The sequence below is a fragment of the Nannobrachium achirus genome, assembly GCF_963921795.1.
Source record: "Nannobrachium achirus genome assembly, chromosome: 12".
Taxonomy (NCBI): Eukaryota; Metazoa; Chordata; class Actinopteri; order Myctophiformes; family Myctophidae; genus Nannobrachium; species Nannobrachium achirus.
Genome location: NC_137832.1, coordinates 42,366,531 through 42,510,709, shown reverse-complemented (window position 1 = coordinate 42,510,709; position 144,179 = coordinate 42,366,531). Strand labels below are relative to the sequence as shown.

At 44.3% G+C, this 144,179-nt stretch overlaps 1 protein-coding gene across 1 annotated transcript; it reads right to left on the bottom strand.

The window, feature by feature from the left end:
- Positions 1-26,947: 26,947 nt before the first annotated feature.
- On the bottom strand, positions 26,948-102,908 carry sema6a (sema domain, transmembrane domain (TM), and cytoplasmic domain, (semaphorin) 6A; the record flags this gene model as incomplete). Its single annotated transcript, XM_080739003.1, has 18 exons — positions 102,795-102,908; positions 101,278-101,395; positions 91,272-91,332; positions 89,485-89,547; positions 88,238-88,339; positions 78,777-78,867; positions 76,746-76,865; positions 76,059-76,147; positions 73,337-73,554; positions 66,843-66,974; positions 64,285-64,440; positions 61,033-61,206; positions 58,271-58,411; positions 58,050-58,127; positions 52,646-52,704; positions 51,643-51,663; positions 44,537-44,707; positions 26,948-28,116 (listed from the first exon to the last, which is right to left on the bottom strand). The coding sequence occupies exons 1-18, from the start codon at positions 102,892-102,894 to the stop codon at positions 26,948-26,950; spliced, it is 3,063 nt and encodes a 1,020-aa protein (XP_080595129.1). The 5' UTR covers positions 102,895-102,908.
- Positions 102,909-144,179: the final 41,271 nt, after the last annotated feature.

Sequence of the window (144,179 nt, the reverse complement as noted above, 5' to 3'; positions counted from 1 at the left end):
TGTACTTACTTAGGCTACTTATACAGTACTTACTTAAGTGAAAAAATACTGTATGTTGCAGTCCAGTGGTTGGGAACGCAAACAGCATGACAAACTCCATTCTCCAATCCAAAGTAGATGTGGGAAGAAACTCCTTCAGCGAATTATCAGCCATGTGAGGGTTTTCATGGATTTGTGTTGGTGTCCTTGGGCCTGTCTCAGTGTTCTATCTGTATAGAAGAGAGTCAGGTGAGAGATTCAACACGCTGCTCTTTTGACCTTCTCCTCCACTTTCCCCCTAGTTGCAGGGAGACAGAGATGCTGAGGAGAGTCAGAGTGAACCGACAAGATGTCTTAAGGAAGAGAAGTGCATTTTCTAATAATAATGTGCTAGTGTCTGTGCTTGCATCAACATTTGATTTTGCTATCTTTATCAACAATGAAACATACATACATTAGCACACCATAGTCCATGGGTATTCAACTGGCGGCCCGCGGGCCAAATGCGGCCCGCGGGGACCTTCCTTGTGGCCCCTGGAGTAATTTTGAAAAAAAAAAAAAAAAAAAAAAAAGATTTTTGAAAAAAAACGTTTTTTTTTTCGTGGAGACTAATGAACGTTATAGGTATGGTTTGCGCGATATGAAACATGAGCTTCATCTTACCATAATCACAGTAATCCCTAATCATATTCCATCATATTCAAGTGAAGAGACTCCAGTCAGAGCACTGCAGCTGAGTGGAGTGTGTGTGTGTGTGTGTGTCTGCGACCCACCTGATCCTCGTTGAGCATCGTTAAAGCAGTGTGTGCACTGTCAATAAGGTCGACATCTACTCAGATAGCATCAAAGCCAGGTTGGCCATCACTAGTGTGATGTAGTTAGCACTAAGTTTTAAACAAGAAAGCATGTGTACAGTTGTCAACTTGAACATAAATTAAGCACATTAACATGAAAGTATTCTACTTGAAAAGTATTCTGCTTTGCAATGTAGTTAGATGAAAATGTGCTTGTTTGTGAAAATGTAGTAGTGAAAATGTGGTCGTGGTTTCAAGTGTTCATTAGATTAATAGCTGTGGGGGGGGGGGGGGGGGGGGGGTGGATACGTTAGTGTGGCCCCCGGCCCCTTGGGTTTCTGTCAATGTGGCCCCCTGGACAATTTTGTTGAATACCCCTGCGGGCATAGTCAAAAGGATCAAAATGTATGTGCTGGATGTCTGAGTTATGTGATGAGGAGAGTGAGTGTGTAAAGTGTTTGAGTGTGTGAGTGTATGCACAAGGGCGCACAGGGTTCAAAGAAGATAATAGTACATGATTTTATCACATACCATCCCTTTATTTGCCCTATCTGAATGGAATGTTAAAAGGACTGAGTGGGTGATAAGCTGGCTATAGGGCTGAACTGAACTGTCTGAGAGTGGCCTCGCTGCGCAAGGACTAAACACAGTTGCTGTGCATGGTGAGGAGACATGTTTTATTTCGGACACAAAGGAACCAAGACTCAGAGTGCAAAACAACGACCAGATGTACTCAGATATACTTTTACTCTACTATACTTTTATAATAGCAGCATATCATTTTAAATTATACTTGTATTTTACAATGTGAATCTGCAAAGTAGCTAAAGAGTAAAAAGTACATTATCTCCTTCTGAAATGTAGAAAAGCAGAGGATGGTAAAGTTAGGTCACTAGGGGTCACCAGGTGCAGATTGCAGGTGCCTAGCATGGTTTCCTCCACTGCATGGGTGAATGTAATGCACATCTGTGTAACTCGCTTTGGATAAAAGCGCTGGCCAGTTTGACCAGCTAAAACCAGCAACCATCATAGCTGTTTTATTGCTGGGGGGTTTTCAGCAGGGTACTGTAATTGTGCCTACCGGAACTCCGAAACCACTTGTGAGTGCAGAACATTATATGATAGCCTGCAACGAAAATTATTCTGTTGTTGTTGCTACACCATCCATGTAGAAGCCGTTAGAAGCTTTTAGAATTCAGGTCACCAACAGAGGTAATGTGAAGCCAATTGGCATCTTGGTTCATGATGGAGGCTTGTTTTGTTCTTTTGCTTGCCGCTAGTTAGTTCCCCCACACAAACACAGTTTTAGATTATGCCTCTGCTGCCGGCATACCCACCACATACATTTTTCAAATGGGCCTTTTCTAGCGCCACCTAGTGGCTGATGTTCGCAAAACACATTTCTGTGCACTACTCTTACAGATTGTGTCCAAAAATCCTACAAATCGGTAGGCAGTATCTCGACAGTCATGTGATCGACACGGATCTGTTCGATTTTGCATATTCCATCCTGATTGGCTAAGATTGGCTTCCAAAGTTTGTAGGATTGAGCCGTTTTGAAAAAAATGCCTCAAATAACAAACGCAAAGTGCAATTATCATGAAATCGCGCACACACGTTCCCACTAGGCCGAGGAAGAAATACCACTATTTTTTTTTTAAATCAGCCTCATGGTGGCGCTATAACAGGCCGATTTGTGGCTTTACCTATAACTCCACCGATCAGTTTCAAACTTTGTAAGCGCACTCCCTAGAGGCTAAGGATCAGCCTTTTATAGTGCCACCTTTGGGCCGACTTATGTAAAACACATTTTTGGATATTACTCCTTGAGATTTTATCCAAAAATCACACAAATCGGTACACAGTATCTCTATAGTCATGTGATCAAGTCTGATCCGTCTGATATTTCATATTCCATCCTGATTGGCTAATATTGGCGTCCAAAGTTTGCAGGATTGCTCCGTTTTTGAACAAAATGCCTAAAATCATCAACGCAGCTTGCGATTACCGTGACATTTGTCACACATATTCCCACTAGGTCAAGGAACAAATGCTACCTTTTTCACATTGGCCTGTTATAGCGCCACCAGCAGGTAGACTTTAGCAAAACACATTTTTGGAACACAATGCTTCAAATCATGCATGCAGCGTCCGATTGCCATGAAAGATCTAAGGTGAAGAACATATGCCACGGCCACCCTTTTTACATTGGCCTATTATACAGTAGCACCACCAGGACGCCTGGCCTGGTGGAGACCTGTGCTCGGAAGAGCACTGCTTCTAGTTTTCTCTGTGTATTTGAGCGTGTTTGTCTCAAAAAGTGTACCTCTCCCATTCTTCCTCTTTCTGTCACCTTTTTAACATCTATTCTGTGCTTGGTGTCTTTGTTGGTGTTGTCCTCCCCCTTCTGTTTCTCCATCTTTAATGGTTGCTCTCAAACTTTCTGTGAGTATGTGCGTGTGCGTGCGCGTGCGTGTGCGTGAGTGCGCAAGCGCGACAGCTAAATTAAGTGTAGGCTCCATCTTAAGTCTCTGAGCTGCCCTCCATCACCCATGGGCTTTGTTTTGATCCCCCTGCCAAGCATTCTGCAGGCACCTCATAAGGGCTCTGAGCGAGTACTGTATGTGGTGTGCGTGTGCACACAGTACATACTGTAAATGCGCATGTGCTTACACATATACTGTAGGCAATGTCACGCATGTACACAAGCATGTGAGCCCTCCACAGTCAAGAGTGCAAATTAAAAGTGTAAATCTTGCACCATCTTGCCCTTATTTCCCCTTGCGAATGTTTCCCTCTGCTCACCGTATGCAGCCCAGGGTCTGTAATGGCAGAATAAGCAATGTCTCTTTTCTCTTCGGCTTTGCCATCAAGACTCCCTGAGGTACTGTACACTCCTGCCTGTTTCTGGTAAGGAGCCCCAGGACTTTGTCAAAGCACGAGAGAGACAGGCTGCACCCACACGCTCCTCCTGCTCGCAGATAACCATGAGCGGGAGTTAAGTTCCCTCGGTTCTGAGGGCTTTGAGTTGAATGATGCATGCTGTAGTGTAGTGTAGTGGTTACACCGGAGAATAGGCAGTTCTAATCATCACTGCTCACCGTGCAGTACATGCAGGGGTGTCGCACCAAAGTCTGGGCCCTGGGTACAAGGATTCACTGCGGGCCCCCCCATGAATGTTCTTCATAGGGGGATGAGGGGGATCTGCGAGCTTGTAGATCTATTTTTGAAAAATCTTGACATTTTGTGCAAGTCTTTGAAAATTTAATTTCAAATACTTTTAAGGTTTTTATGTCAGTGGTGTTCAAACCTTTTCATGTGAAGGACCCCCAAAATGATATGTATTTGGCCACGGACCCCCGTCTCAAAATATTTAGTCCAGGGATCCCCCAGAAGCAAAATTTGAGTTACAAATGTTCACTTAAAAAATACATTATTCAAAGATTTGCACACATTTTCACGACTTTTCAAAAATAGCAGATCTACAAGCTCACAGCGAGGCACCGTGCCACGCTGTGAGCTTGTATATCTGCTATTTTTCAATAGCTAAAGTATAAAATAATTCCAGGGCCCTCCACCTTGGGCCCTAGTAACTCAGTCCCACTTTTCCCCCCCTTGTGACGCCCCTGAGTACATGCCACCCATATCTCGCTCCTGTCCTGTATCCCCGCCGGGTAACAGCATCATTGGAGCCTGTCAGAGCGTCTCAGTGTTCTACGACTCTCTGGTTGATATCCAAGGGAAGAAGATGTTCAGGTGATAACACAGGGAATACTATGCTCTTGAATGTTTTTCATGGGGAGAGATGCACATGAACGCTTGGAAGAACAATCAGGCACACATACAGTACACACATTTTCAAAATACACTATACTATATGTAGAGTAAACTACAGATGAACGATAGTTGCGCCTAACTTCAGCGTTTTAGCAGAATGTTTTTACCATAATTCATATTAAAAGATTAAATAAATAATTATATTAGGAATATATTATAACTCAATCGATATTTTAGCATTGCAGTTTTTATTCCTTGCTCTCCCTCTCTCTGGTTCACTTGGGCCGTTTGAACAATGGCAGAAGCATGCTGACCTCTTCTACTGTTTACAGTTCTCCATCTCAAGCAGAAGCACCAGCTAAACGCCTTGAGGGCCATGCTGTGCAAACCTCTTTAATGAACTCAGATGCTCACCACAAAATTACAGTGTCTCCAGTGTGGTATAATATATTCGACAAGGTTAAAATGTATGTTCTTGTATGTGCTTTGGCCAAATGCAAGACTACAGAATAGAGATCCAAATCATCTGAACATGAAAGCAGACAATGCACCTATCCACATTCAAAACAGCACTTAAAAAAGCATAGCTCGTCTAATTACACAAAGTATTCAATCAATCAATCAAACAGTGGTGTGTGGGTCCTTTTATGCCATGGAATTATTCAATAAAGTCACATTTTGTTCTCTAAGTGACACTTTCTGATGGTTCTGCTCTTAGTACTTATACCATAATAGTGGCTAAGGTTAAGGCAGACATTAATTCATTAGCTGTTAGAAGCAAAAACATATTCAGCAAAGCACAGATAGCAGCACAGCTATTCAGTTCACAAGCCTCTTCAGTATGCAATGCATTGTTGGAGATAAATTGAATAGTTGACAATGGAGCAATAATAACCTCAGTGTTTCCACTGGGAGTCTAGGATTAGCAGTATCCAGGGAGGGAGTTATGTCTGTAATTTTTGTGTGTGTGTGTGTGTGTGTGTGTGTGTGTGTGTGTGTGTGTGTGTGTGTGTGTGTGTGTGTGTGTGTGTGTGTGTGTGTGTGTGTGTGCGTGCGTGCGTGCGTGCGTGCGTGCGTGCGTGCGTGCGTGCGTGCGTGCGTGCGTGTGTGTGTACAAAGGAGAGAGAGAGAGCTGTCATGCTTTTATTCCACATTTATAAAGTAAATATGTTCACTGTATAAGAGAACTCACTTATAGGAGAAAAGTAGAATAAACAGAGCCACTGCCACCTCTCAAGATAAAAGACAACACATAATACACTACACTTCTCTCTCTTGCCCTCTTCCTTTCTCAAACCATGAACGCACGCACGCGAGCGTGCGAACGCACACAAACACGTGCACACACAAACAAACACACACACACACACACACACACACACACACACACACACACACACACACACACACACACACACACACACACACACACACACACACACACACACACACACTCTCTCTCTCTCTCTCTCTCTCTCTCTCTCTCTCTCTCTCTCTCTCTCTGTTGATCACAGGCCTACCATTCTCTAGCACATGCACTTCTGTTATGACGCATTAACCTCAAACCAACCAAAGTGCAGAACAGCCATAAAGGGACCTATTCAACCCATTAATGACTCATTGTGAGCTACTATTAATTCAGTGGAGACACATTATTTTGGACCGTTGTGTGTGTGTGTGTGTGTGTGTGTGTGTGTGTGTGTGTGTGTGTGTGTGTGTGTGTGTGTGTGTGTGTGTGTGTGTGTGTGTGCGCGCAATGCGCGTGTCTGCTTGCCTGTCCTATTTTTATACATTTGTGTATCTCTGCAGGTAAATAACAATGTGCTGTCTTTTACATTTACATCTTTCAAGTCTGTCTGCTTTAACAGCTCAGTTGTGTGTGTGTGTGTGTGTGTGTGTGTGTGTGTGTGTGCGTGCGTGCGTGCGTGCGTGCGTGCGTGCGTGCGTGCGTGCGTGCGTGCGTGCGTGCGTGCGTGCGCCTCTGGGTGTCTCTCTCCTTGTGCACTTGTATCCATTATTCAATGCTTTGTAATGCTGGCTGAGGCATCGACTCCGGAGCAAGGCAGTACTTCTGTCATAAGAACCAGGATGTACGATATGTCACGAGTTAGATGCCGGCGGTATCAGCACACAGGGATAGTGTAGTGAAGGGACGAGAGGTCATGGATTAGCGTACTGCTAAGCTTGTTGTGACCACAGATTGTAGAGCACTTCAAATGAGCACCACGGCCAAGGGCAGGGCTCCATGTGGATAAGAGGGAGGGTGTGGGTAGGTTGTTGGACAGCTGCCTGGGTGCCCAACTAGCTGGTTATAGCTGGCTGGCTGCTTGTTTGCTGGCTGGTTTGGTTGGCTCGCTAACTGGAAGGTTGGCAGGCTGCCTGCCACAGCGGTTGCTGGCAGAGAAAAGTGGGTATCAAGTTCTTGGACGGACAGGTCATAACATCAACTCATAAGCCAGAAGGATTTCGATTGATATTCCCGGAGGGCCTAACTGTAAAAGCATGTGGTATTTCCGAGATTTCTCTTTAAATATCTTTTGTATTTCTTCCAGATTTATGCTGCATACTACTCTCTGCCCAGTCTCAGTGATGCTAAACCATCCAAATTGATGGACCACATGCTCCGTTGGGGAACAAATCCTGTTTCAACATCAAAGAACTGTTCCTACAACAAAAGACAACATTCACCATCCCCCCAAACCCCTGGAGAGTGATTGTGGGCCACAAGGAAGTATTAAACAACAGCTACTGTTATGGCTGCATCCTTGCTGCCAGAGGAAGTCGATGGGCGGCAGCCTGAACTGGTATTTAGCATGGTTGAAATTGACACCGTGCTGGCTGAGATGTTCCAAATGACACTGAAGGTTGGACAGACGCTCTGCTCTGGATGTGCTGTTTACCAGGTGTCATCCTGGTCAACTAAAAAGATTGTGAGGTCTTTCAGGTTGCCATTGCCAACCGTCCATTAAAATAAGGAATCGTCGCTTATTTGAAAACTAAAACTAAAAGTTTATCATTTTTGGGATTCAATCAATAACACACCACGTTCAATAACACACCACGTTCAAACAGCTCATATACATATCAGTCAGCGACAAAATGGGGGTTGGCAAGATGACAAATTGATGATATTGACATGACATGACTGACCATGATACTAACATGATACTGACATGTTTCTGACCATGATACTGACATCCATACAATTCTTATAATTGTAACAGGCATTTCTCCCTGGGAAGTAGGCTGATTGCTTATGATAATGACTGTCCATTTTAATGTAACATCTGATATTTGGAAATAAATCAATAAATAAATCTAAACACAACATGTACGCACGCACGCACACACACGTGTGTGTGTGCGCGCGCACACACACACACACACACACACACACACACACACACACACACACACACACACACACACACACACATACACACACACACACACACACACACACACACACACAAATAATAATAACTAGAAGTTTGCGGCCCTTTGGGCCGCAAAAGTCTAGAGTTCAGGCCGCTGCGCGGCCCTCACCGCCATGTTGCGGCAGTGTGGTGTGTGTAATGGCCAAATATGTTTTTTTTGAGAAAAAATATTTTTTTGAGAAAAAATATTTTTTAGAGAAAAAATAGTTTTTTGAGAAAAAAACATTTTTTGAGATTTTTTTTTTTGAGAAATAAAATGTTTTGAGGAAAAAAATTTTTTGAGAAAAACATTTTTTGAGAAAAAAAAATTTTGGAAAAAAAAAATTTTGGAGAAAAAAAAATTGAGAGAAAAAAAAAATAAAAAAAATTTTTTTGGGGAAAAACATTTTCCCAATTTCCCAATTCCCAACATTACTGTACCTTACTGTACTGTACTGTACATTACTGTACACTACTCTACATTACTGTACTACACTGTACATGTTCTGTGTTCTAGATAGATGTGTGTGTGTGTGTGTGTGTGTGTGTGTGTGTGTGTGTGTGTGTGTGCGTGTGCGTGTGCGTGTGTGTGTGTGTGCCCCTACTGTGTGGTGGCCCAGTGTGGCCCTGCACTGCCTATACTGTTTGGTGGCCCAGCCTGGCCCTCCTACTGTGTGGTGGCCCAGTGTGGCCCTGCACTGCCTATACTGTTTGGTGGCCCAGCCTGGCCCTGCGCCGCCTACAGGCCAAAATTTGGTAAAAAATATTAAAAGTAGAGACACATTTGAAGGTGGAAAAGTTGATGGTCAGCAAGGGATATGCATTATTGATTTTTGTATTATGTTTTTTAGACAATTGAACAACTGCTGAACGTGGAGTTGCAGATGCACATACATACATACATACACACTACCCCATTCTGATTATGTTGTGAGGATAATAATAACTAGAAAAGAAAATTCCTACGAAATTTTAAGTGTGCCTGCAGCTGCAAGTGTATGCATTAGCATTTTTAATATTAGCATTTGTAGCATTAGCATTTTAGCATTAAAATTTTTTAACATTAGCATTATCATTTTAGCATTAACATTAGCATTTTTAACATTATCTTTAGCGGAAGTAGCGGTTAGCATTAGCGGTTAGCCGTTAGGGCTGTGGGACCACCCACCGAGTTTGAGACCAGTAACATGTTGGGAACTGGAGTTATGGCTGTTTAAAGCTCAGCCTATAGGAATAGAGGGGGCGGGGCTTACAAGGGGTAAGTAATAAGTCCCTATTAGGCCACCTATGTTTTCCACAAAGGAGGAAAGCGGTGGAAAGCATAGGTGGAAAGCCTCTGCTCTGTCATTTCCTTAACTCATTGAGTGCCAATCCCGCTTTATTAGCGTATCGCAGAGTGCCGATCCCGAACTAGTTCGGCTTTAAAAAAAAAAAAAAAGAAAAATTTGAAAAAATTTTTTTTGATTTTTTTTTTTTGGACCCCATCAAATCTAGTGAACATGATTTCAATCGCGATTTTGCATGTTCCACCCCCATACAACCCCATCTAACATACAGGGCAGCCATGTTTGTTTACATAACATGTAAAACATAATGGCGATTATCTCAAGAATGCCTGAACGGATTTCCAATCGGATTTTTTTGTTTGAAAGCTGTGAACAAACTGCACAAATCCACTCCAATGCAATCCAGGATTGCATTGGATTTTTTAGAGCTCATTCTTCTCTGTTTTTTTCCCATGCATGAGGTGTGCAAGGTTTAATCATGGCTAAGTTGACGAAAATAAGGCTTCTAAAATGCTTGGTAGCCAATAGCTAACTTCAAACTAACTTCATCCTCTTCCTGTACATGCACAAAGGAAAGTGTTCAGGCAAGTCATGGCTGCAGGGCTTCTGCATATACCAGCATATCTCTATGGGATTTTCTATGGCCACTGGGCGCCCTCTAGTGGTGACTAGGGTGGCACTCAGAGGAGAAAAAATGTGTGGATTTTTTCAACTTGGTCAAGGTTTTTTTTTTTTTTTTTTTTTACTAATCTTTATTCAAAAGTCATGACATATAAGACAATACAAAACAGACAGTGAAAGACAGAAAATGCTTTCACTGGTCTTTAACCACCAACCTTTGGTTCTCTAGGCCTAGTTCCTTTCTCTGTGCTATAGAGTCATAGTAAGTTTACAGGGCATACCTGTTTTAAGAAGAAGACTCCTGTTATTTGACCATGTCTCCTGTTCCAGAATGTACCCCAAAACAGGAGATTTTCACCCATTTTCATATTTGTAAGTAGCTTAGTAGTAGTTTTTTTCTTTTTCTTTTACCATTTCTCATTTCACACATTAGGCTAATGTGTCAAAGACCACAGATATGCAGCCACGGCCAGTATACTGTAGTTCCTTGGCTAGTTGATATGGGGGGGGGGGGGGTATTTGATTGTTATTTTTGTTGAAAGGTGTGAGATATAGCTCTCTCTCTCTCAAATCAAGGTCGAAACACCTGAAAAAAGTGAGTCCCATCAAGGCGAAACACCCGGAGGGGAAAAAAAACCTCATGCAAATGAGGTCCAAGTCAGCCTAGAATCTCTCGATTACAGACAGATTGGCCCTCTAGAGGTCTGACTTGGACCTCATTAGCATGAGTTTTTTTTTCTTCCTCCGGGTGTTTCGCTTTGATGGGACTCACTTTTCTCTGGGTGTTTCGCCTTGATGGGACTCACTTTTCTCTGGGTGTTTCGTCTTGATGGGACTCACTTTTCTCTGGGTGTTTCGTCTTGATGGGACTCACCTTTTTCCAGGTGTTTCGCCTTGATTTTGGGACTCACTTTTGTCCAGGTGTTTCGCCTTGATTCTGACATGACATCATTTTTGATCGGTGCATGCATCGCTCCTAGTAGCATGCTATGTTTGTGTTTGTAGCATACACCTACCAGACGTCTCTTAGTAATGTTGAAGTGTTCTTTAATATGTTAGCTTTGAGTTGGTAAAGTTAAACACTCCAACATTGAACCACAGGACAACCAGGATTTGAACATTTATGTAGACCAGTGGTTCCCAAACGATTTTCTTTTCCTTTTCTCAGGGCACACTTATAAATATATATACATTTTTCAGTCCATAGTCTGCACAGCACAAAGCTGCTAGGAGCATCACAGTAGATGTGAAACCACAAGCCAGTAGGCTACGTTTAAATATCTATTAGTTGTCCCGGACATCAGGCCAACTCTTATTATTATGCCCTGACACCAATGATTTGCAACATTATGCAACCATTATGGCAGTTGCAAAGAGTTGCTTTGGTGCAGTTGACCTTAGAACACTTTTGTTGCAAGGAGTTGCATGGTGAATCATTAGTGTAAAATTCTATAAAATACAGGAAATATATATATGTTAAGATTAGGTTCTTGGGGGAGGACCCTCAGACCCCGTTTAGGGAATCTCCCCCATACCCCCTTAAAAGAATAGAAATAGAAATCTTATTGGTTCGGACATTCCAATGTTGCCAACACTGCATATGGGTTTTCCCATAGGTCACTGTTCTTTTACTTGGACCTTTTCAAGGTTCAAATACAAAAGAATTACTCGAGAGCACTCAAAAGTTAGTGAGAGATGGAGTAGGTCAGGGTACTAAAGTATCGTTAGATTTTCAATAGGAATTCAATTTTAAAAAATCATTTTTCTCTCAATTTTCTAATTTTCTAGCTCCCCATAAAATCAAATATTGGTTCATTTTTCCAATTTTCTAGCTTGCAAAAAAATCAGGAAAATGCTTCAATTTTTTAAATGTGTGATTAATATTTGTCATTATTTGATTTGGAACCGACAAAGGAAAAACATCTTTAAAAAAGTTATTTTTCATTTTTTTACCACATTACGAATATCAAAAAATGGACCAATTTTCCAATTTTCTAGCTTGCAAAAAAATCAGGAAAATGCTTCAATTTTTTAAATGTGTGATTCGTCTTTGTCATTATTTGATTTGGAACCGACAAAGGAAAAACATCTTGAAAAAGGTATTTCTTAATTTCTTACCCCATTACAACAATCAAAAAATGGGCCCATTTTTCCAATTTTCTAGCCCACAAAAAAATCAGGAAAATGCTTAAAATTTGCTCAATTTTTTGAATGTGTGATTCATATTTTGGCATTATTTGATTTGGAACCGACAAACAAAAAATAGGCCCATTATTCAATTTTCAAGTCCAGGAAAGAAATCGTCATCATGAATGTCACGTGACCACGTGTCAAGTCACATGGTACACAACTTCAAAATAAAAGCTGTAGGCTAGTCTAACATCCAACAAGTAATAGGATCAACATGCAGGCAGGCAGGGGGTCCATGAGGGGTTTACAAGGGGGTCCATGGCTGGTTCCCAAAGTGTGGTTTGGGGACCCCCAGGGTTTCTATGGCTGGTTCACAACAGCCTGGTACACGTACAGCCATGGCTGGTTCCCAAAGTGTGGTTCGGGGACCTCTGGAGGTCCATGACGGATTTCCAAGGGGGTCCATGGCTGGTTCTCAAAGTGTGGTTCGGGGACCTCTGGGGGTCCCTGAGGGGTTTCCAAGGGGGTCCATGGCTGGTTAGCAATAAGTGTGTTTAATTGCGACCGTATAGGTCGCAGTTACTTTTACACTCTCTACTATCCAAACCTCCACCAGCCGTCAGCCTGTCCTTCCCTCCGTCACGTCACTCGTCACACGTCACACTTTCCCCCTACTCATATCTCCGCCACCGTTGCCCCGATCCATGCCAAAATTTCCATACAAACTCCTTGCCTGCCAAACTACAACCTCGAAGGACCCCCGGAGCTCCAGGGACCCCCAGGTGTAAAAAATGACCAAATGTGCAAAAAAGACCACCCCAACGGGGCTGCTCACGGGGAATTCCCGGGGACCACCGACTCCTGGTGCTCCAGAACGGATGCAAAAGTGGTGGCGCCCCCAGTGGAGGACCCCCTCCACTGCAGCTCACATAAAATGCCTTAACTCGGGCTAGGAGCGACCGGGAGAGCCGGGGCCGGTACCTATTCGTCCGCCTCGGCGGCGCGGAGACCCCACCTCTCATTTCTCATATGGCCCTCTTCTAGCGCCACCATGAGGCAGATTCTGCAAAACACATTTTTGGACACTGCTCCTAAAATTTTTGCCCTAAAATCACACAAATCGGTACACAGTATGTCTACACTCATGTCATCAACTTGGATCTGTCCCATATAGCGCCACCTTCAGGCCGATTTTTTAAAACACATTTTTGGACACTGCTCCTACAATCTTTGCCCTAAAATCACGCAAATCGCTACACAGTATGTCTACACTCATCTCATCAACATGGATCTGTCCCATATAGCGCCACCTTCAGGCCGATTTTTTAAAACACATTTTTGGACACTGCTCCTACAGATTTTGCCCTAAAATCACGCAAATCGCTACACAGAGACACTGCTCCTACATATTTTGCCCTAAAATCACGCAAATCGGTACACAGTATGTCTACACTCATCTCATCAACATGGATCTGTCCCATTTAGCGCCACCTTCAGGCCGATTTTTTTAAACACATTTTTGGACACTGCTCCTACAGATTTTGCCCTAAAATCACACAAATCGCACAGTCATGTAATCAAAACGCATCTGTCCCATCCAGCGCCACCATCAGGACGATTTTGGTAAAACAAACTTTTGGCCTTTTTGTGGAGATAAGCGACCAACGGTCGCTTATCTCCCGATTAGGGAGTCTTACTGGTAGTGTAATAGGTGAAATAGTGTAATAGTGCATTCTTATCAAAACCTCCACCAGCTGTCAGTCTGTCAGTCAGTCTGTCAGTCAGACTTTCAGTCACACTTTTGCACTTCTCATAGTGGTTTTGGCTGCCAAACCACTACCCCATTTCTCCCTCTTCTAGCGCCACCATGAGGCCGCTTCTTGCAAAACACATAATTTTTTGGACACTGCTCCTACAAATTCTGCCCTAAAATCACGTAAAGCGGTACACATTATGTCTACACTCATGTCATCAGCATGGATCTGTCCGAGATAGCGCCACCATCAGGGCATCCTAAAATCACGCTTTGCAGAGTCCAAAAATGTGTTTGAAAAATCGCCCTGATGGTGGCGCTATCTTGGACAGTGTAGACATACTGTGTAGTGTGTACCGCTTTGCGTGATTTTAGGGCAAAATTTGTAGGAGCAGTGTCCAAAAATTTGTTTTGCAAGAAGCGGCCTCATGGTGGCGCTAGAAGAGGGAGAAATGGGGGTAGTGGTTTGGCAGCCAAAATCACTATGAGAAGGGAAAAAGTGTGACTGAAAGTCTGACTGACAGACTGACTGACAGACTGACAGCTGGTGGAGGTTTTGATAGTAACTGCAACCTGACGGTCGCAATTACACTATTACACTATTATATTATTACACTTATTACAATATTACACTATTACCCTTATTGCGCTATTACACTACCAGTAAGACTCCCTAATAGGGTGATTTTAGGGCAGTGTCCAAAAATGTGTTTTCAAAAATCGGCCTGAAGGTGGCGCTATATGGGACAGATCCATGTTGATGACATGAGTGTAGACATACTGTGTACCGATTTGTGTGATTTTAGGACAAAAAATTTAGGAGCTGTGTCCAAAAATTTGTTTTGCAAGAATCGGCCTCATGGTGGCGCTAGAAGAGGGTCATGTGTGTGGTTTGGCAGGCAAGGAGTATGTGTGCAAAATTTGGCATGGATCTGGGCAACGGTTGCGGAGATATGAGCAGGGCAAAAGTGTGACGTGTGACAGACAGACAGACAGACTGACTGACTGACGGACGGACGGACGGACGGACGGACGGACGGACGGACGGACGGACGGACGGACTCACAGCTGGTCGAGGTTTTGATAGTAACTGCGACCTAACGGTCGCAATAACATTTATGCTATTTCAATATTACAAGTAATGCACTATTACACTATTTCACCTATTACACTACCAGTAAGACTCCCTAATCGGGAGATAAGCGACCGTAGGTCACATGTATACACAAAGAGGGCTGTAACTGCCATTGGTTCCTAGTTGTGTGGGCAATGTGTAGACATACTGTGTACCGATGTGCGTGATTTTAGGGCAAAATCTGTAGGAGCAGTGTCCAAAAATGTGTTTTGCAAGAATCGGCCTCATGGTGGCGCTAGAAGAGGGCCATGTGAGAAATGAGGGGTGGGGTCTCCGCGTTGCCTTGGCGGACGAATAGGTACCGGCCCCGGCTCTCCCGGACGCTCCTAGCCCGAGTTACGGCATTTTATGTGAGCTGCAGTGGAGGGGGTCCTCCACTGGGGGCGCCACCACTTTGGCATCCGTTCTGGAGCAGCAGGAGTCGGTGGTCCCCGGGAATTCCCCGTGAGCAGCCCCGTTGGGGTGGTCATTTGGTCATTTTTGCATATTTGGTCATTTTTTACATCTGGGGGTCCCCCAGGGACCCGGAGATATGAGCAGGGCAATAGTGTGACGTGTGAGGTGTGACAGACAGAGGGACAGACAGACAGACAGACAGACGGACAGTTTGTGCAGGCTGTAATAGTAAGTAGCGACCTACGGTCGCAATTACACTTATTGCTAACCAGCCATGGACCCCTTTGGAAACCCCTCAGGGACCCCCAGAGGTCCCCGAACCACATTTATTGCTAACCAGCCATGGACCCCCTTGGAAATCCGTCATGGACCTCAAGAGGTCCCCGAACCACACTTTGGGAACCAGCCATGGCTGTACGTGTACCAGGCTGTTGTGAACCAGCCATAGAAACCCTGGGGGTCGGCAAACCACACTTTGGGAACCAGCCATGGACCCCCTTGTAAACCCCTCATGGACCCCCTGCCTGCCTGCATGTTGATCCTATTACTTGGATGTTAGACTAGCCTACAGCTTTTATTTTGAAGTTGTGTACCATGTGACTTGACACGTGGTCACGTGACATTCATGATGACGATTTCTTTCCTGGACTTGAAAATTGAATAATGGGCCTATTTTTTGTTTGTCGGTTCCAAATCAAATAATGTCAAAATATGAATCACACATTCAAAAAATTGAGCAAATTTTAAGCATTTTCCTGATTTTTTTGTGGGCTAGAAAATTGGAAAAATGGGCCCATTTTTTGATTGTTGTAATGGGGTAAGAAATTAAGAAATACCTTTTTCAAGATGTTTTTCCTTTGTCGGTTCCAAATCAAATAATGACAAAGACGAATCACACATTTAAAAAATTTAAGCATTTTCCTGATTTTTTTGCAAGCTAGAAAATTGGAAAAATTGGTCCATTTTTTGATATTCGTAATGTGGTAAAAAAATGAAAAATACCTTTTTTAAAGATGTTTTTCCTTTGTCGGTTCCAAATCAAATAATGACAAATATGAATCACACATTTAAAAAATTGAAGCATTTTCCTGATTTTTTTGCAAGCTAGAAAATTGGAAAAATGAACCAATATTTGATTTTATGGGGAGCTAGAAAATTTGAAAATTGAGAGAAAAATGATTTTTTTAAATTGAATTCCTATTGAAAATCTAACGATACTTTAGTACCCTGACCAGAGTAGTGGTCTAAAGATCAGACTATGTTCCATGTACAAATCTCAGTCCTCCTACATTGCTGTTTTACTTTGAGATTTTCATTGGTAAAGTACAAAATAATTAATCAAATGCACCTGATGTTTTTTGGTTGGAGATGGTGTAGTGGTTTAAAGTTCAGACTTTAGATGCAGAGGTTCTGTGTTCAAATCCCAATCACCCTACTAATTGCTGCTCTATTACTTGGATCTTTTCAAGGTTAAAATACAACATAACTACTCAAAAGCACCAGAACACATCTAAAGTGAGAGGTGGCCTAATGGTCTAATGCTCAGGCTCTCAGTTAAAAGGTTACATGTTCAAATCCCACTCAACCTCCAGTCCATCTCTGGAGTACATTGACCTTTTTTAAGGCTAAAATTGTCTCAATTTCTCAAAATCTTCAAATGCTCTCAAGGCATGTAAATAGGATTTTTTTCTGTAAAATTTCTGTTGGACAGAGTTCTTTCAGATATAACACCCCACATTTAGCTCTCAGGAAACAGGGGGAGGGACACCCCTCCACGATGGTCCTCCGTGTACCGTGGGCATGGGACTTGAACCTGTCTGAAACCTGCCTGAAGCAGGGACAACCGATCAAGCGACCATACCATTGAGCCACGGCACCTTTGGGCCCTCAACAGGTATCTCCTGGTGCTTTTGAGTTGTTCTCTTCTATTTTAGCCTTGAAAAGCTCAAAGCACTACAGGTATGAATTTGAACATTTGACCTCTGGATTCAGAGACTGATGTTTAAACCACTACACCATCTCCCACAGCAGACTTCACCCGGTGCTTTTGAATACTTCTTTTGTATTTTAACCTTGAAAAGCAACAACAATGATCTGTACGAGAACTCTGATTTTTAGACCACTAGATGCATTTTCTAGTGCTTTTGACTAACTCTTTCATATTTTAACCTTGAAAGAAATGTAAAAGTAAAACAGCAACATAGGAGGAGTGAGATTTGAACCCAGAAGCTCTGCACCAAGAGTCAAATGTCTAGACCACTACACCATCTCTCAACATAGATGGCTCTTGGTGTTTTTGAGTAATTCTTTTGTATTTCAACCTTTTCAAGGTTCAAATACAAAATAATTACTCAAGAGCACTCAAAAGTTAGTGAGAGATGGAGTAGTGGTCTAAAGATCAGACTCGTTGCTGATGTTCCATGTACAAATCTCAATCCTCCTACATTGCTGTTTTACTTTGACATGTTCATGGGTAAAGTACAAGATATTTACTCAAAAGCACCTGACATTTTGTAGGTTGGAGATGGTGTAGTGGTCTAAAGATTAGACTTTAGATGTAGAGGTTCTGTGTTCAAAACCCGGTCACCCAACTAATTACTGCTCTAATTGTTGGATCTTTTCAAGGTTAAAATACAACATAAGTACTCAAAAGCACCAGAATTCACAGTTAGAGATGGCCTAATGGTCTAATGCTCAGACTCTCAGTTATGAGGTTACGTGTTCAAATCCCACTCAACCTACAGTCTGTCTCATTGACCTTTTTAAGGCTAAAATTGTCTCAATATCTTCCAGTGGTATCAAGGCATGTGGGTAAAATTGTTTTCTGTAAAATATTTGTTGGACAGAGTTCTTTCAGATATAAGCCCCCACCTTTAGCTCTCAGGAAACAGGGGGAGGGACACCCCTCCACAATGGTCCTCCGTGTACCGTGGGCATGGGACTTGAACCTGTCTGAAACCTGCCTGAAGCAGGGACAACCGATCAAGCGACCATACCATTGAGCCACGGCACCTTTGGGCCCTCAACAGGTATCTCCTGGTGCTTTTGAGTTGTTCTCTTCTATTTTAGCCTTGAAAAGGTCAAAGCACTACAGGAATGGATTTGAACATGTAACCTCTGGATTTGGAGACTGATGTTTAAACCACTACACCATCTCCCACAGCAGACATCACCTGGTGCTTTTGAATACTTCTTTTGTATTTTAACCTTGAAAAGCAACAATAATGAACTGTACGAGAACTCGGATTTTTAGACCACTAGATGCATTTTCTAGTGCTTTTGACTAACTCTTTCATATTTTAACCTTGAAAGAAATGTAAAAGTAAAACAGCAACATAGGAAGAGTGAGATTTGAACCCAGAAGCTCTGCACCGAGAGTCAAATGTCTAGACCACTACACCATCTCTCAACGTAGATAGCTCCTGGTGCTTTTGAGTAATTCTTTTGTACTTGAACCTTTTCAAGGTTCAAATACAAAAGACTTACTCAAGAAGAGCACTCAAAAGTTAGTGAGAGATGGAGTAGTGGTCTAAAGATCAGACTCTCGTTGCTGATGTTCCATGTACAAATCTCAATCCTCCTACATTGCTGTTTTACTTTGACATGTTCATGGGTAAAGTACAATATAATTACTCAAAAGCACCTGACATTTTGTAGGTTGGAGTGTAGTGGTCTAAAGATTAGACTTTAGATGCAGAGGTTCTGTGTTCAAATCCCAATCACCCTACTAATTACTTCTAATAGTTGGATCTTTTCAAGGTTAAAATACAACATAAGTACTCAAAAGCACCAGAAGACATTTACAGTGAGAGGTGGCCTAATGGTCTAATGCTCAGACTCTCAGTTATGAGGTTACATGTTCAAATCCCATTCAACCTACAGTCCATCTCTGGAGTACATTGACCTTTTTAAGGATAAAATTGTCTACATTTTCTCTAAATCTTCCAGTGCTCTCATGGCATATAGGTAAGAATTTTTTCTGTAAAATTTCTGTTGGACAGAGTTCTTTCAGATATAACCCCCCACCTTTAGCTCTCAGGAAACAGGGGGAGGGACACCCCTCCACGATGGTCCTCCATGTACCATGGGCATGGGACTTGAACCTGTCTGAAACCTGCCTGAAGCAGGGACAACCGATCAAGCGACCATACCATTGAGCCACGGCACCTTTGGGCCCTCAACAGGTATCTCCTGGTGCTTTTGAGTTGTTCTCTTCTATTTTAGCCTTGAAAAGGTCAAAGCACTACAGGAATGGATTTGAACATGTGACCTCTAGATTCGGAGACTGATGTTTAAACCACTACACCATCTCCCACAGCAGACTTCACCCGGTGCTTTTGAATACTTCTTTTGTATTTTAACCTTGAAAAGCAACAATAATGATTTGTACGAGAACTCGGATTTGAAAATGAGACCACTGAACTGAGGGTCTGATCTTTAGACCACTAGATGCATTTTCCAGTGCTTTTAACTCTTTTATATTTTAACCTTGAAAGAAATGTTAAAGTAAAACAGCAACAAAGGAGGAGTGAGATTTGAACACAGAAGCTCTGCAATGAGAGTCTAATCTTTTTTTTTTTTTTTTTTTTTTTATCACTACACCATCTCTCAACATAGATAGCTCCTGGTGCGTTTGAATAATTATTTTGTATTTTAGCCTTGAAAAAGGTCCACGTAATACAGCAATGTAGGAGACTGAGATTTGAACCTGGAACCTCAGCACTGAGAGGCTGATCTTTAGACCACTAGAGTAGACCATCTCTCATCAGAGTTATTAACTTTATTCCTAGTAGGACTCGGATTAGAACATGGATTGTTTGAACTGAGAGTCCAATCACCAGTCCGCTAAACCATATGCCAACACAGATATTTTGAGAAGTTCTTTTGTATTTTAATGTTGAAAATGCATTACAGCAATGTTGGAGGACTGAGATTTGAACATGGGACCACTGCACTGAGAGTCTGATCTTTATACAACTACACCATCTCTCACCATACCTGCCAACTCTCCTGTTTTAGGAACAAGTCTCCTGTTATTTGACCATGTCTCCTGTTCCAGAATGTACCCCAAAACAGGAGATTTTCACCCTTTTTCATATTTGTAAGTAGCCTTAGTAGGCGAAACACCAAGGCAAAACACCAAAAAAACACCAAAAAACTCATGCAAATGAGGTCCTAGTCAGCCTAGAATCTCTTGATTACATACAGATTGGCCTTCTAGAGGTCTGACTTGGACCTCATTTGCATGAGTTTTTTTTCCCTCCGTGTATTTCGCCTTGATGGGACTCACTTTCCTCCGGGTGTTTCGCCTTGATGGGACTCACTTTTCTCCGGGTGTTTCGCCTTGATGGGACTCACTTTTCTCCGGGTGTTTCGCCTTGATGGGACTCACTTTTTTCCAGGTGTTCCGCCTTGATTTTGGGACTCACTTTTTGGGGATTTTGGGACTCACTTTTCTCCGGGTGTTTCATCTTGATGGGACTCACCTTTTTCCAGGTGTTTCGCCTTGATTTTGTTACTCACTTTTTGGGGGATTTTGGGACTCACTTTTCTCCCGGTGTTTCGCCTTGCCATTGTTGCTAGGCAAACGTATGCCAGAGTAACGTGGAGTGTGTGGAGTTTTTTTTTTTTTTTTTTTGGAGTATAGGGAGCACTGGCCCAAAAATGATTGACCGGTTGATATACAGTATACTTTCAACCTAGTATTTAGTTACTGTCTACTAAGCAGTAGAGATTCACTTCAGACATGCTAAAAAATAATTCCGGGTACTAAATAAGAACGTAAATAAGTATTTTAAATAAGTACATTGGTATGCGGTTTCGGACTGGGCCTGTTGCTCCTGCGTCACATGCTACCGTCTTTATCTACATGATTATCAGATTCCCCCATCATGATTCACCTGGATTCACCGCTCCACGCCCACCTTTGTGCTGGTGAACGCTCAACTGGCTGACAGTGAGATAAGGCTGTGTGTGTACGAGTCACCGCTTAGATACCATTGTGCTCTTGTCTTGTTGGAAAGCGATTGAGCTGTGAACATCTGAATCTCAAATCTCTGGGCCAAGACCACAATGCATGGCTGCCTCACCGCTGACTGAACAATGCAGCATTGTGAAGGCAGCGACAGGGCTCATTAGCTGCACCACATCCTCGTAATCTGATCTCTGCACAAAGTGTGACTTGGTGTGGAGAGACGTGTAACTTTATGACTCACCTCTGCCTCAGGGAGGTGGGTGTCAGACTACCTGGCAGAGCAGCATGGTTCTTGATTTAAGAGTCAGGATTATTCAGAGGCCGGGCTATTATTTGATACAGGAGATGTTAATTCGGGAAACGCGACCTGTCGCTGACATCTTCTGTTGGCCAACAGTGATAATGTGACTCGCCTGCATTACCAGAGATACTCTTTCATTGTACAATAGGTCAGTGAATCTCAACCTTTTTGATTTCAAGGACCACAATTTGATATGCATTAGCCCACAGGCCCCTATTTGATGTCTTTTTGATCTATCTCTGACAATCTAAGAACATTTTCATTGTTTGATATAATTTGGTCCATTTTGGTAAGTTATATCGTACTGTATTCCTTTACTATCTATGAAGGCTACTGTAGGCAATAGGCAATATTAACACTTCCCCATCCTGGCCAGAATGGCTTGTTGTGGACTAGCCAGAAATTTATATCATTGTATTATGATCCGAGACATAATATTATGATTACAAACATCAACAACAACGCGTGCCTTCTAGGATGGCTGAATTCTTTTTTTCTCCTCCGTCAATCCCCCCGGTTAAAACTCACCAGAAGTAGCTCGATCTGCATTGGCATATAGTGGGGATTTTGGACGAGTCGTCTTCTCCCCGTGCGTTTCACGTGCGCGATCCGTGTGCATCAATGTGGGCGCATGTGATCATCTCCATAATAAGAATCCACGGAAGAATTTTCATTAGCCTAGCCACTAGGACAACGGCTATGCTAGCGCTAACGTCCACACTGTAAGTCAATGGCTAGAAGGCTATATCTGCCCCGGAAGCGATCAAAAGCACTTCCGGCTCATGCGCAGAGAAGAATCATGCTATTGGTTAGACCGGTGGTGAGACAGAGAAAGGCTAGCGATCGGTTTTCTTTTCATCATTATCACTTATTTCATTTTTAATGACCTAGTACGGAAAAAGACGGGTCGGCTAATTTTAGTACAGATGATGTACGGTATATTACAGTTTTAATATTATGTGGCTCCCCGTGGCTTGCAAAGTGTTAAGCCAATATCACAGATATTTTGACATGAGTTAAAAAAATCCTTTGACATGGTACGATGTTGTGCATAATGGTGTGTAATTGTTGTATTCAAATCGCTTGTCATCAAGAACAATGATAAATTGTTCTTTTAAGACTCATTCTGAGTGCGTACTGAACCAAACTACAGTACTACAAGCAGCTGGCTCCAGGCAGATTCTTATCAGGCTGTTTACTCACGGCTGAATTACAGAGAACAATTCACACTGCTCATCTTATATCAACAGGAAAATGGAGCAGAGCTCCCTCTGATACGCATAACCTGAAATAAACTGTGCTTATCTCAGTACATAGCTATCGAGGAAGTCAGCTAGACAGCTATTTTCTTCTCTGAAATCAAGAGTACTTCTGTTCCGTTCAGGTGTGCTTTTGGAATCAGAAGTAGTATCGTATACTTCACAAGATTTCGATCTCACTGGGGGTCACTTACTGTACATTTTGTTTTTCTGACAACGGGTATTTAAGGTCAAGGATGGAGCATTTCTCTCAAATGGATTCTCTGTTGACGTGCCCTTTCAGGTCCTTGGCCAAACCTAGACTGCGTTTCCCAACAGAATCTAGCGAGGACAACCAAACGAATCACAGCACTCGGATAGAGAAGGCACATAATCCCAATCTTCATGACAAGAATTTTATTTGTATTTTTTTCTCCTTTTATTACATTTTGCATTAAATTAAAGAGATTTTTTATTTCTTTACAACATACATTAAGCCGTGAATCGGATGTTAGGAAAGTGGAGAGTAGGGCAAAAAACCTGGTGACACCACAATATTTTACAAGCTTACAAAGTTCAAAAGGGTCAAGAGGTTGAGAAGAGCGAGAGAGAGAGAATGTCTGACTTGGTTTGCATCTAGTAGCAGTGTATTATAGCGAGGGTGAAAGACAAAAAAGGCACACACCAAAGAATCTCACTGTCCACAGCAGCTTTCACAGTCCAGCCAAATTCAGACTTTAAAAACAGTCCAGCCCTGCACTAACTTCAAAATGTTTGATGCTCCTTTACAAAAAGAAAAGAGAGAAAGAAAATGTACTCAATAATTACTACATGTCCATGAAAAATATGAGCTTTCAGCATTCTGACCTTTGCCGACAGCGTCAGAGAATTTCATTCCGTATGGACATGGCAGTTTCGAAAGCATGAGCAACAGCAGCTAAGGGCAAAACGTTTCTACACAAATCTTCAGACCAGCATTATTCTAGACCTGGGAAAACAGCCGGTTTAAGTGCTCTTTGACATATCGTTTAATATAATGTGTAAATGGGGACTTATTGTTTCCAGGGACAGGGCCTACTCTGCTGTGGTGGGAACTCAAAGTATGACCTTGCCCCGAATGAATTCACCTGCAGCCACTGATCTTGCATCACTTGCACAGATCATAGTGTTATCCACTTAAACCCTCTATTCTTAGTCAAACGGACCTGAGTTGCAAATGTACTTTTTTCCGTCTACAACAAATCTAGACAAAAATAGCTGATCTACAAGCTCACAAGGCGTCTCGACGCAACGCATTGCACTTGTAGATCTGCTATTTTTGGCAAATGTTCCTCCCAGAATAGTCATGCTGGGGTTCAAGTGGTTAAGTTATGATGGATAAAATGCACAAAACAGCCAGCAAACCTGGTTCTGAGAGTGAACCTCCCTTGACTCCCTCTTTGACTAAACCTAAACTGTTGCACATGACCCGGTCACCTGCAACCGAACCCCGCAAGCGTCTATGTAGTAAATGTACAGGTATGTTAGTTTAGAACAGGCCACATGATTACACTCGTTCTTATGTTAGCTGTGGATTGAGACGTGCTTGGCTTTCCTCCAATGACAGATAGAAAAATGCTTGACGTAAAAAAAACAAAATAGAAACTCATCGTATCTACACAATACTGAAGGGAGTGCTCCGTTGATTTAGGTGTGCAGGGGGTGATGGATAAGAAACCTCCAGTTCAGATTGTAAATTACAATTCTCACCCTCTTGTAAGACCTTGATAATGACAGTTAGTGGAATAAAAGGAAACAAAATAAAGGATCACTAAACCTCTTCAAACTGTTTCATGTAAAAAAGAAAAACAAGGGATGGGTACATACTGTACATACATTTGCCAATATTGTTGTTTTTAATACATCTTCTCTCTTCACAGGAACCAGCCTGTTTCTGCAAACTGCCAACAAAGTGAGTGTTATGGTGTCCGTTAGAAACTCTGGAGTGGTGTTTGTGTACTGGTTGTGTTTGTCATACTGAACCATGGTTTTATTATTGAAGTGCACCAGCAAGACCCGCTTTTGGCCCTCCTCAGTTAACAAAATGTTAATTGTTCAATTAAACAATCAATTAACCATCACTGCAATCAAACAAAACAGCAAAAGAGAAGTGAAAGTAAAAACAAATAACCAGGACATTTAAAATGGCATGAAATAGAAAAAAATTAAAAACACTCACAACATCATCATTGACACTGCCAACACAACATAAAGGGCATTAAGAGCATTAATGGCACAATCAGAAATTAACCACAAACGTGTGTGTGTGTGTGTGTGTGTGTGTGTGTGTGTGTGTGTATCTGTGTCTGCGCGCGCCCGTGTGTGCGTCTGTGCGTGCGTGTGTGTGAGTGTGTGTGTGTGTGTGTGTGAGAGAGAGAGAGAGAGAGAGAGAGAGAGAGGAAAGGAAACCCTCTCTCTTCTCCTCTTCTGTACTGTATATTTAGGGACCAGATTTACAACAAGAACACCTACATTCTTTAATTGCCTTTTTTTTAATCAAACCAGGGAAATATGATTCAAGAAAAAATAAAATAAAATTAAAAAAATACTACGAGGAGACAAAGATAACAGCTAAAAAAAAGAAAACATTGTCACTACTTTTAGGGTGTAAGGCACAAATTTACATGTGGAAGAGAAACAGGCAATTTGAACAGGTTTCCTCTTTTCTCTTCTTGCCTGCTCATCATCGGCGTGATGCGGAACGAAGAGGCTTGATGCGTCTCAGGGCGGAGGCACTGCTCCGCCACTGGGCAAGTGCCAACCAACGTCCACACACATGGTTATTTTTCGTCCGTGCGCATGTGCATACGTAGGTTTCCATACGGTTGTTGTCACTGCTCATGCGGCTGCTTCACTGTCTTTCTTCGCAACGCGCAACGCCGTGAGCCTCGATGGCACCGGCAAGCCAGGCGACCAATCGGACACCCACGCGCACAGAACCACAGTGCTGATTGGAGGGATGCTCACTGAAGGAGTGAAAGGGTGAGTTTCAGGAAGTCACTTTTTTTTCTGATTGATCTAAAACAACAGAGATTCTGGTCCGCAAAAGAGAAAAGTCCTCGTCTGGCACAGTTTAAATAAATATCTCCTCCTTTTTACACGGAGGTTACATATATCTTAAGCTGCAGAACCCCTGGGTCCCACTGACCAAACAGTAAGACCACGTGGACCTTTAATCATCATCAACGTTCTACTGGCTCCAGTTTAATGACTTTAAATAAAAAAAGAGATTTCACACTTGATTAATTAATATTAAAAGATTTCTTCTCCCAGATCTTTCTCTCGTTCTCTCTCGCTGAGCCTAAAATGTCAGTCTTTTTTTGTTTTATTGTCTTCAAAAGCACTTAATAAAAATAAATACAACAAGCTATTAGTGTTTAACAGTCATGTGTTATTCAGTAACCAGTACAGTAGAGATTCTTCTGGCCCACGCTTGCAGCCAAACCAAAGGCAGGACTTGATTGCATGTGTCCAGGATCACTGTAACACTGAGAGGCCTTTCACAGTTTCCTACGTAAACTTGGGCTGCTGTCCGACTCGCTATAGGTCCACGTGCCCGCTGGTGTTATGTCCCCCAGTCCTTGACAGCTGTACTGTACAACCATTTCTCCACGCTGTCATCTTGTGTGCTTTCGTCAGATTGATGATGAGAAACAAAACAGTCAGTACAAGTTGTGGCGGTCGAACAGACAGCAGAGTCAACACAGCCGCCACCTTTCGGATGCTACAGGTCGGCTCGTTTCACCGTTGGATTAAATACCTTGGGAACAAGCATCATCATCTTCTGTGTTCCCGCGTATGTATGTGTGTTAACAGAGGGAGCCGGGAGCCAGCCAGAGCCTGGACTTAATGGCGGGGAACACACGACGACAACCATTTGTATCATATTTACATATTTATATAAAAAGGAAAAGAAAAAACTTTCTTAGAAAAAAAGGTGTGTTGGAATTTCCACTGTACTGTACACTGACCGCAAAAAGACATAAAAGAGATGCTCATTGTGTTCCCTGTTTTTTTTTTCTTCTATTCTTTCTTCCGAAAACAAAAAGAAAACCTTTCACTACCGTCCATTCACGTCAGAAGTGACTGGCTGACTCTGACTCTCTAACTATGTGCAGGAATCACTGCACTTAACTTTCGTCGAGAGCGACACTATGGAGGGTTTGGGCGGGACGTCGGGCTTGAGGTGTTTGACCCCCGTTCGGGGCAGCGAGCCGTAGGCACCCATTCCGACCTGCCGCGACAGGGACATGCCCTGCACGGTCATGTGTATGGAGTCCACCCTCTGAGGGGCAGGGGGCGGGGTCTCCACGCGGTTAAAGCTGTGATGTCGCGCCAGGTGGGAGGAGTTGGACGAGTTGGTGTTGTGCCTTTTGAGTGCGGAAGAGCCGGACGCCGAGGAACCCGAGCCCTTCCGCAGCCCGTACACTGAGGAGTGGACCTCCAGGCGCTTGCCCATCTGCGGGACGGCCGGCGGGATGGTGAGCGAGGCCTCCCGCTGGGGCACGCGGGGCGGCAGCATCCCGTCCGGGTCCACCATGGTGATGCCATGACACGGGCTCTTCATTGTCTTGTACTCCAGAGTGGCACCCTGGTCCATGCCCTCCATGGTGCCGTGACCCAGGCTCAGGTCGGCGCGGTGGGGCTGCTCCACGTACTCATGCTGGTAGCTCTGTGGGTGCTGCTGGAGGTGGGGCGGCAGCTGGTGCTGGTGCTGCGGCAGAGGCAGAACCACCACGCTGGGAATGTGGCCTGGAGAGGCCCTCATGGGCAGGTCTGTAGGGATGACGACCGACCCCATGTGCGCCATGTCCTTTGTGCAGGCATTGATGAGGTTCTGGTTCCTCTCCCACTCGCGGCTCCCCCGGCTGGGCTTGCGGCGAGGCTGCATGGGCGTGGACTCTGGTGTTGGTAGCGCTGCCAGGTCCAGGTGGTGCTGGTCAGCCTTGATCAACATCTTGGCGTTGGGTGTCAGCCTGCCGTTGTGCATCAGGGGGGTGAGGATGGCTTCGGGGCGTCCGTCTTTGGCCTGCGTCTCAAACAGGCCCGTTAGCTTAGTGACGCTGTTCATAGAGCCGCGGCGGGAGTGCAGATGGAGGGCGTCCTTCTCCTTGCGGCCCACCAGGTCCACATCACGCCGCCTGTGGTCGCAGATGCAGTAGACGATGATGCCAGAGAAGATGGCGCCCATTGCAAACGCCAGGATGACAGCGATAGCCAAAAGGGTGATGGGGACGAGCTGGTCACGGCCCTTCTGGAAGCTCTCACGGATGACGCCTGCAGAGAGAGATGGAGAGGATCAGAATGATAGATGAGCAGAGGACAGAAGTTAATGATGTTATTAGTGTGCTTTTCAAAAAAGGACCTGTGACTTGTTTGTAAGGAAGAGGAGCTGTTGGGGCAATAAGCATATTAGAGGAGGGAAAACAAGCCAAGGATAAAAGGAAAATGTAAAACATAAAATAAAGAAAGAAAAGGAAAAGTCATGTGTTAAATTACAACAAAATTATATTTTCTGAGTAAACAAACAATTCCATGAAAATAAATATGTACTGTAAAAGAAGAGAAGTCTAAACAATGACCAATTAAAATTAGACACAAAGGTTGCGTTTAAAGTAAAGAATATTCGGCACGTCCCCAAAATCCAATCCAAACATAGCAGGGTTATTGTGATTCACATTGCAAAAATGAGATAAAACCTCTGCTGAAATGAAAAAGATATGAGCAGAGATAAAGGAGCCTCAAATGTCTGGACCCTTTCTTCTCATCGATGCAAATAGGACGCTTTTCATAAAGCATGGATCCAATCTCATGAATCACAGAGAATATATTAAAAACCTTCTTAGTAGGCGCTAAATACAATGGGCTGTGTCATCAGTGTAATATGAAAGTGTCACTTTCAAGGACCGGCAAAGGCAATCTGTGATCTGGCCAAATAAAGGATTATTCAATCAAAATCATACATGCAGTAGCTATGATGTATTCCAGCAATGGGGATTAATACTATAAGGACAGTGACACCAGTTCTGAGGTTGCATGTAATAAAAAGGACCATAACACAGAATCAGGGGTTTGCAATAATCTATCTAACACACATCTATGCACCCAACACACACACACCCATGCACACACACACACACACACACACACACACACACACACACACACACACACACACACACACACACACACACACACACACACACACACACACACACACACACACACACACACACACACACACACACACACACACACTTGTATTACTACTGTATATTATTACAATACTTTTTGATACTTTGGGGGGGGGGGGGGGGGTCATTATTAAGTTAAAGCCAGAAATATGAGATTTACAAGCTCATACATTGTGAGATTGTAAATTCTATTTTTGGTGTGCGACATTGGCACACCAAAAATATACACAATACTATAATAATGGTCCTTACAATATCCATTTCTCCTATTCTATTATACTTTTGGGGACATCTGGCCCTTGCAAGTAGAGTAACACAAGTACACGCACGCACGCACGCACGCACGCACGCGCGCACGCACACGCACACGCACACGCACACGCACACACACACACACACACACACACACACACACACACACACACACACAAAACAGATGATAACATCCCGTCTGGTGACAACTGTAGCTCTGTGTTCCTTGTATTACACACGCCATTCCACAGCGTACACGAGATTCATAATGCATTCAGACATGACCTGTGGCCAGCACAGATCAGTTACCACAGACAGGGGATTAGCCAGGTGGATTCTATCATGTAGGACGGCCCCAGCTTTGCACTTCAGCAATTTGTTGTGCTACAATAACTCACCTCTGGAAAAGCTGAAACTTGGTTGGTTTTTGAACAATGTTTAGTTCTGTTTTTCAATTTGTTATAAATGTTTTTGGTTTTGGCTCAGAAAATGGTTTCTACCATAATTTCGATGCTTGCACTAGGCTACTAAAACTGGAATGTTAGTTATCCAAAAATTATACCGCCAATTACTCATCTAGCTTTTCTATTGTGGCTTTGTCACATGCACATACCGGTATCTCTGGATCTCTTCTGCAAGACATAACACAGAAACAGACAGAGCACATACTAATCTGTCCTAATGGAACAAAACTCCAGGCTCTGCCACAGCAAAACCCTCAGTGTTACTTTAACTCTGAGGGTGTAACACAACACACAAACATCCATAATCCTGCACAGCAGTCATCCAAAATATAGACCTTATCTCAATCCAGTATATCATTTGCAATTTATTCTACAGCACAAGAAAAGAGTACAAGGTGTTGTCCATTTGAGACTTGAGTGTACAAATACTGGTTAGATTTGTACACTCCCAGAGTTAAATTAAACCTGAGGACTTTACTGTGTAATGTGTACACCAGAGGTGGAAAAAGTACTCAAATGTTTTACTTAAGTAAAAGTGTCAATACTGCAATATAGAAATACTTTTGTTACAAGTAAAAGTATTGGCATGAAAATATACTTAAAGTACTAAAAGTAAAAGTACAAAATGTTTGAAAATAGCAGATCTACAAGATGTGACGTGTTATGAGCTTGTAGATCAGCTATTTCCAAATAGCCTAGGTATAAAATAGGACTAAAGTGGATTAATGTATGTTTTATAATATAATAATTTTTATCTGCAAAGTAACTAAAGTTTTCAAATGATTGTAGTGGAGCAAAAGTACAATATATGGATCTGAGATGTAGTGGAGTAAAAAAAACTACTGAAAACTGGAAATACTCAAGTGAAAATTGTACAGTAATCTACTTAGTTAGTTACCTTACACCACTGGTGTACACATTTTCTGCAAAAACAAAAAAATTACAGCGCTCGTCTCTATGGACGCTGTCACAGTAAGCATCTTGCGCTCTACAGTATATATGTCATTCAGTGTTGAGCGAACCTCTCTCTTTTTCAGGCCAAAGTAGTTTCTTATCGGTAGATTTGTCCAGGAACGCAGAGAGTCCGAGAAGCGATGACTTTTATCTCCAGTGCATTATTAATGTTTGACATGTGTTAGGCAGCGGTCTGGGAAGACAAACTGACCTGTCCGTGTGTGAAAGCATCTGCTTCCCATCTCAACACAACACCGTCTAAGAACCAGAGAGATACTTTTACTCGCTGCTATCTTTCATCTCGCCAGCTTTCTTCTTCTTGTTCTAAAGTGCTATATCTTTTCCGTGGCTTTCTTCTTGCCTTTCTTCTACTGGTCTCCTCTACAGAACAATGAATCACTTCTCTGGCTTAAGGGGCGTCACAAGGGGGGGAAAGTGGGACTGAGTTACTAGGTGGAGGTGGAGGTGGAGGGGCCTTATACTTTAGCTATTGAAAAATAGCAGATATACAGCTCACAGCTCCTTGTAGAGTTAGCTATTTTTGAAAAGTGGTGAAAATGTGTGCAAATCTTTGAATACCGGTATATGTATTTTTTAAGCGAACATTTGTACTAAAATTTTACTTCTGGGGGTTCCTGGAACTAAATATTTTGAGATGGGGGTCCATGGCCAAATACATATAATTTTGGGGGTCCTTCACATGAAAAAGTTTGAGCACCACTGACATAGAAACATAGGTTTTTGAAAAAACCTTAGAAGATTTGAAATATTCAAAGGCTTGCACAAAATGTTGACGATTCAAAAAAAATAGCAGATCTACAAGCTCGCAGCGCGGCACTCGGTGCCACGCTGTGAGCTTGTATATCTGCTATTTTTCAATAGTTAAAGCACAAAATAATGGTTCCCAGTCTAAATGGGTTAAACCCCCTCCCTCCTAAGAACATTCAGTGAATCCTTGTACCCAGGGCCCAGAATATGGTGCGACACCCCTGTCTGGCTTGCTTCTCTTCTAACAGGGTGATTTCTTCCATATAATCCGGCTCCCATACAGGAGCAGTTCTCCTCAAAAAAAGAAGACTGTAATTTTAACCTCGTGGTCATTATGAGTTATCATCCTCTGACAGAAATGGCAAGTTGTGATGTGTGCTCGTTGAGAAGAAGTGCCGGGTTGGAACATTTCATTCCCGAGATGGGGGAGAGAACCGCGAGGAGAACAGAACTCAGCTTGAGGTTTTAGGAGTCCTGAAAAGTCTCTGAAAAGTGTTTACATAAGAAAGAAAGTGTGAGCATAAACACAACGTTTGGCAAAGTCTTTGTTCCATAATCATTGTTAAACCCAAGTACAGTCTTTCATCTGTTTAAGGTGCTGGTATCCCGAACAAGAACATACAAGGAAAAGAAAACAAGAACTGGACATTGAATTTAGTGCTGGAGTACTGGCTAACTTTTCTTGGATTTCACGATGAATAACATGGCCTGCAGGCACCAGCACAGAGAGGATTGACATTCTCTTTTGATCCAGGCATGGGGGAGAGGTTAAGACCTCCATTTAACCTGCACTGGATGGGTTCTGCCTCTGTCTCCGTTATCTCTTTCCATCTTTTTCTCCTCTCGTCTGTTATAGGCACACAAGCACATGCACATGCGTACTCACTCACGAGCAAACACACACACCAGAACTTCTTGCTTTGAAAGGTTCCTGGGGGTAAATACGTACACCTAACCAAAGGCCTCAAAAATACATTTAAAGCACTGCTCCTTAAAGTGGGGTCCAGGGACACCCAGGGCCCTTGGGGGGGTTCTAGGGTGTCCCCAGCAACGTTTTAAACACTTGTGCTAGGGTGACAATATGTTCTATTTTTACCCAGACAATGTTGGAGCGACAACGTTGGAGCCTATCCCGGAGGTAGAGGTACTTCTCAGTGCTTCATGCGCTTCTGAACAACTTTCATTGAAATTAACAGCCTCGTTCCCTAGCCCCTTTCCCAGCCTTACTCATCTGCGAAGAGAAAGGCCTGGTCACCACCAAAGGCAGAGAGACTTCAGTTGTACGTATTTACACCGGAAATCATCTTTTTTCGAACAATCACAACAATTGTCTTCACAGAAAATGTACAAAGATTTTCAAAGCGTCAACGTAATTTCTTGAGGTGGTACTTCTGCCAAATTCCAGTACTTCTGTTTAGACACTCAACCGGCTAGGTCTAGAGTAGACCAAGACGGAAAAAGCAAGACTCCGGTTTACATTCCGTATCTGCATGAGATACTGTAGGTGGACACCTTTTTAGGAGACTGGAAGCAGGTTGGAGTCTATTGTTTCCTAAGAGTGAACGTGAACACAGCTTCTGAACCATTCTTTAGCCCCATGGTCACTGAACTAAATATTGGACCCGATCGTCACAAGCCACACAATTAGGCTATTCCCAAAATGTTCATACTAAAATGGCTATTTCAGAGAGACAAATAAGGAGAAAATCTACTTTATTATCAGCCTTTCTCTGTCCCTGCAACATACTCTCGCAGGATCTAGCAACATGCAGTAAAAATACGTGCGGGATTGTCCGCTTTCTAGATACTGTATATTTTACTGTAACTCTAAGGTACGTATCACAGTCACAGACCATTAAAGCATATATACATATTTACAATGCACTTCAATGGTCAGTTTAGAAACACAATCCGAGAGGCGGTTTTCAACCCCGAACCAATAAGGAACGTGTATTATTCATAATACTCTGCCCTGCGCTCCCTCGCTCAGATCAAAGCAGAGCTCGCTGCACTGAGCCGAACGAATGCACTGAAAACGCAAACGCCGTTTCACTGATGAAAGAGCACAATTTATTTTTCCATCTTGGTGACCAATGAGAAGTAGAATTCTATGTGTGCGCTCTCTCTGAGGTACAGATCTGTAGGGTCCATTTGGTTTCATTTGTACACAGACCTGTAAAGGGTGGAACCCTGAGGGTCCCTGGATCCCACTTTTGAGAACCACTTTGGGGATTCAGAATAGGGTCACCCTAACTTGTGCACTATTTTATTCTTTAGCTATTTTCAAATAATGCTGACAAATCTTCCCTTATGGGAGTCCCTGGCACAAGGGGCCCCCACAGACTAATGTATATCAATTTGGGGAACTTTGACATGAAAAGGTTTGAGAACCACTTAAAAAGTTCCATCTTTCATGTATGGACTCTGTTGTTCCTGCTCTGAACATCAAAGACAATGGTGTTTTGAAGGACACTGAGACTTCCAGACGACAGCAGGCTTTTAAATCAAGGTGGCTTTGCTGCTTCACATATATTTAAAAGGCTCATTTGTTACCATACAAACCCATTGGGAAACTCTTTGCTTCAAAACCCGACCCGACCTTGAACAGTGTATCAAAGTGTGTAAATGTATTGATTTTCTGCTTTGGGTTTACCTTGTAACTTTCTGACTATACAGCGACTTATAATCAACCAGCTTCAACTCGTTTGGAAGCTCCCAGGATGCTTTGCGAGAAAACACAGAGACTCAACACTTCACACGGCAGCGGAATTGATCACAATTTCATACTGCCTCAGGCCTTAATATACAGACATTAAATACATATTGCTTGCTGTAAAAACAGTCAGGGTCAGCAATACTTACTGTACTTCTAAATGAGAAGTATAGAAATCTGGTTTGACTGGAACATAATGCATACCGGTAGTCTCTCTTTACTTTTCTCTCTCACACACGCGCACGCGCACGCACACACACGCACACACACACACACACACACACACACACACACACACACACACACACACACACACACACACACACACACACACACACACACACACACACACACACACACACACACACACACACACACACACACACACACACACACACACACACACACACACACACACACACACAATCTTCATTTTCTTTTAATCTTTTCTGAAATGCACCAACTGAATTAAGCCTACACAGCTCCTCTTTGTCTGGTGTTGGGACAACTTCAAAGACACTTTAACATCACAGAGAGGTTGCGGAGGGGGCCTTAACCTCCAACTCGGGGCCATTAAACAAAAATACATTGTCTGGAAGTGATACAAGTGGTCTTATCAGACCAAACTGCTCACACTGACTTGTTGGTCAGCGTTGTTTTATCCCTGCTTCTTGTCAGACTGAATTAAGTGCATGCATTTCCTTTTGCGAGTTTTAGAGGCTATCCAATGATATATGCCATATGATGAGTTTGACGAGTTTTAATTCATTAGATTAACTCTAAAACAATCCAACTTTGATCACCGCTCCGCGGTTCTGATTTCACCTTATAAAAAGCACTTCCAGGCTGGGAACCGGAAACTGATCGACCACATCCGGGCTTCATTTATTTACAGAGAAAACATGGACGCTCGCAGCTCCGAGACGGCTCAATGGATTTCGCTCTGTTTTGGGTTTTTTTGTAACGGAGAATTGATTGATTGATTGAAGACTTTATTAGGAGTTTGCATAGGAAAGGTACAGTTTCATGACGGTACAGTTCACTGGTACAAGGTCTACTAAAAGGAGATCCTAGAAAAGACTAAGCTTATTTCCACAGGAAACCATTTAAGTATCTCATATAATCTCATAGAATGCCGTGCACACGTGTGATACACGGTCAGTGGACCGGCGTGCACGATCTACACGCACGCGCGAAAAAACGCTGACTATTCTGCTCGTGGGAGCCCTCAGAAGACACGCATGCCGCATGGGTGTCCTGGAATTGGAAAATCTTCATCTAGACGTGACCATCCGTTTGAAAGATACAGCCTCTCGCATCCACCTTGCTTTCCGACACTCATCCCATAGACTAACGCTATGAGACTTTTTCCTTTTTTCCAAAAAAAAGTGAAACCTGTTTTTGTTTTCCGATAACGTCATTGACGTGTCAGTTGACTTTCCCGGTGCTCCGGAGATAATTGGTGAACCATAAGCTAGGGAACAGTGCCATCCAGAGTCAAGGAACTCGTCACATTCGTCACATGGCGGGATTGGCGGCCAGGACCATTGACCATAACTCGTCAAACTTGTCCGACGGCATTATCTCCTCTCTGTGTTTTATTTATTTTAAATCAAACCCTGTATGAAAGCAAACATGGCTCAGGTAAAATTAACTCTGGATTACATTTCCTCATAATTACATTTACTCAGTAAGGACCCCTTTGAAAGTTGCCAAATAGTGTCCAGGACCCAATTCTTCTCATCTTCTTCAGTAAGTGGCCGTTCAGAGGGAATTCATGTTGACATTTTTAAATCATGCGTAGGATATTATCACATTTACAAAGTAAATAATGAAAGCAATTCATGCTGCATTTTAAAGCTTGTGTAGGATACTATCGCAGTTAAACAATGAAGGCAATTCATGCTGCATTTTAAATCTTGTGTGGGATATTACAGCATTTAAATCATGAATGCAACACATGTTGCATTTTAAATCGTGTGTAGGATATTATCGTGGTTTAAATCATGAAAGGAATGGATGTTGTGTTTTAAATTGTGCGCAGGGTATTATCATGTTTAGACGTGTGTCTACTCTGCTCAGTGTTTGCATTCAGGGAGGCACTTAACTTGCAATGTTAAAACTGTTATTCAATATTCATTTAGACGACAGCGGCTCGTAATGAACTGTGTGCTGATGAGCGAGTTAAAAGGTAATTAAGCACCCAATTATGTCTTAATGGATTGTAGGTATTACTGCAATGTACCTCTCCACCAACGTACCAACATACCGTGCAGCGGTTTGTCACGATCATAGTAATCAACCCAGCGCTAATCGTTTTGGTAACATTTTCCATCATCTGCATGATTCAGCTGAGACTAACTTTGTATTAATGGGTGATATGCATATTAAGAGACTCGACTCTGCATAAATAAGCCAACCCAACTATACCCAATTACTTTCTCAATCTGCATGAATAGTTCGCTGACAATGGCTGCACATTAGGGATTTACTCAAATCTCTCAGAGATTTTCTGAAAAGTTGGGACAATTACTTTTGTGGGGAGGCACTTGAATTTGAATTGGTGTCTGACTATTATCCATAGAATGGATTGATGAATTATTCAGTCCTGGTGAATCACCATTAAAAAAAAAGAAAAAAGAAATACATTAGCCCCCCTTTTATCATGTTATGACCAATAGAGCCAGTGTCAAGCCTCTGACTTCTACTATGGTTGATTGTCATCAAGCGTTGGGCATTAGTGGTAAGTGGCCTGTATGCAGTAGGAGCCCATAATAATTCATAATTAGAGCTCAATTGACTTCAGCCGAGTACCTGAACTTGAACAATGTGCGAGCTTGAATCCAAGTGGCTGACTCACTCACGTAGAGATGTTGACAACGTTCCATTGCAAGAGAGAGAGAGAGAGAGAGAGAGAAGCCTAAGCCTACCACCGTACATGGTTTGCATTGCTAAAAGAGCTTGAGTCAAATGCCACAAAAGAAAAACAGTAAAATGTAACATGTAGTAAAATGTACGATGTGAAAGCCATCCCACAGTGCAAGGCTGCTTTCATAAGCTCCAGCGCAGGCATGAGGTCTCATTAAAATGGGTCCCCAATCAGCGAAACGGAGGAGGAAACAGAGCGTGTGTGTGTGAGGAACACAAAGTCAGTCTGGGAGGACAACATGCTGATCAGGGAAGTAAAGTGTGGCTTGATGTCAAGTCAAGGAAGTGCAGAACAAGGAATATCACAGCATCCAATCCTGTTTTTTCGTATTACTTTACAACAAACTGCAAATTATACATCACTACATCCTACATCACAGGAGTGCAATAATTATTCAACAAGGGTCTGTCTTGTAAAAGTCATGTATTAATTATAGAATGTTTACTGGTACCTGTGTATTGTGCTGTCCAGGATTCAGAAAACATTCTTTGTAAGAACCCTTGCTGCAGAAGCTTTTTTTTTTTTTTTTTTTTTTTCGGCCTTCAATGGCTACCAATGTGAAACCACCAAGAGTGAATCTGAGTAAAGTGTTCAAAATATCAGGATTTTTGGCACAAACAAGTAATTGGCATCACCTGTGTGAGAGAGGGCTGACTGTACCCCCTATAAAGCCAGATACACCTTGGCAAAGTGGTGTCAGAAAGATGCCTGCAGCTGAAAATAACCCTCTCCCGGCAGCTGTCAGGCAGTCTATATCATTGTGAAATCCCGACACACAGGGGGCTCATATTTCTTGATAAGCTATATATTATTTGGCCAAGAAATGTCTCTAAGTCATAAAAGACACAACTGAAACGTTTCCAGGTCATCCATAAAGGCTTGACACGCTCGTCAAATTGAGCAAATCAAATTCACGGAGAAACATGGATTGCACGTGTTCAGGAACCAATTCTCTGCACCATCCTTGATGAGGAAATAGCTGTGAATACTTATCCTTGTGAAATATGAGTATGACAGAATAAAACAAATACTTCATCTCATAGGCCAAAGGTACAGTGCAGTAGAGATTTTCCCTTCATTTGGTTTATCTTCATAGGATGTTCCGACACCAGTCCAACACCGATTCCTTCCAAATGCATTTCCAGTACAGTAGCTAATGACGACAGCATGCTTTTAAAGACACAACCAAGACTGGTAACTAATCCCGAGTATTAGTTTAAACTAACACAGGATTTTACTGCGTAGATGAGCTCGGTTAGTCGAGGGCACATACAACAGAGAGCATAGATTGTGCAGAGTTAGAGTTGCGGTCTGGCGCGCAAACGGACAACAGAGAGACATGGCAAACATGAGGAGAGAGAAAACACTGTCGTTACACCCCTCCGCTCTGTTTAACTTTCACTCTTATCTCCCTCTCTCCTTCCTGTTCTCTTCCTCTCCCATCCCTCTCTGCCGCTCAGTACTGTATCTGTCTCAGTTTCTCTGTCTTCTATCTCTTCACATCTTCACATCAACCCTGTCTGTAGCTCTTCTCTATCCTCGACGGTTTGGAATTAGTGCCAATTCCTCCCCGATCGCTGTCAATCCATTTCTCTCTCTCGCAGTATCTTCCCCCTTTCTGTGTTTTTCTCTAGCTTTCTTATCCTCACGTCTCTCCCTCTCTCTCCCCCCCCCCCCCCCTCCCTCCCTTTCCTTAGATTGCCTCTATAATTAACCCATAAATTGAAACGACACAGCAATGGCTACAGGTCTAGGTGGGGGAGGGATATATGGAGATAGATAGGTCGAGGAGGGATAGGGGGTATTTAATAAGAAAGGGGGCTTTGAGAAAGAGGTGAACGAGAGAGAGAGAGAGAGAGAGAGAGAGAGAGAGAGAGAGAGAGAGAAGAAAAACAGGGCAGGACTCAGGGGGCCCGATTTTGAGCGTGGTATTCTATGCGCTAGTGTAGTATTTAAGTCCGGTCGCATATGATTGTGGCGATAACTCCCTCATATGCGCTGTTTTGCAATTAAGAAGTTGGAGCTAAGTCATATGAACGTGCTGTGCGGCGCCCGCACGAATATTTAAGACAGGGGGGGTGGAACATATTTAAATGAACCTGTGCTAAGCGCCCAGAGCTATTATGATCATCAAGTTTAAAAAGAAATAACGCATAGAATAAGACGTGCTTCGATCACCTTCTATGCGCTAAATGACATGTTTATTCCCCCTGGGAGAGGATGCGCCGCTCTTAATTAAGAACCAATAGCTATATTCGTTCTATTCTGTCAATTCTGGTCTAATTTTACAAATGTAAATGTCTAAATATGTCTTGGCATGTGTACATATATTAATGTTTATCCATTATAAAAAGAAATGAGGGGGGATATATTTTATTTCATTTAATTGGTTCCACAAGAAGATTCTTCTCTTTTTTTTCTCGCCTCCTCCTCACACAAGGTCCGATTAAAAAAGAAGAAAAAAAATGTATATATAAACTAGATAGATAGATAGATAGGCCTACCTTTATTATCCCAAGGGGGAAATTATGAAAGCCGTTTAAAATGTTATAGGCTACTACTGGAATCTTGCTACAAAATAATTTATTACATCTTGCCAGAAAGACGCAGATTTAGATCAAACTAATTAGCGGAGCATGCAGCCAGCTGGTCTGCTCTGGACTACTAAAATTTACATTAAACATGGTTCTCAGCAAACTTATGATAATAAGCCTACTGTGTTAATGCATGGATTCATCATTCATTCTTCATATGGATCGGATCACACTCACAGTGGAGGCAGCTGGCATTAACTTGAGGTACCGACTAACGAATGGTTCACATCCAGGTATTGCCCTGAGCGCAGGTCAGCACGACCACTCCACTGCGCAACAGGCTCTGCTAATCAATCAACCATGCCATCATGCCATATTAATTAATATGCCACTTAGTTTAATTTGTTTAACCGTAACCCAAATTTTACAAATTAAAATTTCTTAATAATCTTTGAGACATGTTCAAACGAAATCTGCAACAACATTATTATATTATAGCCTTATTCTTCTCTCTCTCTCTCTCTCTCTCTCTCTCTCTCTCTCTCTCTCTCTCTCTCTCTCTCTCTATCTCTCTATCGCCCGATGCTTCTCTCTCTCTCGCCTTTTTTTCTCTATTAACAAACAATGTCGGTTCTAATAAAACAGACCATATTGAGTGTGAGATATTTGCAAGTGTCATCCTCCCTGTTCAAGAACAGGTTTTAGGGAATGACGCACGAGCTTCTGATTGGTGAGTTTACCTACCAGCCGAAAATCGTGGTCACGCAATCCGCCTTACAGCTAAAACACACCCATGCATAATTCTTCTGTGCGCTTGGCGCACAATTTGATCAGCGCAAATCACATAATCAGCTGCTGATCGTTATTCATGCGTCAAACGCGATAGTCGGCAGTCGGCAACTCCTTAGCACGGGCGTTAATTACCGTCTTCGTAATCGGGCCCAGGGACTCATTCCCAGATGGGAGAAGAGCTATGACCCTGGCTGGAGAGGAGACAGGGAGCGAGGGTTGGAGAACCAAATAGAGGAGGCGAAGACATGTGGGGAAGGAGGTGAAGAAGGGAGGTCGGAAGGGGAGGGATGCTCTATAAATACACGTAGGAATTGGTTTGCGCTAGCTAAAGGTATAGCCTTGGAACATGCCATCCTAGTCGGATGAGAGAGGTCCTGTGGAAGGGAGTCTAATCACAATGGCAGCAGATGGGGGCAGAGGACAGAGGAGAGGTTGACATGGGACTCGGGAGGAGCAGGGATTATTTGGGGCAGGGGAGAAGTGGCAAATATCACACAGACAGATCGTCGTTGTCGGGTGGAAACCTCGTATCTCCAAGTTTCAAATTTGTATGTTCTTTCGCAAAGTAAACGCCTGCTTCTTCGTACAAGGCAGTCGCACAAAAGTAGTGAAACCAGCAGATCTACAAGCACACAACGCCTCACGGTGCGAGGCGTTGTGTGCTTTTAGATCGGCTGTTTTCACTAGTATAAATCATTTTTAAAATGAAAAATGCAAAACGAACGGTTTTGGACATACAAGGTTTTCACCCGACAACGACGTGATGAGAGCCAGACAGATTGGAGGGCAGACAGACACAAACACAGAGATCAAATGTACTGGGAAAAAAAGAGAAAATAGTTCGGCACACACACACAAGCAGCCACCTGGCGACTGCTGCAGCCCTGCTGGTACACTGGGTAACCATGCCACTGGGTGCTAAGTATCACCAGTGTGTGAATGCCCATCTCTTTTCAGCTTTTTTGTAATAGCTCTGGAGTTGCTGGGCCAATACATACTGGCAGTGCTGTACAGTAATATTCATTAGCCGATAAGCTCCCACAATGACTCGACTGCAAATGGAAAAAGTTGGAGGGTAATTCTAGTTTCTTGTGAATGACGGAGAAGCTTGCCAAACAACTTTCTGTGAGTCATTACTGTGTGACTTTGAATTTCATTGAGCGTAACAAATTTTACTGAACTTGTCAAATTAACAGTCTAGCTAAATGTTTATCCCCCATACAGTCTATAAACTGTGCAGCATAAATTAATCATTATAGGTCTAAAATTCTGATTATATTTTTCCATTATGTGAAATAGTTAGTGTCCGAATCAGTCACATTCAATGTAATGTTAAACTGGGTCTCCAGTTTCACTTGTGCAGATTGCTGAGTTTTCACAGTACATTTGGCACCTGAAGCCAGTAATAGGGAAATGAGCAGGGTTCGATTTGCTGGGGGAATGAGAAGGACATCCAAGTTTCTGCTTTTGATATCCCGTCTCTGATCATTCATTTTCATCACCGGGGGGGATATGTTTCTCCCTAATTCTTGTCAAATGTAATTAAATACATGCATTTACCTTTAGGAAATGGTTGATAAATGTTTGAGAATATCACAATGAATCAATTTGATTAAATATGGGTATGTCAACCAAATTTGTGTACATTTTCAAAATTTCTGAAAATGTGTCCAAAAAGTAATTTAATTTAATTAATAATTAAAAAATAGCACATCTGTACGCTCACAATAGGTCACATCGCAACACATTTTGAGCTTGTAGATCGGCTATATTTGACAAAGTATATAGGGCTTAAGTGGTTAGGAAAAAGTTTTCTTTTTGTTACAAATCGAACCCTGGGAAATGAGTGCTGTTGACTGCAGCGCTCAATTTGCCATGCAGAAATAAATGCATTAAGCTGTGGGGAGAAAAAAGGTGCTTAATACCATCAAAGCAATAATAGCAGGAAAAATAAAGATAAATATATAAAATAGCAAAGAAAAACATGCAAAAAGAACATCATGAAACACTGACAAGAAACCAACGAAAGAAAAATAGACAAATCTCATCAGAGCTGACATTTAGAAAATGCAAAGGAAATGAAACAGTAGAGCTGAAAATATATTTACTGAAAGAAGCTGTAAAAGGTGTCATATAAAAACAATAACAATAATACAGAAAAAAAGACAGCGAGAAGCATTGTTCTGAAATGTGAGCCCTCGTTGCTGGTTACCTGAGCAAGACACATTTGACTGACAGCCACATTCCCCAAGAAAGGAAATTAAGATCTCCATCACCTTCATCATATATTTAATTTGTAAACCTCCTAGATGCCCGTTTTGGTTCACCAGGCGATAGAAGCACCGACCTGGGACTTGAATCCTGGTCGCATTAGAAACCAAATTTCTATTGTTCAGGCAAGAAGCCATCCCCAGTGTGGTTGTCCTACCCAACACCAGGGTTTAAAGTAGGGAGACAAACAACTACAGATTTTTAATTCATTCAAATACGTTCCAGATTGCAGCTTTAAGTCTGAGAGTGGAGTGAGGAAGAAAAAAACGGGTCCAATTGGTTGCATTTTCACACTCTTACGAATGGCTAAATTATCACTGAGGATTTGACTCGGTCAGAACTTGATTCAGATCAGTGGAACACTTAGTCATGTGACACCTGCTCAGGGTGGTAACGAGGGTAACGACAGCATGTCGTGATGCTAGCCGTGGGCATGCTGTCTGAAGTGTCTGCCACCATTGTGCTCTGATCTACCAAGCGGGTGCCGAGTTGCTGCTTCCGGCTGACGTGTGCGGCAGTAGCGGTAACTGCCACGCCCCAAAGACGGTCACACAGAGGTCAGTGTGGTGGAGCCTTTTCACAGCCAGCATTTTGATGGGGTATAAATGCAGCTGAACGCAATAACGTTAATCATGGGCGTGTTTCATTTTGGTGTTTCTGGGCGCCAGCATGAAGCTAGCTGTCACTGTAAACAACACACCCACAATGAATGTTATTACCTTCAGCTGTGTTTATCCGTCAAACTGTCTGCTGTGAAAAGGGTCCATTAGAAAGTGTGAGTGGGAGAAAGTATGTGTACGAGGGATATGCTTGTACAATCAATAATGTAATATTTTTTCTCCGCATGCATAAGCCTGTTAAATAAATGTGTTTTTTAATAAAGAGATGAGGCTGATTTGTGGTTTTGAGTGCTTTAAGGAAGGAAGGAACTAAGGCAGTGTGAAATATAAAGCTACTGCGCCAGTAGTCATCATCATTATTGATAATCAATAACTAGACCTACTCATCATTGTGGCTATGCTAATATCATGAACCATGTAATGCAGGAGGGTCATGTCACATGTTGGGACCAGTAATGTATCTGTTGTATTAAGACTCTAATGAAACAGTAGCCCTGCAGTATGTGATTGCCTTTATTTCTCATTTACATGAAGCTTATCTCTTCCTGTTCTTTGCGATGTCTCCTTCCTCTATCTCTCTACCCCCCCCCCCCCCCTCTCTCAATCGTTCATCCAGAGAGCTGTCCTTGAGGCAGTGTAATGTTAGGTAGGTTGTTAACACAGGAGAAAAGGGCGTTCAATGTCATATCACTATGTCACGGCGCATGACGGAGGGCCATGGCCATCTTCTTGCGGAAATAAATACATTGCAATCTCCTTCTTCGGAGCGTAATGGTCTGGATATTACATCTCCTGTGGGATATTACAGTCCATGGCTAATAAATCTACTCTACAGTTTTTGTGTGTGTGCATACACATCTTTAATACCTCCGCATCTCTCCATATGTGCGAGCGCATTTGCGTATGAATGTTCCTGCACACACACGTGTGTGTGTGTGTGTGTGTGTGTGATTGCGCGTGTATGCCTTTCTCCGCATGTCTGTGTGTTTGTGCGCTGAGCAAATACGTTATATGTGCAGTGCGAGGCAATTTGTCCCCCGGTGACAGATTCATCCGCTATTTCTGTGTCTAGTCAGCCGGAAGCAGCCAGGCAGCGGTAAATCTCAATTACTATGAACCCCTCCCCGTGAGCCACCCATCCCCTCCCTTGCCACAGGTGACAGTGGACCAAATGGACCGTTTATTGTTTGGCGTTCCAAGGCTTACCATTGGTTTCGGGCTGCGTCTGAGATGGCACGGCCATGTAGGGCTCCTCCCCTTTGTCTGAGCTCATGGGGGGGTCCACCATGCGCCCCCGGCCCAGGGGGCCCTCTGCCTCCTCCGGCAGGGCGGAGGTGGGGAGTGGGAGGGTGTGGTGGCGGTGGTGGTGGTGGTGGCCTGCCGGACACAATACAGTTTAAACTAAAGCTCAGTACACGCACACACATACGCACGCACGCACGCACGCACACACACACACACACACACAGAACATGCTGGCAGGGATGGACGCTTTCAGAAACCGCCCATGTGGCATTTCTCTGGGTGCAGAGTTACAAACCTACTCTCATAATGTAGGTACGCAAGTGAACCCACGCAAGCACGCATACAGTACGCGCACAAACGCACACATCCACATGCAATTGAGCACAGACAGCTGTTGGGCTGTGTGAGGCAGAAAAGTGTTTCTCCCAGGTGACCCCGTGGGCAACTCATTAGCAAGTATACGAGAGAGAGAGAGAGAGAGAGAGTGTGTGTGTGTGTGTGTGTGTGTGTGTGTGTGTGTGTGTGTGTGTGTGTGTGTGTGTGTGTGTGTGTGTGTGTGTGTGTGTGTGTGTGTGTGTGTGTGTGAGTAAACATATGTCAAAGCCATGGCCCTGCCCCAGTATCTTCCCTTGTGTTTCGCTCTCCTTCTGTGTCGCCTGTTGGTGAGAGTGTGTGTGTGTGTGTGTGTGTGTGTGTGTGTGTGTGTGTGTGTGTGTGTTCCTGTCCTGCTGCTCACTCACCTGGAACCTACACACCTGCCATCCATCAGCTCATCGCCTCTCCTACTTATAAACCCTGGCTCTTCACCCCAGTGATTACTGTAGTTCTTGGTGGTTTGTTCCGAAACTGTTCTAACGCTCTTTCCTTGTTCTCAGGATCACCCCTTCGCCTGCCTGCTCGCTTGCCTGCCAGTCTGCCTGCCATCCAATCCTGCCCACGCCTTTCACCATCGCTCCTCAACTCCCAGCCATCCTCTACAAATAAACCTTCTTAAGTCCTACAGTATACTGCAGACGAAGAATAATGGCTCGTTTTTGAAAGAAATGTCGGAAATTGACATTTCTTGCCCATAATATATACCGTATATATAGATTAGATATGCGCAAACTAGAGAAGCCAGGTTGAAAGTGGTTAACCTCACCTTATCTCCTGTGTATGTGTTTTGCATTTGAGTTTGCTCTGAACCTCTTAGACGAGCGCCTCTCTCGTGACCTTCGTGTGGAACAAAAGAAGGTCTCTTTCTCTCTCTGGGTACATCTCAAGTCTCCTATTTCCTTGATCCTTGCTTGAACCAGTTGACGGTTGTCCCTAAAAGACCTTATTTCTAGGGAGGCATCTTTGAGGACCTATGAGCGAGGACACGCAAGAGCATCCTTCCCGGAAGACTTTTAGTTGAACGCAATGACATTAATTACATGTCTCCAGCTCTGCGTCGTGTCTAACAACACCCCTTACTGTAGCTATTCTAAAATCACTGAAAACCACAACCTCTTGGGGCTTATTGCTTTAACATATTATGTGAGTGAAATAATGTGCAGTGTATCCCACAGAATGAATGTGCATCGATGGTGAGGGGTGACGCAGTTTAGTTGTGTGTGTGTGTGTGTGTGTGCGTGCGTGCGTGCGTGTGTGTGTGTGTTTATTTGTATGACTGTGTGAGAGAAGGAGAATGCTGGTAAATGAAAGTGTCTGTTATACAGTGAGTATGATGGAGTGTGCGTGCGTGCGTGCGTCTTTGTGTAAGTGTCGCAACTGTTGGTAATATGCCGACATGAAACTGCAGTGGGGCAAATTAAACTGTGGCCACAGTTTAATATATTAATGAGAAACTCTGGTGTGTTGTGGCTTGTAGGTTGCCCTTTACTGATACTGTAGGTCTGAAATATGTTTCATTTAACAGTGACAGAGTACTTGGCACAGCAAGGCAAGGCTAAAGACTGTTCTTTCATTTCCATCAATGAGCAGGTCATCAGCCTTTCAGTGTGGCAAACTATGACAAACGACTCAATAACAATGTAAATAAAAGTAAATGTGTCTCAGCAGAGTCATGGAGATGGGGGCTGGGGGCTACCGTTTGAATGTCAGTTTGAACATAACGGTAACAATAGATGCAGGCTCCAGATCCAGCTGTACCACCATAATCAAAAACGGATGTCGCTTCACACGACTCTTCAGAGAGGGAAGAAATAACATATTTCCTCACCTCCTCTCTCCTCACATGGTTTCCTTGCGTCTCTCCGTACATCCTCAGATATAGACCAAGACACAAGGAAAGGTAGCCTTGTGAACCAGCCTCTCCCAGGAAAATCTAAATTCGTTTGATTCCAGGGAGAAGCTGGTTCGCGAGGCTAAGTGAAAGGTGGCCGTGAGAGAAACATGGATGCAATTAAGAGACTTAAGTTGTCCACAGTGGTCAGGGCGCCTGTTCAGAGAGGAGTGGAACTGGGGAGGATAGCGTGTACCTCCACATGCGTTACGCCCCCCCGGTGATGCTCCTCGATGTCAGGTGAAAAGAAGATGGTGGCATGACGGATCGGGTATCGGAGGAGACCCGTTGTTGTCTTCACCCTCCCAACGACTACTGTGGGGATTAGCAGGGATGGGTCTAGCGTAGAGCTTGGGAATGGGGGAATTAGCTTAACACTAAATTGGGAATATGAAAGGGAGAAAATGTTTTCTTTTATTATCCTTTATTGGCAGGGTTTTTCTTATTTTTATACTGAACTTATACGTATCTTGATGGCCTCTCAGATCTTGTACTATTTTTTACCAATGATTATTGTGATGGGAATTGGACTTGAGGTGTCATCACTGTTTATGCATGTACCTGCCTCAATGTGATACTGTGCTTAATAAAAAAGATTTGTGATACTGTGCTTAATAAAAAAGATTTGAAAAGAAAGAAGAGACTTAAGTTGGGATGCATGGCACACTCCATCTCTCTCCTGTTCTCACTGCAATCTATATTCAGGATCCCCAGGAAGACTAGAGGCCTGTTCATGGGTCTCTACTGGGGATCCTTTAATAAACAAACATAAACATATCATTTAACATATAACTTTAACACCTCGGAACCACTTTTTGCTGGCTGGCTGGCTGTCTTCATTTAAGCACAGCACATTTTGGAAGACTTAGCAGATCAATCACGTGAGAGGTGGCTGTTAAGGCTTGATTAATTTCCTCCGATCGAACTCATCCCTGTAATTACACTTCCTAATGGGAGTCAGGATGACTGGCCAACAGTTCAACAGGTTATCACAACCCAGCTAGTGAGGTCAGAGCCACGATGAGGGTGGCACGACAGGAGATATCTGCATGATTGGTATATATATGTGGAGATTATTATGTATTTATTGCAACCTTAGAGAAAGTTTCACTTGTACATCTTCAAACGTAAAAGTGTTAGCACTGTCTCATTGCTGCTAGCCCTAGCGCCCCCCCACCCCACCCCACCCCATCTTTCATCTCCTCTTCTACCGTCTCAATCGATCACTGTCAGTCTTATGTCTGCAAGAACCGGCCTGCTGGTCTCTGGTCTCTACATCTGCAAGTATTAATAACCAAACTCCCTTCTCCAGGCTACAGTACGCATGTATCGCAGGCTTGAAGGCCCCTCCATACGTTTAACGAGGGGAGGCATATTTCTAAGCCACGGCATTATGCATCCCACGCACTCATGGCAAATTTACCGTAGATGATTTTTATATAAGCTGCACTTGGCCAAGCTGTGAGTTATAGGAGTTGTTATGGTACAGAAGGCAACGTTTAAGCCCCTCCGTTAAAGATGAAGATGGGCTACGCTCTGATCAACAGCCCTGCTGGTAATCAGCCCACCCTCTCCTCCCAGACTACAGTAAACCATTTAACACGCTCCCTTCAATGCAGGGGCGGTATGCACGCAAGTGTACGTACAGTATGTGTTTGTGAGTAAAAAAATATTGCATCCATGTGCGTGTTGAATGAGGGTGACATTGGAGGGGGCTAACAATACTGCTGTTGGTGAACTACTGTAGGCACAACAGCACCAACTAACCAGTGGTGGAAAAAGTACTCACATTCTTTACTTAAGTAAAAGTATCAGGGTACTCTGTTACAAGTAAAAGTCCAGAATTCAAAATGTACTTGAGTAAAAGTATGAAAGTGTTGGCATTAAAATGTACTTAAAGTAACAAAAGTAAAAAGTACAACATGTTTGAAAATAGCCGATCTACAAGCTCACAACGTGTCGCATCGCGACGCGTTGTGAGCTTGTATTTTCAAATAGCGCGTATTTTCAAATAGCCAATGTATAAAATAGGGGCTAAAGTGGTTTTGTTTTATAATATTATAATTTATATCTGCAAAGAAACTAGTAACTAAAGTTTTCAAATAATTGTAGTGTAGTAAAAGTACACTATTTGGATCCAAAATGTAGTGGAGTAGAAGTAAAAATATTGGAAATTGTCTGTTATCTGGAAATTGGAAATACTCAAGTAAAGTACAAATACCTCAAAAGTGTATTTAAATACAGTACTTGAGTAAATGTACTTAGTTACTTTACACCACTGCGACTAACAGTCCCCCCCCCCACACACACACACACTCTCCCCACCCCAGCATCTTCCTGTGGCGTGGCAATCATTAAAATGATTTATTTAACTATTGGCCCAAGGCTGAGAGATTAGTGTGACAGGCCTATTTTATAATTCAACCCCCCGCCCAACACCAGGGGAAGTGCAATTCAAGGCAGATGACACACATAGAGAGAGTGGGTGGGGGGGTGGCGGGTGGTACGGTCTGGGAGCCTCAGCTCTTCTGCAGATTCGGTGAAAAGAAAAACTAAACTGCCGACGGATGCACATCCCTCTCTTTCTCCAGATTAAAAGAGAGGAGAGGATGTCACGTCTGGAGCAGGGGAGGGAGGGGGGGGGGCATTTACAGTATTTATCTTAAAGTCCATATCTACTGCTGGCAGACAGACTGAGTCTGAGACTTTATGCTGAAGTGCAAACTAGGTGTTGTCTGTGAGTGTATGTGTAGGCCTATATACGTATATATCGTCGTTGTCGGGTGAAAGCCTTATATGTCCAAAACCGTTGGTTTTGCATTTATAATTTAAAAAATGATGCCTCGCACCGCGTGAGTTTGTTTTGGTCTATCGATGTGTGCATGCATGTTTTCAAGTGTTTGACGAATTGACGCGTGTTCGTAAACATGTGTTTGTGTGTGCTCATCCGCGCAGTTGTGCAAATTCCTTGCGTAATGCTTAATGTCTATTTGGTCCTACAACAAGCTCACAAGTTGCTAACTTGTACATCTGTTATTGTTCACCTGTTGTGTACATCTTCTATTGTTCACCGGTTGTGTAGATCTTCTATTGTTCACCGGTGCACACGAAAAGATTGTGAGCGCCTTAAGCGTGCCTGGCACTAAAAATAATTCTTCGATTCTGGTTCTGCTTCAAAATCCACGCGGGCGCATTCAGCACTGTTGGAGAGCGCATCAACACAGATGCTTTCTCAGTGACCCTGCATCTACAAAAGGAGCCTCACAGTGGGGGGTGGTCATCGGGGGGTTACTGAGGGAGTTAGGCGATCTGGAATGACTTCAAAATAGATATTCTCGCCTCATTCCATATGGATCTGACTGTTTTGATCTAGCAGCTGCAAGGTACGTGTGCGTGGATCTGTGCGTCAGTGCGTGCGTGCATGTGTGCGTCAGTGCGTGTGTGCATCTGTGCGTCAGTGCGTGCGTGGCGCGCATGCTCGTCGGTGTCACAGATAAGTGTGACAGAGCTGCAGGCGGATCACATCTGTTTACCATTCCCTAAAAAGCCCTCGAAGAGAAAATGGCATCAATCAGCCGCCACCTAGAATGCACTGTAAACACACTAAAGGAGGTATGATTGGGTAATTGTGTTGTATGATTGTGAGAGAATATATATATATCTACCGCTATATATGACTTAAAATCAGTCAGAGATCAAAGGTGTCAGGATGTAAGTATGTCTGTGCATGCACGTGCGTGCGTGCATGCGTGCGCGCGCGTGCGTGTGTGTGTGTGTGCATGCAGGAGTGAAGGCATGCATCCAAGTATGTTTACATTTGCCTTTTTTTGTATAAGCAGTTGTGGAGTGTATGTATACTATGTGCCAACCATACAATGCTTGGTTGTGGTTTGCAAACACACATCTGAGCCTTTTTCACTCTAAACAGACGAGCTTCTGTTTAAACTCTCTCTCTCTCTCTCTCTCTCTCTCTCTCTCTCTCTCTCTGTCTGTCTGTCAACAAGTTGTACTATTAATGTGCATGTTGATGCATCCCCTCACCACCAAGCCCTTAACCACTAACAACCAGATCCATCCAATTAGGTAAGCAAAGGTCAGGGCTAATCGATGCTATTGGACAACAGGGTGGGGAGCCTTCAATCTCAGGGAGGGGAGGGACAAGAATGCGGGTCAAACAGAACCCAGAAAACAGAAGCCATGCCAAAAAATTCTAATTAAAAAATTCTGAATTCTAGGTTTGAAACCAATAGTTCTCAAAGTAGGGTCTAGGGTCTCCCAACAAATTATTTAATGTAGCATCAAAATCAGTTTTACCACTTCAACTCTATTTCATGCTTCAGCTATTCAAAAGTTTTGATAATATTGAACATTTTGAACACAAATCTTCTCTTCTATATATTATATATCTATATACATATTTAAATTATATTGAGAGTCCTTCACATAAAAAAGTTTGAGAACCACTGTTCTAATCTAAACAATTGCAAGCAGCAGGGTTGGGGCCAACTGGACTTTGGGTTTTGCAAGTGTTTAAACTGACCACACTGCAACCTTTCATGACCTTCATAACTGGGTTGACCGTCTATAAAGAAAGTGACGGAATCAAATTAATTCCACTGAAAATACCCCGGAGTCATTAATAACCTCTCGTTGCACATGTGGGCGGGGTTTTCATTTCCCTGAGAGGGAGTGAGTGATTGATTGACTAAAGTGGGCGGGGCTGAAGATAAAAGAGTGAGGGGAGATGAAATGCAGCTCTCCTCGTCCTTTTATCTGATTACCTCTAACATGGAATACTTACCATTGAGAGCCACAAAGGAATCTAGAAAATGGGGAAAAAAAGATGAAGGGAAAATGTGTTAGTGCAGAAGTAGAGAAGACCTGTGCTTTAACATGATAAAAAACAAACAGAAACTCCAAACAAACAAAAGAAACATGACCTTTAAAGTAATTTGAAATCGACTAGCTGTTCAGTGTTGTCCCAACATCTAATCAGTGGTGATCTATAAATGGCTCCTTCGGCTAATGCAGGTCAAATGTTACTACCTCCCTTGGCAAAACATGCTGGTCAAATCGAAGGAATATTCACAGCCATTATTTTCTCAGAGTCCAACCAAATTGAAATGAAATGAAATGAGTTGGGGGGTGTTTTAATGTTAACGTGTGCCTGAAAACGGCCTTGCATCCCTATCGGCTGGATGTCACGTTGAACAAATATCACAGTGCACACAACATGACACGTATGAAAACAAGTTTGGACGAAGACGCATTTTTGATTTCCCACTGTCGACAGAAAGAAATCAATTGTCTGCAATGCTGTATGGTCTAGAATAAAAGAGATCCTTTTAAGTGGCCGGGCGGGCTTGAGAGTGGCTGGCTGGGGTTGTGTGTTCTCTGCCTTGTGTCGTGCTTTGAATTGAACTCTATGACAGCTTTGGGTAAACCGTTTCCCTGTGTCGATGAAGGCGTGTGTTGTGTGTGTGCTTTCGCATGTCTCAATCCTTGCCCTATAGGACACAAGGCTATTGAGTATCATCATCAGCAGCAACACCAGAAGACCAGAGAAAACAGGGGGTGAGGGGGGGGGCAGAGAGGGACAGATGGACGAACGGACCTGAGAGAACGGATTGTGAGGGAGGGACGGAGAGAGAGAGAGAGAGAAAGGTGACAGAGAGGAGAGGGATGGAGGGAAGAGGCAGACAGTTACGAGGAAAGAAGGAAGGGACTGAAGGAAGGAAGGAAGGAAGGGGAGGGAAAGCGCATAGAAGAATGAGAGAAAGATGGAGGGAAGGGGGCCTGCTTACTTTGGCAGTCTCCCAGGCCATCTGTGTTGCCATGCTCCACGTCCTGCTCAAAGGCCGATCTGCAGGGAACAGAGACATCATGGTCAGCAGCTGAAAACAGGCCACGCCATGCAGGCCACGGCCACACCAGAAAGGACCAGCTACAACAACAAGCTAACTGTTGATAAGATGCTGCATGGACCCCAACAGCAAACACATACCCATATAGCCCCGAAGCTAAACTTTGTGGTTTTTGTTATCTTGCAATAAGCCAAGAAGAAAAACAATATTGGCAAGAAATCAAGTAAAAAAAACTGGCACTGTGCAGGCCAAAGAAAATCGCTTGCGATAGAGGACTCTGGACTGCCGAATGAAACCATAATCAAACCATAGCAAACACAGGGCTATCGGCCAGATAATAGTGGCTTTCAGCACAAGCGATAAATATTTAGTTAGAATGCATGAGAACTTTTGCAATAATTGGCAACAGATAGTGATAACTGTTAGCTAAGCAAAATTATGACAATTATGCAATGCATCCCTCCCTATAAACCAGCAAAAACCTCAACATCCCCCTCTCTCTCTCCCTCCCTCCCTCCCTCCACATAGAAAAAGAAACCTCACTTGAGAGTTTGCCAATTGAACAGAGCGATACAAAGCTATAATCGAAATCACATGGCCCACAGCCAGGCCAGGCAAGGGGAACCATGCTGGGTGAGTGGGTGCCATCATATGACGGGGGTGGGGGTGGGGGGAGTGAGAGAGAGAGAAAGAAAGGGGGGGGGGGGGGGGAGCAGGGGTGTCGCACCAAATTCGGGGCCCTGGGCACTTTAACTATTGAAAAATTGCAGATATATAAGCTCACAGCGTGGCACCGAGTGCCGCGCTGCGAGCTTGTAGATCTGCAAAAAAAATTAAACGTGAAAATCGTGAAAAAGAGAAATCCAGAGGGGAAATGCCGAATTCAAAATTATGTACATGTATGATTATTTGTTGAAAATGAAAAATGAAAATAAAGTGTTTAAAAAAAAAATACATATATTCAGAGATTTGCACACATTTTCACGACTTTTCAAAAATAGGAGATCTACAAGCTCGCAGCTCGGCACTCAGTGCCGCACTGTGAGCTTGTATATCAGCTATTTTTCAATAGCTAAAGTATAAAATAATTAAGGCCCCTCCACCTTGGGCCCTAGTAACTCAGTCCACTTTCCCCCCATTGTGACGCCCCTGGGTGAGATAGAGGGAGAGCAACAGGCATACGGAAAAAGACAGAGAGACAGAGTCAAAGATTTTCAGAAAGAGTGAGATAGAGAGAGAGAGGTTAAGACAGGCAAGCTGCATGTTTTTTTTTTTGTTCTTTTCTCGAGACCACCAAGCAGGCGCTATAAGGAGATCAGGGAAACAGAGCGGACCAACTGTCAACCAGGATCACAGTCACGCCTGACAGCCTCCCACACTCCTCCACCACCACACCCCCCCCTTCCTTCTTTACTCCGCCCGCTTCTCCTTCCTACCCACCCACATCTCATCTTCCCTTCCTCACCCTCCACTGGCCACAGTCACAGCATGAAGGAAAGGGGAATCGTTTTTCCAAAAACACACACCACCACCCACCCTGATCCCCCCGATCGGTGTTGACGGCACAAACCTCATATTAGAACGGGAATAAATAACAAAACACCTTCGGCGGTAGAAAACCCTGTGCACAGTCAAAATGGAAGTGCAGGAACAGAAAGCTGGCATTTCATGTTGTGATATCTTGCCAAGAACAAATGTTATCTCGCAGAGCTGCCTGAATTGTGAATTATAGATTACCAAATGAATTCAACAACACTGATGCAAGCACAATTTAAAGTACAGCCCCAACCATCTCACTAATAACTAACAATTTCCCATTATACTGTAGACAGTATAATAATATAATACTACTGCCATGAAAAACTACTACACGAACAACAAAAGGCCCACATCATTGTCTCTCCATATGTGGTTGTATGTTTAATCTGCTTATCTGATTCCTTTATCACAGTCTGTCATAATCACTAAGCAGACACAGACATGTCTATAAGTACAAAGGTATTATGCATTGGGGACCACCCATACCCTCTTGCCTTACCCCAAAACGTGCACTGGCGACGCTGAGGTAGCCTAGCTCAGTACCATCATCCACCCATGTTAAAACAAGGTAGGGTTAGATACTGCAGTTAGTTAGCTAGCTGAATTAGTACCTAGGCTGGTTATACCAGGCTAATGCTGAGGATATGGGTTCAAGTCTCGCAATGAGCTGTCACGGACACATTAAGATTTGCACGGTAGCAGCAGGCAGTGACGTCCTGCACGGCTCTGTTGGTAAGAATGTAAATCTACCAGCTTGAACTCAAGGTTAGGAGTTTGGGAGTTCAAATTCCACTTGTTCCACAGATGAATTAACAATGGATAGTATCCCCAAAGAGTTCCGCACGCACTCATATACAGTAAGATTAGGTTATGGGTTCAAATCCCGAGTAGTGCATACCAAAGAAGACATAGGGTCACAGGACTCAGTGTGTCAGGGGGCATGTCAGTTGAAGTTAAACATTGAGATCCCAGTGAGACTGAATAATGTATATTTAACTTACATCGACCCGATACGTTTATGTAATTTGAAGTTGAGCCAGTCAAGAAGTACATGATGTGTATTGTGTTGCATCAGACCCAATTTAGTTGTTCAGTGTGGTGAGCAAAATGCAGGTCAAAAACAATAGCATTTAAGGATTCATAACAAACAGAACCGCTGATCACAGATTAGCCTCACACACATACAATAAGTAGGAATAATGCTTCCTGAATGTCATCTATTCAGTGTGATGCGTGACCTTGATTCACATAAGATTACCAGTCTCTAAGCTTTTACTTTCGAATGATCATAAAAGAAGTAGAGTATCTACAGTATCTAGATGTTAACACTTGCCTCATACTGTCCTACCATTAAAATGCTGAGCTGCTGCTGCAAAGTTGATACTCCACTAATCTAGAAAAGGTGCAGGGTAGGGTCCTTTTACACTTGCCTGCACTGTATACAAATTAGTCTTAATATGCAAATCCGTACGGTAGTGCAGTGAGTCTTTTGTCAGAGAAGCACAATTATGAGCTAAGCGTGCATAATAGTGATGAAGACGATGGCGATGAGGATGATACACAAGCCATGTGCCATTGTACGCATGGTCAAAGGCTGAGTGGGGACCATATTGCAGGTGACCAGGGTCTAGGCTGTTTATAGGCATTATGGGCCACATTTCTCTACATGGGAAATCTGGCACACTGCACTCTCCACCAGATGGAGGAGGGGAGAGGGAAGGAGCTAGGATGCAAGAAGGAAACATTGTGAGATAGGGATCAGTAGAAAGAAACGGGGGAATACAAGGGATGGATAAAAGACAGACAGATACTGTAGAACAGTGGTTCTCAACCTGTGGGGGGTCCCCAAATGATTTTAGAGGCAGAAATTGTGAAAATAGCCGATCTATATCTACAGCACATCTGCTCACAGCGCCTCGCGTTGCGAGGCGTTGTGTGCATCTGCTATAGTTTCACAATAGAACCGTGTTCTACAAAATGTAATGACTCAACTCCTAGTGCTCATCAGGGTGAGTTAAAATATGATTATTTTGGGGGTCGCGGCCTGAAAAGGTTGAGAACCACTGCTGTAGAAGGACAGGCAGGCGGGCAGTTGAATGGATGGGAATACAGACAGACAGACAGACAGACAGACAGACAGACAGACAGACAGACAGACAGACAAACAGATAAAGTAGACACTCTCTTTCCACAGAACAACAGATCATACCAGGACTAATCCTTCTCTTAGAAATATTATTATTATTATTGTACAGTAAGAGGTGAGGCCACATGGCCTCTTAATGCTCCCCTGTCAGCCACAGCTCCAAAGTGGAAACTCAATCAGAACAGTCCAGCAACCGGGCTTTACCAAATAATAATAGGAGTGTGTTTGTGTGTAGGAGAGTGCGCATGTGTGTGTGGCTGTGTGTGCGTGTATGTAAAAAATAAAATAAAAAATAATCTATGTCATATTCTTGCAAAGGCATGCCAGACCGATCATTTAGCTGCTAGAGGAATCAAACTCACTCAACCTCAAATAACCAACAGAACGCAGGCCCCTTTGTTATGACTTCATCCATAAAATGTTTTTTTTTCCCTTCTTCCTCTCTCTTTTTTTTTACCACAAAAACTCCATGCGCTGTTTGTTGAGAAAGCATAATCTGGTTCTGTGTCATAACTCAAGTCACAAATTATAGTTACCACTAGCATCAGGCTTTCCCTTACCCCAGTACCCAAGCAGCCCCAGGCCTTGGGGCCAATGACACTTTCCTTCCATTCATCCTTCCAATTGGCCTTTCAGAGGGAGGAAAATGCACCCGGCACCGCAGAATGGGAATGACCACAAGCGGCAAATACACAGAGAGAGAGAGGACTAGGTCGCTAGGCACGACACCAGAGCATTATGAAATAAGAGACAGGCTCAGAAAATGTGTCCTGCCTTTCACACTTCATAAAGCTAGTTCAAAAACATCATACTCCTCCCTGCTGTACCGTGGATGTTAATAGAAGGGCAACTTCTATCAGCATCCACTGTTTGTTGTATACTGTAGGCTCTATGCACAACAGCAGCCATATCGACGGGTTTCTGGTCCACGTTACACTGATAAAACTACAGTAGATGCGTGCGCAGGGTCCGTACCAAAATTAGCCAATGAAACCAGCGCTCCCCAAAACAACAGGTTTGGGGATTGGACGGAATTGATTACATGATACAGTCAGCTGTGCATTTAGTCTCAATGTTTGTAAACAAGAAACCCGTCTATTGGAAAGAAAGTTGGTCTCTTACTCTCTTCCATACTTTCTTCACACAGGTCTTACAAATCATACTAATTAAGGCTCTGTTCCATTCTGGTCAAACAGAGTCAGGGTGCTGATATTGTGTATGTTGGCTCAAAGTGTGTCCAAGTACCCTCATGGTTCCTTGAGGGGGTTCAAAATGGCCCCTTATGGATGTATAACTCTGAGAGTATACAAATGCAACCAAATGGACCCTTACAGGTCCATCTGGTTCCATTTGTACACTCTCAGAGTTATGGGGGTGCTTAACATTATTATGTTTCTTTCCAACATACTGTAGCTGCTGCTCATAAAGCCTATTCAATACTGTATAGTGCTGTATAGCTAGCTGCAGCTCCAGCTCAGGGACGTGTTGTTTGGAAACACTTCAGCGTGAAAGTAGGTCTACATGAAGCAAGGGCAGGGGAGCTTCAGCGAAGAATGTCAATTTAGAAGCTTCAAATAATACTGATGCTTATACTGTATGACTGATTAGATTTGACAAGCTTAAACGACAGAGCACATTCTTTATACGGTATGTACTTACTTTTGGTTGAGGACCACATCTCTGCATGCTCCTTCAGACACCCAACCACAATATGGGTCCCTGGAGGCTATACAGGACCTTGAGGACACACGCACACACGCACGCACACGCGCACACACACACACACACACACACACACAATGTATTACTTGTGAGAAATGATTAATCCTCCTAACCAAAGTAACCATATGAAGAATTTCACGCATGAAAATCCAACTTACTTCTTGCATCTCCCATGCCGTTCACAGCGCGACAGCGGCACCTTCACCACGCAGGAGGTGAAGGCCACCCACAAGGAGTGACTTCTACTGTCTATCTGTATGCTGATGATGCGCTTGTCTTCCACGCCATCTATGCTGCACCTGAGGAGACAAACACAGAGGTTTACAGTACAGAAATGCGGGGTTTCTTTCTTTCTTTCTATGCTATGTGCTATATTTTGTTGTCTATGTGTCTGTACATCTGTTTCTGTCTGTGTCCGTCTGTTTGCCCATTTGTCTGTCTGTCTGTCTGTCTGTCTGTCTGTCTGTCTGTCTGTCTGTCTGTCTGTCTGTCTGTCTGTGTATCTATCTATCAACTATGACAACATTTTAAGGCATAAGACAAATAGTGCAGAGGAAACACACTGTAGGATATCACCAATTTGAGAGAGCTCACATAAACATAAACAGAGGGAAGAGATGGCAGAGAGGGAAAATATGAGGCCAGGCATGAGGCAGGAGGATAATACTAGAGGAGAATATGAGGTCAGAGAGAGAGAGAGAGAGAGAGAGAGAGAGAGAGAGAGAGAGAGAGAGAGAGAGAGAGAGAGCGATAGAGCGAGAGATAAAGAGGATGTATAGATGCAACAGCTACAGTATAAACAGACAGATGGGCACTGTGAGCAGTCAGCACCAGCGCAGCACTTAGTAACAGTAAACCCCAACTAACACCATTGCCTTCAATCCACCACCATTCAACCTCCCATCCACCCCCCATTCCACAATCCCCTCTGTCCAGGCTGCCCCACCCATGCAAGCCGTCTTTGTCTGGCCGGCCCTGCAGGCACACACTGTAATCCCTTAGGGTGTGTCGAGCATCTCTGCCTTCTCCCATCCGTTCACACAGCTCTTCATCCCTCCATCCAGCTCTGGGGTGGATTTAGTCTGCCCGTTTGCCGTGTGCTGCACCCCGCATTAACACTCTCAATTAGGGCTTAGAGTCCATCTACACTGGGGAATGCATGCATGCATGCATGGCAGGCAGCCCTTCACTGAGCCAGTCAGCCAGCCAGTGAGCAAGCCAGTCATCCAGCCAACAAGCCAACAAGGTATGCTATCTAGCCATCAGTCAGTCAGTAAGTCAGGCAGGCAGGCAGGCAGGCAGGCAGGCAAAGTCACTTACTACTAAAGCCAGATGGCCAGCAGCCAACGAATGCTCGGCCGCTGCCATAACGAGGGAGATGAGGCGGGAGGGTGGATGGAGGGGAGAGCAGGGGAGAGATAAAGGGAGAGATAGAGGGAGGAGGCAGGCAAGAGGGAGAGGTAGAGGGGGGGAAGAGGACAGGAGGCATCATCCTCTCCACCCCGCCTGTCACATGACCAGAGATGCTGGACAACAACCGCTGCTAACCTTGAAGGGCCTCCTCTCATTCAGTGCCTCTCAGCCTCACTTCTGCTTTGCTCTCTACGACTAAAAAGAATACAAGGTACATAAGGTATTCTCTGCCCTGCTTCTTTCCACCCCTTTCTCACTTGTGTCCTCTTTGCCCCATTCATTCCCCTTCATCCATTACTCCTCATCTAAATATTTGCTCTGGCAGGGCCGCCCGCTGGCCGATTTCCCCTCATTTAGTACTATTCTAAATACACACCATCTCTCCACTGCTCTCCCCTCCATGTCCACCACATACACGCACACGCGCACACACTCGCGCACACGCGAGCGCATGGACACGCACGCACGCTACGCACGCTACGCACGCTACCTCACACAGCCGTATAATGTATTAGAGACAGATCCCAGCCTAACACAGGCTTGTGTGTATGTTTCCTTTAATCAGCCGAGGGTCTGGAGGAGCTGGGCTTTGCTGCGGTCAGGAGCCACAGCGCTCCACTATCCAGGGCCCTGGGATGTGTGCCTTTAATTTAGTAGCTGCGGTTGGACAGAGTGTAACCTGATAAAACTCTTTTAAATGATAGAGTAGCCATCTGGCTGGCTGGCTGACCGGCCCGGCTCTGTGGCTCAGGGGTTGGGGGGGAACTGGTACAGAGGAGGCTGGTGGGTTGGTGGGTTGGCCCAGTCGGGGGACATGGTTGGAAACATGCAAGATCACACACATGCGCTCACAGAAACGCACGCACACACACACAATGTATCAGACCAGTAGCTATGAAGTATCTATGGGTTGCTGCCTCTTTTACTGCTGTTTCTCTTTCCATCTCTCCCTCGCAATGTCTCTCTGTTTTCCTCAGATACAGATGCATACTGCTAGCCCTCACCCTTAAACACACTCATACGCTCACACACACACATACACACACGCGCGCGCATACACACGCACGCGCACACACACACACACACACACACACACATGCACGCGCACGTGCACACACACACACAAACGTGCGCATGCACACAAACATTACGGACAGAGATACTCACATAGAGTTATAATAAGAATAGAGAGGACACCAGATATCCCCGCCCGTCCACTTGCATTGAGTTGCTCACCCAGCGCATGAGGCGTTTTCACCCCTCCTTCCGCGTAGTAAAACCGTGACGTAGTGGGGCCACTGTGACGCATTTATCGTCATAGTTTGTGTTCATGGACGCGCTGGGGCTCAAATTCATGAACGAGCTCTTCCGGTATGAACGCGCGTCAATACAAAGAAGCCTATGCGCGTTCATGTGGTTAGTAGACCCAACTGCAGTGCCTCAAAACAGCCACCATGTCCATTTGGTTTCAGGGCGCCCCCAGGGTTCTGGGGGCTTGGATACTCACTTGTCAGGGTTGTAGACGTTGAGTTCCTCCAAGAACAGGCTGTCATTGAGGAGGCCAGTGTTCATCTTGGCCAAGAACTTGAGGATGATGCCTTTCTCTGAGCCCAGGAAGACCACAGTGTGGTTCTTATGAGGCCCAGCAGCGTTGTCGACCGCGATGCGTGTCAGACGATACCTGGAAGAGGACACAAGTACAGTACCAATAGATCAGCCAGCCAATCAATCACTTTGTTGGCGTATCTCCAAGGAGTGTCGTATGGAGCCCATTGATACTGTATAGATATAGACCATCAATAGACCAGCATGGAAACATGCCGAGCATCGCTAGCCAGTGCCATATAGTGTTCAAAAAAAAAATAAGGGATCAAACTAACTAAATGTATATCCCGAGTACAATCAAATATCGAATCACGCAGTCAATTCGATTACTATATCATCTACAGTATCAGATGATGTCTGATTGAGGATCATAAACAGGTATTGATTTCTTGAACCTCACAAAGACACGTCACATCACAACAGATTATGAGCTTTGACAATTTCTGAATAATGTATATTAGCGTCACAATACTATAATCAGCCCTAAAATATCCTGTCAGACTGTTCATGAGAATGTAACAGGTACAAATTGCAAATAATTGAGCAAACTGGCCAGGTACAACTTACAAGTGTCTGCTAATTGTTGTACTGAAGCTTTGGATGCAACTAGGCATACCAAGCACAACAGGCGGGCCAAAACACCCAACCTAATCCTACGGGCTGTTTACTTTTAGTGGCTCTCCAAGGTCTTTAAACTCAAAGGAAACCTCCTCTGATGTGACTATCTGTCTCCCAATTAGTTCTGGGCTGAAAGGACCTCTTAATGTTATGAAACATATCTTCAAATCTGCATGTATTATGCAAATCCCTTTCAATGTGTTTTTTTTATCAATTCAAGGAGATGGCAATTAAAGATTAAACTTGAGAGCTTATTGGGGGGAAAAAATACATTTCTCTTGTATCCTCAGGATACAAAAGGACCTTGCGAGAGTTTGCCATGTGACCTGAAGGAGAACATTACAAAAAAAAAACTATTTGCTACTAGAAACTATTTTGGTTGTAATGAATGTAATGAAGCGTGCTGAACAGTACGGTTTACAATATCAGCTCTTTAATAACCCTGGCGTCCGTATTTTGGACGTATGGCGAACATTTTAAGGGTTTAAGTGGTTACGGCCATGTTCTCTTATTCCCTTCTCTCCCTTTGTTTTCGTCTTAGATGGCATTGAAATTCTCAGCGGTTTTGTCCAATGAAAACAGCCGCTATGTAAAGCATGGCTGTAGCTCCAAGGACTTTGGCAATGGGATTTGGTCTCATTGAAATAATACAATCTCAAGGACTAAGACATTCACTGTCTTTTCCCCATTCAGAGTAATAGGAATCTCAAGAGGAGGGTTCTTCAAAGTGCCCCCTCACTCTCTGCCACTGATTGTGTGCACGGCAAGCTGAAAAACCCTGCCACAGTAGAAGTCATAAGGACACAATAGATAGGCCTTTTCCAATTTGTGACAAAAACCGATGCTCGATACTGAGATGTCCCCTCTGGCATGGCAGGGACAAAGCCCTATTACAGATGCTGTTTCCAGTTGACTTCCCAGAGTCAAGACTAATATTCCATACAGAAATTAAGTCATGGATACTGTACTATAAAATCCCCCCCACCCCAACCCCCACCCCCACCCTATTCTCTCTGTCTGTCTCTCTCTCTCTCTCTCTCTCTCTGTCTTCATAATGTCAATGGTCTTTATAACTTACATAAAGCTGTTAACTACTGCCCCGGCTGCGCTCTGTGCAGTGTCATTTCAAATAAAATGAAACAGCCTGACCCCTGATTATATAAAGATAAAAATTCTGTTATTCACAGTATGCTCTATAATGTAAGGCATTAAGCCTTAAGGTAATGAAAGGTGAGAGATGTACTGTAGGAACGTTGTGTGCATTCTAACAAAGATAACACAGACCGGGTCAAAATAGCACGGATTCCATTCAAATGATTTGTAAACCAAATGAAAATAGCTTCATGCTGCCTGTTTTGAAAGTGAATTTACCCTTGTTACAGTTAGTCAAGTGCTTGGTAAGTTTACAATTCCATCTCATCTCAAGCATCTCTAAATTTAAAGCTCAACTAATTGGGATTCAAAACCATCTCAAATGAAAAGCTGTGTGTGTGTGTGTGTGTGTGTGTGTGTGTGTGTGTGTGTGTGTGTGTGTGTGTGTGTGTGTGTGTGCGTGCGCGTGCGCGTGCGTGTGCGTGTGTGTGTGTGTTTGTGTGCGTGCGTGCGTGCGTGCGTGCGTGCGTGCGTGCGTGTGCGTTTTGCTTCTGTGGGCTAGTTTCAGGTTGCCAATGAGATGGTACTCTGCTGTCCTATACCCCCAGAGACTGTCTGAATCGTCGGTGTGTAGCGTAGCCAAATGCCAGACAGACCTTCATGATCAAACGGCCACAGCCACAGAGCACTTGCTTTGGGGAATGGGCTCAACTCCAGAAACTCTGGATGTAAGCCAGCCAAAAAGAAGAAAAACTCTCTTTTACCCAATTCTTTCTGGTAGAGAATTTGAATAAAAGGGCAATGTGTGTGAAAAAAGAAAAGTTCATAGAACTTTTATGGAAAACTACAGTTAACTTTATAAATACTTTAGAATCCATGGTTGCAGGTGACAGCTGAGCAGACTAGAATATGTGACATTCCAGAATATTTCAGTATGAAGCCTCCACCCTTTCCAAAATCATCACAAATTAAAATAGCATGCTCGTTGTGTCTTCATCACACCACTATCTCAGTGCCAGACAGGACGAGGATTATAAAATTGATCAGTATATCTTGTGGTTACAGAGTACGATCCTCAGTGATTATAATTTGTAACTCAGAGAGAGTGTACAACATTTGCACACTCTCAGAGTTATATGAACACTGATTGCACAAGTAGGGCCTTAAAGGAGTAGTTCACCCCCAAAATGACCCTTTTTCTATATATTAGTCACACCATGGAGACTTGAGTCCAATAATATTATTATTATCGCATTCCTAAGACAAAAAATGTATTATAGTAAATGTACCCCCATTTATTCTGGATGGGGACCCAAATGCATGGGCCTGAATGGGGACCCAAATACAAGGCCCTGAATGGGGACCCAAATGCATTTGTGTGAGAATCAATGGGGGTAAATTTACTTGACCCTTGACAATGAAGCACTGGGTGTGTAGCACTCACCGGACCATGGTCTTGAGGAACCAGGGTCTGTTGGCGATGGAAGGCACGGCCTCGTCCATCAGAGGGTGCTGCTTGATGAAGTTCAGCGTGTCATCAGGGAACTCGTTGGACAGCTTGTACCTCTCCAAAGACGGAGTGCCAGCACAGCATCCAGGCCTGAAGGAGAGAGGAGAGGAGAGGAGAGGAGAGGAGAGGAGAGGAGAGGAGAGGAGAGGAGAGGAGAGGAGAGGAGAGGAGAGGAGAGGAGAGGAGAGGAGGTGGATGAGGGTAAAACAAGGAGCAGGAAAATTATTCGGATCAGAAGAGAGGACTTGTAGCATTGATTGATTGTTTTACACAGGAGCTTAATTTCACTTCAAATCAATGAGGGGGTGAAGCTGCAACACTAGCCCTTCTCACCAAGATGCTTTGATGAGAGCACAGGAAGAAAATGCCCTGTTTTCATTGGAATCAAACACGACACACTTCCCTACCATTTCTGTTTATAGGGAACCAACGGGAGCTGCTTGTTAAAGTGAAGCAGCCCTTTGATAGTGTTACTCTTTGCAGTCACATTTCACCCCTAAGAGCTTGTAAAACACTTTACTGTACCCACTTCTGCCACCCTGATGTGCCACATAACCCACACCAGATCCGTGGAACATTAACCGGCCGGCCAACAACATTCTTTTGACAATCCACAATGTTGTGACTTTATCAATCTTTATCAAGACAGCGTTGGTTCCCATATTTGACTGCCATTGACTTATATTATACATTTTAATTAAAATATACAGTATAAAGGAAAATAAAAACTTCACAACATGTAAAACCTATTGGCAATTTGCACAAGAAATGTTGTGCTGATCGGTCCAATAGTTTGAGAGACGCACGCAGGCACACACATAAACTCTGGCATCCCTATTTTGGGTGGTTCATTAGTAGACCAATATGTTCCACTGCATCAACTCATTGTGAGCTTGTAGATTGGCCATTTTCAATTAGCTGAAATATAAAATAGGACATAAATGATTATGGTAATCAGAAAATAATGTTTAAATGGAATTATGTTATTGTTATTTGGTCTATTGTCTTAATCTTCTGGTGCATATTGGAATACTAGAGTCAGTGTTTAAAAAACAAATACATTTATTTTTCATTAATACTAAAAGCAAGCATCTCTGCAGTAAGGCATGAGCTCACAAAACATCCTGTGCCATTGAAAAAGTTGACAAATAGAAGCCTCTTTTAGATGTTATTTGTTCTATTTGCCTTGATCCACTTCACCGAAAGATACTCCATTCAACCCTTCCATATATCTCTTTTCAGTATTAAAATGCATGAATCACACATTTTCAAAAGCCTGCATTACAAAAAAGAATTCTATTGTACATTTTCAGTGCATTAACACTGGTGACAGCCATGTCCTAGGATGCGAGAAGAGCAGACCAGAGGCAAGCCTTTCTCCAATTCAGTAAGCAGAATGTGTAAATGATTCAGTATGATGAGTCTAGCACCAGAGGAGCAGTCTACTGGGGCCAAGCAAGGCCTAGTCTCTCAAGCCAGACAACCTTCGAATGCTGTAACTGTGCCTCATATCTTTCTGTTTGTGAAAATATATTTATAAAATTCTTGAATTTCCATTTTTGCTTCGATTAATTGATTCACAGTAGGACTTGTTTGCAGTACATGACATGCAAAGACAAAATGGAAGTGGGGGACATCCGCACTGTATTCAAATAATCCTCAACGCTTCCGATGTACAGTCTGTTCACCCCTAAAAACTACTTTTTTTCCATTAGTTACTCACGTCATGGAGACTTGAGTTCAATAATATTTTTAGTTTTTAGTCGCATTCCTAAGACAATCATTTGATTACAATAAATGTACCCTCACTGATTCCGGATGTCAATGGCAGTAAATTTACTATAATCATATTTTTGTCTTACGAATACAACAAATACCCTGTTTTGTCTTGCATGTCTATGCTCTCTCTCTGCCCTCTGTTTCCTGTCTCTCTTTACACTGACCTTACATTATGTTGCAAGTAAACTTGTAATTTCACGCTAATCAGAAGAATTTTGTGTTACAAAAACGCGCACGCACGCACGCACACACGCACACACACGCACACACACACTACTAAACCATGTATTCTCACTGCCTTATCAGCCATATGGGAATGCATGCACGCGCTGGGTACTAACAATGATCCTGGCCCAGTTATTTGTAGCGAGGGAAAGGAGTGCGGCTCTTAGCAAGCTAATTAGGGAGCAGTAGATGAGAGATTGATCAGCCTGGTGCATTTGTAGAATTAACCGTCCATCTGCAAAATGATCTCATGCTTCATTTACTGATATCGAGCCCCTTCTTTTATCCTGTTGTGTGTGTGGGGTGGGGGAGGAGGTGAGGTAATGCATTAGGGTGTGTGTGTGTGTGTGACTGTGTGAGTGTGTGTGTGTGTGTGTGTGTGCGTGCGTGCGTGCGTGCGTGTGGGCGTGTGTTGGCGTGCGTCCGTGCGTGCGTGCGTGACCATGACAGTGTGTGTGCATGCCATGTGCGCAATTAGCTGCTGTTACCTTGGCTTGGGAACCCTCTCCTCGGGAACAGGTGTCCAAGTGGAATCTGGGGATTTCTGCTCTTTGAAGCGGCCTGTAAAAGCGTTGGCCACGTCTGCCATGTCATATGCACACACTGCTGAGCCCGGAATGCTGGAACACACAAACAATCATTTATTTATTTTTTGTCATTATTGCGACCGTAGGTCGCAGTTTACTATCAGAACCGCCACATCTTGACCGCATCTGTCCATCCGGACTGGTAACTGGCGTGTCTTTTTTGTTGATTGACTCTCACGTTCTGACATCACGCTCTGACATCATGGGAACCAAATCCCATTTATTTCCATTTACGGAGATCCCTGTGATGCCAGGGGAACCAAATCCCTTTTATGCCCATATATGGAGATCCCTGATGTCATCAATATTAAGCACATATGGAGATCGCTGTGATGCCGCAGGTGAACCAAATCCCTTTGGCCAGATGGCCAAGACAAGGGCGAGGCCACTTTTCACCCTTAGGCGTCTTACTGGTAATATTTTGTTATGTAGATTTGTTTTCTTGAACACAAATGTTGAGAATGTTATTTAGACAGATGCTAGGTTTGAAGTTCACCTGGTACCCTAACCCTAGTCAGGGTTTCCTGCAGGGAAAAGTCTTGACCAGGGGGGGATTTCATGGCGCACGCGCAAAGCGCGTGCGCCGAAATTTTTTGATAATTAATTAATGAATTCGAGTAATTAATTCATTTAATTTTTAATATTAATTCTTATTTTTGCCCTATAAAAACACATGAATGTGCCTATGATGACGGAAAACACAACTACATGCTATCATCCACATTTATTCAACATTGAATAACTACGTTTTTCACAGGACAGTGTAACTTGTTTTTTTCCCCCAGGTTAATCAACCAGCACTCGTGCCATATAAATAGAAGTCTACAGCACAGTAAAAAAACAACAACATTGGTGTAAAGTAACTAAGTAGATTTACTTAAGTAGCCTACTGTATTTATACTGTACAAAGGAGATTTTCAGGTATTTGTACTTTACTTGTGAGTAAATGAGAAGAGGAGGGTCTCTCTCTCTCGACGCAATCTACGACTCGCTGTGCAGCTGTGTCACTGTCAAGTTGACCTAGGCTCGCCTCTCAGAGAACTTCAAAAGAAGTTAACGACCATCAATTAAGCAGCTGCAAGCGCTGCTCTGCTCTCCTGCCAGTGAGGCACAACTTGCAGTGCTTAATTTGTGCCGGATCAAGCCGGATCTTGTTCCGGTACCTCACTTTTTCTGACCGGCACCTATTTCATTGGATCCGCCACCTATTTGATTTTGAATCAAGGATCCGGGACCTTCCCTGTCAATAAAAATCTATAAATAAACTGTTTTTTTAATCTATGTTCTCTCTGTTTTATGTTGTTCTGGTGTGACCCTTGTTTGATAATTTTTTTAATATTTGTATGCGTTTTAATCTGAAAAACAAAAGAGGGGTTTGACAGACATCAATCACGTGATGACACAGGTTCACGCAACAAGTTGTTTTGTTTCCGCCTCGGTCGCACGCTGCACTGCACACTGCACAGGGAGTTTACCATGGAGTTTACCGGGCAACAAAACAATACGCAAGCAAGCGGCTGCTAAAAGGTCAAAGCGACAAACTAAACTTTAACGTTCTTCAAACCAGTCGGTCAGCCAGACCCCAAACAGGCCAAAGTTATTTCGGCAGATAGCGACAGGCCGACAGCACAGCAGCAGCGGGGCTCTGTGCTGTAAACAGCGGCACAGATGAGGAGGGGGCAGCCACTGGCATGATGACACCCGATGACCAGCACGGGGAACGAGAGGAGGAGGATGAGGAGGATAAATCAGAGAGTGAGGACGAAGGAGGTGGTGAGGAGGACAGGACAGCAGCGACAGGTGAAAGGGGGCTCCTTACTGCAGGGGGGATTTGGACAGAGGCTCAGTTCAATGCCATAAAAGGCTTTTAAGCACACGTTGTTAACTTGCATTTATCTTGTGCATTGTTATTGATTTAGAGCCATGAGTAAATGCTGTGAATGAGTGTAAAAATGTCCCATCGCTGCGTGGGTATGATTAGCGTGAGTCGTGACATTGCTTGCTCTGTTGCTCAGGGACAGCGCTGTTGTGTGTGTGTGTGTGTGTGTGTGTGTGTGTGTGTGTGTGTGTGTGTGTGTGTGTGTGCGCGCGCTGATGGACAGTGAATGGACAGAGAGAAGTGAGAGAACGTGTCACCCAGTTTAGGCTTGCTTTTTTAAAATAAAACTTCCAGTCCTAATTATAGGCTATGTCCCCTCCATTGAAGGGAAACTACATTAAATGAAGACTGAGGACAGGAGAGCCAGTGAGAGTACTGTGAGACAGGAGGGGAGACCTTTGTGACGATGAAGAACTCATAGAACTGATTGCAACATCTCTGGAAAAAGATGTCATGTGTCTGAATTTGCAAGCATATAAAGAGGATTCAGTTAGTCATGGACAAAACACACGTGAACAAGAAAAGGAAATGCATCCTTGTTACACAGGACAATTAATCAGATTGAATCTGAATCTGCTTTTGTTGGACTGGACATTAGTGATATTATTGTTGTACACTGATATTTTGGTTAGCAACAGTGAGTTTGGCATTTGGCTGTGTGTGCAGTGTTCTTACAAATACATTTTCACTTTACTATTTTGATACACCACACCTCTGTTGAAACAGATAAGATAATTATTCTATTGCACTGTGCAGTAGTGCTGTTTATATATGGTCATCTATGTTTTCGTCCTTCCAAATAGAGACTTTTTTGGCTTCTGTGATGCTTTATTGTTGACAGTGATATATACTGTATATATATATATAGTTAATGTGTTAATGAAAATGTACACCGGGTGTGCGTGCGTGCGTGCGTGCATGCATGCGTGTGCGCGCGTGTGCACGTGCGTGCATGTGCGCGTGTGCACGCGAAACCTAGGATCCCCCACCTTTTCATTGACAAATTAAGCACTGGGCACAAGTAACGAGTACCCTTATGTTTTCTTCACATGGCTGCCATGTTTGAAAGATAGGGTTGGTATGGGGGTTTAACATGCAATTTCGCGATTGCGATCATGCCTAGTACATTGTTGGAGGTCCAAAAAGTTTTTTTGAAAAAAAAAAATATATTTTTGAAAAAAAAAATTTAATAGCCTTGGGGGGGCGGGGGGGTTTTCTGGCCGGGCGGGGCGCCTGGCCTGTAAAGTGCTGCAGGAAACCCTGCTAGTTTCTATGGACAGGTACAGGCAGTAGGGCTACGTGGATTAATGTATCTTTTATATAATCATTTATATCTGCAAAGTAACTAGTAACTACATTTTTCAAATAATTGCCTTGGAGTAAAAGTACAATATTTGGTTCCGAGATGTACTGGAGTAGAAGTAAAAGAACTGAAAATTGGAAATACTCAAGTAAAGTATAAGTACTGTACCTCAAAATTGTAAAAAGTAAATCTACTTAGTTACTTTAAACCACTGGGTTCAGTAACAATTTATCCTGTTATTTGTTGACTACGGTTCATGCTTATTCTGATCTCACACTTGTAAGTCACTCTGGATGAGGCTGTGAGCTACTGTACTGTAAATGCAGAAACTGTAAATTGAAGTCTCATTGAACATTTGCGTATTAAGCCCATTATACCACACCACAAACGTGCATTTGAGCATTTACTGTATATTACGTCTCTTCTATCACTTAGAATTGTGCACTGCTGACGTGACAAACGGCTGACTGTTCTCATCATTTTGTAGTGCCTTCAGTAGTTGACGTGTGGATGGAGTGGAGTATACTAGTAAGACACCTGAGGGTGGAATGCGACCTCAGGGTGACATGAGACCTCGCCCTAAAGGGCGAGGTCACGCCAATTCTTGACTATCTGGCCAACCACAGCGTTTCTCTGACGATTCTAGTTGTTATCATTCTGGGGGGAGTTTGTTCATGTTTTTGTGAGGGTATCAACCCTAGGAGACACGGGGAGAACATGCAAACTCCACACAGAAAGGCCCTATCGCCAACCCCACCTAGGGTGTGAGCGATAGGGCCTAAACATGGAGATGTGGAGAACACTATATATGGAGATAGTCCAGTCCATCATGTCATATGGGACTACCGTCATAGACAGTAGCCATTGTTAGGCCGGAGTCAATGGCTGTCTGTCTGACTGTCTGTACATGAAGTGATGTCACATGACATACTTTTTATGCCCATATTTGAGTCATTCTGTACCACATCTCCATGTTTAGGCCAAACAGGTTCGCTCCATTTCTCCATGTATAGGTCCAAATGACCAACGTCGAGCTTGACAAGGAGGATACCGCACATTGTACCTCATCCACCATTTCTTCTCTCTCCTTTTGGTATCTTTATACTCCTCCTCCTTTTTTTCTTTTTTATTCTTCTCTTTTTTTCACAGCCGCCCCCATATTTACTTTAGAAAATATATATTAAATTCTAAGAACGTTTCGAGTACCAGTTTGATACAAGAGCGAATAAGCGCTACACTTCTGGAATCCTGTGCGTCGACTTAAAGTCGGATCCAGGCCTAATAACTTTATCTAGCCGCCCCCGTTGCCATCTCCTTTTCTTTTCTGAGACACATTGTACCCCATCCACCCTTTCTTCTCTCTCCTTTTGGTATCTTTATCCTCCTCCTCCTTTTTTTGTCTTTCTTAGTCTTGTGTATCCTTCTCTTTTGGCTACTGTCTATGACGGTAGTCCCATATGACATGATGGACTGGACTATCTCCATATATAGTGTTATCCACATTTCGTGTAGCCGCCCCGTACAGGAAGTGATGTCACAACTCGCTGACATCACACTGACATCACAGGGGTACGGAAGGACACTCAAGCGACACGGTTCTTCAGAGTATATGCGACCTTCGGTCGCAATTAGATAACAAACATATTCAGCAACAACTGTACAGGTCACTTTTGAGGGACAGAGAGAGAGGACACATTCCTTTCCATCACACAAGAACGGGTTTCCCCGAATGCCTTGAGGAAGCATAAGTTCAGCACAAGTCCACTGTTGGGCCAAAAATATGGGAGACAGATGATGGTATTGTTGCTATTCATATAGAGGAGGGGGGGAAGGGGGCACACACAGCTTGTTGTGATAGCAGCTGAGCCACTGGCTAGTGGCTACTGGATGTGTCTGTTTGGAATCAATGCATAGTGCAGCACTGACTCACTTTTCTATTTCTCACACATCTGCCCACAAGAACTTAAACTAAGAACTGTTCAGTCGCTACCATTCACTCTTAAAAAATGGGAATCTCTCATCTGTCTCCCCGGACTCTATCTCTTACAGACCAGTGGGGAGTTTTCGGAACGCCTTTCTGGCTATTGCATCATGGGCTAGACACATCATGCAGTCATGGGCAGACAGAGCGCACAAGGGCAGTATTATAGAGGACAAGGTCAGGGAACAGTTGCACTGTTCACCTCTTGGTCTGGCCACTAAAAGATAGTTACAAGCCTCTATACTGGATATAGGCACAGAGGCTTACAGAGTCATACACTATTTATACCAGGCAGCCACCAGGCCAACGACACAGTACCAACCTGAGTGTTAATTTAACTCTGAGAGTGAATAAATGGGTCATTTCTTACGCTCTCACTTACAGGTCCATTACACACTGTGATTTAAATTAACACTCTGGACTCAGCCGTCAGCTTGGAAAGGCAGCCAACCAGCCAGTCATCCAGCCAGACATGACAATTAAATGAAGGACTGGAAACCCCTTTACAGTCAGTGAGTGTTTCCTCCAATTTCACCTGCAGGCTGCGAAATGGAAAGTTAATGCCCAGGCTCAAAACCTCTGCTTATAGACAATTTTGGCTGGCTTCATTTGATTTTAATGTCCATTAACCATGCTCAATTGCATTGTCACAAGCAATTGTCTTATCTGCTAAAACGCAACCATAAAATGGAAAATTACAATATGTGTCAGCTGGGCCCATGGTAATTTTCAATTTAGATGGAGAAAAAAAACACCTCCCAGTCTATGAATATGAAAGCAGCTCAGAATACGAAGAATTAAGGGGAAGAAATAAGACTATGCACCTGTGTGACGAAAAGGCCAAGAAAACTGTTTTGACAGCAGAAATGAGTGTCGCCCCAACGGCCACAGATATAAAGTGTCCCTAAGGGACTCTGAGGGCACAGCCGCTATGAAAAAGGTCAATCTGTTGTAATGAAGTAATTACAGTTACATGTGTTTCAAACTGCGATGATGGTTGACATTCACAAAATCTGAACGCAATCTGTTGATTCTACCTATTTGAAATTGGTTTACTCACTTAAACAATTACAGTGTTCATTACACATGGGTAAAATGACCTTGAGAAATCACTTATACGATTACAATTTGTTAATTAATGAATCCATCTCCCATGCCTCAACTCTAATCACTGAGATCTTTGTGAGTCATTGGACACTACTTTCATTCAGCCACTCATCGGCGGACTGCACCTGTTATAGGGCGTGGAGAAGGTCGCCATGACGACGTCGCGTCCGTTGATATGAATGACGTTGGTCACGGCCTGCAGGATGTTGAAGTAGAAGTGCGAGTCCCCGGGGATGGAGCAGTTCAGTCGGGTTTTGAGGAAGGACGTCCATTGTTTCTCCAGGACGCGCTGCGAGCCCCCGCGGTCATTCTTGCAAACCCTGGCCACCCGCGGAAACATCACCTGAGGAGAGGAGAGCCACTTCAAGCCTTAAGTCTTAAGCCTAATTTACATTTTGTTGTACGGCCGTGTCGTTCGTACATACAAGTATAAACTAGCCATTAAATAGGTACAAAATGCGAGGATTTTGGCCTTAAGCTAGATGCAGAATAGACCCAAATTTAGAGTGAACATTTTTAACTCAAATCTTTGTTTCTGGGGGTCACTGGAACAAAGGCCAAAAACCAGGGAGCATTCCACTCCTCGCGTACAAAATATATGGAGCTCTCACCTACCACAGTAGTGTCAAACCACCTCATCTATGTCTCTATTGCTTGCATGTACCTGCATTTCCCCTACAATGCAATTATTTAAATCCCCTCATGGTTAATGCGAGCCAAAAAATGATTAATATCCAAAGAACCCGATTATTAATTATACATAAGACAATATTGTATTTTGTGGCCCTCATATAAAGACTAATACACATGTTTCTACGTATTATGAAGCGGCAGCCAATGTGGCCTTACGTGGATTGTAAACTTTAGGGCTCAATTACCACAAAAGAAAGCACAATGGCGTATTTTATGGCTACTGTATTTTATGGCTGCCCACCGGAAATCCAACCGATGAAATCTGTGGCAGGTAGCTTGTAAGGGCTAGCACAAGGTCCCATCAAATAGTAAATTAAAGATATAGCATAGGAAACTGGTGTGTTTAATACAGCGTTAAAGACTCTGCACCTGGCAAGAGAAAATTCAAAATGTATGACTTCAATAGAGGCCGGTGCTGTAATTGCTACTCTGCAATACGATGGTGTAGTCAGTATTGTAATTAGTCGTTGTCACACTGTACTTACAGCAATAAATCTAACCCCAACCTAAAATTACCACGTAGAGTAAACACTGAATGTGAGTGAACATGCACTTAGATCAGATCCCATCGCACACTTGCACACACCCACCCACTTACACACCCGCACGCACGCACGCACGCACGCACGCACGCACGCACGCACGCACGCACATCACTGCACAGACACATGCCCACACACAGTGCACCTACATACAGTACCCACCCATTTAAAGCACACGCCAATGATACACAGACACACATGTACATGTACACACTCACATACACATATACACAAAGAACATGCACTATGCAGGACACGGGTGACTACCTGTCAGCTGGATGCATAATTATGTCAGCTTTACATTTCATAATTCATACTTAGGCCTACTGAACACACCCGAGCACTGTCTTCTCTATGTCTTACAGTCTACCTTTAAAACAGCTAGATGTGGCCACGGTGTGTACACACACACACACACACACACACACACACACACACACACACACACACACACACACACACACACACACACACACACACACACACACACACACACACACACACACACACACACACACACACACACACACACGGATATAACTCATATAACTGGAACAAATATCTACTTGAGGCTTGATAATTTGATTGATCTAAATTCAAAATCATGCTTCCATTTAATCCCCCCGTCCTCTTGTATGCTGGAGATAATGGACTGGTAAAATAAGTAGGCCAAATGTGTATAAACGAAGTAAACTATGGAATGGGCTTTTTGTAGTAGCTTTATTGATTGTTTTACAGAACGCTGATGACTGTTTACATTGCCAAGGAAAGCTTGGTTAATCAATTAAAATGGAGAGATATCGTTTGTCAAACCGTAAATTACTCTCTGAAGCATATGGCTCAAGCCGCAGGCATAATTATACTGACATTCCTTTCAAAGTGCTTGGTGGATTTCAGAATTCCCTGATCTGCATTCATGTTTGGTATGACTCCATCTTGTCAGTTTGGACTGAAATTCCATTATTTCTGCGCTTCTTGTCACACCCGAGTTCTACCTACGCCATCCCCCATCCCCGTTCTGCCTTTCATTCTATCATGAAACTACATAGTGAAAGATTCCATTTCCATAATGCTATTTTCTTCCTAGCTGGTATCCAATTAAACTTTCTCCAGGCAGAGGCCTAAAACTGAAATGAGAAGATTAATAGAATATGTTGCTATCCCTCTGCTGTACAATCAGGGCGATTTCTCATTCCTCTTTTCAACGCTCGACTAGTCCTCCCCCTGTCTCATTTTCACAAAGAAAGTTAAATGGAAGCCCTTTGCTGGGAAAACACTCAAGACACAGAGGACAAACAGTAGCGAGGACGGACGGATGCGACGTGCAATCCGCCAGAGTATATTTAGACTTCCAAATAGATTTCCAGACATCCACATGCTTATGCACATACTTCTGTTTGAAACTATTTTCGGTCCCACGTCCTGTCCGGTGTTTATCAATTGGTGAAAAACATTTGGCCACTTTGCTACCCCTGAAAGCCCTCGTGCAAGTTATTTGATACGCCCATTTCCTATTTGCTTCCTCAGGCACTTCCTGCCTCTCCTGGTAACTAGGAAGTCGTTGCTGATTAGAGTTCAAACAATAGAGGAAGAAACGGGGGCGCTGCCTCACCTTTCCCATTGTGTTGTATTCCATCGCAATTTCCCGAAAGAAGAAGTAGATGAAGTCCCCATAATCAACAGCCTGGACAAAGTAGGGCTCTGAGAAGGCGAGAAAAAAGACAGAATAGACAAAGTGACATTTTGCAATGACAAAGCAGAACTGACACCGTATTTCAGACCAAATAGCTGTGAATATCTGTCACATTATGTAGAAAGGCCCCAACAGTGAGTCTTGAGTGCCTCAATCCATCATCCCATCGTATCAGCGAGGCGATTTGCATGTAAGGAATTGAGCGTGTGTGTGCGTGTGTGCGTGTGTGTGTGGGGATCGCTCTATTGAGATCTGACAGGTTGGACTTGTGGTTGTGGCTCCCACGGGCATAGCAATTTCCTGGCTGCATCAACAGTGCTGAGATAGGTTGGCAAAATGACTGCATCAAATAGAGCGTGTAGCATTGGCATAACTGCTCCTGCATTTTATTCATATAAACAGAGGCACCGACACACACACGTATTCATGAACTGTTTACATAGCACGCTACCTGTATGTGTGTATACACATATAGACACACACACACAAATCACGAGGTCACAATCACGCGCATGCACATCCAATCCAAGGTTTGTTTACGAACACGTCACTCAGCCTTGTGTTCGCTAAGTGTGACGACTCTGTTTGTTAGCCCCGTGCGCTCACCTTTCAGCCACTTAGAGTCGTGCTTGACAGTACGCAGCGTCGGGCTGTCTCCTAGGCTACGATAGATGACCGCATCGATTGCAAGGAAGTCTGTTACCGTGGCCGAGTACAGCTTGCCATCTGTAGAGAGGTAAAAAAAAGGGAGAGAGAGATGGAGGGAGGGATACGGTGTAGAGATGGAGAGGTAGTGGGTGGGGGCGCAGCAGGGAAGGTAAGGGAGAAAGAGGAAGATGGAGAGAGGAGTAGCGGAGAGAGTGTTGAGTTAAGTCGAGCACGTTGGCCAGGAGAGGAAACACACAAAGGCACTCCAAGGTTCCATTTCCCGGTGACTGGGTAGATAAACATGTTTTAGAACTCTCAGACCTGGTTGAGATGGGTGACACATGCAAACAGGCTGGGCTCTCTGACACAAAACAAACAGTCTGCACATATGCCTATAGCACACATACACATGCACAATTATGATCGCTCGCTTGTGCACACTGTTCTACACGCCAGCGCAAACCTACAACAGAGCGGTGCACTCATATGTGTATATGCACGCAAGCAGTGCCATGGTTCCACAGTCACACCACACTCACACACAAACCTACAACAGAGCGGTGCACTCATATGTGTATATGCACGCAAACAGTGCCATAGTTCCACAGTCACACACACACACACACACACACACACACACACACACACACACACACACACACACACACACACACACACACACACACACACACACACACACACACACACACACACACACACACACACACACACACACACACACACACGAAGTGAACACTATACACCACTAGTATGACCTCAGCCTGCCTTGGCTATGACCACAGTGGAAACTCAAACTACATAATTGAAAGGATAGCAGCGAGAGGAACCCTCTTGATTACTCAGTGCTTCCAACTTCATCCAAGCAGCTCTGCTACAAATTAACTGGTCAACCCTGTAGGAATTTCACTCTCCTCCTTGGCTATAAACACACAGAGGGAGAGCGCAAATGTCCATAAACTGGTTCACGGTTCAAGTATGAACTTTAGGGCTGAATGTATTTAGCAGGCGTTTGGACCGATCGCATCTGAAGAAATGCCCCCACCGGAAAGCTGACTCATTCTGGTTTCTCTGTGATTTATTTTGAAACTTGCACTCTTCAAGAGAAAGGGGGAGAGAGAGACGGAGAGCAAGAGGGAGAGAGAGAGATACCACAGTATAAGCTAGTCTTGGTGCATTTCCAGCAGAGCTCTAACAAGCAGTGGATTCCTAATGTAGAGCAAATGTGCTCCCCCAGTTCCGTCAATCGCTGAAGAGTGTGTAAAAGAGATTGTCTTTTTTTTAATAACATATCACAGAGCTGCCATCAGAATATTATTATTCTTAAGGACCATATTAAATGCAACCGCAACTAATCCCCATGTTCAAATACACTCAACTTTCCCATCGAGTTCAAAACACGTCCCAGCGTTTAAGAACAGCCTGAGCCTGACAGGAGGAAATATGGATTAACGTTTCTTTCTACCTCATGGTGGCTCAGTGATCCAGCAGAATCACAGACACACAATCTATTGTCTTGTAAATGGTAAATGGTGCATTTATATAGCGCTTTTATCCAAGGCGCTTTACATAGATTGTGCATTACATTCACCCATTCACGCACACATTCATACACCGGTGGCGGAGGAAACCATGCAAGGCACCAACCTACTCACCGGGAGCAATTAGGGGTTCAGAGTCTTGCTCAAGGACTCTTCGACATTAACTCAGGGGGAGCCCGGATTCGAACTGGGAACCCTTCAGGAACCCTTCGGGAACCCTTCGTGCTCCTAATAACGGTTTCTCTACCCCCGAGCTATGTGTGTTGTGGCGTAACTCTTCTAAAGCAAGCTGCTTTTTACTTAGATTTCACTACGAATGGCTCAAAGAACCTCCACATGTTCTTAGACATTTTGCTGAACTAAACAAATCAAAATTAAATGAAATTTGTGAGGCACGGTACACAGAATAAATACTGAAGTGTTTTCTTACCAGCAAAGAGTGCAACATTGGCGTGCTTGGCGTCATATGGGCAGCGTGCCATCCCACTGATCTCCTCTCCCAGGGCTTCCAGAGTGTCCAGCTAGGGTCACAAGTGAGGCAAAATGTAAATAAATTGTAGTGTTACAGTATGTTATAAAGAAATACATTGGAAGCATGTTACTAAGAACTGAAGCGAGGAGTACGGAGGCTGGTTGGTAAGTGTCATGAGTCCTGTCACTCTGCAGAGCTAACCCAGTTCAACTTTGGTGGGGAAGATGAAGTCAAATGACAACAGACCGTGGCATACTGTAGTACAGGGGTCAGCAACCTTTTTGAAGTGAAGTGCCATGTTTTTATTTTCTAGATAGTCAGTGTGCCTTGTCAACATTCATTTTAATGACATCCCATATTTTGAGTGGGGAGGGAACCTTGTAATAATGATCATTAGACTCGGAGCAAAAACCCACCCATCTCCCCGACTCCCTCCCCAGTCAAAGTTCAGAATTTTAATGAATGTAGAATTATGTGCAGGATGTAATTAGCTGCAAATTGGGGGACTTAATGTAATTGACCATGTTTAAAACAATATTTGATTTTAAAATATAAATCCTCTCTCTCACATTTCTGCCAGTGTGCCAGTGATCACCCTCCCCTGTGCCAATGTTGGCACCCGTGCCTAAGGTTGCATACCCCTGCTGTAGTATATAACAATGACAGTACAAATTATTAGCTGATAATAACATAGGAGGTGAGGTTGAGTGCCTTTTCCTTCGAGGCACTATGTTGGAGCAGATGAAAAAGGCATCAGAATCAGAGACAAATACACAACGATGGCACCCAACCCAAATGTTTCTATCATTCCAACCGATCCTGATCTAACCAGGCATCCTGTGGGTGCCTCTCTCTGGCACCCCAAGAGAGAGCAGCACAAGCTGCCCAGCCTATGGGAAAGCGAGAGAGGCAAAATAGACTTTTTCCATAGAAACATGTTTCACACTAATGGCGTGTAATTGCAGGCGTCCAGCTCTCTTCCTTTTTCCCCTTCAGCTATTACTGGTGTTAAAGAGTAGGGCGGGTCTGCGTAGCCTCAAGACAGATCTTTGCCATAGTGCTTTCCCACTGTTGTGCTTTCTGAAATTAGCTTTCTCTTTCACTGTGAAGAGGATATAAATGGACTGAGGACGCCGGGTGATTTGTCAGCAGGGACAGGACAGCACAATCCACCCAGGAGGGGAAGGTGAGAAATTGTCACCGGCAGTAATTTATTTTCTTTCTAAAGAGCCCATAATAATCCTTAATGCAGTTTATATCTTGAAGCAGCAATTTTGTGTAATAAGATTTCCCACACAGATCTTCCAAGAAAAGAAGGATGCCAGGCAGCAGTACTGGGCTTTTAAAGCTGCATTCCGGAACTTTTGTTAATGATCAAATGTTATTTTAGACTAGAGTATGTTAATGATATTTTAGAGAATGTTATTACAATAAAACAAGCACATGTGCAGTGGTTGGATAGCTAATAATCACAATATCTCCCCCAGGCCAAAGGAGGAGTTCAAAATCAACATCTTCTACACTCTAATTGTGTAGACTTCTTGTAAATTAATTAATGCAGATGTTTAAGAATAATTTAACTCTTGAGAGCATAAAATGAAATGAGAGTTAAAGATCTATAATGGTCCATTTGGTTACCAACTCTCCATCATTTAATTGGGGACGACCTGGAACCCCCACAAGGACCACTGGTGGTCCCCGTACCACTGGTTGAAGACCACTGGCCTGCCTACGTCCAAAGCTGCTATGGAGATGGGATTCTGACAACGTTTCCTGCACACATTACTACAGCACTGGTAGGCATGGCAGAGAATCAGATGGGGGTGAAAGGTCACACTCATCCCACCATGGGTTGCCATGTCATCCTCAGCAGGCTGCAGGCCAGAGGACGCGCACTCACACTGGCTAAAAACCAGGGACACAGACACGCACACACACACACACAGAAGCTGGCCTACACTCGACACTGGCCAGAGACCGAGGTCAAGATAAACTACGCAACACACTGTATTCCTATGGAGTTCACAGTACAGTAATTTTTCTTCTCTCTCTCTCTCTCTCTCTCTCTCTCCCTCTCTCTCTCACAACAAAGACGAGTGCAGCTTGCCAAGAAGGCGAAGTGCTTACGCCGCCCTTTTCTGGTCTCTAAACAGGTCATTTTGTTTTCTATTCCTGTCTCGGCGGAAACAGCTATCATCTGCCCACTAAAAAGGTCACACACACACACACACACACACACACACACACACACACACACACACACACACTCTCTCTCTCTCTCTCCATCTCTCTCTCTCTCTCTCTCTCTGGCAAAAGACAGCCTGGCAGAGGAATTGTTGGGGCTGATTTGGCAGTGAAAATTACATTTGACCTTTTTTAACAGACAGAAACTAGCATGTTTGCTAACGCCCCCCTCGCCCCCCACCGCCCTACCCACCCACTCAGGTCTTCGGGAAATGACAGGAGAATAATTCTATGGTCGCGGACTGACACGTTCTTTTCATTCGTTTAGAATGGGGGAACTGTAATTATAGTTTCTGTTGAATTAATGATGAAGTGCGAGTGTGGCTAGGGGTCAGGTGTTAGTTATGTGCTAATAGGGAAGCAGGTCTACTGACTGGCCACTCAGCCACCCACACACACACAGGCGCACGCACGCACGCACGCACGCACGCACGCACACACTCTCTCTCTTTCTCTCTTTTCTCTCTTTTCTCTCTCACTCTGTCTTTCTCTCTTTTTCCCACCTCTTCCACTGACACAGATACCGTACATGTGCACAATAAACACACTCACACAGACACACGGCTCACCTACTGTATACGGTATTGCACTGCACATACAGTACAATACCATCCACCCCCCCCTCCCCCTTCCCCTAGACACGGTCCTCCATGCACACTCTGTCCAGTGGGTTTGGCTGTTTGGTCTGTCAGTGATCTATCCCTGCTGTTTGAAAGGGAGGAAGAGGCTCTCAGGTTGGACACAGATATACGAGGCCAATCTGCTATCAAACTCTGGTATTTAGGGAGAGACGACAGCCCCAGTGTGTGTGTGTGTGTGTGTGTGTGTGTGTGTGTGTGTGTGTGTGTGTGTGTGTGTGTGTGTGTGTGTGTGTGTTTGTGTGTCAGCTGCACGTAGCCTTGTCCCATCAATTTCCCATTAATGTGGGGAAACAGTAATTGATCAATTTAATCATTAGCATTAAAAAAGCTGGAAGTTTAAACGGCTATCTGGACTTTTTTTCGTATTACCTGGGTAACTCTATTGTGCTATCAACTCCACTGGCTGAGATGTACACAGCAGCGCTAGCGCAATAGGCGAGTTTCAGCGGCGAAGGAGCATAATAAAGGATCCAGCATAATGGGAAGGCGGTGGTTGTGTTTTCACAACTCCACGGCGCTGCCTTGACAACAGAACAGACGGCCCTGTAGGGACCCTGCTAAGCAGACAAATGTACAGTAACCTTGGCTTGGGGTAGAGTGTATCTAGATAAATTAATTACCACAACAGCTCTCGGTGTTTTTACATCGGCTATATGCTAATTAATTAGACAAACATAAAATAAAGCCGTCCCAAAACATGCCCATCAGGAATGTTCTAATTGGCTCAGCATCCGTTTTAGCACACAGGGTGAGGGCCACGGTCATGTTCTCTTTGTAGTTTTGAACACAACTCTTTTATGAGCCATATTTAACACAGCTATGGGTTTTGCTTTTAAATCTTAGGGAGAACAAAGATTTAACTGGTACAAACATCTCTTTTCAACATTCTCCTTGAAATATCATATATCATTTTTTTTTATATTTTCTGCCTTTATTGATTGTACAGTACAGTAGGTAGACAGGAAACAGGGAGAGAGACGGGGAGTGACATGCAGCAAAGGTCGTCGGGATTGGGACTCGAACTTGTGACTTGAACTTGTGACACGCTGTCAGGCATTAGAGCCTATGTGGTATGCACCTGGACCGCTAGGCCAGCGTGTGCTCCCATAAATTCATCTTTGTTGAGGTTGTTTTTTTTTTTTTACACTAGAGGTTCGGGGCATCTACCTCGCACCTCCGATCCCACCAATATATCTGAGTCATAGTGTCGGGGGCACTAATCTCAAACTACAAAATGATGTGGATCTGGAGATCCAGACAGAAACGGCATGGCTCCAATGTGGATCTCAGACTTAATGTGGCCAGCCTGTCATATCAGTCATCTATGATGTATGGCTCTATATTTAGTCAAGGTCTCAGTGCGAGCACAGTCCCATTGACTTTATATCAAATAAAGTAAAATCCTTAAAGATAATATGAAGCATGTGAAAATGTGGCCCACTGACAGTGTACATACAAAGTTTAGCGCTGATCGGACCAACGGTTTGCAAGATACACACACACACATACACACACACTCATAGATGGCTAGAGCCACACCATAAAAAGCCATTCAATAAAAGCCATCCCAAAAGCCTCTTAGTGATAAGATTCTATTCTATAATTAAACTATATCAAAATCACTATATTTATGCATGTTCCAAGCTGCGTCTTATGGGTCTGGTACCAGAAGGGATAACAACCAGACAAAATAAGATAAAAAGCATTATTTAAGACATTCGATCTTGTTCAGTCTTTGAGGCAGAGCAGGCTCAGCTGGAACAGTAGGGGAGGGATAACAGCATTCATGCTGTATTTCATTCCACGTTATCCTTTTTTTCCTAGAACACCGCGTCCAATATATCTTCAGTTTGGGCTGATGTGTGGCTGTATTGAGTTTCCAGCAGGTTTCTTTGAATTAAAACCATATTTCAGCAAAGGATCACCATCCATATCCATAAAGGGCAAGCGTACAAGTGCTCCCTTGGACCATGAGGACTGGTGTAAAACCAAATGGGGACACAGCAGGGAGAGTAATAATCATGGCCCATTTCTCTGCAACCTGTTTCTGTGCCCTGAGAGGCTGAGACCTTGGTTTCACTGCCCCACCTTACAATGGAGCCAGAAAACGAGTGTCTATGCAACTTCTGAGGGAAACGTGTATTTTTAACCTATATACGGAGGAAACTCTTCAGAGTCCTTTAACCACTTAAAGCCTGCATACTCCTTCTCCTTTTCCCCCTCTACATCAAATCTCTTTGTTGAAAATAGCCCATCTGTGGTGGTGAAAACAAGCATGGAGATGACATGTATCTGGTCGAGGTGCTGCTGGCAGCCAGCAAAAAAGCAATAACAAGATTGTGGTATAAAGATGACCCTCCAGGGAGCACCCGCTGGCCTGGTGGTCAAGGTGCATACCACATACTAGGCTATGATGCCTACTGGCGTCGCCGGTTCAATTCCCGATCCGGACGACCTTTGCCACATGTCATTCCCCATCTCTCTCCCCATTTCCCGTCAGTCTACTGTCCTATCAAATAAAGGCATAAAAAGCCCAAAAACTAATCTTAAAAAAAAAAAGAAGATGACCCTCCAACTTGTGAGCAGTGGCTGTGCATTGTGGAGGAAATATATGTGATGGAGAGATTTACATACAAACTCAGGATTACAAGAAGAATGGTTCCTTGAGAAATGGACTGAATATGTAACCCAACAGAATGACACACGTAAAAATGTTGACCCTGTGAAGTTATGTGACAAACTGCAAATAACAAATTACGTTTAAAAAAAAAGAAAAGAGCACATCTACAAGCTCACAAAACATCTCTACACGATGCATTGTGAGATTGCAGATTGGCTATTTTTGCCTCATGTCTGCCTATTATGACATACCCAGAAGAGGGACACTTAACTAGGGTTCATGTGGTTAAATCAATCGGTCTATTAAACCTGGATAACAAGCAAGAAGACGCACAACAATGCAAGAAGAAATTCTGCCATGGGCAATTTGTCAAATTCCCTAATTGATGTCGAGGCAATTAAAAGCACCGTAGGAGCAAATTGGAGTGTACATGAGCCTTAACAAGGTATTCTATTTCCTACATGTCAATTCTTATGATGATCTTACAATGCAATAGTGTGGTACGCATTTTTGCCTCTTGCACTGTTTCTATGTTTCCTGAGCAGGGATGTGTTGCTGTGTTGTACATTAAAAATGCCCTCGTTGATGTATTCCTACTGCCAGGGAAAACAAAACCCAGAGCTGTTCTCTGTAAAGTTGACCGACTCCACCACTATCCAGCTCACAGGTCTGAGTTATGTCACCTGGGAACCCTATTATTCTCAGAACCCCCCCCCCCCCCCCCCCCAACACCACCACTCCCCGCTGATCCCCCTGCTCCGCCCGGCAACAGGTGATGTAACCGACTCTGGTCATATATCAGCTCAGCTGGATAGGGGTGTTTTTTTATTACAACGCAGCGAGGGAGAGTCACACAGGGAGAGAGAGAGAGAGAGAGAGAGAGAGGAATGGAGGCAAGAGATGGAGGAGGGCGAAAAGATGGAGCAATGAGGGACCGAGAGAATGAGAACTTTGGCAGGAAAGGAGGAAGGGAGGGAGGAAGGTTAGGCAGCGACAAAGGGATGGACGGAGGGGAGGGGGAGAGGAGGGAGGGGGCGGAGAGAGGCCTGCGCTCAGCTTGCCAAGGTATCTGCCCCCCCTGTGTGTGTGTGTGTGTGTGTGTGTGTGTGTGTGTGTGTGTGTGTGTGTGTGTGTGTGTGTGTGTGTGTGTGTGTGTGTGTGTGTGTGTGTGCGCGTGCGTGCATAGACGTGTGGGCGCCACTGACACAGGGTCAGGCCTATGGGACTGACAGACTGCTGGGAAGGGAGGGAGGAGGAGGGCAGAGTAGGATGGAGGGGGCAGAGGATTAGGGGCAGAAGAACCAATAGAAAAAGATACAGTGCAAAGACAAGAGGAATAAAGACAGGTATGGAGGCGAGGGAAGAAGAAATCAGAGAGATTAAAGAGAAGCAGTTTGTTTAGCCCCCCCCCCTCCTTTGTCTCGCCTCCTCTCCTCCCCCCCCCCCCCTCCCTCCCCCCCTTCTCCTCTCCTCTCCCTCACAGCGTTGTTGATTAATGTGGGATGAGGTTGGCCCCGAAACAGAAGCTCTTTTCAGCGCTGTCACACTGGGGAGATGGAGGGGCAGACTGTGGCCAAGGTGGAGGCAGGCACCATACACACACACACACACACACACACACACACACACACACACACACACAGACACACACACACACACACACACACACACACACACACACACGCACACGCACGCACACACGCGCACACCTTTTGCACCATGAGCCCAGCGGGCCATCAAAGGCCTGGTATCTGCCTTAGAGAGTCTGCCAGCCTGCCAGTGGCACAGCTACAGTAGTGTGTGTGTGTGTGTGTGTGTGTGTGTGTGTGTGTGTGTGTGTGTGTGTGTGTGTGTGTGTGTGTGTGTGTGTGTGTGTGTGTGTGTGTGTGTGTTAATGTGAGAATAAGGAGGTTCATAAATCCATAATGTGTGTATGCAACTTTATTAATATGCATGGGTTTGTTTGTACAGCCTTCCTGCTGTACAGTATGTACTGTAGGCATACATGATTGTGTACTGTTCTGTACTATCTGTGCGCGTTTGTTTGTGTGTGTGTGTGTGTGTGTGTGTGTGTGTGTGTGTGTGTGTGTGTGTGTGTGTGTGTGTGTGTGTGTGTGTGTGTGTGTGTGTACGCAGGCGAGCAAAAATTATATGTGTGTCTGCATTTCACCTTTCCGTGCCACAGTTTGCCCCAGCAGCACCTCTCATTATCATCCTCCAGAAAAGTGTAAACCCATGTCAGAGGGGCCAAGCTCGCAGTGAACCACGGATGGCATGGAGGTTAACAACAATATAAAAAAACATCCAGGACCAACTCCCCTGTATAGCTGGACGAAGACACAGGGAGGCTAACAGGGCCTGATAAATGCCGGGGCACACATTCCTCTCTCTCTCTGCGGGCGAGAGGAGGAGGAGAAGAAGAGGGTTCCGTGAGCTGGAACACATTTCTTCTCTTGTGTGTGCTTAGTCTGCTGTACCAGCGAGTCAGCCAAGCGGACATGTCTTGTATCTCTGGCAAACAGTACCTAGTGATCCAAAAACAGGAGACCCCCCGCCTACCCCCTCACACCAACCCCCTCCCACCCTTAAAGGTTCACCTAGATCAGTGGTTCTCAAACTTTGAAATTTGAAGCTCTCCCCTTATATTTGACAGTGTTCAAATGGAACCAAATGGATCCGTTAGGGGTCCATTTGGTTCAATTTGTACACTGTCAAAGAAACACACTTGTAAGGGTCAATTTAGACCCCCATAAAGGTCTATAGGTCCCTGAAATGCACTTTGAGAACCACTGACCTACATAACCTCTCTGCTTGTTCCTGTGTCCAACCATGACACATCATGCTAACAACCATCAAAGATGACAGCAACCTGGACGAATCAATCCATGTGGGTCTCTCTACTGAAAGAGCTGTGTTTCTTGGCATCTGGGAAGTTGATTGGCTGGTTCGAGATCGCCTGCCTGCCAGTCCCTCTGCCTGCCTGTCTGACTGCCGGGATCGGAGAGTCAATTTCTGTATCTTTCAATCTTGTCTGTCTATTTTGAATCTGCCTGTCTGTCTGCCTGCTCACCTTTGTGACAGTGCTCCTCACTGCCTATCCCTCTCTGTCTGGTGATTTAAGTCATGAAGTTCTCTTTGTGTATTTGTCAGTAACGGCTGCCTTTACATCTGTCTGTCTGTCTGTCTGTCTGTCTGTCTGCGTGTCTGTCATGTTTGCTGCCCGCTCCCCAAGGTCATGGAGACGGGCCCCGCTTCAGACGGCAGGGTGTTTGCTTTCCCTGAAGGAATCCTCCACACATGCCACAGAGGGGCAAAGGGGGAGGCCAGTTCCACTTAGTCTGAAGCGGAACGCAGAGTCGGATTTCAACATTGCCTCCTGTGTGCTGGCTTGCGTTTCTGTGCGTGCGTGCGTCTGTGCGCGCGCGCGTGCGTGTGTGTCTGTTTCCCCTGTGCAAATCAAGCGTGGCAGGGTACACCTGCAGATAGAGCCATCAGAGGAGGGCCTCCAGAGCCGTGAAAGTCATTCATCTATGTCCATCCTCACCTCTCTACTCCCACACTGGCAGGGTTGCATGTCAAATATACTGCCTCATATACGCTGCTATGTTGTATAGTGTGTGTGTGTGTGTGTGTGTGTGTGTGTGTGTGTGTGTGTGTGTGTGTGTGTGTGTGTGTGTGTGTGTGTGTGAGAGAGAGAGAGAGAGAGAGAGAGAGAGAGAGAGAGAGAGACAGAGTTTGCAGGTGGTTGTACGTACAGTATGTGATGTGTACTGTATGTATAAGACATTCTTGTCATGTGTAGTCAGAGCATGGGCAGAGAGCAGAACAAAGGTATACTGTATGTGTCAGTGTAAATGAGTGTGTGTGTGGGTGCGTGCATGAGTTTGTGCGTGCCGTGCGTGTGCCCACTGTACCTTGTAGGTTCGGCATGAAGGGTTGTAAGCGTTCGTTCCGCACACAAGCACAGTGTCGTCATTCTGCTGTAGGAGGACTTTGATGAAGTTGTGACATTCATCCTTTGCGGGGCGAGAGGAGGGGGGTTGGAAAGCAGAGAGAGAAGAAATGGAGGGGGGAAAGAACGGAAACAAAAGAATAGAGGTTCATTATGACATGCTATACGTGAGCGTCTATACCTGAATAGAAACCCAAGTGGAAAAAATGACAAGTACTTTTGCATATCGTCGTTGTCGGGTGGATACCTTGTATGTCCAAAATCGTTTGTTTTGTATTTATCATTTTTTTAAATGATTTAAACTAGTGAAAACAGCCGATCTACAAGTGTGCTTGTAGATCAGCTGTTTTCACAACTTTTGTGCGATGGCCTTGTGTGATGAAGCAGTGCTTTACTTTGCGAATTTCTTTTACAAATGTGATACGAGGTTTCTGCCCGACAGTGACGATATTGTACTACGTACTGAGAAAAGTATGCTGTCAAATCCTCTGTGTTAAATTAACTCTGAGAGTGTACAAATGAAAGCGTTCCATTTCTACACTCTCAGTGTAATCAATGCATAAATCAACATTGAGGAGTTTTGCTGTGTATGGAGTAAGAGACACTATATATAGAATAGTAATGAAATCGTAATTCAGTGCACTTCTGCACACCACTGGGTTACTGGGATTCTGAGAGCATAAATCCAACGGAAAATAGAATTAAACCACTATTCCATATGAGGATTGCAACAGATGTTCTCCATAAAACATGTTATATGAACAGCAGGTAGTGTGTTATTGCACCTGCACAATGGACGGAGCGGGTGTGCGTATCTGTGGCAGAGTGATTGCGCACATGCATACGAACATGCGCAGTAGGCTGGTATGTTTGTGCATGCTGCAGTGTGTGAGTGCGTGCGAGTGTGTGTGTGTGTGTGTGTGTGTGTGTGTGTGTGTGTGTGTGTGTGTGTGTGTGTGTGTGTGTGTGCGTGCGTGCGTGCGTGCGTGCGTGCGTGCGTGCGTGCGTGCGTGCGTGCGTGCGTCCGTGTGTGTGTATGGATGTGATTTATGATGCATAATGAGACATACACCCAAATCCCTTCTGGAAAGGAGGTCAGGGTGTCATCAGCGTACTACAATACCACTTGCAGTGGCATTGCATCACTAGCGTGCATGTGCGCGCATGTGTGTGCGTGCGTGCGTGCGTGCGTGCGTGCGTGCTGTCTACCTTATGCTTCCCCTTCATTCGGCAGGTGTCCACGTCTGCCTGTCTGGATTTCCACGTAAGTTTCTGCACAGAGAAAAAGGGGCCCGAAGGCAGAGACAGAGAGACAGAGAGAGAGAGAGTGAAATAGTGAGAGTGACAGAGAAAGAGAGAGAGAGAGACAGAAAGAGAGAGAGAGGGAGAGAGAGAGGGGGCGGAGGGAGACAGCGGCTCAATAAACAATCCATACATCAAATCAATAATCATCATCTTGGTTTCCCTGGAATGGATTCCCTGCGTAGGACACCTGCTCCCAGGTGAATGTGACACTGAGCACTAATGATGATCACAGATCAGTTTCACACTTCAACTTCACGTTCCCGGAGCTGGGGGGAGGAAACACCACGCTGACCCCAGATCAGAACACAGTACGAGAGGACGGATCCTAATCTCAGATCTGAGACCAGATCTCTGAATTGGGTTGAAAAGACGCACGCGCGCGCACACACACACACACACTCAAGACATACACATAACACACGGACATACACACTACTTTGGCCTCTGGGTCAGCTGTAATCTTTACCTGTCAGTCAAGCAGGAAAACAAACAACGCACATGCACACACCTGCGCATACTAATGCCAGCGCACGCACGTACATGCACACGCACACGCGCGCGCACACACACACACACACACACACACACACACACACACACACACACACACACACACACACACACACACACACACACACACACACACACACACACACACACACACACACACACACACACACACACACACACACACACACATATTGTACATAAATCTCTGTCCATCTCTCTGTGGATTACCTTGGCCAGTAGATCAGTGCAAAGCTGTATCTGTCAGTCACACAGTAAACACACACACACACACACACACGCTCCCCGCCATGGGCAGTATGGCCTGGTCGGGTCAGTGTTAAGCTGTGCAGTCCATGCCAGTGTGCAGTAGGGGCCTGTTGGACAGCGTGCATGGAGACTGGCCGCTGATTAAAGACCTTCAGTCATCAATCAGCGTCTGCGCGTCTCCCGGCAGCCTTTTATCTGCAGGCGGCCCCCTCATTAAAGACCCCACTGGCTGGGCTTTCACATTGAAGTGGCCGGTCGGAGAGCCGCCTGGTTGCTGCACACAGGAAGAAGGGCCTTGTTTGCATGAGTTCTACCTATATGGGGGTCAAGCGGTGCCGAGCGTCTGAATGGAGAGTGGCTGATTATCAACAACACTATGTAAATGTGAAGTGCTTTCTGGAATAAAGAATACAACGTTCAGCAGAATATGCTTCCCTCTCATCCTGCATCCACCCTCTGTGTCTGTCTGTCTGTCTGTCTGTCTGTCTGTCTGTCTGTCTGTCTGTCTCTCTCTCCCTGTCTGTCTGTCTGTCTGTCTGTCTGTCTACCCCTTCAGTCGTTTTCCATCTCCGTTCTACTTTTCAGCTTTCCTTTCCTACGTTTGTTCCTTCCTCCCCTCTCTTTCCTCTTCCTATCCTTGTATCCTCTCTCTCATCATCATGATCAATCCTTTTGTCTGTCCCAGAGATGAGGGCAGGTGACGCAGGTGGTTCACCATAGACAACTGATTGGACAATGTTCTTTGTCAGGTTAGTGTGGTGAACGCAACTGGCTCATGTCCGATGAGCAAGCACAAGCGCACGCCTCCCCCCCCACACACACACACAGAGTCAGAGTTGTATTGTCAATTGGGGTGTTAGTGTATGTACGCTGAGAGTACAACGTGTACTCACAGAGACAGGCGCCTCACTCACCTTACTGAAAAAGATCTCCTCGCTGTTTGCAGTGTCCGTATCCACTGTGTATATATGATCCCTGAGGACAGAGAGAGAGAGAGAGAGAGAGAGAGAGAGATGGGGGGGAGAAGAGAGATAAGGGGATAATAAGTCAGACGGTTGGTCAGACAGTCAGTCAAAATCTCAACAATAAAGCCCTTTTTTTTCCTTCCTTCCGCCACCCGACCCCCCTACAGGCAGAAAACAACGTTGGAAAAATGGGTCTCTGTATAAACTTTGTCCAAACTAGGGGGAAAATAACAATAAACAAAAGGAGGCCAGAGCTATTTGCTATGTCAGACAGAAACAGTCAACAAAGGTTTAGAGTGCCGCGGCGTAGTCCTCAGGACAAAAGAGCCTTTGTCCCAGAGAAAGGTCTTCTGGTGGTGGCGGTGGGGGGGATTAGGGAGCGGAATGGGGGGGCAGTTTTTAGACGGAAGGTGCCAAGTCACTCAGAGCTGTTCAGGTCAATTAAGCCCAGTGTTCGAGTCACAGGAAATCTATACTAACACTCATTAAAGCTCAGACAAGAAGACTTATGTGTGTGCGGCGTGGAAATACACAGGGCTTCTGCTGTATTACACAGCCGCGCTTATATATAGGCCCCGCCGGGGGCATATGGAAGACATAAAAACCCCACACAAGGGTTAACTACCTTTCCGACAGCCAGACTGGCTGGCTGACTTGGGCATGTAGCTACACCTACCTACCATGGAGAATTAAGGTGCAGACAAGGAGGGGTGGGCTCTGTGGGCTGGGTACAAAGTGCAGAACGAGTACAGAAAGGAGTGGACAGTGGAGCGTTAAAGAAACGAGGGGGTCGCCTTGTTTAAGGCGGGGCGGGGCGGAGACAAAGGTGACCGTGCCAAACGATGTAACTGCTTTAATTTGCCGGCGATTAGCCGGCGAATGTGTTTTTAATCAAAGTGTGTAACAGTGGCATCGTCAGACTCATGGCTTAATTATGTTCCAGCTCCCCAACCTGCTCCCAGCCAGCGAGCCTGCCTCGCACGCTCATTAACTAAATCTAATAAAGTCTTCGGAGGAACAGGCATCCAGAAATGAATCCACTTACATCTGCTTTCCTGGGGGGCCCCCCTGCCATCTCATCCAGGATGAAACCCAGTCTACTTTATGTTATTGGCCGTGATGCCCAAATTGAATAATTAATCTTTGAGAGCGGTTGGAATTAAGAAAAGAGCGCCACCTTCTCTGCAGTAGGTGCAACATTAGTGGTGAGATCGTGCACCGCGTATCTCAGTGGTGTCAAACCCTCGTCTAAGCGGTGTTAGCTCATCCCCTTTCTTTGTGTTGCGCTTTCTTTCTTTGCCGTTGAGTTCCTCGCCTTCCCTATCCTCTGCTCATCCACTCCAGGAAGGTGCTCTTGAGGTGCTACAGCTGAAATTGGTCTTGATTGCACTTTTAGTGATCCGAAAACTCTTCCACCTTTCAACGTCTCGTATCCCTGAATGCATGGGTAGCAGCAGAGTCGTGGAATACCCAGTATGTTCTGTGATAACAGTGTGCCCGGTTAGGAAATGGCGAGTGACAAATGCAGGCAATCAGATTACGTATAAAAAAGACAGTTTGTCATCATTTGCCAGATTAGTTGGAAACATTTGAAAGGAAAGGCAAATCTCAAGGTGAAACTAAATCTAAATACATTGGGAGATCATGAATACATAGGCTAATATTCTTGATTTAATTGTTGATAATGGTGGTGGATGTAACCATAGAAAACTAATAACCATAGTTTTCATTTACTGCCTCTAAATTGTATTACATTGTATTGAATTGCTCATAACAACAAAGTAGAAAGAATGCCATTATGCTTATCAGATTACTACAGTATGTTTCAGTTATTCAGGTAGGCTTTGTTAAAGGTTACAATGTTATTCCACTATCGATATTCTGCTATGTATCGTCAACAATAACTTTCTCAGCCACCCTGTGCGTCTTGCTTCTCTACAGCTGCAGTCATCCCACTGTTGACTAGGGATGGGACGATATGAAAATGTCATATCACGATTATTGAGACAAAAGAAATCACGTTTTACAATATTATCGTGATAATCAAAATCCATTATCCTGGGGCGGAACATTTTCCAAAGAATTGAACATTTTCCCAAAAAAATGAACATTTTCCAAAAAAAAATGCAGATCTACAAGCTCACAACGCGTCGCAAAAGACATTTGAGAGAGTGAAAAAAAGACTGTATCAAATACGTATATTAAAGTACCTTTTACCAATTATAGAGGCTTTAAATGGTACCGGATATGCAGCTCTGCAAATAAAAAAGTGAATTGATCCCAGTGCATGACGGAGGACGATATCACGATACATTGGATCTCCACAATACGATTATCGTGAGTGTTTTTTATCACGATAAAGACGATAATATCGCTTATCGTCCCATCCCTACTGTTGACTATGTGGCTCACTGGCTCTGGAAGGGAAGGCCAATGCGGTCCACAGCCCCAAGGCTGTGGTTTCCAGAACTCTGCACAGGGTTCCAGCAGAGATAAGAGAAAGCCAAGCAGTGATGTGTCCCTCAAACATCCTGAGAGAAGAGTTGGGGGGGAGCACAATAGAGTAGCTGTCAACACCAGCTCTCCAAACACATATGTGTATGTGCAAGGCCTGCCCACATGTACACACACACACACACACACACACACACACACTGAACCTTTCCCTATATACCCTGCACCTGGGCTCTACATTCACTTCCTCTTGTCCTCCAAACATAACTCCTCAGCATCCAGAGGCACTCTTCTGCTCACATATGCACGCGTGGCACGCACACGCACACGCGCACACACACACACACACACACACACACACACACACACACACACACACACACACACACACGATGATGATTAACTTAATGTGCAACACTGTTTTCTCACTCAACAGTAAACAAACCAAGATAAAGTGTATTGTAAGTATATAGCGGGTACTGCACATTTCTAAAGGAACAATATAAGGACTACCTATGAAATGACAAATTAAACATTGGCCAAATTGTCAAATATTAGCGGCAGAAATTGTAATGCCTCAACTCTTAGTGCTTGTCAGGGTTGGGGGTCCCCAGTTAAAATATGATTATTTTGGGGGTTGCGGGCCTCGCGGCCTGAAAAGGTTGAGTGCAATAAAGCATCAAAGCCATAAAATAACATAATATGACAGTCTTGGTTGTAATCAATCAACAGTGACATTGTGGGGAAACGACACACTTGAATGCTATGTTACAGTATGCAGAACAGCAAAGTGTCAATGTGAATCACTTGGAAGTGGGCACTGAGCTTCCCCGAAATTCACAGGCAAAAAATGTGTGAGTAGGACGGAAGGTATGCAAATATCCTGTCACGGACACGGATATGGGGGCACTGTAAAGGATGACTAGAGAGAGAGAGAGAGAGAGAACAACGGACGGAGGCCGAGAGAGAGTCAGTCACACTGACAAGAGTGACAGAGAGAGAGAAAGCGCAGCAGAATGACGAGAGAGGGTCTCCATCGGACATGCAGCCATGCGGGCCCAACAGAACACAGGGTCTTTGTATAGAAGAATGTGGTTTTCATAACAGCCCATTTCTTCTTTGGGGGGTGACCGCAGGCCAGCCTGGTCCATCTGGTGGGCCTTTTGTCAGACCGATCTTGCACTCCGGAAAAAAAAAAGACGAGGGGAACGTGATTAGTATGCACCCTGCACCTAGCAAACCCCACCCCTTTCCGCCAAATAAATGACTACACATCCCTCCACTCTAACACCCCCCCCCCCCCCTCCATCCCTTTCTCCCATCACTGTCGCCCCTGTATTCCAGCCTCTTCATAAGTAGATCATGGGTGGTAGAGAGGGGGGGTTTAGAAGGGGAACAGCAGAGCCAACGGACACCATTACGTTGTGACGGGAGACCTTGATATTCTCAATGGACTGAAGCCATCAAGAGACCCCCCCAAGCCGGTGACGTGGTGGCATGAAATACAACAAGTCAGGGTTCACTCCCCTCAAGCTGCAGCAGGTTGTGCTTTTCAAAGAGGGGGGGGGAGCACATTCTCATCATTTAGATAAGTGTGTGTGTGTGTGTGTGTGTGTGTGTGTGTGTGTGTGTGTGTGTGTGTGTGTGTGTGTGTGTGTGTGTGTGTGTGTGTGTGTGTGTGTGTGTGTGTGTGTGTGTGTGTGTGTGCGTGCGTGCGTGCGTGCGTGCGTGCGTGCGTGCGTGCGTGCGTGCGTGCGTGCGTGCGTGTGTGTGTGTGCGCGCGTGCGTGCGTTCCTGTGTTTATGTGCACATGTGCACCTACAGTAGTAGTCAGGGGTGTCCTACAGTATAGTAGTCAGGGGTGTGACATCACACCCCTCTAATTCATGTTGTTCCAACTTCCAACTACATGCAGACTGCCTTGCACTTGAAATTAAACTGAAAATCTCAGACTTTCGATATTATGAATGATTTGAGGAGTTTTGAGGGGGATTTCATTTTATTAATTTGTTGTTGTTTCTTGTGCGTGTGTGCACTGCACACCACATGAGCGTGCACGGCTCCATTCAGTGTGTGAATGCGGTGCCGAGGAGGAGAACAGTGTAATCCCAGTCATTAAGTGGGTTTTAACAGGATTTGGTGCTGCCACAATAATTGAGACTCTAGTGGCCTCCACTGTGAGGCCCGCAGAGACCCGGCTAGTGACAACACACTGGCCACAGCGGCACGACTGTTCCAGAGGATTCAACTGAGGGAAAAGAAATGTGTATCGTCACTTTTGGGCAGAAACCTCGTATCTCCAAGTTTCAAATTTGTACGTTTTTTCGCAAAGTAAAGCACTGCTTCATCATACAAGGCCATCGCACAAAAGTAGTGAAAACAGCTGATCTACAGGCACACAACGCCGTGTGCTTGTAAATCGGCTGTTTTCACTAGCTTGAATCATTTTAGAAATGGTAAATACAAAACAAACGGTTTTGTACATACAAGGTTTCCACCCGACAGTGACGGTATAATATAACGCCAGTGTCGGGCAGAAATCTTGTATCTCCCAGTTTCAAATGTGTACGTTTTTTCGTAAATTAAAGCCCTACTTCATCATACAAAAGTGGCACAAAACTAGTAGCAGATCTACAAGCACACGAGGCGTTGTAGATCACACAGCGTTGTAGATCACACAGCCTAGCCTTCTCAACCTGCCCCCCCCCCCCCCTCTCTCTCTCTCCCCCTCTCTCTCTCCCTCGCTGGCTGTGGTTCCCATGCTAGACTGCCTCATACAAGGGTGTAAACAGAGGGTGGTTGGAGTTACCATGGTGAGGGCTGGTCGACGGCAGGGAATGGCGACTATGCCCTGCATGTGGAGAGACCTGGGGTATGCACACTACACAGTGAAATGTGGAGTGATTGGACCCTCACAGGTGCATGTTTGTACTCTCAGTGGTAAATGAACGCCCCGGCTTTTACGTGCATACCTTGTGCGTGCGTGCACGCGCCGCACGCACACACACACACACACACACACACACACACACACACACACACACACACACACACACACACACACACACACACACACACACACACACACACACACACACACACACACACACACACACACACACACACACACACACACACACACACACACACACACACACACACACTTTCTCTGCATTGTGCAATCCCAAGACCGACAGAGGCCTCCTTGATTTAACCCAGTAGGAAACCTCTCGGAGCAAAGCTTAGGCAGGATAAATCCCCTTCAAGCCACTTCCATGGCTGGTGGCTAAAATCAAACCCAGCAGTTGATCTTGTGATGGGCTTGCGAAAAACAGAAAGAAAAACCACATACGCACAGGTACACATGGACAAATGGGAACAACAGGAGCCCACACACACACACAAGCACGACAAACTTGCCGTGTGCTGGTGACACAGGCATAATGTAGCACATGTAGCGTGCACATGGAGACAGAGCCGTACACACGCGCACACATACAGAGAGATACAGAGAATAGGTCAGAATGATAAATCTCACATTACACAATGATGAATCTGCAGCAAATGCCGTGCAGAGCGCACCTTGGCCATGAAATATGGACTGGCTGAATACCAATTGCCCAGCATCCATCTCTTAGTACATCATATACACTTTATTGCTTGAACCGAACGTGACTCTGCTGCTAAACACATAAAGCACAGGACAGCAGGTGGACATAAAATGTTAAGCTTCTATGTGAATATGATTTTCTTTTCAACATTTGTTACTCTTTACTTATACTCAAACCATGTTCTAGGGTATCACAAATAATGAATGGTGTTTTGTTTTAATTTTTTTATTAAATTTGAAGCAAGTTTGGGTTTCATTCTCAATACCATGACTGAACATTTATCTTTAGAAACAATCTATCTGGACTACTTACAACGTTAGTATGATTCACATGCCCAAGAACTGTGTGTTGGACAGTGTTATGTATGTGTGTGATAATTCAAAGGCCTTGTTAATCACAAATATGCAAGGTCTCTTCCCTATACCAACTATAGATGTTATGGAAATATTATGAGAGGAAATCAACACGTTAGCCAGTGCTCTGTCCACCTTGTTAAAATTGAATGAGTTGCTGCACAGTCTGCATGTGAAAAAGCAACATTCTAATATCCCAGCAGGATTATCCTGTGGATAATATGCTCAGATTGGAAGCCTGCTGAGGAATAAGATGCAGAATATTAACGGATCCAAGACAGACATGAGCTGAATACATAATCAACATTCAATATATCATCCTTCAGTGGAAAGACTAATAATATTTCACACTGATTAGATGAGGCACAACTCCTCCTCATATGTTAATTGTGTAATTTTTCCCCCCCAGTTTTCCATATATTGACATATTACAGCCCACCAAAAGTGAACATCTTGATTTTGACCAAATCAATGCATTTCATTCAACATTGTCAAAAAAAGACTGAATTCTCAATCACTGCATCTGTTGCCGGGTTCCAGCGCTGCCAAAGATTAGACTATTTCCCCTCTCTGGATTAAGCCACTTTTGTCTATTTACAATTTCATCTGTGGCCATGTTTGTATGCGTCCCGCTGCTAAAAGCTTGTGTGATTCTATTGCCAGCAACGAAAACACGAGCCAAAGGGATTTAATACATGGAGCAGCCATTCAAAAAACAACGCGGAACAGTGTTGGGTTTTGGACGGCATTCACAGCAGCCATCTGCAATCTGCCGCACACCAAGAACTGAGGCTCGATGGCTTTCACGATGGCACGATGGCAAGGCCCTGGGACGCAGGACGGATAAACAGACACGCCATCTGACCGGACGTGATGCTCATGAAGGCAACTATTGAGGTGTTATACAACTGTCTTGCTTTGACGTTGCCATTGCAGTGCGCTGACTTAAACATCCACTCACTTTCACATTGATTTCTGCTGGTGATGATTGTACGGGCCATTTGCCTTAAGCGGTCCATCATTCAGCTTTAAAGTTTTTTTAAGTATCGATGTCTAGTTGTCGCTGACGGATCTCATTGCACAGCACCTCACCGGTGTGTCTGTGTTGCGTTATCGATTTCAGCGTTCTTGTCTTGGTCGGAATATTCGTCTGGCTGCGTCCACTTCAGTCTAATCCTGGACAACCATTCCAGTTATTTCCAGGGTCACATACCCACGCCATGTGTCAGAATTCCCATCTGCTTTAAGAAAAGTATGCCAAACGTGCAGAGTGATCTCACAAATGCGCACGCTTGAATAAGTGCACAAGCACATGCACAAACGACAAGCATGAGACGGAATTACGAGCAACCAAACACACACATACATACACACACACAGAAATGCACCCATGCATTTCAACAGCTGGGTAACACATACCCTCACACACACATACGCCCCTCCAATAAACCCTCTGTGTCTCATTTCTCATTTCCCTTGTATTGCCCTCAGATCCCCCCCCCCCAATCACCGACCCTGGAGCAGGTTGGCAACAGGCAGACCAAAGACTCTGGCCCCCGCCACCACACACACACACACACACACACACACACACACACACACACACACACACACACACACACACACACACACACACACACACACACACACACACACACACACACACACACACACACACACACACACACACACACACACACACACACACACACACAGACACGCTCAGACACACCTCTCCTTAATGACCACAGATGTGTTAAAAAGCCCTGCCACTTAAAGCAGCAGCCTCCCCCTGGCCACTTAATTTGACATGCTTGGCGGAAAACAAAGAAAGACCCCCTATTGTGGCTTTCAACGGTACCCAATCAAGCCTGCTACTCAATTAGCCATGGGCGCCACAGAGAACAAGTAGATAAGGATCCATTTTATTAGGGACCTTTTTCAGTGCCACGTCAACGGCAAACATGGCTCGTGAGATTTCGTCTTATATCTGTCTGTTTTGTCTTTGGTTCACTTTGTCCAGAGGCGTTTCTAAAATTGCATCGGTGGCAAAAAGAGAAGCAGGGGGAAAAAAATCAATATTCTTTTCTCTTCTCTCCTCACCACACGTTAGGGAATGCTATCTATGAGAGCTCAGGCATATAGGAGAGAAGGAAACAAAACTATATGGTGGTAGACAGAAATAATATGTTATATATATGTTAATATAAGCTATATTAACACCAGACACACTGCAAGCATAAATTCTCAGTAAGTATTAGGAGAGACATGCTCCTAATTTATAAGGCATTCAAAATATGTTGATTTATTTTTAAAATAAAAGGCACATTACCTTAATCTTAGATTGAAATTACATTAAATCACTCTCTCCCTCTCTCTTGTTTGAGGTATAAGGAGTTTGTTTAGATATAGTCGATAGTCGAAAAGACTGAAGCAGAAAATACCTCATTAAAAAGAGGAAAGTATAAAAAACAGACAACAGGTGTCTAGTGGCTCAGCCATTCCATGTGATCCACAAACATCACACATGTGAGCCATGTGATCACAAAGAACTGAGTTTGAATCTGACTCCTGTCTAGTCTCTCCTCCCTCTCTGCCCTTGGTTTCCTGTCTCTCTACACTAAAAATAAATATGAAAAAAGCAAGAAAAAAAGAAGAAAAAAAAGCGATCAGGTTTAATAAAGGAACATCTTGTTCATTGTCTTTGCATTTCACTCTGTACGAGTCCCAAATGAGTTTCAGAAACTCCACAAGGACTGACTTCTAAAGTATATTTTCTTCAGCATATCTCAAGGGTTACGTGCGTTATTGAAGTAAACATGGCATCCCATGTTACCAATTCATTTTGCACCCTCAAGACTGACATCAATATCCAAACAAATTCATTCATAACCGAAAGAGGATGTTCATGCGCAACATCTGTGGATGAGGGGGGTGGGGGAATTCAATCACATTGGCAGTCGCATACGTACTACGTCTAAATAAACCTAATCTACAGTGCATCGGTTCTTGTAGTGTTTCATAAAAGAAAGCCCAATGCGGTGGTATAGAACTGTATCTGCTTGGATATTGCATTGAGAAGATTGCCGACAGTGCACTGGCAGCAATGGTAACTGTAAAACAAGATTGTTGTTGTTTTTATTACCTAACAGCAGGATAAAAATTGCCTGAGTGACCCATCTGAAAGTTGGATGAGTAATATAACAGAGAAAATATAAAAGGAACATCAGAGGAATAAGAGATTATACAGAGAGACTTTGAGGTGTGAACTCAGGCTGTATGGGTATTTTAAACCTCGGTTTAAAGCAAAAGCTTCTGTTGAGGTCTCTCATGTCAACATTGATTTCCTTACGAAATAATTCATCTACTTGCCGTAACTACTACTTAACAATTCAGGGCTCATTGTCAAAGACTGTTATGCCTTTTTTCAAGTTCCTGTGCTAGCCATTGCTGGATATTGGGAGTGACTAGAAATCTAACACCAGGTTTATAGCAGTATCGCATTAATGTGGTGGGGGAAGCAGTGGGGAAACATACCTGGCTGCGATGTATAAGGTCCTGTTCATGATCTGGATGAGTTGGATATCCAGTTTATGTCGTTGCGTGTTGTTTCTTCCAGGTTTATGGCCCACAAATGCCGGATACTGCTTCGTATCTGTAGGATAATAATAATAGTAATAAATGGCATAAATATTCAAACGCAAGAAACCCTGATAGAGAAAATCATACTTGGAGACTTTATAGTAGGAGTGGTTACAGAAGAGTGACACATGAATCGACTTTATTTAATTTAATAACAGGCAAAAAGGAATTGACACTGGCGAGTCTTTTGTCAACTGAACCCTGGGGTTTTTGGGTCCATCATGTCATTCCACGTGCCTCAGCTGGATGAGAGAGGTCCCCCCTAAGATTGCAGGTTCAAATCCCACTGTGACCGTAAATTGCATGCTGACAAATGCTCTGTGCTGCACCGTGCAATCGCTGTGTTGTGAGTGGCTTTGGATGAAAGCGGCTGCTTTGAATAAACAGTCTGATAGAAAAAAAAGCAGGTCTCTGCCGATGTTGGCTGGCTACTGTTTGAACTCTCCTCGCTGGGAGCTACAGCGTTTCGGTTTGGCCTCAGGAGAGAGAGAGAGAGGTAGAGAGAGACAGATAGATATAGGGGGCAAGAGCGAGAGAGAAACAGAGCGAAGGAATAATGTGAGTATACCTTTTTAGCCTGCCACCATATTTACACTATCACACACAGCATTAGAAGCCCAACAGAAAAATAGCGGATTATCCTTTGATGTAGGGTGGGCTCCGTTTCAAATGCTGCTTTAAGTCCTTCATTTTAGTGTGTGTGTCGAGGGCCTTTCCCCAGGCACCAAATTACACTCTGTGCCATCAAAATGCATTCAGTAGAAGGGCTGGCTGGCTGGTGGTGGTGGTGGTGGTGCGTGGGTGGGTGGGTAGGGGGGGTGGTGTTAGGCAAGAGAAAAAGAGAAAGGGAGAGGGGATTTGCGATGGTATAAAAGGTGGAAGACAAAGAGAGGAGTGAAAAGAGTGCAGAGAGAGAGAGAGAGAGAGAGAGGACTGGTAATGAGAGGGGACAGTGCAGCGGAGGAAGACAGGAAGGAATGAGAGAAGGACGGGATGAAGGAAGGAAAGAATGAAGAAAAAGGAAAAGAAAATACATAAATATATAAATAAATATATTGTCACCGTCGGACAGAAACCTCGTATCTCCAAGTTTCAAATTTGTATGTTTTTTCGTAAAGTAAAGCCCTGCTTCATCATACAAGGCGTCGCACAAAAGTAGAGAAAACAGCAGATCTACAAGCACACATGTGCTTGTAGATCGGCTATTTTCACTATCTTAAATGGTTTTTAAAATGATGAATACAAAACGAACGGTTTTGGACATACAAGGTTTCCACAACAACGACGATATATAAATAAAGAGGAATTGGAAATGTGAAAAACACAAACCAACAACACCAGTAACAACACACTATAAAACACAGACAGAGAGCATCAGGTGAGCATGTGAGGCCTGGAGCCGTGATACTTACAGTTGCCATGTGAGATGCTGATAGGCTCGGAGTCTTCGGGGAAGCCTGCCCCGGCTATGTGTAGTAGCGTGAAGCAGAGTAATAAGGCCTCCGACCTCATGGTCGCACCCACACTGCTACTGCTGCTGCTGCTGCTGCTGCCGCCGCTGCCGCTGCTGGTCCTTTGGTGTAGATGTACCTCAGCCTGCAGGGAGAACAAGGGAAAGGGAGAATAGAGAATCTGTTGAGCCAAACACATCTAAATCCACCTGTTTTCCCAACTTTGCAGTTCACACACAAATATTGCAGATGTGGAGGAGGCGGCAGGGGAACGACGCGGAGGGGTGGGGGTCTATTGGGGGAGAAAGGAAGAAAAGGGAAGTTAGCCAAACGAATCTCAAGTCCACCCGAATTAGCTGTTTGTGCATTTTGCACGGCCCATTGCATGTGATCTGTCAGAGATATATTTGTTTATGTATTTTCGATGACTCAAGTGAGCTGTGTCGCAAGCAGGAGGAGAGAATTAATTGGATTAGGTTGGTAATATGCACCATAGATCGATGTCAGGCAGAGAGAAGCAGGTCTACCCCACCCCTCTCTCTCTCTCTCTCTCTCTCTCTCTCTCTCTCTCTCTCTCTGACAGGGTCTTAGTAAAGTGGGAGAGCTCTTGTTGAAATTAGCCCGCTGTAGATTCTCAGCAGTACCTGGAGCTGAAGAGGGATTGCATGGCAGCAGGCAAGTACTTAATTTCCCACTTGTCAGTCACAAGTGTAGCAATCATACAGTCTTGCTTTTTGTTTGTTAGCATCGGCCATGTTTCTACTCCATTCTTCCCCCAGAAGGAGGAAAAAAGAGAAAACTGAATTGTTCAACTAATGCAGGAGGACGGGTACATGGCTGTGCGCGTGCATGTGTTCATGCGTGCTCACTCGCTTGGATTTCACCTGTTCTGTGCTTTTGATTCATCAACATTCCACTCCTCTGCCGTCTATAATTATGCTGCCAGTATAAAAGTCAGCCATGCTGATGTCAGCGTGGATTTACGACAGCAACACGCCACACTGTGCTGATCTGATGTCTTCATTCCACATGCCATGGCAACGACTTTTGTGTGTATGTGAGTGTGTGTGTGTGTGTGTGTGTGTGTGTGTGTGTGTGTGTGTGTGTGTGTGTGTGTGTGTGTGTGTGTGTGTGTGTGTGTGTTTATTTTTACTGCACTTTGTGGAAACAAATTACCCCTATAAATCACCCAAGACAATTATTGCCCCCATAATCTAATCAGGACTAAAGCATTTAATTTACATAGAGCAACTTTATTCGTTTTCTCTTTCTGCCCTGCCAGCCGTGGGGGTGAAGACGCTATGTAGGTAGACAGGGGGTAGAGGATGCTTTCGGGAACGAGAAATTAAATGAAAAGGTTGATTTCATTGGCTCCCGTCTGATAAAAAAAGAGAAGAAAAGTTGTTTATCCCACGCTGCATTTTCATAAGCTGCTCACTTTATTGTGTGTCTAATGGGGAGCTGGGAGAGGAGGCTGAAAGGAGGATGAAGAACGAACAGAATGAGAGAAGAGACAGAGAATAAGTAGCCGAGCAAGCGAGAGAGAGAGAGAGAGAGAGAGAGAGAGAGAGAGAGAGAGAGAGAGAGAGAGAGAAAGAGGGGTGGGAGGGTGTCACTCTTTCTCTTATCTCTCCTTTTCTCTCTCACTCACTCTCTCTTTCCCTTTTTCCCTCTCTCTTGCTGCATGCTCCTGTGAATCTCATTCAGCGGTGGAATGAAAACACTATTCATTGGGAGAATCACTTTAACACTGAGGAGAATACAAATAAAGCCTGGATACGACCTTGATCCCCCCCACCCCACCCCCTGGTTCCCTCATAACCCCCCCGCTCCCCCTCTCCCTGCGCCCCTCTGCTCTTTGCCCTGTTCACCCTCAACACTATTTCATAAAAACACAACAATGTGGCTTTTTTTTGTTCTCTTCTTTTTCCATCCCGAACGCGTGTCAACAGAGCCACGTGACGCGACACACAGGAGGACATATAGGCTCTCTCTGTCTCTCATCTCCCATTGTCACAATCCGTTATGGCAGTGGTTCTCAAACTGTGGGTCGGGACCCCCACGGCCGTCCCTAAATTATTTGTCACTGTCGGACAGAAACCTCCTATCTCCAAGTTTCAAATTTGTATGTTTTTTCGTAAAGTAAAGCCCTGCTTCATCATACAAGGCGTCGCACAAAAGTAGAGAAAACAGCATATCTACAAGCACACATGTGCTTGTAGATCGGCTATTTTCACTATCTTAAATGGTTTTTAAAATGATGAATACAAAACAAACGGTTTTGGACATACAAGGTTTCCACAACAATGAACCCTAACCCTAACCCCAGATGATTAACTTAATGTGCAACATTGTTTTCTCACTCAACAGTAAACAAACCAGCAAAAAGTTTAAGTGTATAGTGGGTATATGCACATTTCTAAAGTTACAATTTAAGGACTTTTTAATAACTCTAAAATGACAAAACAACATTGGCCAAACTGTCAAAAATTAGAGGCAGAAACTATACAAAATGTAATACCTCAACTCTTAGTGCTCGTTATGGCGGGGGGGTCCCCAGTTAAAATATGGTTATTTTGGGGTCACAGCCTGAAAAGGTTGAGAACCACTGCGTTATTGCAGAGGTCTTCAGCAGGGGGAACCCAAGCATCCCTATTCTGAGGAGAACTTTAGCCAAACATAGCTGATCTACAAGCTCACAGATCATCTAATTTCGGCAAAGAGGTTTGGTGTAGAGAGATAAACTGAGTGAAAGGTCAAGTTTACCAAGTATTGGTGGTTTAAGTGGTTAAATGTCTGAAAATTAAACATTAAACATGAATCCAATACAACGCTGACGATAGTGCCGTCAAACACGTCTATGAAGTTATTTTTTGAAATCTGCGACACAATATTAAACAAGGTGTTGTGTGTGTGTCTGCCACTATCCACTATCTGCCACTGTGTTTTTTTCTTGTTTTTGTTTGATTACTTTCCTTTTCTTTTTTTCTTTTGCTCATTACAGTAAAGTGTACCTCAGTTGGTGGGCGGACTGAAATAAATAGATTTATTTCCTTCACACCGGAAGTCCTCTTAACAAATTGACTGATTGATGAGCAGGAAGTGGCGTGAGACAGGGAGGCATGCCCTGTGGTCAGGGGCGTCACAAGGGGGGGAAAGTGCATGGGACTGAGTTACCAGGGCCCAAGGTGGAGGGGCCTCGAATTATTTTATTCTGCGAGCTTGTAGATCTGCTATTTTTTTAAGTCGTGAAAATGTGTGCAAATCTTTGAATGTATGTATTTTTTAAGCGAACATTTGTAACATTTGTGCTTCTGGGGGGGTCCCTGGAACAAAATATTTTGAGATGGGGGTCCGTGGCCAAATACATATCATTTTGGGGGTCCTTCACATGAAAAAGTTTGAGCACCACTGACATAGAAACAGGTTTTTCAAAATATAATATATATATTAAAAGATCTTTCAAGATTTTTCAAAAATAGCAGATCTCAGCGCGGCACTCGGTGCCGTGCTGTGAGCTTTTATATCTGCTATTTTTCAATAGTTAAAGCACAAAATAGTTAAAGTTCATTGGGGCCCGCAGTGAATCCTTGTACCCAGGGCCCAGAATTTGGTGCGACACCCCTAGCTGCCTGTGGTGGTGGAGGTGGTGGAGGTGGTGGTGGGGATGCTGAGTGACAAATGGAGGTTGCACAGAGGTAGCAAACAGGAAAGGAGAAAAAAAGAAAAACAGGCCAGCGACTAACTCAATATTACAGGATGATGAATGGGAACGGTTCTGTAATTATATTTCGGGGACACGACTTGATCATTTTAATGTTTCAGATGTTAAACTGAGACTGTGGACTTCGATAGCAGTGTTCTCCATCTCAATGTCATGGTGCTGTTGTTTCTGGTTGTGAAATAAATCTGGGAAAAAAATACTAATTTGACTCCAGGAACCCATTTTCATGATGCGACACAGTAGAGGATAGAGTGGTGTCTGGGGGGAAAACGTGACTTGTATCTTCCTTTTAAATGAATGGGATGCCATTTTATAAAAAGCATCCGCTAATCCAAAAGCATTAGCCAATTTTACATTGCCTCCCATAATACACTAAATAAATTGGGCACAAAATGAGTAAACTAAGCCATCAAATGGGCTTTTCATTACCAGCTGCATCGGATGAGTAGCTGGTGAGAAACAGTTTGTCATTGCAGAATTACACTCTTTGGTGCAGGAGAAAATTGCTTCCGTGTTTGCATGTTTCCGTGTTTGTGTGTGTGTGTGTGTGTGTGTGTGTGTGTGTGTGTGTGTGTGTGTGTGTGTGTGTGTGTGTGTGTGTGTGTGTGTGCGTGTGCGTGTGCGTGTACGTGCGTGCGTGCGTGGTTTGTGCATATGTAGCACTGTAGATTTCTTGGCAAAAACACATACACATAATAGCTCTATGATTAAACGTTCAAAGTTTAAAAGTGAACCGTCTACTGAACAAGCATGGACTTAAAATAAGCTCACCTTGACAAACAACCAAAGAGAAGACATAAAGGCTGAAGCAGCAATGGCTCTGTATCTCTCTGGCTATGGCTGTTAATAGGTAATAACGTTTTGAGAACAATAACCATTATTGCCTTTACACCTCCTGCATTCCAAGTGTGTGTGTGTGTGTGTGTGTGTGTGTGTGTGTGTGTGTGTGTGTGCGTGCGTGCATGTACGTGTGCGTGCATTTAACAGAGAACAGAGTTAATCAAACCGGATGCTGGCGGGAGGCCACCAGCAGGTAATAAAAACACAAGGACCCCCCAGGATGATGCTTCACTACCACTTGCCACACACACACACACACACACACACACACACACACACACACACACACACACACACACACACACACACACACACACACACACACACACACACACACACACACACACACACACACACACACACACACACACACACACACACAATAACTTGGTTTGCACAAACATGGGGCCAGAAAAAATACATTGACAATCAGCAACACTCGCATATATCGAAATGATTTATTCATGTCCAAATACGGAGCAAATTAGCCAAAATACTTGGGGAGCGGGCGAGCGCGCGCTCACACACACACAGACACACAGACATGCGCACACACACACACACACACACACACACACACACACACACACACACACACACACACACACACACACACACACACACACACACACACACACACACACACACACACACACACACACACACACACACACACACACACACACACACACACACACACACACACACTACTTTCCCCATGCAGGTTCAGGAGTCCCCCTGCGACCCGGGACCCAAACAGCATTAGCTTTAACAATAAACACATTAAAAGGCCTAATGATGTTATCGCTGCCACTGCATCAACAACGCGTTGGCTACGGGGGCACGGGGCGGAGACGTATACAACAACGCCACGCACAACAACACACATTCATTACGGCGACAAGGTCAGCCACAGGGGGTTCACACGGATCCGAGGGAAGTACACGGCTAACGTTTCATGCTAGGGCGAGGATTTAGTTATCTACACAGTATGCTGACAATACAGAAATACAAATCGTTGTTGTCACGGGTGGACTGGAAACCTTGTATGTCCAAAACCTTCCTTTTTTTTGTTATTATTCTTAAAACGATTTAAAACAGTGAAAATAGGCGATCTGCAAGCACACAACGCCTCGCATCGCGAGGCGTTGTGTGCTTGTAGATCTGCTATTTTCACAAGATCTGCTTTTCACAAGATCTGCTATTTTCACAAGACACTTTTGTATTTATTTATTTAGCGAATGCAAAGTCCTTAAGCCAAGCAGTTGCCTCCTGGTCTGCTGTATGGAGGATGACTAATCCTCCTTCCAGTCTCTGGAGAGGGCAGGCTTCTATGATGTGCTCCATAGTTTGCTCCTCTCCACAAGCACACAGTGGGCTTGGGCTGCTGCCCCATCTGTGAAGGCTGGCCAAGCAGGGGCCATGTCCAGTCCTGAAACGATTGAGTGTAGACCACTGTCTCCTTGGGAGGTTGGTGCCAGGAACCTGTTGGTTGGGGTTTGACACCAGATGTTTGTTTGGGACCTCCTTGGACTCCCATTCCTTTTCCCAAGCTGATTGGATGGTGAAGTCAGCTGGTGGGGGGTTCTTCCAAATTGGTCGCCTAGATGGAAGTCGAGCAGTGGGTGGGTTGTATATGTCTGCGTGGATTGGTAGATGGGGAGAGTCTTTGGCCTTTTGAAGCATCCTTTGAGTAAGTGCTGCTCGCCGGATATGTGGAGGGGCTATGTTTGATAGGACAGGGAGCCAGGGGAGTGGTGTGGAGCGAATTGTCCCGGTTATGGTCCCGCTGATGTGCGCAGGGTGGAGGCTGCCGCCCCCCATTTTGCACCAGCGAGCTTGCAGAGCAGATTGTTTCTAGACTTCACCTTAGCTGCCGTCCCCTTTAGGTGTTCCTTGAAGGATAGGGTCCTGTCAAGGGTCACTCCAAGGTAGGTTGGATTAGGGGCATGCTTCAGTTTCAGTCCACTCAGATGGATGTTTAATTCTCTGGCAGCTTTTGCATTGTGGAGGTGGAACACACTGGAAACAGTTTTTGCTGGGCTTGGTTTTAGGCGACAGGTTTTGCAGAACTGGTCCAGTTTAGCAAGGTCTTCCGTAAGCACCCGTTCCAGTGGCTCGAAGTCTGGTGCTTGGAATGCCAGACAGATGTCATCTGCATAGATGAATTTGCGGGATTTGGTGGTGGGTAGGTCGTTTGTGTAGAGGTTGAACAGGGTTGGAGCTAGAACTGAGCCTTGTGGGAGTCCATTTTTCTGTGTTCTCCATGCGCTCGTGTTCTGACCGAGGTGAACTCTGAACCTCCGATTGGTCAGCAGAGTTTTTATTATTGCTGTTGCCCAGGCAGGGATCGCCATTGTGAGTTTCAGTAGAAGGCCTTTGTGCCAGACCGTATCATATGCGGCTGTGAGGTCGAGGAACACAGCCCCTGTCTTCAGTCTGCTCTCGAAACCATTTTCTATGAAGGTGGTTAGGGCCAGTACTTGTTCTCCAGTGCTGCGGTCCTTGCGGAAACCTGCCTGATCCACACAAAGAATCTCCTCTACTCCTGGAGAAATACGTTGCAGTATTAGGCGTTCCATGATTTTGAAAGGAACACTGAGTAGGGAGATTGGGCGGTAGCTTGCTGGTAGTTTGTGGTCTTTGCCAGGTTTTGGTATGGCAATAACTTTTGCTGTCCGCCATTTCTTTGGGATCAGATTTGTCTGTATGATCCTGGTGTAGAATTTTGTCAGCCAGGTTAGGGCTCGGGGGCCAAGATGTTTCATGAACTCTGGAGAGATGTTGTCATATCCTGCTGCCTTTCCACATTTCAGGCCCTGCAGGACTTTCTCCAGTTCAGCAACCTCAAAAGGCTCAGGGTTTCCTTCCTCTATGAGCGTTTTTTGTTGTTTATTTAGCTCAGTTGTAACTGCTCTTCTGGTGTGTTTGTCTTGGGTTGCTTTTGCAATAGTCAGTAGGTGGGATGCAACTTGGTTGGGAGTTACAGATGCTCGGCTTTGGCAAGGGGGCTTCTGTGCAGCTCCTAGACGGCGGATGAGGCTCCAACATTTCCTGCTAGAATGGGTGAAACTCAGGTCAGCTACTGTCTCCTCCCATTTCTTTCGCCGGGCTGTACTTAGCGATTCAATGAGATGGTCTACTATCTCTGGGTCCCCTGATGTTTTGTAGGATTGTAGGAGAGCAGCACTTTCTCCGTCCAGACATGGGACGTAGAGGGGTCGGTAGCCTCGTGGAATTGCATTGTGGGCAGCTTTGTAGATGGCGCTGCAGAAGCGGTTGTATGCTTCATCTACAGTGATGGTGTGGAGTGGGATGGTGACAACACTCCGGTCCAAGATTTCACTGTATTTCTTCCAGTTGGCTTTGCGGAAGTTCCAACGCATCTTCCTTGGGCTGTTTATGACTGGGAGTTGTAGGCCAATGTGTACAAGCAGGGGCCGGTGTTGACTGTGTGGAAAATCGTCAAGGATGAGGATCTGTGCAGGATAGGGCGTTCCATTCAAAGAGCTGACCCAGCACAGGTCAGGAGAGTAGTCCTTCTTCCACCTGGCAGAGTGGAAGGTTCCTCTTTGTTTGGGGTCATGTATCAGAACAAGGTCATTTCTAGATGCCCAGTCTGAAAGTGCCTCCCCATCACTATCCACTACTGGGTATCCCCAGTCAGGGTGATGGCTGTTAAAGTCCCCCACATAGATGGCTGGGTGGGGTAGGGTGGGTAAGACCTGCAGATCCCAGTCGGCACTAGGGGGCTTGTACACATTGACAATATGGAAGCCACCAATGGTTATGGTATCTGAGAACTGTGTTGTTGTCAGGTGGTTTGCTTCGACTATGTCAGTGCGCACATAGGTGGCACGTCCATGTTTGGCATGTGGACTGTAGCACAGGAGGTCAAAGCCATTGATGGTGTAGCGGCCAGCTTCCTCTGTGCCAATGTGAGTCTCTTGGAGGCAGATAACAGCTTTTGTATGATGTAGGGCTTTAATTTAAATCGAGAGAAAAAAAAAACACAAATTTGAAACTTGGAGATACAAGGTTTCTACCGACAGTGACTAAATGCATTGCACACATGCACACACACACACACACACACACATACTCACGCACGCAAGCACTTACGCACAGTCTGTCGCACACCCCACAGAAACACACAGACGTGCGCACGCACTCACTCATACACACACACACACACACTCAGCAGGTTAATGTTGAGAGTTCCTAGGGTGCGGTGAGTGTCATTAGACACCTACGGGCATTGGTCTCCTGAAGCCCCTGGATCAGCCCTGCTCTATCCATCACTGTGCAATGAAGTGGGAGACCGCTATTTAATTACCTGTTGGGAGTCGGAAACCACTAATGTGGTAGCGTGTGTGCGCGCACACGCGTGCATGTGTGTGTGTGTAGGGGAGGTAAGAAAGACACAGAGAGAAAGACTAGAAAGAAAGATGCGTTGTATAGAGCAGTGGTTCTCAAAGTGGATTCCAGGGACTCTGTGGGTTCCATTAGAGGTGTCTAAATTGACCGATACTCAGTAACAAGTCTGTAACTCTGGCAGTGTACAAATGGAACCAGTTGTACACAGCCAGAGTTGAGGTGAGACCTTGAAATTTGAATGTGTGAGAAACACTTGTATAGAGCAACGAGAATTGTTTCTCTTTCTTTGTATTTACTTGTCACCAGTAATTTTGGCAAAGGCCCAAAGAGAAATGAAACCCTATCCACGAGTTTCCTACACCCCATAGTGCATTGCGCAAACGTCTGCACCGAGGTTCCGCCGCCGATTTACAAGCTCACAACGGGTTGCATCTGCGACGCGACGTGAGCTTGTATGTCTGCTGTTAAACCCGGAAGTTTGGTCCTGATAGTCTCCAGTAAACTCCCGCGGAAACTTGTGGATACAACTGTTAAATTGAGAGAGAGAGCGAGAGAGAGAGAGATAGAGAGAGAGAGAGAGAGGGGGGCCTTCTCCACCAAAAGAACCTTAGGTTCAAGAGCCAGTACCGTTCAACGTTCTTGGAACCTTGGTTCGTTCTTGCGAACCGGCCACAAGCCATTGTCCCCCAGTTCAGATGGTGATTCACTGGAAAAACTAAGGATTTTGTGGTTCCCGTTCCGAACCAACTTTTACGGTTCAGAACCAACTCGGTTCTCTGTGGAAAAGCTCACCTCTGGTTCATCCCATAGGCGGGAGAAAGAACCCGAACTGGTTCTTTGCCAGTGGAAAAGGCCCCAGAGAGAGAGAGAGAGAGAGAGAGAGAGAGAGAGAGAGAAGGGCCTTTTCCACCAAAAGAACCTTGGTTCAAGAACCAGTGCTGTTCAACTTTCTTGGAACCTTGGTTCATTCTTGTGAACCGGCCGCGAATCTACTTGCGTTTCCACCAGATTGAACCAGAGGGATTTTGTGGATCCCGTTCTGAAACAACTTTTATGGCTCGGAACCAACTCGGTTCTCGTGGAAAAGCTTACCTCTGGTTCATCCCATAGGCGGGAGAAAAACCCGAACCGGTTCTTTGCCGGTCAAAAAGCGCCTTAAGAGAGAGACAGAGAGAGACAGAGAGAGAGAGACAGAGAGAGAGACAGAGAGAGAGAGACAGAGAGAGAGACAGAGACAGAGACAGAGAGAGATGGTAAAGGTGGCTGGGTGACTGGTAATTTCGGCTGCTTGAATAGCTACAGTGTGGGAACAGACAAACAGGCGTAGACCTTTTAAACATGGGTGTGAACCCAGGCGCATAAGCACCAGATTCGGGTACAACGAACAATAAAACCTTTTTTTACAACTTGACCACACAAATGCTAATGCTATCTTCCCCAAAACCAGACACTCCGAGTCTGAGAGACTAAAGCCACAGTAACACCTGTTCAGGGGCATGCTGGGAATACGAGGGGAGGCCAGGGGAAATGGAGTGTGTGTGCCTGTGTGCGGGCGTGCGTGCGTGTACATGTGTGTGAGGGGCAGGGGGGGTGAATGGCAGAGAGCAGTGGAGGAGACAAAAGAAAATGAAGAGGAGAGAGCTGCATATCCGGTACCACTTAAACCCTCTATAATTGGTAAAGGTACTTGCATAAGGTAATATACGTAATTGATACAATATACGTACTTTCAGCCTTTTTTCCCACTGTCTATCAAATGTCTATCAAATAGCCGATCTACAAGCTCACAACGTGTCGCAGCGCGCTGTGAGCTTATAGATCTGCTATTTTTTTGGCAAATGTTCCGCCCAGGAAAATGGATTTTGATTGTCGCGATTTCGTTTGTCACAAATAATCGTGATATGAATCGTCCCATCCCTAGTAGAGATGAGAGGGAGGATTAGAGAGAAAAAGTGAGGTGAGAATAATTCAGCTCTCCACCATGAGGGGATATGAAATGGAACAGGTCCAAGGCAGCAGCACCTTGGGCTTCCTCTGCTGCCACGGACGCCAGGCAGGTGATTATACCTGTCAGCCCCGGCCCTGAGAATTCAGCTGCACACAGGCAGACCTAGAGGAGCTGTCTGGCTACAGTACATGCAAGAGGAACGCCATAACAGTAAAGGAAGGGAGAGGCCGACCTGCCTATCTGTTTGTCTTTCGCTGATACCGAGGAAGGCCAACAGGCCAGAACGTCAGTCAAATAGATTACCGCGTAGCATATGGAGAGCGGCAGTGTGTTGCGACTTCTTTTCCTCCTGTTTTAAGTCAGTTCCCGAAGGTCGGCACCTCACCAAACCCTTGGTGTGTGTTACCGTTCCTGCTACGTCCAGGACAACGCCGTAACAGCCAAAGGAAGGGAGAGTCCAATCTGTCTATCTCTCTGAGAATAAGAGCCAAACTGCCATCCAAAGTCAACTCACACACACACATGCACACACACACAAGGAAATATAATGAAACCGAATCATCGAGAAGTACATGGGTGCTTTCCTTTACATGGTGGTGGTGGTGGTGTTGTTGTTTTCCGTATGGAGTGTCTGTATGGAGGTAATCAATCATGGTTGGATTATTAAAGGACAAAGGGGTGGACATGAATGAGCCCCCCTGTCGCCATAGGGCCCTTCACTGAAACACAGGGGCCCACAACGACAACAACAACGAGGACTCTCCCTTTAAAGAGAGGTGACGGATTGATTGAAGAGAAGACTTGGGGCAGAGGGAGAGAGACACAGAGAGAGAGACAGCAAGTACGACACAGAGAGATAGAGAAACAGAAATAAAGATGGAACAACTGAAACAGAATAAGACAGAAACCAATGGAGACAGAAAATAATAACAGAGCGCACAGAGACCGTTAGTAGTAGCAACAACATAACAATTGCTGTCACCATCTAGAGATAAGCTGGTATCTTTATAACTCCACGTCTGTGATCTAAAAGCCATTAGCCCGGACATGCGTCTGTGCTTCTTAATCTCTCTCTCACACACACACACACACACACACACACACACACACACACACACACACACACACACACACACACACACACACACACACACACACACACACACACACACACACACACACACACACACACACACACACACACACACACACACACACACACACACACACACACCTTATTATCCTTAGCGGAGTAATGCTTATACTTTACAGTGTAACGAGAGTGCTCTTTTAAGTACTGTATCACTGATCTCCAAATACAATGTGACAGTAGCGCTAAGAGATACTGGCCTTCAGGACAAATCCTGACAACTCTGCCTTATTGGCCTGTCTGTGAACGAGGTATCCTCTGCACATGCTAAATGCACTGGATGTTATTAGGCGATGAAAGGGAGTGAGAGAGGGAGGACAGGAAGGTGACAAATTATAAAAAAAAGGAAAGAGGGTGATAAAGGGCAGTAGATAACGGCAAAGGAAAAGCTACAAAAAAAACAAAACAGGGGAAACTAGGCAAGTCTCATGATCCAAGTAAAGCTGACAACAACAAACAGAAACCGTCCCAGTAGCAGAGATAATTACCTACGACTGCATGGGTTTTTAAAAGTCAAGGGCCGGCTGGGCCTGCCAGTGTAACGGAGGTGATCCGAACCTCCCCACCCGGCTTCGAACCCGGGTCTCCCGTGTGAAAGTCCAATATCTTAACCATCATTCCAAAGGGACATCCCTATGGAACGAGGGCAGATACTAGACTTTTGAGGCTTCAGGCTGGGGCTGCGACTCTCTCCGCCACACCAGGGAGGCCTGCAGTGAACTCCCCACATCATTCGGGGACAGATGCAACAGTTTGAGTTGTAGGCTACATATCTTCGTTGTCGGGTGGAAACCTTGTATGTCCAAAACCGTTTGTTTTGTATTTATAATTTTTTAAATGATTTAAACTAGTGAAAACAGCCAATCTATAAGCACACAACGCTGTGTGCTTGTAGATCGGCTGTTTTCACTACTTTTTTGCGATGGCCTTGTATGATGAAGCAGTGCTTTAAACTTTGCGAAAGAATGTACACATTTGAAACTTGGAGATACAAGGTTTCTGCCCGACAGTGACGATATACAGTACTGGACAAAATAGGTCTTATTTTGTGAGATTAGCTGACAAAAAAACAAACTCCCAGAACAGTTTAGTTCGCAAAATGTGGAGTCCAGAGGACCCGAAATAAAATAAGAAACATTACAAGTCTTTTACAAATGCTGTACAAATAACCATGTCCCTCTGTGCTGCCTCACATCACAAGTATAATGGAAAATGTCGGTAATGGCACAATGTTTTTCTGTCTTTTTTCTTTCTTTCTTCTCATTCTTCCGTTTTTGCTTTCTTCTATTTATTTAGTTCTCCTTCACAACATCTCCCCGTCTCTCCCACCACATCTCTCCCCCTCTCTCTCTCTCTCTCTTTCTGTCTCTCTCTCTCCCCCCTCTCTCTCTCTATTCATCCCGCTCTCATTTTGTCGTCATTTCGTTTCGCCCTGTAGTCCTTCCTGCACTTCTCAATTCAGATAATAATAAAAACATTCATTATACGTGTGTGTGTGTGTGTGTGTGTGTGTGTGTGTGTGTGTGTGCGCGCGCGCGTGCGCGTGTGCCTCCCTCCCATCACCTCTGCTCTCTTCATCCAACCCCCCACCTCCTCTCCTCTCATCTCTTCTCTTCACCTTCATCTTCATCTCCCCAAGCACCAGCAGTGTAGAGAATAAGGCATATGGTATGTGGCACAGGCTGCTGCTTGGCTTTATCTGGAAAAATCATTTATGAAGTCCATAACCGAAACCCCACTACTCCTGGGAGACACATTCACCCACCCACACACACCCACACCCCCACACACACAGGACTGGTGCTTAAGACGTTGACCCCAAAAAAGAATGAGGTTACAGATTTAAATATCAGAACCTTTTCCAGGCCTGTCAATCACGACAGAACGGCGCAACTTAATCAATCTGGAAGCAGCTGATACTCGTCCATGTGGGTAGAGCAGAGCAAATGACTGCTGATAAGGACCGAATTGGTGACACACACACACACACACACACACACACACACACACACACACACACACACACACACACACACACACACACACACACACACACACACACACACACACACACACACACACACACACACACACACACACACACACACACACACACACACACACACACACACACACACACACACACACACTTCCCAATCTCTCGCCTTTGATCTCATTCTCTACTCTGTCTGTGTGATGGTACACTGTCACACTGCACAACGTTCTACACCAATGGTTCTCAACCTGTGGGTCGGGACCACATATTATTTTGGGGGGTTCCCAGATGATTAACTTAATGTGCAACACTGTTTTCTCAATCAACACTAAACAAACCAACACAGAGTTTAAGTGTATAGCACATTTCTAAAGTGACAATTTAAGGACTTTCTAATATATAGGGTTACCTCTGAAATGACAAATTAAACATTGGCCAAATTGTCAAATATCAGAGGCAGAAATTGTGAAAATAGCAGATCTACATGCTCACAAGGCCTCACGTTGCAAGGCGTTGTGACACAATAGAACCGTGATAAACACAATGTAATGCCTCAACTCTTAGTGCTCGTCAGGGTTGGGGGGTCTCCAGGTAAAATGTGATTATTTTGGGGGTCGCAGCCTGAAAAGTTTGAGAACCACTGTTCTACACAACACTACGGTCAAACCCACACAGTAACATCCTCGGTTGTTACGTGTGGTTACATTTTGTAAAACCTCACAATTGGATAAATAGATGTACCATCCTCATTCGTTTTCGATGAATATGTATTTGTCGCAGACTTGGTGTTATGTAAGCCTAGCCTCGATAAGGTTTTTTCCTAATCTTTTATGTATTTGTATGACTTGGTTTGTAAGTAGTTTAAATGTTGATTTGCTTCTTGTCTGGTGCTGTTTTTGTAGTTTGCCAAGTAAAATTCCTTTATGAGAACACTATGAATACACTTGGTGAAAGAAATAATTCACAATCACCTGTAAATTCATGAAAACACTTCATATTCTGCAAAATCGCGCTCTTTCGAACGACCATCATTTCGACCAGAGGGTTAGCGACTCACTCCACGGAGGTTAGGGTTAGGGTGAGGGTTAGAGTCGGGTGTCGAAAAGATGACATGTAACAGTGACACGCTCCCTTCATATTCAGTCACTGACTCTCTACATGTAGAGCAGCAAAAAAATCTATTTCTTTATTCCCTAGTATACTTTTTAATGTAATGTCACTGACTAATTAAAATTAAAATGCAATTATGTTCTTACTTACACATTTGGCCTACTTTAAACTACCGTAATCACACATAAACATATAAACAATGGCTGTCTTTGTTCTGTGTGAGGAGAGGACTAACTGCTAGGAAATCTTCACGTCCACTATACGTCGTCTTCTTTATTTGGGTATTTATTTCAATTTAATATAACAGGATTTTATACTTTTGCTCAGCCACATTAAGAAAATACAATACCGGTACACTACTTTCACTACATTTATTAACCTGGTTCCACCATTAAATTATGTGTTACATAATTGATTGCCCCCAAACATTGAAATAACAGAACAGCATTAATTGAACAAATTTTCATCAGGCAAACGATGCAAGTGCTTTTCTTTACCTATGTCGTATTGTCTGCATTGTACCAAAGACGAATATAATGTACATTTGACATTAATGATTTCACTGTACCATCGAGTGCAGCGTTTGCGCGGTGCAAATACACAGCAAACCTGTGAGCGTTCATTACAAAATGGACACAGAAAACTGTAGGCTATGTCAACCGGAAAAAACCCTGACTTTTGACCACTGGCTAATGTCCTCCGTTTTACGGTTCAAAGCGCAGGCACATAAAGTGGTGGTCAAGGGAGCAGAAGGAGAGGGGGATGACTTAACAGGCAGCAACCTGGAGAGTGCAACTCCTGAGATACAGCAGAGGAGAAGAAGAAGTTGCAGCAGCAGTGAGAACAGCAGCATGTCAGTGAGTTAAATACCACATTAACTTGAAATTGAAAGAGAGATGCTGGCACGGCTCGACCGGCCCTGTGGAGCAGGGATACGGTCACTGAGACTGTCTCGCGGCCTAATGCCCTTTTTCACTCACTTTCCAGAGGCTGATTGCCCAAAGCCTTGGTTTGCCGCGTGACAGTATGCTTCTGCATTGACCAGTATAATGGGAACTAAATGGATAACGCACACCGCCTTGGAGACAGCTGAAAAAGTGAGAAGTCTGGGACAGCTTTTCAAAGCTTTCCTTCTCAGTGAACATGATAGCAAGCCACCAGAGAGGGGGAGAAAACATGAAAGAGAACTCAATTTCAGTGGGTCTCTGGTTAAGTGTTTCCGGATCCAAAATGTATGAGGTTTAAAATGAGATTTAATGTCATTAGTGAGATGAAAAAGGCTTATTCACACACACACACACACACACACACACACACACACACACACACACACACACACACACACACACACACACACACACACACACACACACACACACACACACACACACACACAATGAATAAAGTCACGCACACTGATAGAAAATACTCTAGACACACAGTAAATCTCGTCTTTGGAGGCCATTGCAGAATGAGTTTGGGTATTGAGAGGAGAACAGGGGTAAGTGAGGGACAGTCAGTGTTTGACAAATGAGGACGAACAATCGATAAAACAGTAGCTGTAATTCTGGGTGAGCACCACAGGGGATAGTTACGCACGCCCTTTCCTCAACAGGACTGTTGTAAATGAGAAAAGTCTCAAAGTCAATATGGAGTGGCAGCTCACTAAGTGGTTACGCTGGGAATAAAATACCAAGGGGATTTGGTGGAATAAAATGGAAATGTTTATCCTTACCCTTGAGGGACCTTGACTAAGTGGACAGAAAGTTGTAGAAATTATGGGCATGTAGGTCTACTGTTTGTCATATAAACTGCATGAAAACAGCATCTCCAACCTTTTTGCGGGACTCTACAAACTCTACAAACTCAGAAAAGTGGCAGAAAGGCCTTGCAGATAAAACCGTTCAACATATGAAAAATGGTATGGTATAATATGCCACTCTATACCTCTGAAATATTGAGATTGCTTTCACAGCTACTGTGTTAAACATTAAAACCAGACACAGGATATAAGGGTTGCCTAACTTGCCTTAAGGCTTTCAGAAAGAGGTGTGAGAGTGCGCTGCTGTTGTATGCATGTGGTGCAATTTTCACATCTTGTAACCTCATGTTTCTCTATAATAGGTGTGCTCCTGGATTCTACAAGGTGCGATATCGTCTTTGTCTCTCAGTCTGTATCTTATGCCCTCTCATTTCTCTGTCTCGCTACCTGTCACTCTGGTACGTTAATCTTTTCTCTCTCTCTCTCTCTCTCTCTCTCTCTCTCTCTCTCTCTCTCTCTCTCTCTCTCTCTCTCTCTCTCTCTCTCTCTCTCTCTCTCTCTCTCTCTCTCTCTTTTCTCTGTGTTTCTCTCCTAAAGGCTGTAACCACCCTTCCTTTTAACTTCTGTCATTCAATGTGGAGTGGTCAAGGAATGATGAATCTTCCTAAACCTCACTACTGCAGCAGACCAGCAGTATTCTGACTGCTAAGAAAACCAGCTAAGAAAACTATCAAACTAGCACTGCACTATGCAGAAACAATCTACAGTACCACTTAAAAAGTGGTAGGTCTAGATGTCCATGAATTGACTTCAACACATATGATCACTTTGGGTCCAAAGTGAAGCCAAACTAAGTCTACGACCAAATGCACAGTAAAAGAGCAATCTTCTGGAACACGTCAGCAGATAGCCTACATTCCTTCCCCTATGATGGTACAGGAAATCAGTTCTGCCCCGCTAATGGCATGTTTCTTGTTCATAGCGTTTCATGTTCATTTGATTCATGTTCCATTATGCTAAGTGATCAAGTCCCTGTCTTCGCTGATAACGGGCTAGCAAGCCGTGCGCTCCACAATAGGCTTGGCCTATCAGATCTGACTAAGCATGATGCTAATCTCTCTAAAAGGTAATGGGATGGCTGCAGATCAGCAAATTTGCAACCACCCCTAGCTGAAGTAACTGCCTCCCTCAGTGACACTGCCCTTCATGCTGTACTGTACCTCTCTCTCTCTCTCTCTCTCTCTCTCTCTCTCTCTCTCTCTCTCTCTCTCTCTCTCTCTCCCCCACACACCCAGGCAGGACACCTACCCACTGTACTCAATATTCTCACTCTCCTCCCTCCCTGCATCTACTCCAACTGGGCAGCAAACAAATCTTCAGAATAGGAGGAAAACACTGTCCTCCACTCTATTGTCCTCCAGTATGAAAGGAAACAAATCTTTCAAATGGAGGGAGGGACAGAGACACATGGCTAAACCTAATAAAGTTATGTTCTGTGCTAGCCTGCGATATTGATAACAGAACACCTTGTTTTCTGGGAACGCCATCATATCCAGTTGTGTTATGAATCATCTGAGATAAACCAGGACATTCAATCCAGGACATTCAATGGCTGACTGGAAGGAAAAAAAACAAAAAAAAAACACTATAGCTCTGTTGTTACAGTATGTCCATATTGTCACTGTGCAAAATGAAGCTGTCTGTATATTCTTATCTCAGCAGACCATATTGTGGGAGTGCTTTGGCTAGCATTCAGCTGTAAACTAATGGATGAGACAAACAATGCGCAAACACACAGATCACTGAGAAAGCCAGGAACTTGTATCACTTTCTGAAAAGAAAGTGTTATACAAAGAATTACAACCTATTACAAACATATCCGTGGTCTCTAAAACATTGTCAACATTACAATTACATCACAAGAAAAACAATGTGACAAAGCTGTACAAGAAGTGCTGCGTAAGCCGTAATGAGAATAATGCTTGTGGATAACAAGTCAAAGAGCCTAAATGCCATGCTACTCCTTACACCAATCTGAATCGAAAGAGGTTGAACCCGATGACCTTGCCATCCATAGAGCCCTGCTCTCTTAATAATGTGCCAGCCGATGGAATCAAAGGAAATGTGAAACGTGGGGCATAATTGTGGTGGGGTATGCAACAATTTCATATTGCATGAGGTTCATCCTGCAATCTGACTTTTCTGTTATGATGTATCTTGAGTGCAAAGCTGAAGTTTGGAACTGAGAGTGGTGCTAAAAGAAAGGCATTGAAATAGTTCCTTCTCTGTGGAGCGGAGCATGCACTGAGCATGCAAGCAAGGTTCATGGTAAATCACCCAAAAGACTTTGTGATATCTTGTGTGCAAGCGATGATTTTGGCCCGTGTAGAGCATCTGTTGGGGTCATTCTCCAGGGAGTTTTCAAAATATGTCATTTGGGGCCAAATTGGCGGGGCCGGGCAGACAATCAGATGAGCAGACTCCCCATCACCATCCACAAATCACAACAAAATCTGTGTCGCTCCTAAGAGGATGGGGTGCTTTAGAACAACCACCGTCTCTACTTCCCATCTAAACCAGATTAGGTCCAAGCCAATCAACACACTTAAGGTCCATTTATACTCCCTTTCATAAGGGATGCATAAACGTGCCCATACGTTCCGAGTGCAATTGTCGTTGTTCACATACTCTTGTGAGTTAATGAACTAACTACATTTAGGTTGGACCTAAATTGGATTTAGCTACTACAATATGTCTGCAAAATTCACAAAATGTCTAGCCTAGCACTATATCACCAGCCTAGGGCCATTGAGAGATCGTGCTTTACAAATAGAAAAGAAATATATATTCATGGACATATTTATCTGCTTCAGTACATCTGCAAACTTCAATCAATAAGGGTAGTACTACAACACGCTTGGGAAATTCTTGGTGAATGACTGAATGTAGCCCTGTGTGGAATGTTTTCTATTCATTTGATATGTTTCCAGCATATGCTGTATACATTATCATAAATAATCTATAATTGGTTTGAAGTCGTATGGCTTGTAATTTTCTTATAATACATAGAAGAATCCTTCTGAATGTCTTATTAAGCCTTTCTCTTTGGGTGGACAAAGATAAGACTCCCCCAGCTAACAGCTGTTTGTTGAAGTTAGGATTGTGCTTAATTTGAAATGTGACTATAGAATGATTGTGCCTGATCTAAAAGACAAATTATATTAAAAATAACCCTTTCCTGCTGTAGAGATGAAACAGTTCGGCTAGCAAGCCGCTAGATCATTTTCCACTTTATTCAGAAGTCAGAAATGGTACTCAACTGTACTTTATCTCTGCTCCAAAAAAGGTCTTTATTCTAGCAGATGACTGTAAATATTTCATGACCAGCATGGTCTTGTCATGATGACTCATGCCAAATCCAGAACAATACTTAAAAAGATACTTGTTTCTGTACTAACCACAAATTGTTTATTACTGTAAGCTAATTATTCATTTAAAATTAGCTATGAGCCTCCAACCAAAATCCTGTTGTTGGTTTACCTTAATTGCAATTATTGTGACCATAGGTCGCAGTTAACTATGAAAACCGTCACATCTCGTCCGTCTGTGAGCGAGTAACGCCTCAATGTCTATAGCTGCTGACCTGTTGTGACATCACATTGTGACAACACATTCCGTCCTTGCCCCTTGTATGACCATATATGGAGATCAATATTGTTGTATGGAGATATTGTGTGAGTCTCATGTGGTCTATAACATAAGACATCTATGATGTCAGATGACAGTCATATCCATATTTGGGAAAATATCTTGTCCACTCGAATCACACTTGCAAATGAATTCTGTCCTGGGCGAATTCCATCCTGCACGACCTCACCTTTTAGGGTGAGGTCACTTTCCGCCCTTGGTGGCATAGCTAGCTCTGTTCTGGGACAGAACATACATGGAATGCTATGCCACCGGCAGGGAGCATAAAGTGAAGACCCCTGGGCTTCAGAACAGATGACCAACAACAGTGACATCAGACAATGACGCTGATGAGATTAGATGATAAAGAAGGTGGAGGTGGGTGCAGTGAGAGCGGGATGCATATGCTGTGGGAGGAATAGGCAAGACGACACGGTTATAACGAGTCCTCCATAATCAGCTGGGAAGAGCTTGCCAGGAATCAGCTGACGCCACAGCGGGTGAGGAAAGGCTTGGCTGTCATGTCCTGCCAGAACTAACGCTATGCCTATGCTCTGTCTAACCTTTTTTTCCATTTATAATATTTTTAAATGTTATGCTTTATTGTAGATAGGTCAGTGTGGAGTGAGGCAGGAAAACAAGGACAGGAAGAGAAGAGACGTGCGGGACAAGACTGTAGTTACATTTGAACTTGAGTCCTTGTGCTCACTAGGACCATATGGTACACTGGCTGACCCACCGGGCAGCCCTAACCTTGGTTGACTTGTTTAAGACTGCTATATACTTCAGTGGATTTGATCATAATTAACGAAACCACTTGAGCCCTAGCATCCCTATTCTGTGGGAAACAACAGATTATGAGCTTGTACTGTAGATCGGCAAAGAGATTTCTGTATGAGGGAAAAATGGAGGAGATGGAGAAGGAGTCCTGGGGGACCCCAGTCAACTGAAGTATATAGGGTTTAAGTGGTTAACAAAGCACTAAGAAATTATGAATAGCATGCTGTTTGTTATGCGTTAAAACAAACATGAGCATGACAGGCAATGAAGCATAATAAGCCAAATATATTAGGCTTATGTAATGAGATGTATGAGGCTGAAGCCATGAGGGAGGTTATAATGAGAACACCAAATCAATAGACAAACTCACTCATTCCTCAAGTTCATTTTTGCAGCAGAGTAAAAGGCCGCCAGGGGATAAACATGGATATTTGAACATCTTAAAGGTGAGCTAGAGAAGAGTAGGGAGAAGAAAAACTCTCTTGCTGTTCTGTGAGCTAGAGCTAAACTGATGTAACAGAACTGAAAATGCCTGTGGATAAATGTAAATGCACGCTTGGGCGGTTGGTTAGCACACAAACGCTAACAACAGATGCTAATTATAAATGTAACAATGTGTGACAACTTATAATACAAGTTGTTGTCTACAGGGAGGTCACAAGAATCACGCATGCACGCACACGCACACGCACACGCACACACACACACACACACACACACGGCACGCACACACCTTGGGATGCCTGACCTAACGTACAGAGAAGACTGATGATGCGTTAAACAGAAACAGAAAAAGAGAGAGAGAGAGAGAGGGGTGCCATGGTGGCGCAGCCAGTTAGTGTACTAACCATATGCTCCTAGTAAGTTGTATAGAGTGAAAATAGCAGATCTACAAGCTCACAACGTGTCGCATTGTGATGTGTGTGTGAGCTTGTAGATCAGCTATTTCCAGCATGTGACACATTTGTACCACAAATCCAAAGTAAATTCGTACTGACCTCATGATAATTATTGTTGTAAATACAGCATAATTTGTTGCATGAATATGTTCCTGACTATAAGCAAAAAGTTACGTACAAACCAATTCATTTCATTGGGCAGACCTCCAAGAACATCCTGCGCTATAATGGTTATAATATACTATGGAGTCCATTACTGTTTTGGAGAATTTATTACGAGTCTCACACAGGACTCTTCTGAAAACCACAAAGTACACAATCCCTCTCAGCATCTCCGTCCCTGAGGCTCACCCTGTGGGAAGAGCCCATAATGCAGTCTCTGTCTCTCCCTCCCATCACAAATTTCACCTAAGTGCTGATGACACTTCTCCGATAAGTAATTTTCTGTGCTGTGTCACACGGTCTGCTTGATCACTAACTTCTTATATTAGTTGTGTCATGCAATTTTTCTAATGGAAACGTTGCATTAATTCGGCAGCCAGGGCTATGTATCATAATTGTAAATTTCCCAAGAGGAGAGCTTGGCTGTGCTGAGTCCGTCCAGGCCAGGTTAGACCAGGTCTGATCCCTGCCTGGCTTTCAAGGGAAGGCATTATAGAGGTTTGGACTGTTTTAACCCATCCTTTACTTCTTCACAGGAAGAGAACTTTGGTTCCATTCTCACAGGACAGAAAATGTATTTGGCTAAGGAAAAAATAAGTAAAAGAGCCGTTGAGAGTGGCTAACATCACCCAAAAAGGAATGCATTTTACTGCAATGTAAAAGCAATCAAAGGCAAAGAAGTGGGCAGAAACAGCATAATTTACAAAAGAGCAAACATACTGTAATGAGCAGGAATGTGACAGAAAAAGCCATTTGTGGTTCATAGTCACACTGCATAATTGCACAACTTGCCACCTGTAGGTGAGAGAGATGCAATTGCACTTTATATTTCTGTCACACTAAGCCTGACTTGTGCTCTGTCGCAAGCCAGTTTCGCATGCCAGTGTCGTGCACCGAAAATAGCAGAGATACAAGCTCACGCGACGCGTTGTGGGCTTGTAGGCTGTTTGGCAGCCAGCAGTGTTGTGCGACAAAGTGTGAATCTGGCTTTACCCAGTGTTGTTCAACTGAAGTGGAAAGAAACAGGCAATAAAACAAATCATAATAATCTTTTAGACAAAGCTCTGTCTGCTTTTATTTCAGCCATGCATCAGTGTAGACTGAAAACTTTGAAGGGAAAACCTAACGAAACAAAGAGTTCAATTAAACATCGCAACTTCACTTCCTCTGGCCTCCTTTCATGTCAACCTTTTAACCTTCTCCATCACCCCCTCTAAGGCAGCATCTAAAGACCCCGCATCTATGACTTCCTGTCAGCGTAAGAACAGAAGGAGGGTGGGGGTGGTGGGGATTAAAGTGAAGGGGGAGACGGAGAGAGACGGAACATGGAGCGTGGATCCGACAGAGTGGTATTGTTCTCTCCATGAGACCAACAACAATGACGGATGGAGGAGAGAGTGCGGCGAGTGAAAATGGAGAATAAAGAAAAAGAGTGTGGGCATGTGCATGTTTGTGTGCGGGTGCGGGTGCGTGAGCGTTGGCGTGTGCGTGTGTGTGTGCGTCTACCTGCAGCTCCTGGGCTTCAGAGAGGGGAAACACCATAGGAATCTGGAGCTCGTCAGCCCCACACCCCTGAGCCGTGTGTCTAATGCCAGGATTATGACTCCCTTTCATCCAAAACAGCCCCCATCAGTCTGCTTCTCTCTCTGTCTGTCTGTCTGTCTGTCTGTCAATCACTCTTATCGGAGAGTAACCTTTTCCTCTCCGGGTGCCTCTCCCCTCTGTCTGTCTGTCTCAAGGTCTGTCTCTCTGTCTTGAGAGTAAACAAACGTTATCACTGGCACAGCCACTTGTGTATATACACTGACATGCTCATATCTGCTGCTAAGCGAAGTTTCCCCTGCACAAGAGACTATTATTCTACAGTATTCTGCTATCCTACCTGCTGCAATGTTTCTCCACTTGCACTAGAAGCATTCACGTCTCATTTCATTGCTATTCTAACCACTCACAAGAGACTATGATTCTATTATCTGCTGATACATAACTGACTAATTTTATTGCTATTTTTAACCTTAGAGCCTGATGCATATGTTGTGTGAGAAATATTTTAGATATCCGACTTGATTTCCTTGTTTCTTTCTTTCTCTGCTATTTACCCATTCCTTGAAACTACAAATGTTGGGAGCTTGTATGAAAATAATTTCACCCACTTTTTTACACATGTAAACCTGTGCTGTGACATTGAAAATCAAATCTGAATCTCAATGGCTTATTATTATGAGTGTGCTGTACAAATGGATAAATGAACACTGTAGATTTTATTGTGTACTGTAAAAAGGAATGGAAGAGAAAGAGAGTGTGATAAAGGGGCGAGGGGGAGGGGTAAAATGTATATTTTGGGGGTAAGTAGACACATCTATCATAGCTGTTTATTCAATGAATGAACAGATAGCATGTCAGCGCACTTTTCAAGGAGAGCGTGATGAATTGCTATGTGAGGGGCCAGACTTAGGTCCTGACCACTTTCCCATTTGGAACGGATGAAAGAACGCTGTTTATGTATCAAGTCTACATGACGGACATTGATTCATGACCAGCCACCAGCTCCATCTCCACAGACCTCAAACTTTGAGTTTACTCCGACATCTGAAGACATGGTTATTATAAAAATAAACGGCGGGTCCCCCTTTGTATATTATAGTACAGATACATATGACAACTAGACACGAGGAGGAATATAATACAGTAAAATTGTTCTCATTAGCCTTGGACCAAATGCAGAGGATAGACAAATGTTGGAGTCAAATGGATCACATGCGGACTGCGGAGGCACCACAATCCATCTCACTCCAACATACATGGATTCCTAAATAAACTACACCGCATCTGCCTCCATATAAGACCATGTTCTCTGATCTACACACACCTGATATCTATTTGCACAGAGAAATGACAGGATAGGAGAGTGATTACCTTTGGAGCAAGCAACATTCATGCATTTCACTAGCCTCGCATAGCCAGACAATATCACTGCATGAATATTAGTCTGGTTCTTCTCAGTGTTTTTCTTTTTCACCAAGAGCCTGTTACAAAAAGATTCAAACAGACTCTATTGGTTAGACCTACAACCAATCAGAGTAGCGTAAAGGTGATGCCGGGCCCTGGTTGGTTTATCACGACCTAAAGCCTGCTCTACATTTTCATACTGGGCCCCTGGTTGACTCACGACTTGTGAGCTGTGAAATATTTGAATAACTGAGCGGGGCCAGACCTAATCTGCCATGGGCAATTTTTCTTTGCAATGGCAGATTCGTCTGGCTACTCGAGGCTAGCATTTCACACCTCCCTGACACACATTGACAACAAAGACGAAGTCCATTTCCTTGCTAAATTGTTTTCAAATGCGAGCTGCACGGCTGAGCAAACGTACGTGTGTGTGTGTGTGTGTGTGTGTGTGTGTGTGTGTGTGTGTGTGTGTGTGTGTGTGTGTGTGTGTGTGTGTGTGTGTGTGCGTGTGTGTGTGTGTGCTAAACCACAATCTCATTCCCCCCACAGGAGGACTTGGGTCTGGCTGTAACTGTGTCCTCTGGCTCACAGCTCATTAACATTTCATCCTGATCGTCTCTGTCAATGTAATTCATCATCATTGACCGAATGACTGTTTCCCTCCTACTCTCTCTCTCTTTTGCTCTCTCGCTCTCACTTATTATATTTCTCTGCCTTTCTGTGTGTGTGTGTGTGTGTGTGTGTGTGTGTGTGTGTGTGTGTGTGTGTGTGTGTGTGTGTGTGTGCGTGCGTGCGTGCGTGCGTGCGTGCGTGCGTGCGTGCGTGCGTGCGTGCGTGCGTGTGCGTGTGTGTGTGTGTGTCTCTCTCTCTCTCTCTCTCTCTTTCTCTCTCTCTCTCTCTCTCACCTTCTCTCTCACTCATTCTTTTTTCCAAGCTGATGTCCGTCTGGCTCTCGAGATAAACACAAGTCTGGCTCTCTTCAAGCAGACAAAATATCTCTAAAGATGAGCAATTATCTCAGAGAACTGCACCGGCTTGGCTATTTTGACTAAAGCAACTCTCCAGCTGAACATGATCCATCTGTCCTTCTGGGGTTTTTCTCCACTTTTCTTTACTGTCTCAACCCCGCACCCCCCACCCCCCACCCCCTTTTGCCAGGGTTCAGATTGACTTGCAGATTAAATCCAGGGGAAACATGTGATTAATGAGTTTGGCTGAATAATGTAAATCAACTTAATGGAATTGAAGACACAAGAACGGGGAGCAAAGAAGAAGAGGGAGGTGGGGAGGTGGGGAGGCGGTGGTGGGGTTTGGGGTGTGTGGTGTGGAGCAGTTCAGATATCCACTCCGCTAAAAAGGCGACAGTAACCAGGCCTCCACACTGCTGTCACTCTCTCTGGAGAGAGAGGGGGAGAAGAGGAGGGGGCAACGTCCTTTCCTCTTCTTTCTTCTCCCTTCACACATTCTGTCTTCTGTTGATGAGTTGCGGGGGTGATATTCTCCTTCCTTTCATTCCTCCATCCATCCATCCGTCTGTCCATGCATCCATCCATGCACCCATGCATCCATCTATCCATCCATCCATGTACGCATCCAATTCTTCAATCCTTCTAGTTATCTCCCTGTCCAAGCCATTACTGCTGGCACCACCAGCATTTTTCAAGTCCTCGAAAGAACAGGGCCCATTGATACCACACATGTGCACAAGCGTGCGCACACACACGCCAACACAGGGTGATCCTGCAAGACACGGCAATTACAGTCTGCTGGCTGTATCTGAGCTTTACTGCCAGTGTCAGAGCCCTTTAAGACGTACAGTAAGAGGATCAGTCTTCTTATCCAGTAATACAAACCATTTAACTGTTTGTGCATTTAATTCCAAAGGCATGCAATTTTAAGTCTAAAACAATAAGTAGAAGCTAGCTTGTCAGAAAATACTTAGGCCCTAATACCCTCATCAAGCTGGCTTGGCTAAAATAGTAAACCTAACATTCCACAAACAAACTCAAGCAGTCCCTAAAGTTTTATTTCTGTGTACTTATTTCCCCCAGCATGTCAAGAGTTTTCCAAAGGGTTTGAAAGGACACTCTTATTTCTCCTCTACTCGCAAAGTGCAGCTTCCATTGGAGCAGAAGATGTGATGGTCCGTAAGTCTAAACAAGTACAGCTGTGCGGATCATTCCACAGCATCTAATCTCATTGTCAAAGAAGGATCTACAGATTACCATTTTAGTCAGAAGAACCAGTCTAGTAATGTTATCCTGAACCCGTAACACAAAGATAAGACAACATAAGGATACTTAGAGAATCTTATTAGGTTTTTCACATCACAGTGTTTCTCTATAGACACCCAAAAGTCCAGCCTTGTCCAGCCCCTTCTGCACATTTTGGGGCAGGTGACCAACTACTAGTGTTCAGTGTCATTTCAGTGTGATGGCTAAACTGAATATTTCTCTGGACACCATATCATGTTTATATCAAGCTTCAAGCCTGCCTGAACACCATAGGCCATATGAGAAAACCCAACGGTTGTGTGCTGCAATCACTGTGTGCATTTTCAGCAATTTGAGTTCCTCCACCTCTGACGATTACAATTTATATATCAGATGTATTTTGGTAAGCTCAGAGTAAGTGTCATGAACATTTTGCAAGACAACAATAGAGCACAGCACCCCCACCCCGGTGGCTCACCTGGTACTACATAAATAAGGCTTTAGTAGTCCTTCTGGCAGTTGACCTGGGTTGGAAAACACCCCAAAGCTCTCTGCTGCATGTCACCCTCTCTCTCTCCCGCCTTTCCCGTCTCTCTCTCACTGCCACTATAAAACAAAAACAGAGAATAATCTTAAATAATCTTTAAAAACAACAACAGGGCAAGTGGTTCAAGAGGGATTTGAGTGCTATGGGAACAATTATCTTCTACTATGTATAAAGTAACTGGGATAAAAAAAAGAGAAAAAAAAAAGAAAAATCACACCCGTGTGAAGTGGAGCTGTGTGTGTGTGGTGTGTGTGTGTGTGTGTGTGTGTGTGTGTGTGTGTGTGGATCATGTGTACCGATTTTTGTGACATTTGAAGAAAATATGTAGGAAAAGGAGCAAAAAGTGTGTTTTGGAGAAAATTCAAGATGGCGGAAAATCTATCATGGCGCAAATGGGCGTGGCCTATATGGGGAGATGCGTCATGACCCAAGGAATCCAGGGAAAAAATATTTTTAATTTTCCGACCTACGGTTCAAGAGTTACAGGCCAAAGCGTAAAGTGGGGTGTTATGGCGCCACCATGCGGCCAAATGACACAATTATTTTTTATTTAATCCTTGAAATCATTATGAACCTCCTCTCCAAGTCTTGAAACTCTAGCCCCTATGGTTTGCGAGAGACAAATAATTGAATGTGAGTTTTTGCGAAGTCAATGGGGAAAATTAATTCACTAATAAATTAATATCAATTAAACTATAGAACCTTTCTCTTAGAAAAGTAATAGCCCACGATTCCCGAGTAAGGCGGTCGATTTGACATATGGCGCGAGTGTGTGGTGGCAAAACTGTGGGACTAGTGGCGTGCCGAAGTTTAGGAAGTTCAGGCTACATACACACAGACACACACACAGACAGACAGACAGACACACAGACCCACACAGCCACGTATAGGGAGCCTGTGCTTCACACAGCTCCAAAAAAGAAAGAAAAGACAACAGGCATGGCATTTCTCTGAGGTGCAGATACTAACATAATAAGTAAACAGCATTGTGATTTCCCCATCTCCCCAGGCACCATCTCCACACATTTACACCTGCAACAGCTACAGTAGACTGTCAGAATTCATCATCATCTTGTAGACAATCAGGCATTCACCCAAAACTGCATTGTGTCTTAATTTGTCTTTTCCCAAGCCACTCTTTCAGTCTCCCACTCTCCCACTTGCTCTCTCTCCCTAGCCCCCCCCTCTCTCCCTTTTTACTCTCTAGCTCCAGTTGTTAATTTACCCTTTGTCAAGTCCCACCCGTTGTCCCGTCCCTCTTCAAACCCATTGGTTGCTGTGTCTGGGTGGGACACTCGGTGGGACACTCCATCCACTAACATTTTAATTCAGTTGCTTCGTATTGTTATTCTGTGTGTTCAATTCTAATTTCAAACTTGGTTTCTGTAAAATGGAGCTGCTCAGTGGCAGTATAGTGACTCAGCATGTTTTTAAATGTTTTTATTTCTCCAAAAATTAGGTTTTAGCAAATTCAACATAAAAAGGTGGAACGAGGGCAGGACAAGGCAGATATAGCCTACTGGTTGGTCAGTCAGGGACCAACCAGAAGGCTAACAAAGGGTGAATTGCTAGTAGTAGTAGTCCAGTGCAGTGTTTGTGAACAGACGGTTTTGCCTTCTACAAGGATAAGCTGTCTGTAAAGTGATACCTGGGATGTTATTTTCATCGTGTGGTACTGTATAGTGGATGTGTTGAATTACAATCAATTACAATACTAAGTGAGAAGCTAGGCAAGGAGCTTTAACAACTTGAACAACTTGAACCCTATTGTGGGGCCAACATTCGCCAAAAAAAGCTGATCTCCAAGCTCACAGCGTGGTGCACCACAACTCGTTGTGAGCTGGTAGATTGCATTTTTAGCAGAGCAACAGTATAGGGAGCAGAATGATTGAATCAGCGAACACTCCTTCAGTACATTGTTTACATTTGTGTGCATTCATCGTGCTCTTCATCTCTGGCTTTGAAGCACAGGATGACAGAGGGAAAGAAATATGTGTCACTATATCTTTCTTAACACATACACTACATCAGGCTTCTGGGTTTTCACAGTTAATAGGGATGTGTTACATGTGTTAATCTGACAAAAGGTAAGAATTGACAACACAAGTTCCACTGAGCTGCTATGCTTGTATGAAGCAAAATGGCCGGTCTAGAAAACCTTCTGCTATAAGGCCACACTTCTCCTGGCTGGCGAGTGGCAGCTGGGATTGAGTGCAGGAGAACGACAACAATAAGCGGTAATCCCCCCTCATGCCATAGTAATGACAGTAACACGACATGCCACGACCATCTACAGCTGACTGACTGTCTGATGGAGGGGGCTTAGAGGGGTCAAAGTTGTCAGGTTTAAATAGATGGCATGGTGCACTAACCATGGAGACAAATACATATTTAACTAAATCTGTTTCCGACATTCTCTATTTGGGCACGCCCACATTTTGAATCGCTGTTCAATGTTACATACTGTAGAATGTAAATCCATGTAGCCTGTATCAATGTAACACCCAATCATTATACATGTATACAATATCTCATATTAATGCAAATGGACAGTGTAATCCAGCAGCATGCAGCATAAACTCATACTCGTACTGTAAGCTACAATAACAGCAGTAATCTCTTATAAAAAAGAAAAAAAAGAAAAAGACAACCGGTTCTCAGTGTCAATTATTTCATGTCAAATGTTATGGAAATATGATACATAATGACATATCATTAAACAACTAATAAAAAAAACAAGAGACATTCTGTGGAAAGTCGTGATTCTCAATGCAATGTGGAAATGACATAAGATGCCAAATAACCCCACTGAGCTAGTGGTCAAATTCTTCAAGTTCCACCACTATACAGCACTGTTTCTCCACCTGTGGTCTGGGGGCCTTGAGGGGCCCAACAGCTACAGTAAATGATTGCTCATTAGGAACCAAATGGACCCTTATGGGTCTATACCCAAATAATAAATACCGTACAATTATAATAATCGTCCCAACACCTTGTTTTGGTGTTTTTATCACTGTATATTTGCACATTTGTGAAATTTGTCCTGTGCATTTAGCCATCAACGGGTCCCAGATCCTAACACGGTTCTCACAACTCCCTTTCTTGTCTCCTGTCCCTGTAACAAAAACAAACAAACAAGGAAGTTGGAGCTCGCCATGTGCCTTTAAAAATAAATACCACTTAGCTGCAATTTGTCATGGACTTAACAGCTCTGGCATAATATATTCATTCTACACAGTAAAACACGGGGTCCTAAATGTAATGCTGATGTAAAATATTGAATTAATACCCCAGATTTGACAGTGTACTGAGCCAACACCTCCCCAGTGGGTCACCATCTAAACATCACGCGCATGTATCCTAATTATCGTACGTTCCCCCTAGTATGTATCGCTACTGTATTAGCATTTTGAGCCAATGCTATAACATTAAGATGAGAAAACAGTTCTTGAGAAGCTAATCCCAGAGATGTGCCCCAGGCCCAGAGTGGTTTAGCTCGGAGGAGGGACTTAGAGAGGAGAGAGAGGGAGGGAGAATAGAGGGACTTAAAGCGGTTATTGTCCCTCTGGGAACAGATTAACTATTTTAAAAGCAAAGGTGACGTGTATCGCTCGCCATCCAGGCCGGACCCGGCCGGTGCTCACCAAACTCTAACTTCTTTGTCTTAGTTGGTCTCTCCCTCTGTTTGTTCACTTGTTGCTCTTTTCTCTAATATATACATCCCTCGCTCCCTCTTGCTTTCTTTTTCTTTCCTTCTCTACCGGCTCATTCTCTCTCCCTTATTCTTTTTTTTTCATCTAATCAAGTAAGGGAATGGCATAAGCCGTTCAAGAGCGGCTCCTTGCAACAATACAGAATCGCCTGTATGGGTAACGGAGCCAAGGGTGTAATGAGACACTGAGTGAGAGAAAGAGAGAGAGAGAGAGAGAGAGAGAGAGAGAGAGAGAGAGAGAGAGAGAGAGAGAGAGAGAGAGAGTTGTGAGTGGAGGAATGACTACTGATTAAAACCCATTATGCTTCACTGATGGCATGGATGCGTGAATGGGAACAGTGGGAACCGGGGGGCCTCTGTCATTGAGGGGAGGCGGAGGAGGAGGAGGAGGAGGAGGGGGAATGGGATGGAGGGATGAAGACAGTAGCACTGGGTATTCGTCAAGTGCAACTGAGAGTGTGTAATAGATGAGTAGGCGGGTATTGAAAGGTTAGAGAGCCCCTCTGCCACCCACATGCAGGAGTGTCGCACCATATTCTGGGCCCTGGGTGCTTTAACTATTGAAAAATAGCAGATATACAAGCTCACAGCACGGCACCGAGTGCCGCGCTGCGAGCTTGTAGATCTGCTATTTAAAAAAAAGTTTTGAAATTTTCAAATCCTTCTAAGTTTTTTTTATGTCAGTGAGTGGTGCTCAAACCTTTTCATGCGAAGGACCCCCAAAATGATATGTATTTGGCCACCCCCATTTCAAAATATTTAGTTCCAGGGACCCCCCCCCCCCCCCACCAGAAGCAAAATTATAGTTACAAATGCTCTCTTAAAAAATACATATATTCAAAGATTTGCATGGATTTTCACGACTTTTCAAAAATAGCAAATCTATGAGCTCGCACCTCGGCACTCGGTGCCGCGCTGTGAGCTTGTGATCTGCTATTTTTCAATATCTAAAGTATAAAATAATTAAGTCCCCTCCACCTTGGGCCCTAGTAACTCAGTCCCACTCCCCCCCCCCTTGTGACGCCCCTGCTGCCACCCACATGACACTGAGCAGAGAGGGAGGGATGGAAGAGGGGATGGGGTTGGAGAGGAGTGCAGCTAAATGGCTTAAATTAGTGTGTGTGCTTGTGTGTGTGGGGTGGGGGGGGGGATTAGGGAGAAGGGATGAGGTGAGGTGAGGTGGAGCTCTACACACGAAACACACTGCAAAGAGGAGAGGGAAGGATGCTAAATGGGTTGTACTTGAGGCTGGGGGGCTGACCGGGGGTGGCACATGGGATACATTCCTGTTTACTTTAAGAAAAAAAAAATCGAACCTCTGTTCGAAGTGGAGCTGTGTGTGTGTGTGTGTGTGTGTGTGTGTGTGTGTGTGTGTGTGTGTGTGTGTGTGTGTGTGTGTGTGTGTGTGAACTGTAAACTGTTCCTATGAGTGAGTGGTGAGTGTGCCTGGCCTGCACAAAACAGCGCCCCTCCTTTAACTAGTGTGTTGTGTGTGGCCACTCAAGGTATTGCCAGGCTACACGGCCAGCCAGCCACCCACCCAGCCAGCCAGCCACCCAGCCACCCAGCCACCCACATACCCACGGACATACCTGTCTATTGGGAGCTTGTGTTCCACACAGCTCCAAAAACAAAGAACGGCAATGGAAATGCAAATTTCCCCCAGCCAACAACCACCATCAGCCCCCTGTGTTTTTATCAGCATCTCTGGAGTCGGAAAAAAAGATGGAGAGAGAGAGAGAGAGAGAGAGAGAGGCAAAAGAAGGAAAGAGGAAACGCAAGAAGAAAGGCCTACATTTTCTCTCCATTATAGTCTTTGTGAGGGTGTAAACAATGTGGCTGGTTTTGCACTGGAAGTGCGCAAAATATCATTTTGAAGTGGTATACTTTATTCTATCTCCGCGCACAAAGCAGACTCACTCTTCTGCTGTGATCTGCATAATTCATAATTCCCTCTGTAAAGACAGGGGATCCGGGGAACGATCCAGGACAGTGTCTGGTAACAACAGAAAGCATATATTATACTGTATATAGACAGTGAATTGTTACACAAGCCTATGGCATTTTATGGGGGGGATGAAAACTCCTCTGCCTTAACATTGTGAGTACATCCTACCCAAAAGACTTGTGAATCAAAACACCGCTCCGGTTCCACGGGCGGAGCGCTTGTTTTCGGTGGAGATGACGGTGGTGCACCGTCTCAGGCGACCTTGATCCACGTGAGACACCACCGAGCAAGCGTCAGCGAGCGAGTCGCCGTGCCGAGCGTTGCTCAGCGCCGACCGAGTTATGTCACGATATGGACAGAATAGTAAATGCCCAGGCCCAGGTGAACACAACGGAGCACTCCCTATGTCCGGTTCAGCCAATCACAAGCTTCTGCGGGCGGGTCTTACTGAAACCGGAGCGGTGTTTTGATACACGCGAGACGTGTGAATCAAAACGCGCTTGCTCTGCGGTGTCTCACGTGACTCAAGGTCGCCTGAGACGGCGCGCCTCCGTCATCTCCACTGAAAACAAGCGCTCCGCCCGTGGAACCGGAATGGTATTTTGATACACGCAGGACTCAGGAGAGACATCCCTCATCCCAGTTACACTCCAGCACACAGGAATACCCTGGGAGCGCACGCATGCACGCACACACACACACGCTCTGCTTGCTGCACATGCCTGGCCAAAGCATGCACTCTTTGTATCTTATACCCCCAACTGACACACACACACACACACACACACACACACACACACACACACACACACACACACACACACACACACACACACACACACACACACACACACACACACACACACACACACACACACACACACACACACACACACACACACACACACACACACACACACACACACACTCTTCTCTAGAGTGAGAGACGCCCATGGTCACAACACCAGAGGGAGCTCCTCTGACATAATTTGTCCCTCTTATATTCGGCACAAACATGGATAGAAGTGCATTCTACTACACTGCCACCAAAACGTGGAATGCCCTACCGCCAGACACGGACGTTCCCTCGATTCATCATCCACATTTAAAACTGACCTAAAAACATGGCTGTCCTCCAAATATAGTTGGACTTGAAAACTACAGTACTACTACTACTACCGTTATATCCAAGCCCTCAACAAGCTCCATGGAAGGAGCGCTGTGTGAGTGGCATCCTACGCTCCCACCCCACGTTTTATCTGTAGATATATTTACTAGTAAGACGCCTCAGGGAGACATGTCGTGCCAATTCTTGGCCATCTGGCCAGTGATGTAATATATATTGGACCAGTTACCCATATATGGAGATCCATGTACAGTATATAGTACATCCCTTTTATGCCCATACATGGAGATCCCTTTCTGAACCAGCCGCACAGATATGGGCCGTCTCCTCCATATATGGGCATTCCCATATGAAGTCCTGTTAGATATGGGCTTAATATTGATGACATCAGGGATCTCCATATATGGGCATAAAAGGGATTCTGTTAGAGTGGTTCCCATGATATCACAACATACAATATAATTTATGTCCATTATGTGGAGATCCCATCTGAACGAGCCACACAGATATGGGCCATGTCTTGGCCATCTGGCCAGTGATATATATCGATGACATCAGGGATCTTCATATGGGCATAAAAGGGATTCTGGGGAATACCCATTACATAGGTGATGTCACCTGTGATATCACCTGTAATGTCACAGTGATGTGTCAAGGGAACCAACCCATAGACAGTAAAAATGTGTACACACACGGCTTCACGTCTACACGCAGACAAGCTGTGACATTTCTCATGGTAAACTGCTGATAATATATACAAATGTATTGTATGTTTTGATGATGAATTGAGTACAATGGACTGCATTGGTAACTAGCCGGGGGGCTTTTGTGTTTTAGCATTCTTTCTTACTGTACTGCCGTATTGTCAGTGGTGTAAAGTAGCTAAGTACATTTACTCAAGTACTGTACTTAGGTACAATTTTGAGTTACTTTTACTTTACTGGAGTATTTCCAATTTTCAATAATTTTACTTCTACTCCACTACATCTTTGAGGAAAATATTTTACTTTTACTACAATTATTTGAAAACCTTTAGTTTACTAGTTACTTTGCAGATATAAATGATTTTATTTTAATTATTTTTTTCCAACGGGTTAATAAAGTGTTCAATATTCAACAGATTCAACACAAAGACTACAGCTCCTGTATAACAAGGCCATAGGGATGGGGGGCAGGAGAGAGTTAACAGTCAGCTATTCATCTCACAGTGCTATGTGGAGTTTCTTCAAGTCTATCTGGCACCGGCCCCAGTCCTGTGTGCGTGCGTGTGTGTGTGTGTATGTGTGCGTGGGGGGTAGGGGCTGTCCAAGTGGAAAGGTCTGCACTCTGCATGGTATAACCTCAACAAGAGCCTTCCCTTCTCTCTTTCAACCCCTAGTACCACGCGCGCACACACGTGCACGCGCGCGTGCGTACACACACACACACACACACACACACACACACACACACACACACACACACACACACACACACACACACACACACACACACACACACACACACACACACACACACACACACACACACACACACACACACACACACACACACACACACACACACACACACACACACACAGTGCGTTCCCTGCGTTCCTGGCAGCACCAGTCAACGTCTCTCAGTCACTATTACATACTGGTTCCCTCTGCCGTCTCCTGTCTGTCCTCTCAGATCCTCTATCCTCTCCATTACAGGCCTCTTTTGCAAAGCATATACAGTAGTATACATATTATGATGAGAGATATGACATGATATGATATGATATGATATGATATGATATGACATGACATGACATGACATGACATGACATGACATGACAGAGGTTACATATGATGTGGCTGAATGCCATTTGATGCCACATGAAGCAAGACTGCTGAAGGCAATAAGGCATAATATAGTAGTATACAGTGACTACACTGTATACTACTATATTATGCCTTATTGCCTTATTACAGTAGTCTGTGCTACCTTGAAGCCTGTAGCAGATCTATAAGCTTAAAATGTGTCCTCACAGTGAAGTATTGAGAGCTTGTAGATCTACTTATTTTTGGCATGTGACATCAGCGTGCAAGTATAAATCAGGCCTAACACCCTGACAGCAGCCTGTTGCCTCAATAACATTTGGTTTCTGAGGGTTGCATTTAGTTGCAAATTACAAGGCTAAAAGAAAGTTGCTTATCCATTTATAGGCCATGCCTCACTGATAACTACCAAAATGTTGTAGACCTATTTGCCTGCCTTCATTTAGGATATGTCAATCATACATCGTCATAAATCAAAGGGTTTTCAACTGATTTTGACCCAGGGACCACCATCCTGACTAAGAGCAACCTCACTATATTGTCAGGGTGGGTCCATCATAGACCCACCCGACACAATAGTGTCAGTTTTCAAAACATGTTTACCGGTAAAGAGCGGGGGTATCATTTGGCAAGAAGCAACAAAACATATTTGAATGCATCAACTATTTACAAAAAAAATCCCTGGACCAAGCAGGAAACCCAAGTCCTTTCTCAAATAAGAAAGAAGAGTAGCAATAGATTTATTTTGCACCTACACATTTGTGTGGATTATTTCATGGACATCTTCCCATATACGGTACAGTATACTGCAAGCCACCATTCCCTCAGACTACTATACAGCAAGGTTCCATTCCCTCCCCTACCATTACCTACACATTGGCACTCCGAAACATCGCTATTCTGACCACCTAAACCTACCGGTAACCTTAACCCTAACCTCAGTAAAACTAACGCTGGGGAATGCTAACCTGGTGAAATGCTAACCTGCCGATGCTGGTGAATGCTAACCTGGTGAAATGCTAACCTACCGACGCTGGTGAATGCTATACTGGTTTCAGAATGGAGATGTTTCAGAATGAAGAACAGCCCCCCCCCCCCCTAGACAAACTGCACTGTATGCTATTATTGAATCTGTAGGAGACGCGTGCTGAAAGGAGCGCTTGTTTTCTGTGATGCCAACAGAGGCGCGCCGTCTCAGGCGGCCTTGAGCCACGTGAGACGCCGTTTAGAGTGTTGCGAAGGTCGCATGAGCCGACTCAGCGCCGTTACCGAGTTATGTGCCGTTATGGACAATATAGTAAATCTTCAGCGGAACACAGCAGAGCGCTCCCAACCTCCGCTCCAGCCAATCACAAGCCGCGGATTCTAATTTATTCAACCCCGTATCCTACGGACTCCATTATTGCGTACTGTATGTAGCTACTACTACTACAAGCTATTCCCTCAGAGCTTGTGCTGGGGGCGAAATAACATAATTGCATTAGTATGCTGAACGTCACACAGTTCTGTACATTTCATGTATAATTGATCTGCATTACCAGCTATAGTGGCAGCAAGCTAAATATTGTAACATTCAAACTAAACTTCATGATGAATTTTGAATGAAGTGATTTCATATGGAATGGTATAATTTTGTACTGTAAATGCACTGGCAAATTAGCAAGACTAACATAATATTAATGTATATTACTGTGTTAACCCACAACCGCACATTCACACAAACCATATACAGTATATATATACAAAAGAGTTGTTACTCTGCCGAGCATTGTGAACTAGATAGCCTGCATCACCCCACCAGTCACCACCTCCCTCCCTCCCTCCAGTCCATTTCAACCAAATGTGATGAGCTCAGAAATCCAAGAAACAGCGTTTGCACTGAAACTGTATCCCTCTCTAGAGGTTTCTGCCATTTTGTTGAATTTGCATCTTAACAACCTTTTCGCGGTAATTGAAAAAGTGGTGTCAGAGCCCAGAGTCTTGATCTCTGATATGGTAATTACCTTCAATTTATACCAGAGACTTCCAGAGAGCCTGGAAAACCAGCAGCAGCAGAAGCCTTTGAGGAGAAAAGGCATAATGACCCGCATCTGGCTTCCTCCCTCTTCTTGGTGGAGATATCAGAATGCGTTTGGCTGGCCATTTTCATGTGCGGTTGACATCTCTGATTATAAGACCCAGTAAAGTTGTCTAATCTTGTAATGGCAGAAGAAGTGAGCGGAGGAGGGGTGAAATGGAGGTACAGGGGGTGGTGGGTGGTGAGGGAGCCAAGCCCTTCATGTGGTTTGGACCCCGTTCTGAAATGGGTTCCAGAAGGGAGGGTGCTGCTGCCTGAGTCCACACGGAGCTTAATTCTAAGCTTTTGATGACATGCTACTGTTTTGTGTGTGTGTGTGTGTGTGTGTGTGTGTGTGTGTGTGGTGTGCGTGCGTGCGTGCGTGCGTGCGTGCGTGTGTGCGTGTCTATGTTGGAACTTGTGTATGAATATATGGACAGGACATTGAAGCTTGACAATGTGATAAGACCATATTATCCCAGATAGCTAAATCTCATGCAAAGATTATGAGTTTAGAATAAGAAAAGGTAAAACAATTAAGTGTGAATAAAAGTTAACTGCTCCTAGCCCTGACACTATCAGTGAGTTAGTCCCTGTCGTCCAACGTTAACAACTGTGTCATCTTTGAAGCTGTCCCCAAGTAGCCTATATGACAACAGTCGTACATCACTTTCCAGTCAGACAGCTGTTGAAAAACCCAGGCAGCTTTTGTCATTTGATCCAACTCCGTCTTTCATGTGGATGTTTGGCCAGTAACACTAAGCCACGTCAAAACTCCAAGGGACAGGCCTGCTTCAAGCAAGGGGGATCTGACAAGCAAGAGCATGAGACAGGTAGGAGAATGGTATGTTGTTTCAGAGTGTGCACACACGTGCACATTCAGAAAACAAATTAGGCGGTCGTTTTGGTTTTGAATCTGTAATTATCTTACATTTCCCAAACAATTCCATTTGAGAGCAGTGCAATGATCAAGCTGTTGGGCGGCAAGCTTGTGGAAAGGTTGACCGGGCGTTGACGTCTCCAGTTTGGTAATATTAACAGTGTACGTACATGTGCATGACTGTGTGCGTGCCTCACAGCCTCACTGTTTGTAGGAGGGGTCGTTTCTCCATTACTCATAACAATCATTTGGTTTCTAAAGTCATTCTCCAATTATGCTGCTCTCTTTGAACACTGGCCCAGCCACTAATCATGGCTGGGCCAGGGAGAGGGAGAGTGGTGGGGAGAGAGGGTGCGTTAAATGATCCATGCCCCCGTCGTAACTCCATTCCCTGATTTATCCTCTTTATGCCTTTAAGATAAACTATTAGGATTAGCTCATCAGCTGCTTTTAACTGAAAAAAGGGCCTGAATCCATATTGAATAGTGCGGTCGCTGTTGAACAGACTAAAAGGCCAATAAAATCATCAGTAGGGAAACGATTAAATTAATCTGTTTCTGTGTAGAAATCCAAACAACTTAATTGAGACGATGCGCCCTCCCCCCTCACACAGATTCTCGGACACACTGGCTGTTCAGAGTGATGGCGCCAATTAGACATATAAGGAATCATCCCCCAGTATATATCCCTATGTATAAGTCTCCCTCTAAGGCCTAGATCAATATGGAGTTTGTTAAAGAGCCACTAATGTCTATGGGTCCATGATTCACAGTCGCTAATGACCCCGTTCTGGATCCAGCCTCTGACAGCTGAAGACATCCAGCACACAGAGCAATCAATACTCATTCACTCCCATTCTCTCGCAGTCAATCTGTCTGTCTCTCCCGCTTTCTCTCCTTGTCCTCTTGCTTTCTGTCCGTCCCACCCATTCTCTCCATCTCGCACTGTAGCTTATCTCTCTCTGTCCACTGTCAACCCAATCTCCATCTAATTTAATCTCCCATATAAAAAATGCCCCCCCCCCCCCAAACTATCCACACTTCTTATCTCTCCCTCTGTGGTCTCATATCCCTCCCTCTTCTCTTCTCTGCTCCACACATTCCCTCTGTCTATCTCAATTTCTGTTTCTCTGCGTCTCTCTGCAAACCTCCCCCCCATTGCCCCAGCCTTCCCCTTTCTCGTCGAGTCCAGCCAACGGCTTCATTGTCCTTGGGTCGGGGTGAACAATGTCGGCCCACATGGGGCCCCAGTGCGATCCCAGCCGAGAAGGCAGCGAGGACTGAGGAACACCCATAACTCAATGTTTCAACTGGCCAGCAGGATAAAGGGAAGGCTCACACATGGCTGACTATGTGGGTCAGTCTTGGATCACTTGGGGAAGAAGAGGCCAGCAACTGGCACCAGAATCCCCCACTGAGTGTGTGTATATGTGTGTGTGTGTGTGTGTGTGTGTGTGTGTGTGTGTGTGTGTGTGTGTGTGTGTGTGTGTGTGTGTGTGTGTGTGTGTGTGTGTGTGTGTGTGTGTGTGTGTGTATGTGTGTGTGTGTGTGTGTGTGTGTGTGCGTGCGTGTGTGTGTCCTGTCCAGTCCCCTACAATCCAGTGATGCTAGAGACCCCCCCTACGGTTCCAGTTCTTCCCAGCAAATTATTCTATGGGAAACCTGCTCCTCCCCAC